Source organism: Ostrea edulis, chromosome 2, assembly GCF_947568905.1.
Source record: "Ostrea edulis chromosome 2, xbOstEdul1.1, whole genome shotgun sequence".
In the NCBI taxonomy this organism is placed as follows: domain Eukaryota; kingdom Metazoa; phylum Mollusca; class Bivalvia; order Ostreida; family Ostreidae; genus Ostrea; species Ostrea edulis.
In genome coordinates this window covers 20,265,452-20,375,010 of record NC_079165.1, presented here as the reverse complement: position 1 = coordinate 20,375,010, position 109,559 = coordinate 20,265,452, and the positions used below count along the sequence as shown (strand labels likewise).

The window sequence follows — 109,559 nt, the reverse complement described above, 5'->3', positions numbered from 1 at the left end:
CAAAGTGCGATGGTCCACACTTGCTCTAAAGTGCGATGGTCTGACACGCCAAAGTGCGATGGTGTGACACGCCGAAATCCATTGGTTTGTAAACGACAGTGTTTTGGTACAGATTGAATCAACCGTGTGTTGTTTCACTAAAATATCAGTGCAAAATCCATGCATGAAAAGCAAGAAGTTCAACTTATTTTATTACCATCTAATTGTGTTATTAAACACAAAATTTTCCAACGCGAAATCGTATAGAATGTTTTGCATTATAGCATATCCCCAAGATTTTATTACGTGTGCGTTACAAGTAATAAATGATCATGAATCAAAGAATGTTTGGGCGAAGAAGATAGTTCGACAACAAATGTACTTTGCCGTTCTCACCATCCTCAACCTTGCCGTTGACAAATAACAAATATCATATCAAAAATTATATCAATTGTAAATCCAGCAATGTAGTTTATGGAGTGTTTTGCAAAAAATGCAACAAAATTGTATATGTGGGAGAAACTGGGGTAACCCTATACCAAAGGCATGTTTTTAACTTGTCATTTATTAGACGAGAAACTGATGACCTTGTTGCTATTCATTTCTATACGGATTCTCATAGTATTGACGATTATTCTATAGGGCCGTGAGAGCGGAGCTCTCCCTATAGGTAACACGTATATACATGTTTAAAAGGAAAATATAGGAAAATAATGAAAAATTAAACCATACCTATGGAACTTGAAAAGTTTGGTACCAATGGCGTCGATTCGAATATTAGCGCGTGGACATGTATTCCTCCATTTTGAATCTCGTCTACCCTAGTTCACGTCATTCTGAGATGTTACACATAAAATCCGTAAAAGCATGTAAATCTTATTTTCTTAATCATATATAATCACTCCACGATTAACGCCATGTTTTTTGTTGTGGTTAAAACGCTTTGTTTGTAAATTTGCTAAATAACGACGCTGAATATGACGTCACAATGTACTGTTTACATCAATTGCGGTATATTTCCCGCGTTCAATATATAGGTGGATCAAATGTCCAAAAATTAGGATGCTTTGAGACAGCTCCGTCCGCGTGCTAACTTCGGGTTGTTTTTGTCATGTTTTGGATATAGATACTAATGCCAAAACTTTTTTGCTTCGCCCTCAAACACGGTCACGCCGTAAAACATATTATTTCTTGTTTGTATTCACTTAGGCCAGTAGTTGACTGCTTTGTGAACAAACATTTCTAAAATTCTGTTTCATTACTAATACCAATTATTCAATTGTACTCATAGTCATATTTTAGGATGTGTCCACGAGGTCGGGTCAAACTTCCACCAGAGTTCGTTTGCTCAAAAACCAAACTCTTCCACTTAGGCATTATGGGGTAGCGATTTCTTAGGCCGCGTATACTGTGACGTCACTGTAGAATGACGAAAAAACATAACGTCAAACATAAACAACTTTCAAAAGAAGAACGCAAACATCAAGTACATTACTTTACACAATACTTTGAACAGAGTCTCCCTAATTTTTAATGATCTTTTGATCATTTTATGTTTCAAATAAAATCCATACTTTTATATTAATGCTCTTAATATTAATATCTTCAAACTTTTAACTGCGAACTACTTCTTTAGTGTTATTTGCCTGTGTAATAATCACGGACTGATAATATACAAATCTGTATATTGTGCTGCGTCACATAGGAGAGGTCTATTCGTAGGTGACGTAATGAGGCCTCGACGGGGAGTTTGGAGGTCGGGTGAGTAACCTTTTTCAAATGTTTTTCGCGTAATATCAACTTTGACGTTTATAATACTTACTGTGACGTAATAGTACTTTCGCGTATGTAGTCGTGCGTTACGTTGCTATGAGAGATAAACACGACTGAAGAAGACCGGTAACATGGTCGAAATATTTCAACAAAGTGTTTAGAATATATATATATATATATATATATTATACTTTCAATTTCATCTCTTCTTTTTTCTTTAAAAGTTTGCGGGCATATATCACACGATATATGCCCGGAAACATTCCGGCCCGCAAACATTACGTCACAATCAATACACAAGCAAATTACTACCTACGTCGTTAATTTTCAAATTTTTCGTGTTTTTCGTATTTTACTCAGTTAAACAAATAAAGAAATTGTAAAAAATAAATTATTGTTAGGTTCTAAATGAAATTGAAAGTATATAATAAAATGTTATAGACTTTGTATGGGAAAATATGACGACCTCGTTTTTTGTCGCGGACGGACCTCGCAAGCTCGGTCAGTCTACGCGCCAAAAAACTCGGTCGTCATATTTTCCCATACAAAGTCTATAACCTATATATATATATATAGTTGAGTTGAGTTGAGTTGTCAGTTTGCCGTTAATGTCTACTTTAAATAAAATACCTAAGTATGAAACAGAAGTGGACGACGCTGTGGTGTCCTTTATTTCGAGCTCACAGGGATAAATCAAATCGACATATGAATGAAAGCTGTTATTGTTAATAGACAAAACGTCATCGATATATCTAAATGTCGAATTGAAGGCCACAGCGAGATATTTTTTCTTCTCGCGTAGAAGTTTTTGAATAAATTCTGCTTCATATGAATATAGAAACAGGTCAGCTAACAAAGGAGCACAATTCGTGCCCATGGGAATTCCAACAGACTGTTGGAAGACCTGATCACCAAAGACCACGAAGATATTGTCAATGAGGAACTGTAGCATATTTTTTATTTCACCTTCAGAGTACAGTGTACTTGTGCTTGGAATCAGAGTGGTGTTTAACAAAGTAAGTTTTTGAATGACTGATCACTAAATATGAATATTTCCGTTTTCCGGTTTTGTTGAAGAAGCAACTGTCTATGATGTCAAAAAGTATAGTCTTTAATTTATGGTGAGGAGTGGTCGTGTATTGTGTTAAAAAGTCATAGGTTTTAATGTTATTGATTTGGGGAAAATTCTGCGATTTCATGTTTACTAAAAGTTCTTTAGAATTTTTTTAGAATCCACATTTGATTAACACCACTTTTGGCATATGTAGTCGCACAGTAAGTTTGAAGATTCTCCTTCACAGCTGTTTATATTTTCGTGAGGAGCAACGATAGGGGCTTGGTAGAGCACTTACTGGATCCTGCAATATATCTTTGTCAGGGCTTTTATATAGTTTAGGAATCCAGTATAGGTACGGTAACTCATATTCATTCGACCCATTGACTGTGATATTAAATGTGTCTAAAACTGAAGCATGGTTTTGAAGAATTTCCTGTTTTGAAAGGGCAGTTGGAGTTTAAGTATGATTACCAAAAGTGGAATTAATGCCAAGTTCGTTTAAAATACAGTTGTAATAATGAGCCTTACAAACAAAGACAATGTTGTTATTAGCTTTGTCAGCTGGAACCAAAACATATTCCTCATGTAAGCTATTTAATTCTTTTATCACTTCTTGTTTACTAAACACAGAAGGATAGATGGTACGTACTTGTGTTTTCATATGTCTAATGCGGGATTTTAATATCCCTCTTATGCTTTTAACCCATTCTGACAATGTATCAAGTTCTTCTTTATATATATATATATATATATAATGCCAAAAAAGCGCTGTGAATGGAAGGTTTTAATACGGGTATAGATCCGTAGCTCTTTGGTACTCCTGTTCCTGTGCATCCAATGTTTCCCCAGACAGATGCAGTTCTGCAACAAATTATAACATTTAAATACAATTTTTGTTTCTTTTGTTTTGTTTGTTTTGGACGTAGTTAAAAAGAGTAACTCGTGATAATACATCTGCAGTAGCTGCGTTTAGCTTTAGCATGGCATCTTTTCCGCCTCCGAAGAATATACCTATCGAAGACAACAAGTGAACTTTCAAGGGCGGGTCTAGGAATTTTTGATACTCTTAAGTGGTCTTCAACTCGACATTTAGATATATCGACGAAGTTTTGTCTATTAGCAGTAATCATTTTTATTCGCATGTCAATTCGATATATTCCAGAGAAATCGAAATAAAAGACGACAGTCTTCCACATTGGCTTCAAACTTAGAATATTTTAGTAAACAAAGATGTTAACTGCAAACTATAACAACTCAATTTTATGATAAACGGTATGACTTCAGTTTCTCCATCGTCCACTTCCCATTTTTATGTAGCAATATTCCATTACCACCTGCATATGTTATTTGTTTCTCAATTGATTCGATATACAAGAGCTTGTTCTGTGTATGATCATTTTCTAAATCAAGACAGGCTACTGACAAATAAGTTGATGTTACAGGGGTTTCAAAATTTCATTTAAAATCGTCATTTTGCAAATTATATGGTCGTTAATAACGTTCTAACCCAATACAATATGTCATTGGGTAAACTGCTGTTTGACATGTTTCATATCAATTGAGGCCGTTCTTTGAACACTGCTTTTTTGCTACGGATTACTGCATTTACCCGATCGAAATATAGATGTAGGGCTCATGGCGGGTGTGATCGATCGACAGGGGATATTTAGTTCTCCTAGGCACTTAATCCGCCTTTGGCATGTCCAGGGGTCCGTATTTGCATTACTCCTACATGTCATTTATATTAAAAGTATTTGAAATTACATTTGAATAAATTATCAATAAAAACCAGGAAAATAGTGTATATGAAATACTCTGGATTCTGACTAGGGACAACAACTAGTGATAAATGGCAAGTCCATCCAGACTCCACTTTTCGTGGCAGTATCTCTGGATGACGGTGTCTGAACTGTTTACCGGAGGGTGAACCTAGAGCAGGATGAGAACCAATTTGATTCAGGACTCTAACATGAACAGGTTCTCCGCCTTTTCCATGTACACCTTGCGTAACAACGTGACGAGTCGGGACACCTTGATATGTTCTGCAAAACGACCCATTTTACAACGAAAGGTGAAGTATCATTCAGGACTTGTCGGCGTCTGCCCGGCACGAGACACCTCTAATTGTTTGTCTAATAATTTTACAATGGGGATTTAATTTTCCTTGACGTTATTCTAAGTAGTCCTCAAATTTGTGTAAGAACCCCAGGTTAGAAGGCAAACAGCGATAAAAGTAGCTGTGTACAGATTTTGTTTGCGTTTAACTGAAGAGGCAGGTAGAGAGGTCATAAAACCGTCCCTCGGTAGTGCACTTAAAACTTTAGGTAGTTGCGTCAGTTACAAATGCGATTTATTTCAAAATACACAGAGGAAGAATTAGTCAAACCAGGGAAAGAGAGAGAAATAATATTCAACTTGATAGTGATTTCCAGAGAGAGAGAGAGAGAGAGAGAGAGAGAGAGAACAGTTAACAAGAACACAAATTCTCCGTTGTAGTCCTTTCATCTTAAAACCGTCAGAATCTTATTGTATAGCGACACATAATGATAATCATTAGCCAGATCAATGAATTATTAATTAAAAAATTCACAGTTTTAAGTAATTTACCAATATACATATATACGTACACTTAGAATTTTCTATACAGGTTACCTGTAAATTTGCGGGAAGTGACTTGGTAGCAATTGGAGAAAGTAAGATCAACAAAAATTAGAAGAACATATCCAGACAACAGAATATTGATTTTCATCTTACATGTAATTGAGGAGAGCTTAAATAGTTTAATTCTCTTCGAGGGAATGTTCCCCCCAACTGAATATTGTGCAACAGTACTGCACATGGACCAGACTATAACGTCGAATTGTACGTCCTAATCATTATATGACAAACGGGATGATTTCAGTTTCAGTTTCTCCATCGCCAACTTCCCATATTTATGTAGCAATATTCCATTATCACCTGCATATGGTGTTTATATATCTCAACTGATTCGATATGCAAGAGCTTGTTCTGCGTATAGTCAGTTTCTAAATCGAGGTAAGCTACTGACAAACAAGTTGATGGTACAAGGGTTTCAACAGTCTCGATTGAAGTCAGCATTTCGCAAATTCTATGGTCGTTATAACGATCTAGTTCGTCAATACAACCTCGCATTGGGTCAAATGCTGTCTGACGTGTTTCATACCGATTGTTAAGCCGTTCTTGGCACATTGCTTGTGACTGCAGATAAATCCGTTTACCTGATCAGGATATGGGGCTCACGGCGGGTGTGACCGGTCAACAGGGGATGCTTACTCCTCCTAGGCACCTGATCCCTGTCTTCACCTTGCATATATATATATATATATATATATATATATATATATATATATATATATATATCTCCAAATTGTGTTTTTAAAAAATCACAGTGTCCGGTATAAAATATTAAAAGAAATAGAATAAACAGTACACAAAGTTAAAAATTTAACGCAAGCGCTTTCATTTTATATAAAGTTTTACATTGGTGAAACTGGCAACACTCTCCGTGCCTGTGTACGTGTACATAAGCAGCACATCAGTACACCTGAATACAGACAAATCCAGTTAAGTGCACACCTGGAAACGTGTGGTAAAAAACGATTTAACATTTTCCAATTTTATAAACTCAGATGTGCCAGTGCTATTCAGAGACGGGAAAAAGAAAAACATTTCATTGGTATTCTAAAGCCAAAACTTTTAAGCCCTACCTACTTGCAGCTGTCTCACCCTAGCCAAGATAGATGTATCAGGGCTGATACACTACTAGGTATATGATATACATCTATATAGGTAGGACTGTCTCGCCCTAAGGACCGAGATATCTCTGTCTATTAAATAAAAAAGTTTTCAAAAACAGCGCTAAATTGTAGCGAGTATCTAAGCAAAGGGGGGTAACCCAAGTAACAATTGTTTATTTAGAACAATAACACGTTTAAGTTCATTTAAAAACAATGAACGTTCTAGGCGATAGAAAACAGTAGGATAATTATGGAGTGTGATACTGAAGCATTTTCAGAAATTCCTGGTCCTAATGGAGATCAAAATGTTAATTTACGGCAATTTTGATGTGGAAAACTGCTTAAATAGCCTAAAACGATTTCTGAAATCCAAAATCCCGAGGACTTGGCAATAAAACGAGAAAAGCAGAACCAATATCTTCCGACGTATTCAACGACTTATAGATGCTAAACAGATGGGAAACAGTAAAAAAAAAACTTACTTTGAACAGTATAAAGTACATTCCCTAAGCAAAGAAATGGCAGCATCATATCTGTAAACATTCCAGTTCATACGATGACGCCACGTAAACAAAGTTTCACAACTCTTACAAATTATATGAAATAATGAAAACTGGCGAGTTTGGTAAATCCGAATAAATAAATAAAAATAATACACTTATTTCCAATCTTAGTACTAATTACCAAGCCCCTAGGAGCTATACATGTACATGAACAACACAAAGATAGATGTGACGAGTTTCTCAGCCAAGCAGTTCAGTAAATTGAAACGTTCAGATTCTAGACCAAGGGAATGCAATGTCCATAATTAATCATCTAATTATTGTGACCAGCAATGGAATAAAGCTACAAAACCCAGACTTTAGCATGTTTCACAATGCCAACAGTACCGGAAACGTAACCTTTAAAGTAAATTCACTGAAGGAATGAAATAGTCAAATATCGTTGCCATTTGTACAGTATACTATGTATTTATGTTTGGGTCAATACCCCCCCCCCCCCAACATTTGAATTTTTTTTTATCAACTTGTTGTGTTTTAGGTATATGATATAAACAATATCACACTCTAGTGTTGATCTCGGACCTGGGATTGCCCCTCGAGTGATCTCGGGGCCAATCCCAGGTCCGAGATCAACATTAGAGTGTGATATTCTATATGTATCACAGGCACTTGTTTCTGTAAATAACTTACGACCTCTGTATACTAATAATAACACAGACACTTGTCTCTGTAAATAACTTACGACCTCTGTATACTAATAATAACACAGACACTTGTCTCTGTAAATAACTTACGACATCTGTATACTAATAATAACACAGGCACTTGTTTCTGTAAATAACTTACGACCTCTGTATTCTAATGATAACACAGACACTTGTTTCTGTAAATAACCTACGACCTCTGCATACTAATAATAACACAGGCATTTGTTTCTGTAAATAAATTACGACCTCTGTATACTAATAATATTATTTAATAATGTTATTATTAGTATACAGAGGTCGTAAGTGATTATTAGTATACAGAGGTCGTAAGTTGTTATTAGTATACAGAGGTCGTAAGTTATTATTAGTATACAGAGATCGTAAGTTATTATTAGTATACAGAGGTCGTAAGTTATTATTAGTATACAGAGGTCGTAAGTTGTTATTAGTATACAGAGGTCGTAAGTTGTTATTAGTATACAGAGGTCGTAAGTAATTATTAGTATACAGAGGTCGTAAGTGATTATTAGTATACAGAGGTCGTAAGTTATTATTAGTATACAGAGGTCGTAAGTTGTTATTAGTATACAGAGGTCGTAAGTTGTTATTAGTATACAGAGGTCGTAAGTAATTATTAGTATACAGAGGTCGTAAGTGATTATTAGTATACAGAGGTCGTAAGTTATTATTAGTATACAGTGGTCGTAAGTTATTATTAGTATACAAATGTGTATATTGCCACCATTTTAAGATGCCAGATATACAAAACCAGAAATATATGTTAACATCAGAAAATCACCCATTTTCGTTATACAGAATAATTAAAAATAGAAAATTGTTGATATGACAAATTTTAAATGTCAACATTTAAGAAAACTGCTAATTCATTAATATGTATAAATTAATTGTGGATATTGGAGAAATCATGTTTAACAGACATGCAATAGAAGAAATACCAGCATAGGAGTTATTAGCCTTGACAACATTTTTAAATAATCGATTTTCTATGGAAAATATGAACTTTTTAAGTACAGTTGTATAAATAGTTTAACAAATTTTTATTTTATGCAGTGAATAAAATTCCTCTGAAAGATATATTTCTATCAATAATTTGTACAAAGTTTAGATTCATAAAGATTTTTGCAAAAACTTATGACATCACGTGAGGATCAACCAACCTTAAATCGCATTTATTACAGTCTTATTTCTCTAGGTTAATTTTGCCAGTGTCCACTTTCGAAATTTTCAAAAAGTTATCATAGCATCTTTTTGGGGTAGGAGATTGAAATAGTTCTCGAATCTTGGCTCATACTTGTACATTCTAGCTATAGCTATAGTTCGTAGTTCGTACATTCTAGCTATAGCTATAGTTCGTAGTTCGTACATTCTAGCTATACCTATAGGTCGTACATTCTAGCTATAGTTCGTAGTTTGTACATTCTAGCTATAGTTCGTAGTTTGTACATTCTAGCTGTAGTTCGTAGTTTGTACATTTTAACTATACTGCATACATTCTACCTATAGTTTGTACATTCTAGCTGTAGTTCGTAGTTTGTACATTCTAGCTATAGTTCGTAGTTTGTACATTTTAACTATACTGCATACATTCTACCTATAGTTTGTACATTCTAGCTGTAGTTCGTACTTTGTACATTCTAGCTATAGTTCGTAGTTTGTACATTCTAGCTATAGTTCGTAGTTTGTACATTCTAGCTATACTGCATACATTCTAGCTATAGTTCGTAGTTTTTTATAGCATTTTAACGTCAGAATTCCATTTTTGTTTGAATTCATCGAGTAAAGTAAGTTCTACATTTGACTTTAGTTTGAATTACATGTGTTATTTTGCCAAATGTTTAAATGTCGGTGCTCAATTGTTTGAAAGGTTGAAATCTAAAAGCTGAGGCTTTTATATTTCAAATCTAATAAAAATTAGTAATTTCAATTAGATCGGCTAAAAAAAATTAGAACTGTCCTAATGGGACTAATACCCCCCGCAGGGCATATAAGATGATGGAAAATATTTAATGCAAGCACATTTGTGTCTATTACTACAAGTACAACCAAACCAGGAAATATCTGTAACTTCCATAACTGTTAAAATATTTCAATGAAAATAGAAGATGTACAACTACATTATATATATAAGATGAGAATAAAGTTTGAATCAAATCTGTTCAACGGTATTAGAATTAAACTCTGGACAAAGTGCGCAACCCCCAAAATGAAAAGAAAATGTGCGTAACTTCTATAACTGATAAAATATTTCAATGAAAATAGGAGATGCACAACTACATAATATATAGAAGATGTGCATAAAGTTTGAATGAAATATGTCCAGCGGTATTAGAAATAAACTTCGGACAAATTACGTCTACGGACAAACGGACGGACAGACGGACAAAGTGATTCCAATATACCCCTCAAACTTCGTTTGCGGGGGGGGGGTATAATAAATAGCAATTTTGCATTGGATAAATGTTGCCTAGCTATAAATAGATAGGTTATCATTGTAAAAAAAATGCATATCCTTATTCATATATTAATATGGATATCACAGATGGATATGACAAACATCAGTCCTATTCAGAGTGGGGGGAAATTCTTCATTAATTGCCCTGAATATGAGCTAACTCTCAAATAGGGAATAGTGAAATCAGGGTCGCAGGAAAGGTCAAGGTAAAATAAAATTACCACAGTTGAATAGTCACCACTAATACATATAGTGTAAGAGTTTTCATAAAAATATTGTCAATAGATGCTTTGAAACTGAGCTAAACGCCATATAAGAAAAAGTGAGGTCAAAGTTAAAGGAAATGTCAAGGTAAAAATTAATGATAAAGTTGAATAGATATCGTCAATAGTATCAGCATGTAACACTATATGCCCCAGCCATATTCATGGTGGGGCATAACATATAAGCAAGTGATGCACATATTTATACCTCCCAGCCAGACGTATTGTATTTATCAAGATTGATATGCAAACTGCTCACAACTGCAACGCATTCAGGAGGAAACGGCTATCACTACAATTTGTAAAGATATCGAAAGAGACGAGACTGCTACGCGTAGCCATATGTCCCCCACTGCCGCAAAAATTCCACAACTCCTGTAACATTTGTAGAATCAAAATTGCGGTGGAATATGATCAACTATATAATGTGACTAACAATCCTGCAAAATTTGAACAAAATCCATACAGTGGTCTTCGAGGAGCTGCATCCACAAAGTGTTCATATAGTGTAGTGTGCATAAATTCAAGAAAGTCTCCCAACTCTTGTAAAATTTGCTGAATTAAAAGGGTCACACAATATGACCAACTACTTATGGTGACTAACAATCCTACAAATTTGAACAAAATCCGTTGAGCAGTTTCAGAGGAGTTGCATCCACAAAGAGTTCCACTATAATAGTGTAGCATGTAAAAATTCAACAAAATACCATGTATCCTGTAAAATTTGTCGAATCAAAATGGCGGCGCAATAAACTACAAATGGTGACTTACAAAATTTGAACAAAATCTGTTGAGCGGTTTCGGAGGAGTTGTGTCCATAAAGTCAAGGGGACGGACAGATGCACGGACACCAGTATTTCTATGTCGCCGTCCGCGTTGCCACGGGGAACGAAACATTGAAAATAAGGTACATATCACATGCATGACTAAATTCTCCCAAATGTATGTCCGGGGAATAAGTGGACCAATGAAGACAAAGCATGATCAAACCAGGTCATTATATAAAAAGTATCACTTCTAAAAATTTGAACAATTTATTTCATTTCCCAATATCCAGCAATAACAACATATTAATTAAGCAATTAATATCAGACATAAAAATAATAAACCTTCCCATAAAATTGTAATAATATCAATATACAATTTTAAAAACTGTATACTTATACATGGTACAAGAACACTGAATTTATTTGCTTTCGAAAGCTGAAGAACATAATAATGCAAAATCTTCAATCCAATACAGAATTATCAAATGTAAATCGTAAAGGAGTAAAAAAGGAACTGACTCTGAGTTCTAATCAGATCTGTAATGGTGGACTTCCTGAATTTTCACGTGACAAAAATTGTAGAAATAACAATACAGAATAAAAAATTGAAATAAAATGACACCATTGTGACCACACCCAAAACATAACAGGACAACAAATGGTTGAATATAAAAGTATAAATATTCATAATAGATGCCACATAGCATGGACAATTTAAAACATAACCTAAACTGAACAATACAATGTAATTTAACTAGTAAGTACATGTATTCAGTAACTTCTGTCCATGCAATATTCAAAATATTAAAACCATAACACACATATGATTACTGTATACAATATAAAATAATTGATGGTTGTTAATAAGTTAAGCACATATTATCAAAATTTTATATAAAACCTTAGCACAAAGTAATATATGCATGTAGGAAAAAATTTAGTTATCAAAAAAGATATAAAAATACATATTTCAACCTGAGTTTTACAATAATCAAAGCTATTCTCCTTTCCCCATTCTTTAAATCATGCCATCTGGTTATGCTGATAGTGCTATATAATTTACAGAATTTCAGAATCTGTAAAAGTAATTGCCTTTTAAATGCCTGTCTATGGTGCTTCAATAGGATAATTTAAATCTCTCCGAAAATTCCAGCAAAATAGAACTTTCATCGGTGGGGTACAGTGTGATGATTTACCACTAATGTCTGAATTTTGTGGAAAAAATATGTCACTCAAACTCTTCAAAAGGGCATTTGTATAAAATTACATTACATAAGGCCATTGTCAATGCAATCTAACTTATCACAAATTATATCAAACTTTATAAATTTCTTTTTATGTCCAATGAATAGGCAATACAGGAGGAGGAAATAATGCCTACAGAATTATTTGACAAGTTTATTTTTCAAGTCTAAGGGCTGTATAACCACTGAAACTGTGTCAATCTGAATAATTGGGGATGATCTGTAACTTATCAGATTAATTAATGTCTGCAAGCACAGAGATGAAAAAAATCGTAAAACAGTGAATTTTACAAAAATCCAAGGGCTGCAACTCTGCTGAAAGTTGGACTTCCTCTTGATCTGTTAGACATTAATATACAACTGCACGCTTAGTATCAGTTCAATATTGTCAGATATATCACATCCCTTAGAAACGGTAAATACTAAGGTATGGTGAACAGAAGGAGAGGACCGACTCTATATGTCCCTGCAATTTCATGGTGGGGGCATATATAAAATTTTGAATTCATGTCTATCATCTGGAAAGATGACTTTTGATGAAACACTTACTTTTAGACTCAGGTAAGCATAAAACAATTGTATAACATAAATTATACAAATACTGATGTAAACAAATCCACACCCTTAAAATCAGCATTAAATGGAAGCATGCCAATCTAATCGCCAATACGTAAAGGTACGTACATGTATGTACATTCTAAATTGTTGAATATTATGGAATAATGTTTAAACTAATAATTAAAAACCAAGTTTATTTACAGAATATAAACAAAAATTACCCCATGCTTTCATTGCCTTTATACCTCCATAAACTAGTTCTCTTTTAATTCACAGAAGATGACAACAGTTCTTTTTTAATTCACTGAATGTAACTATACGTAGTTACTGTATTTCTTTTTGTTAAATTCTTATGCAAATATGGTGAACAAAAATCAATGCCAGCCATTCAAATTTTGTTCATAATTTAACTTGGCCAGATTAAAAGAATTTATATTTGCAGACGTTAAAATATACATTTAAAAGACCTGTGTGTCAATAGTAAATCATTGTGTACTGATGATAATGATCTCTATAAGTACAAATGTACAAGCATATCCAAAGTTTACTAGAAAAGTGTACCAAACTGAGGCAAAAGAATGAAAATAATCAATAGGTTTAATATCTAAAACAGGGTCAGGGGAAAAGTATACACAATTTGTTCAAATTGCTCATTATTTGCACATTCGAATTCGTAAAAATGAAAAAAAACAAACAAACTTAAAACACTACACAATGTAAACTTCAGTGAAGCAGCTAAATATTATAGGAAGGAGTGTTGCTCGCTGATGGGTAGGGCATGTTGCCAGGGGGTAGATATGTAGGGTTTCCGGGAGCCGATGGTTGAATTCACAGGATATGGCAAAGATCCATCGGAAGGCATGTAGGACTTCTTCCCATCTGAAAATTGAAGATACTTTAATTTACATGTCAATTGATAAAGACTGTACAGCCTTAGTGATGTATTCAAATCAAGTTATTCTACTCAGCATAAATTCATAATGGAAAAGTTGTGTGTAATTGATATTCTTATATTGAACAAAATCACTTTCTAAGAAGCTTTCAGAATTAGAAATTGTTGATCAATACTATGACATTTACAACATGCACACATCAGGGGAAACAGTGACTGTCTGTATCCACACTTCAATGCTTCAGTTTAACTGGCAGAATTTGTTCTCTCGTGATAAACTGACGATATCACTTGATCTAATGGTTTGCTTTTCTCTAGCGATAAAGGTCTCTATCAATGTCATGAAATATGGATGGCATGCAATGTTAATAACGGCTGCAGAGTGGATAATCTCTACTCACCAAACAAAACATTCACAATATATCAGATTCAACTCAATTCACAATACATTTTTTTAATGTGCATAGACCCAAAAACCAATAAAGAACAGCAATATACTATTTATTGTCAATGTTTTCAAGGAATATAGCAGCAAACAACTTATTGTGCAATGTACTGTAGTTTTTGAATTTATTTTTCTTGAGTTCCAGGCTTGGATTTCTCGAAAAAAATCTCAAATTTAAGTTTGAGTTTTCTTTTATTTGAGCAGTCAAAATTTGAGTAAAATCTCAGACTTTTAAAAGTCCAAATTTCAACTTAAGTTTATTTAAATCCAGGCCAGATGTCTAAAAACTAAAAGTAGGTCAGTTGCAATGAAACTTGAGGAGTGAGGATAGGGGCATACTACTCATGACAGAGACACCGGTACAGAAAGGAATGTTAGGGATGTTATCGGAAAAAAATTAGTACGCAGACGAAAGTAATAACTCATACATGACTGTTAACACTAATGCAAGGTCACCTCATGCACACAACATAACATGGTGAGGGAAAACTCGTATCACAAGAACTCTGGGCTTTCAATTCGAACTCAAAGGCAACGATTTGTTTAATTCTCAGGAATCGCCAGTTCAAATCCAATATCAACTTCTAGGTGCTATGATCCCAGGAATCTACCTTTGGCATCTTCAGCTACCCCAAATTAGATTTTTTACCTCTTCCAGTTCGACTCATTGAAAGCCCCGAGAAGTAGTATCACCTACATGCATTGTAAATAGTACATGTTTCTACCTTGATGCTGAAATGGTGGTGGATTCACAGGATAAGACAAACCCCCTTCTACAGAATATTGATTAACAACATTAGATGGGGGTGCTGCCGGATCCTACATTGTTTATAAACATGGAATAAGGCAAACCCCCTTCTACAGAATATTGATTAACAACATTAGATGGGGTGCTACCGGATCCTACATTGTTTATAAACATGGAGTAAGGCAAAACCCCTTCTACAGAATATTGATTAACAACATTAGATGGGGTGCTGCCAGATCCTACATTGTTTATAAACATGGAATCAATACAAGTAGCAAACAATTAAAGCATCTTTTTATCATTCCAGGAAAAATCACAAAAAATTCATATAAAGTGTAATCAAAGCGCTTGTATCATTCTTTTGGTGGTGAAATGATACTGCATACTAGGTGTTTTAACGAGCCATTAAATAAGATGTTGGTGTAATGAGCCACCTTAACAAATAATGCAATTCACACAAAAAAGAACCTTTCCCTGTTCTTAAGGTCCTGGAACCAGTATCATTGAGAGGCCCATGGACCACATCACTCACCTGAGTCACCTTAGCCCATATTTAAAGACTTTCTTCATTATATTTGTATGTAAAACAGATCCCCTATTGTGGCCCCACCCTACCCCCAAGGGGGAGGTGGGGGAGTGGGGGGTACGATTTTAACAAACTTGAATCTCCACTATGTCAGAAAGCTTTCATATAATTGTAAACCTTTCTAACCCTGTAGTTCTTGAACAGAAGATTTTCAATATATATTTGTATGTAAAACTTTGATCCCCTATTCCGGCCCCACCCTACGCCCGGGGGCCACGATTTTAACAAGCTTGAATTTCTACTATGTTAGAAAGCTTTCGTGTAAATTTGAACTTTCCTGGCCTATTGGTTCTTGAGAAGATTTTTAAATGACCCCACCCTATTTTGTATTTTAGTGATTATCTCCCCTTTGAAGGGGGCATGGTACTTCATTTGAACAAACTTGAATCCCTTTTATCCAAGGATGATTTGTACTAAGTTTGGTTGAAATTGGCCCAGTGGTTCTGGAGAAGAAGATGAAAATGTGAAAAGTTTATGGAGAGATAGATGGACAGATAGACAAAAGACAGAAGGTGATCACAATAGCTGACTTGAGGTATTCGCTCAGGGGAGCTAAGCACTGGTGCAAGAGCACCTCATGTAAAATACTCTGTACAAGTATAACAGTACAATGATTGTAGAAATCTAACCCTTTAAATCTATTCTTCTAACTTACTGAATATAGAAATCTAATCCTCTAACTCAATGATTATAGAAATCTAATTCTCTAACTCAATGATTATAGAAATCTTATTCTCTAACTCAATGATTATAGAAATCTAATTCTCTAACTCAGTGATTATAGAAATCTAATTCTCTCAATCGGTGTTTATAAAATCTAATCCTCTAACATAATGATTATAGAAATCTAATTCTCTAACTCAGCGATTATAGAAATCTAGTTCTCTAACTCATCAGTGATTATAGAAATTTATTCCTTTAACTCAATGATTATAGAAATCTAATCCTCTAACTCAATGATTATAGAAATCTAATTTTCTAACTCAATGATCATAGTAATCTAATTCTTTAACTCAGTGATTATAGAAATCTAATTCTCTAACTCAGTGAAAATAGAAATCTAATTCTCTAATTCAGTGATTATAGAAATCTAATTCTCTAACTCAGGGAGTATAAAAATCAAATTCTCTAACTCAGTGATTATAGACATCTAATTTTCTAACTCAATGATTATAGAAATCTAATTCTCTATCTCAGTGATAATAGAAATCTAATTCTTTAACTCAGCGATTATAGAAATCTAATTCTCTAACTCATTAGTGTTTGTAGAAATCTATTCCTTTAACTCAATTATTATAGAAATCTAATCCTCCAACTCAATGATTATAGAAATCTAATTTTCTAACTCAATGATTATAAAAATCTTATTCTCTAACTCAATGATGATAGAAATCTAATTCTCTAACTCAATGATTATAGAAATCAAATTTTCTAACTCGGGGATTATAGAAATCTAATTCTCTAACTCAGGGATTATAGAAATCTAATTTTCTAACTTACTGAATATAGAAATCTAATTCTCAAACTCAATAATTATAGAAATCTAATCCTCTAACTCAATGATTCTAGAAATCTAATTCTCTAACTCAATGATTATAGAAATCTAATTCTCTAGCTCAATGATCATAGAAATCTAATTATCTAACTCAGCGTTTATAAAAATCTAATACTTTAACTCAATGATTATAGAATTCTAATTCTCTAACTCAGCGATTATAGAAATCTAATTCTCTAACTCAGCGATTATAGAAATGTAGTTCTCAAACTCATCAGTGATTATAGAAATCTATTCCTTTAACTCAATGATTATACAAATCTAATTCTCTAGCTCAATGATCATAGAAATCTAATTCTCTAACTCAGTGTTTATAAAAATCTAATCCTTTAACTCAATGATTATAGAATTCTAATTCTCTAACTCAGCGATTATAGAAATCTAATTCTCTAACTCAGCGATTATAGAAATGTAGTTCTCAAACTCATCAGTGATTATAGAAATCTATTCCTTTAACTCAATGATTATACAAATCTAATCCTCTAACTCAATGATTATAGAAATCTAATCCTCTAACTCAATGATTCTAGAAATCTAATCATCTAACTCAGTGATTATAGAAATCTAATTCTGTAACTCAATGATTATAGAAATCTAATTTTCTAACTCATTGATTATAAAAATCTTATTCTCTAACTCAATGATTATAGAAATCTAATTCTCTAACTCAATGATTATAGAAATCTAAGTTTCTAACTTACTGAATATAGAAATCTAATTCTCAAACTCAATGATCATAGAAATCTAATTCTCTAACTCAGTGTTTATAAAAATCTAATCCTTTAACTCAATGATTATAGAAATATAATTCTCTAGCTCAATGATCATAGAAATCTAATTCTCTAACTCAGTGTTTATAAAAATCTAATACTTTAACTCAATGATTATAGAATTCTAATTCTCTAACTCAGTGATTATAGAAATCTATTCCTTTAACTCAATGATTATACAAATCTAATCCTCTAACTCAATGATTCTAGAAATCTAATCCTCTAACTCAATGATTCTAAAAATCTAATCCTCTACCTCGATGATTATAGAAATCTAATTCTCTAACTCAATGGTTATAGAAATTTAATTCTCTAACTCAATGGTTATAGAAATCTAATCATCTAACTCAGTGATTATAGAAATCTAATTCTCTAACTCAGGGATTATAAAAATCTAATTCTCTAACTCAGCGAGTATAGAAATATAATTCTCTAACTCAGTGATTATAGAAATCTAATTCTTGAACTCAGTGATAATAGAAATCTTATTCTCTAACTCAGCAATTATGGATATCTAGTTCTCTAGCTCTTCAGTGATTATAGAAATCTATTCCTTTAACTCAAGGATGATAGAAATCTAATCCTCTAACTCAATGATGATAAAAATCTAATTCTCAAACTCGATGATTATAGAAATCTAATTCTCTAACTCAGTGATTATAGAAATCTAATCATCTAACTCAGTGATTATAGAAATCTAATTCTATAACTCAGGGATTATAGAAATCTAATTCTCTAACTCAGGAAGGATAGAAATCTAATCCTTTAACTCAATGATTATAGAAATCCAATCCTCTAACTCAGTGATTATAGAAATCTAATTCTTGAACTCAGTGATTATAGAAATCTAATTCTCTAACTCAATGATTATAGAAATCTAATTCTATAACATACTGAATATAGAAATCTAATTGTCTAACTCAATGATTATAGAAATCTAATCCTCTAACTCATTGATTATAGAAATCTAATTCTGTAACTCAATGATTATAGAAATCTAATCCTATAACTCAATGATTATAGAAATCTAATTCTCTACCTCAATGATTATAGAAATCTAACTCTCTAACTCAATGATTATAGAAATCTAAATTTTTTTACTCAATGATTATAGAAATCTAATTCTCTTAATCAGTGAGGATAGAAATTTTATTCTCTAACTGAAAGATTATAGGACTCTATTTCTCTAGTTCAATGATGATAGAAATCTAATTCTCTAACTCAGTGTTTATAAAAATCTAATCCTTTAACTCAATGATTATAGAAATCTAATTCTCTAACTCAGCAATTATAGAAATCTAGTTCTCTAACTCATCAGTGTTTGTAGAAATCTATTCCTTTAACTCAATGATTATAGAAATCTAATCCTCTAAATCAATGATTATAGAATTCTAATTCTCAAACTCAATGATTATAGAAATCTAATTCTCTAAGTCAATAATTCTAGAAATTTAATCCTCTAACTCAATGATAATAGAAATCTAATTCTCTAACTCAATGATTATAAAAATCTTATTCTCTAACTCAATGATTATAGAAGTCTAATTCTCTAACTCAATGATTATAGAAATCTAATTCTCTAACTCAGTGATTATAGAAATCTAATTCTCTAACTAAGTGATTATAGAAATCTAATTCTCTAACTCAGGGATTATAGAAATCTAATTTTCAAACTTACTGAATATAGAAATCTAATAATCTAACTCAGCGATTATAGGAATCTAATTCTCAAACTCAATGATTATAGAAATCTATTCCTTTAACTCAATGATGATAGAAATCTAATCCTCTAACTCAATGATGATAGAAATCTAATTCTCAAACTCAATGATTATAGAAATCTAATTCTCTAACTCAATGATGATAGAAATCTGATTCTCTAAATCAGTGATGATAGAAATCTAGTTCTCTAGCTCATCTAATTCTCTAACTCAATGATGATAGAAATCTAATTCTCTAACTCAATGATTATAAAAATCTAATTCTCTAACTCAGGGAGTATAGAAATATAATTCTCTAACTCAGTGATTATAAAATTCTAATCCTTTAACTCAGTGATTATAAAAATCTAATTCTCTAACTCAGGGAGTATAGAAATATAATTCTCTAACTCAGTGATTATAGAAATCTAATTCTTGAACTCAGTGATAATAGAAATCTAATTCTCTAACTCAGCGATTATGGATATCTAGTTCTCTAGCTCATCAGTGATTATAGAAATCTATTCCTTTAACTCAATGATGATAGAAATCTAATCCTCTAACTCAATGATGATAAAAATCTAATTCTCAAACTCAATGATTATAGAAATCTAATTATCTAACTCAGTGATTATAGAAATCTAATCCTCTAACTCAGTGATTATAGAAATCTAATTCTATAACTCAGGGATTATAAAAATCTAATTCTCTAACTCAGCGAGTATAGAAATATAATTCTTTAACTCAGTGATTATAGAAATCTAATTCTTGAACTCAGTGATAATAGAAATCTAATTCTCTAACTCAGCGATTATGGATATCTAGTTCTCTAGCTCTTCAGTGATTATAGAAATCTATTCCTTTAACTCAAGGATGATAGAAATCTAATCCTCTAACTCAATGATGATAAAAATCTAATTCTCAAACTCGATGATTATAGAAAGCTAATTCTCTAACTCAGTGATTATAGAAATCTAATCATCTAACTCAGTGATTATAGAAATCTAATTCTATAACTCAGGGATTATAGAAATCTAATTCTCTAACTCAGGAAGAATAGAAATCTAATCCTTTAACTCAGTGATTATAGAAATCCAATCCTCTAACTCAGTGATTATAGAAATCTAATTCTTGAACTCAGTGATTATAGAAATCTAATTCTCTAACTCAATGATTATAGAAATCTAATTCTATAACATACTGAATATAGAAATCTAATTGTCTAACTCAATGATTATAGAAATCTAATCCTCTAACTCATTGATTATAGAAATCTAATTCTGTAACTCAATGATTATAGAAATCTAATCCTATAACTCAATGATTATAGAAATCTAATTCTCTACCTCAATGATTATAGAAATCTAACTCTCTAACTCAATGATTATAGAAATCTAAATTTTTTTACTCAATGATTATAGAAATCTAAATCTCTAACTCAGTGATTATAGAAATCTAATTCTCTGACTCAATGATCATAGTAATCTAATTCTCCAACTCACTGACTATAGAAATCTAATTCTGTAACTCAATGATTATAGAAATCTAATTCTCTTAATCAGTGAGGATAGAAATTTTATTCTCTAACTGAAAGATTATAGGACTCTATTTCTCTAGCTCAATGATGATAGAAATCTAACTCTCTAACTCAGTGTTTATAAAAATCTAATCCTCTAACTCAATGATTATAGAAATCTAATTCTCTAACTCAGCAATTATAGAAATCTAGTTCTCTAACTCATCAGTGTTTGTAGAAATCTATTCCTTTAACTCAATGATTATAGAAATCTAATCCTCTAAATCAATGATTATAGAATTCTAATTCTCAAACTCAATGATTATAGAAATCTAATTCTCTAAGTCAATAATTCTAGAAATTTAATCCTCTAACTCAATGATTATAGAAATCTAATTCTCTAACTCAATGATTATAAAAATCTTATTCTCTAACTCAATGATTATAGAAGTCTAATTCTCTAACTCAATGATTATAGAAATCTAATTCTCTAACTCAGTGATTATAGAAATCTAATTCTCTAACTCAGGGATTATAGAAATCTAATTCTCTAACTCAGGGATTATAGAAATCTAATTTTCAAACTTACTGAATATAGAAATCTAATTCTCTAACTCAATGATTATAGAAATTTAATTCTCTAACTTACTGAATATTGAAATCTAATCCTTTAACTCAATGATGATAGAAATCCAATCCTCTAACTCAGTGGTTATAGAAATCTAATCCTTTATCTCAATGATTATAGAAATCTAATTCTCTAACTCAGCGATAATAGAAATCTATTTCTCTAACTCAGCGATTATAGAAATGTAGTTCTCTAACTCATCAGTGATTATAGAAATGTATTCCTTGAACACATTGATTATAGAAATCTAATCCTCTAACTCAATGATTCTAAAAATCTAATCCTCTAACTCAATGATGATAGAAATCTAATTCTCAAACTCAATGATTATAGAAATCTAATTCTGTAACTCAATGATGATAGAAATCTGATTCTCTAAATCAGTGATGATAGAAATCTAGTTCTCTAGCTCATCAGTGATTCTAGAAATCTATTCCTGTAACTCAATGATGATTGAAATCTAATCCTCTAACTCAATGATTCTAAAAATCTAATCCTCTAACTCAATGATGATAGAAATCTAATTCTCAAACTCAATGATTATAGAAATCTAATTCTGTAACTCAATGATGATAGAAATCTGATTCTCTAAATCAGTGATGATAGAAATCTAGTTCTCTAGCTCATCAGTGATTCTAGAAATCTATTCCTGTAACTCAATGATGATTGAAATCTAATCCTCTAACTCAATGATTATAGAAATCTAATTCTCTAACTCAATGATGATAGAAATATAATTCTCTAACTCAATGATGATAGAAATCTAATTTCCTAACTCAGTGATTATAGATATCTGGTTCTCTAACTCAGTGATTATAGAAATCTAATTCTCTAAATCAGTGATTATAGAAATTTAATTCTCTAGCTTACTGAATAGTGAAATCTAATCCTTTAACTCAATGATGATAGAAATCCAATCCTCTAACTCAGTGGTTATAGAAATCTAATCCTTTAACTCAGTGGTTATAGAAATTTAATCCTCTAACTCAGTGTTTATAAAAATCTAATCCTCTAACTCAATGATTATAGAAATCTAATTCTCTAACTCAGCAATTATAGAAATCTAGTTCTCTAACTCATCAGTGATTAAAGAAATCTATTCTTTAACTCAATGATTATAGAAATCTAATTCTCTAACTCAATGATGATAGAAATCTAATTCTCTAACTCAGTGATGATAGAAATCTAATTCTCTAACTCAGTGATGATAGAAATCTAATTCTCTAACTTAGTGATGATAGAAATCTAATCCTCTAACTCAATGATTATAGAAATCTAATTCTCTAACTCAATGATTATAGTAATCTAATTCTTTAACTCAATGATTATAGAAATCTAATTCTCTAACTCAGTGTTTATAAAAATATAATCCTCTAACTCAATGACTATAGAAATCTAATTATCTAACTCAATGATTATAGAAATCTAATTCTCTAACTTAATGGTTATAGAAATCTAATTCTCTAACTCAATGATGATAGAAATCTAATCCTCTAACTCAATGATGATAGAAATCTAATTCTCTAACTCAGTGATTATAGAAATTTAATTCTTTAACTCAGTGTTTATAAAAATCTAATTCTCTAACATAATGATTATAGAAATCTAATTCTCTAACTCCGTGATTATAGAAATCTAATCCTCAAACGAATACCTCAAGCTCAGTGGTTGCAGAAATCTATATATATATACTCCTTTCACCAATACCTCTAATTCATTGATTGTAGAAATTTAATCTTGATTACTAATACCCTTCAGTGAACTTCAGAATTGATCTGACTGGTATATAGCACTGAATTTGTAGAGTTCTTACCGATCTTCAAGACCAGTATCATTTTTAATTCAAATAGATGATGATATAGAGAGTGAATAAAAAATACATGTGCTAAAATCCATATGCTATGTCATATCAGCCTGGGGCCACTGAGGCTTACATGACATACGATATAGATTTTAGCAATTAATATTTCATTTATTATATACATTTCAAAATATGTATATATGTACAGTGTTTTTGAGGGGAAATATTTTGTCTGAACAAAGCTGATATTGAATCTCAGAGCCGATTTTACATAATGGTATTCTATTTGTAACATGCAGGTTCAATTTTTTTGGGGCACTTTTTAGAGGTAGATGAAGGAATATTTGTTGCATGCACATGTATTGTATTTTTTCTTTCTTTAGATTTAAACATAGTTGATTGTGGAAGTATCAAAATTTAATAAACTTGTCAACAAAGTTAAGAATACATGAAACGAGTTTTATTTCTTATGTATTCATCATAATTAACACTGAGTCTTATTTCTTATGAACTTAAAGGGATATACAACATTTTCAAATAGGGTCATCAATGTGATTCCGAGTCACTATAGATAACATGTTTTCTTTTCCTTGATTTGATATGCATTTTTGCACACCGGTCTGATATGTGATATGTGTTTTCGGACTGGTCGTTGAACACCGATCTGATGTGTGATATGAGTTTTCGGACTGGTCGTTGAACACCGGTCTGATATGTGATATGTTTTTTCGAACCGGTCGTTGCTATTGGCTGTTGTGATGTCACACGGAGAAGAATTGCTATGGTTATTACCAGGTACATCAGAATGAAATACACGTACTCGACTTCATGATGCCAGGATGAAAACAAGCAGTCTTTTTACAGTATTACTGCCCCCTACAACCCCAACAATTATTCTATACAAAGGGCTATAACTCTAATGAAAATCTATCAACAGTGTTATTTCATGTAAATACATGTACCTCAATGTCAAATGAAAATATGTTCACTGCAAAAGTGACTTGTGTTTCATATTGAAATTAACTATATTAATTGTTTTAAAAAATATGTACATCGACAATATGAGCAGCAATTTTTTCATGATCTTTGTATTAAAAAACAATGTTTGTCAATTGACAACTGCAAAATATTAAATTGACCATGTAATCACAGGGACTAAGCTTGTTTTGGGCCCGAACTCTGTGATACCATAAATATATTTATATATATTAAAATATATTTATGGTATCACAGAGTTCGAGCCCAAAACGGGCTTAGCCCCTGTGCATATAGTTATATTAAACAGTGCACTGGGAGGAAAAATAAATTTGAGAAACGCATACATTCCATACAAACACAGCTGTCAACCATATCTGTTTTTGACATTTATGCACAATTCATTTGTTGTGATGGACGGGTTCTATCTTGTTTAACGTCCAACGCGTGCATTTTTCACTCATATGGAGAAAGCACCATTACTGGTGAAGGGCTGCAAAACTTAGGCATATGCTTGTTGCTTATGGCCATTGAGCAGTGAGGGATTTTTATCGTGCCACACTGCTGTAACACAGGGCCTTGGTTTTTTGCAGTCTCATTCAAAGGACCACCCCATTTAGCCGCCTCTTACAAACAAGTATGAGGTACTGAGGACCTATTCTGAACCGGATCCTCACGGGAATTGTGATGGACTGGTACAGACTGAAAACTGAGCTGCTCATTGTTCCAATGTCTTAACGAGGAACAACACACCTATTGAAATGTGTGATATTCCTTACTTCATTTCATATACACCACATCAACATCAGCTGGACAATACATTACTGATCATTTCACATCAACACCAGCTACACAATACATTACTGATCATTTCATATCAACAGCAGCTACACAATACATTACTGATCATTTCATATCAACACCAGCTACATAATACATAGCTAACACACACACAGTGCTATTACAGGTACTCACCATTATAGATGGGTCTGAGTGGTACACTCTGACCGGGGTAATCTGAAAAAACGAGTGCACATGCATGCAGTTATTTACAATAAAACCATTCACCAACAACAAAACTGCTACTCAAAGCACAACAGTGGAAAAACAAAAGGGCAGTCCAGCATCATTAGTGATTATATATGTACAATGGTAAGTGCTTACAGGACATTATTAGCAAGTATGTTCCTAGAGCCCCCCCCCCCCCCTTTCCAACTGATTGATTGATTGAATATTGTTTAACATTCCTCTTGAGAATATTTCACTTATATGGAGATGTCATCATTGCCGGTGAAGGGCTACAAAATTTAGGCCTATGCTCGGCGCTTATGGCCTTTGAGCAGGAAGGGATCTTTATCGTACCACACCTGCTGTGACACGGGACTTCGGTTTTTGCGATCTCATCCGAAGGACCACCCCATTTAGTCGCCTTTTGCAACAAGAAAGGGGTACTGAGAACCTATTCTAACCTGGATTCCCTCGGGAGTCTTCGAACTGAAATGTATCAATGATTTTAAGGCTTGACATACAACTACTATTAAGATATGATATTACAAAAATCAAAATGGAATATTGGTACTTATAGAGTAAGATAAAGGGATCCCAAAGAGATTTAAAAGTCATTTCTCTTGTCCATCTATTCTATATATAATTATTTTATCATGATTCAGGGACTCTGGAGTAAATAACTGTGATGGTAAACAGGAAGTTTGTGTTGTATTGAGATGAAGAAATACCTTAGTTTAATAATGCATTGACATTGACAACAATGTGTAAATGCATGCCTAAACATAACCCTATTAACAGAATATCAAAAATTCGTTGCTGTTTTTATAAAACTGTTAAGAACCAGTCACTACAAATAACAGCTTGGATGGCACATGCATGTACATGTTTAAGCCTTGCCAGATAGAAATCGACCTTATGGCAAAAACATATTTTGATATTTTTATGATTTCAGATGGTACGTGAAATGCCATTAACAAAAATGAAAATGGGATCAAAACTTCTGCATTAAAAACAAAGCATTTTGAAAATGATTATTTTGAAATTTCTTATGAGACACCTGGATATCTTAAATCTTATTCGTTTCTTTCTTATCATAAAGTTGCACTCCATAAGGTCAATTTCTATCTGGCAAGGCTCTTTTAGTGAAATAAACAAGCAATGTCGAGTAGAATCACCTTCAGCCATGTTGTGGTCTTTGCGAATCACCGTTCCACGGAACTTTTTGCTTCTTTTGACACAGCAGTAACAGATTAGAAAAATAGCTCCGACTCCCAACAGGATCCCAATGACAACACCAGCTACTCTTCCTCCACTTAAAAAAAGCCCAATGAAAACATCCTCAATTAATTATTTTTACATCGTTCATCTTTTAACAAAAGTTTCCACACTGTAATTCAAAGATATGGTGAAAATAACAGGTGCATCACATGCTTTCCTAGTCAGATACATTTAGAATAAGTAACAAATGTAAATAATATGTCCATCAAAAGGTTATGTAGGTGGGTTATTTTTAAATAAAAGGTGCTTGTTTATTATGACAGTGGTTTATAGCAAACTTAGCAAAAATGCCATTAGTTGTAAGTCTATACATGTAATATTTCCTCAAAAATGCCATTAGTTGTAGGTCTATACATGTAATATTTCCTTTAAAATGCCATTAGTTGTAAGTCTATACATGTAATATTACCTCAAAAAAAGTTTAACAACCTGTAATCTTCTCAAAAATTGAAGAAAATCAAACTCCTTGCCATGTGCTCTACTTCAGTAATAAAATACAAATACTTTGCAAAATAATGAAGAGATCTAATCTAAATGCTCATTCTGGTGAAATATGAGAGACAATCGTGATCTTTCATATTTTCCTGGGTGGGTTTTTTCCGGGACAAATTCAAAAGATTCAATAACCATTTAGAAGACTGTCCCACTAACGCACAATAGGTACCTGTGTTGAATTTTATTACATTATACCACACTTTTGTGTTAATAAGAGGAAGCATTACACCAAAAGCAGAAGAGTAGGGAAGTTTGAGATAAGATATAAGATAAGATAAGCTTCTGTTTAAGTGTGCTGCGTGCATGTCAATAGTCAATACAACAAGGAAACAGGCTCCAGAGAGATTTTAGACGGACAAAACATATTTACAAAGTAACAAGTAATTAGGCTTAATTAAAGAAATATGTGTGGTTCCGGTTACCCGACCGTCCGTAGTAAGGCTAGTTTTTACCCCCGACACTAAACTTTTTTCTATTTCCAAAATCAGTTACCGTATTTTGCCGAATATAATGCACACTTTTTGCAAGATTTTCTTTTATGAGAAAGTATGCATAATATATACATGTACCACTATATACATATAGGGGCAAAAACAAACCATGTACCCTATCAAAAGGGGAAGGTGTAAACCATCTATGATTAAAACATTTCGTCATACATTGCTGAAATTTATAGGCTTATAAAAACAAGAGGTCCAGGGGCCACAACTCTCGCCAAAGCCACGATACTTATACAAAGATCTTACCGGAACACATAGTGACTCAACAATAAGACAAGTGCGAATCCTACAGCTAAGGGACACAATCTAAATAACATTCAAGTTTCATACCTCAATGCATAGATATAAATCTAGCTCAGGGTTTGACACTGAGGCACGTCCGACCGACTGAATCTACTAAATGATAGGTCCGGTCGGGTAAAATGTTGATTTACTAGTCCGACTGGTCGTGTTGAAAAAATAAACAAGAAACTTTACTTTAAACCATAAGATATTTTATTCTTAACTAAAAAAGAATAACTGTAGAGTTTGCGAGCAATTTTGAACCGCATGATGACACAATCTCTATTTTTAGTTCTAATAAATAAGTCGCGGTCGGAAGTGATGTTTTATGACATCTACTCGATGTTAATGTGTGTAAAGTTATGTTTTAGATGAATTTATTTTCATTTTTTTAAAAACCCAGTTTATTTGAATCAAATATAAGAAAGTGTTTATCAAATTAATAGTAAAAAGCTATTTTTCAGTGTTGACATATGTGCAGGAATGTCTCTATATTCAAATACGACTTCTCGTCCTCAAGGAAAGATGTCCCATTAGAGAAAAAAAGTAAAAGGTTGGGAAGAAACCAATCAAGACTTATGAAATAGAGATTTAAAAAAATGGTTGAGGCCATTTTATTTTAAATTGACTAGAGAATTTCCATTTCGGGTAGAATTTAAAGAAACAGAAAATGTGTTTGAAAATGAAAGCGTTAAATTGAATGACGAGACTAAAGCTCTATTTTGAGACAATTAAGTACTTTTAAGTTCATGCAAACTTAATGTTTGTCATTTGAATTAAGTACATTTAAATATGGAGAAACTATCAGTTTCTGGAAAGTTGGTCGGGGCAAGTGGATGTAAGGTCAGGTCTAGCAAAAATCATTAGAAGTAGCCCGACTGGTCTAGTGCTAAAAAAAGTAAATGTCAAACCCTGATCTAGCTGTAAAATACCTTAATTCAATTATATAAATCTAGCAATAAAATACCTTAATTCATGCAATTATATAAATCTAGCAATAAAATATTGGTGCTCAAAAGCTTAAATGATGTTTTTTATTTCAAAAGCTCAGTGGACCTTCACAAATGATGTCCATTTTATGATATACACGAACAACAATTTACTTCCTTTGTTGAGCGTTGCTGAAATGAATATGTTGTTGTGTAACCATTATGTATAGATGAATAAATAAGACTGATATATCATTAATCATTTTTATTAAGAATACTAAAATGTGACTTTTATCCATAGCAATCAGTTTAATCTTGCTTGTATATTTTCTGCATAGACCTCTGGGTCCATGTAATAACTCTAAATATATTTTTGAAATCAGCTTTTTTTTAAACACTTCTCAATAGACTCATATACATGTATGCTAAATATCACCCCCAATTATAGTCCTGCACAATACGCTGGGGACATGATTTATACACTGAATGAAGATGCTTGCATATTAATTATATTGATAAATTGCACTATTCTTGTTCTTGAGAAGAATATCATTTTCTCTATCATAATTCTAACTTATCATTTCTATGCTAACTCAACACAGTACTCTTTATATATATAACACCCGTTATAAATTTCAATAGTACACTTACATTGGGAGGGCCTGTGAACTAGAGTATGCATTCCGAATTTCAAAACCGACACTTACTCATCCCAGAAAGTGCAGCAGTACTGTTGTCCCTCATCCCCACAACAGTAGGTGTGGTCATCTCCCATACTCTCGTCAGTAGGACAAATAAACCGCCCCAAGTACGACACACCGCCATTTGAATTCTTATCGTATTTATCATTGTAGCACACCTCTGGCACTGGAATGAAAATGTTTGAATATGCTACTAAAAATATCTATTTTAAAAATATGTTATTGCTTCAAGAATCAAGTTAATAAATTAAAAGATCCACAGGCTCTCTCGGTCACCTGAGAATTAGTTAAAAGTATCACTAGCCCTATTAGGACTATGAAATCTAGAGAAAACATCCTTGTTCTGCATATCTAAGCTAAATTCTAATATTCAGCAACAGTGTAACTCTTTTAAATATACCCCCCAACTAATATCCATACATTAGTTTTTATTATCAGCAAACTTAAAGAAGTCTTTCAAATGATAAAGACAATAATCACTATAATAATTTTGTTCCCACTTTGGAGCCAATATCCTTACCCCCTAGGATCATGAAATGTACAATTTTGGTAAAGGACTACCTGATCCTTCTCAATATCTATTTATCTATCTCAAAAGCACTAAAGAAGATATTATTCAAATGTTTTACACATAAACACTATATACCTGCCCTGGAGTCAGAACCTCTCTTCCAGAGATCATGAAATTGACAGTTTTGGTAGAGGTCTTCCAGCTCTACAACACTATGCATTAGTTTTTCTTATAGATGTGTGGTTGAAGAGAAATGTTTTTTGAAAATTTGTCAATTTTAGAGTTTTTGTCCCATCCCTAAGGACCTGGGGGTGCAGGAGTCCTGAAATTTACAAATTTGAAAACAATAGAAAGGTAGTTTTCAAAAAGAAGTTACAAAAGTTCAATTGTTAATGCACGGTGCACAATAGACCGCATGACAGGGACAATGGACGATAAACGATGGAGGATGCTGACATTTTACAATAAGTCACCTGAGTTTCCTCTGGAGACCTAACAAGTGTATACAGCTGGTTTGTAATGGAAAACAGTTTTCTGTAAACAACAGAAATGTTCTGTGTATTTGGTAACTTAATTCATTTTTTCTTCACTTTTTGACTGTTGTGTAATGATGATAATGTCCTTTATTTATACAGGAAAACACGATTAGGTTTAGAACTAGCTTATAATGTGGTCCTCATATATTCAGAACTAGCTCATATTGTGGTCCTCAAAGCATGTATTCAGACAGCAGTATTATGCTAATACAATAGTGATAAGTCTATTTCAAATATGAAAGTTTGAGATATCAATCATTCTAGATATTTGAGTAAATCCTCGATATTACTTTCTATTAACTTACAATCCTCGATATTACTTTCTATTAACTTACAATCCTCGATATTACTTTCTATTAACTTACAATCCTCGATATTACTTCCTATTAACTTACAATTCTCTATATTACTTCCTATTAACTTACAATCCTCGATATTACTTTCTATTAACTTACAATCCCCAATATTACTTTCTATTAACTTACAATCCCCAATATTACTTCCTATTAACTTACAATCCTCGATATTACTTCCTATTAACTTACAATCCCCAATATTACTTTCTATTAACTTACAATCCTCGATATTACTTCCTATTAACTTACAATCCTCTATATTACTTCCTATTAACTTACAATCCTCGATATTACTTCCTATTAACTTACAATCCTCGATATTACTTCCTATTAACTTACAATACGCAATATTACTTCCTATTAACTTACAATTCTCTATATTACTTCCTATTAACTTACAATACTCGATATTACTTCCCATTAACTTACAATCCCCAATATTACTTTCTATTAACTTACAATCCCCAATATTACTTTCTATTAACTTACAATCCTCGATATTACTTCCTATTAACTTACAATCCCCAATATTACTTTCTATTAACTTACAATCCTCGATATTACTTTCTATTAACTTAGAATCCCCTTGTAATCTGTAACCATGCCGTATTTTCCATCTTGTAGCACCATACACTGAGCCCATCAATATAGCATCTTTCAGTTGGCTTTTTGAGGATATCCTATTACCAGAGAATTTGGATACATGTCTGGAGGCTGACCGAGAACGACCAGAAAAGCGGAACCATCTTCCTCCACCTCCGCCCCTTCTGGCATCAATCAATGCTATCACTGGGGAAAAAATCAATGACAAAAAGGTATTATTGAGATATGAGAGTTAATGGAGAAAAAAAAACAAATGAAAGGACATACAGACTGATAGTAATCAGATGTAAAGATAATTCAACGTGTAGCGGTCACCCAGCCAAGTACTGATCACGCTCGCTGTTGCTTAACTAAATGCATGATACACTAATCTTATAGGAAACTGATCAATGAAAACCAAAGATCTGAAGCATAGATGACTATATAACATTGCATATAAGTTAACTGTGGTCAGTGGCTTGAAAATGATGAGTTATTATGCATTAAAATGCATATAATTATTTTTTGATTATTATTTTATGAACGAAAAATGTATAGCTAATCAGAACAAATCTTAAAATATCATAATTTTCAAAATATTTTAGTGTCAATAGAACTATTGTCCATCAGGATATTACACTTATCCAGGTTGGGAACACTTCCCTTATAGCGAGATGTTCCCGCTAAAACGCGATTATCCCGAAAAATAAACATTACCATAAACAGGTGTTTTGGCGTCTTTATTGAATATAATGGCAAATTCAGTGCAACGCTAAATAAGTGCGACACATACTCAACATGACGCGAATTGTTTCTATGAAATTGACAACATAGTCAAGAAATTGCATATCAAAGTTGCTGTGTAAGAAGGAAGCAGTCTGAAATCCAATGCACATCGTGAGTGTTTTTGTTTTGATGAATATATTTGCAGAAGTATCAGACATTTCAGCAATTTTTCTTCTTTTCACGTGAAACACGAAAAGATGTACTCCACGGGTGTTTTTCTCGGTTGTACGGGATATATCTACTCTCGTTAGAGAGAAATAATCGCGTTTTAGCAAGAATATCTCGCTAAAAGGGAAGTATTCTCAACCTATTAACAGGTCATTACACCGACCCACATTTTTTCCACACCTACAAAGTATATTGTATAATTTACCTACCCAAAATGAAGATGTTTACACAAGTCAGAGTACGTATATTCATACTGACGAATTCGTAGAGAGGATTTCCTGTACTGCCTCCTTATCGGCTTATATTCTAGATCTATTGCGACATAATGTTACAGTATTATCATAATCATAGACCGCTGACTTCTCGCCCCAAATTATCTTCCTGTTTTCACAGCGCCCTCACCGGGAGTCATAAGTGAAACTTCCTTTTACAGAAATGGCATGTAGTGACGAAAATCTGGTTGATGTTTTCAAGGTAAAAACATAACTAAAATCATTATTATAACCTGTATATTTCAATTTCACAGAAGCAAAGGAATAATAGAAATTACAACGATCAATCATACCATGATATGTCAAGAGAAAGTATTTTGAGATGGTATCTAAGTAGGCCTGGCCTAGTTGTAGGAGGCAAAGAACTTTGTTATGGATGAAAAGCTGTTAACTAGCTTGATAAATAATATACCGTATAACATGGTTGATCTTAAAAAGTTATACATTTTCCCCAGACCACATTCCTACCAGTAAAATGTTTTGTAATGTCACGGGTTCACAACAAGAACATGACAAATTCTGAAAACAGATGCGATTATAAGTATTATTTACCGATAAGAGAGTGCGATGATATGGGAGGGCAATGGTCCTGGATTTTCCTAGTCCAGCTGGGAAAACAGATAGCAAGAGACTGAACGCAGCCATGGATTGCTGTCTTGAAATGTTGCTATGGAATTATACAGGTATAGCATTATTTTCTTATTCATATCTTGATGAACTCTGAATGTCTGAAATTTGGAATCTTGAGAGGGACGTTAAATACAATCATTCAATCAATCTAATATTTGGGGGAAATAATGCTGCCTACATGTACTTTATCAGGGAGACCCGGATTGATACTCGTACCCGGCGCCGCGTCCAACCCACAGGCATCGTTTGGGGTCGAATTTACTATTACAATATTTTGCCAAATGTTTAAATGTCGGTTCTCAATTGTTTGAAAGGTTGAAATCTAAAAGCTGAGGCTTTTATATTTCAAATCTAATAAAAATTAGTAATTTCAATTAGATAGGCTAAAAAAAATTAGAACTGTCCTAATGGGACTAATACCCCCCGCGGGGCATATAAGATTATGGGAAATAATTAATGCAAGCACATTTGTGTCTATTACTACAAGTACAACCAAAGCAGAAAATGTCTGTAACTTCGATAACTGTTAAAATATTTCAATGAAAATAGAAGATGCACAACTACATTATATATATAAGATGAGAATAAAGTTTGAATCAAATCTGTTCAACGGTATTAGAATAAAACTCTGGACAAAGTGAGCAACCCCCAAAATGAAAAGAAAATGTGCGTAACTTCTATAACTGATAAAATATTTCAATGAAAATAGGAGATGCACAACTACATAATATATAGAAGATGTGCATAAAGTTTGAATGAAATATGTCCAACGGTATTAGAAATAAACTTCGGACAAATTGCGTCTACGGACAAACGGACAGACAGACGGACGGACAGACGGACAAAGTGATTCCAGTATACCCCCCAAACTTCGTTTGCGAGGGGTATAATAAATAGCAATTTTGCATTTGATAAATGTTGCCTAGCTACAAATAGATAGATTATCATTGTAAAAAAAATGCAGATCCTTATTCATATATTAATATGGATATCACAGATGGATATGACAAACATCGGTCCTATTCAGAGTGGGGGAAAATTCTTCATTAATTGCTCTGAATATGAGCTAACTCTCAAATAGGGAATAGTGAAGTCAGGGTCGCAGGAAAGGTCAAGGTAAAATAAAATTACCACAGTTGAATAGTCACCACTAATACGTAGACTGTAAGAGTTTTCATAAAAATATTGTCAATAGATGCTTTGAAACTGAGCTAAACGCCATATCAGAAAAAGTGAGGTCAAAGTTAAAGGAAATGTCAAGGTAAAAATTAATGATAAAGTTGAATAGATATCGCCAATAGTATCAGCATGTAACACTATATGCCCCAGCCATATTCATGGTGGGTCATAACATATAAGCAAGTGATCCACATATTTATACCTCCCAGTCATTAAAACAGACGTATTGTATTTATCAAGATTGATATGCAAACTGCTCACAACTGCAACGCATTCAGGAGGAAACGACTATCATTAGAATTTATAAAGATATCGAAAGAGACAAAACTGCTACGCGTAGCCATATGTCCCCCACTGCCGCAAAAATTCCACAACTCCTGTAACATTTGTAGAATCAACATTGTGGTGGAATATGATCAACTATATATTGTGACTAACAATCCTGCAAAATTTGAACAAAATCCATACAGTGGTCTCCGAGGAGCTGCATCCACAAAGTGTTCATATAGTGTAGTGTGCATAAATTCAAGAAAGTCTCCTAACTCTTGTAAAAATTGCTGAATTAAAAGGGTCACACAATATGACCAACTACTTATGTTGACTAACAATCCTACAAATTTGAACAAAATTCGTTGAGCAGTCTCAGAGGAGTTGCATCCACAAAGAGTTCCACTATAATAGTGTAGCATGTAAAAATTCAACAGAATACCATGTATCCTGTAAAATTTGTCGAATCAAAATGGCGGCGCAATAAACTACAAATGGTGACTTACAAAATTTGAACAAAATCTGTTGAGCGGTTTCGGAGGAGTTGTGTCCATAAAGTCAAGGGGACGGACAGATGCACGGACACCAGTATTTCTATGTCGCCGTCCGCGTTGCCACGGGAACGAAACATTGAAAATAAGGTACATATCACATGCATGACTAAACTCTCCCAAATTTATGTCCGGGGAATAAGTGGACCAATGAAGACAAAACATGATCAAACCAGGTCATTATATAAAAAATATCACTTCTAAAAATTTGAACAATTTATTTCATTTCCGAATATCCAGCAATAACAACATATTAATCAAGCAATTAATATCAGACATAAAAATAATAAACCTTCCCATAAAATTGTAATAATATCAATATACAATTTCAAAAACTGTATACTTATACATGGTACAAGAACACTGAATTTATTTGCTTTAGAAAGCTGAAGAACATAATAATGCAAAATCTTCAATCCAATACAGAATTATCAAATGTAAATCGTAAAGGAGTAAAAAAGGAACTGACTCTGAGTACTACTCAGATCTGTAATGGTGGACTTCCTGAATTTTCATGTGACAAAAATTGTAGAAATAACAATAAAGAATAAAAAATTGAAATAAAATGACACCATTGTGACCACACCCAAAACATCGCAGGAAAACAAATGGTTGAATATAAAAGTATAAATATTCATAATAGAATGCCACATAGCATGGACAATTTAAAACATAACCTAAACTGAACAATACGATGTAATTTAACTAGTAAGTACATGTACATGTATTCAGTAATTTCTGTCCATGCAATATTCAAAATATTAAAACCATAACACACATATAATTACTGTATACAATATAAAATAATTGATGGTTGTTAAAAAGTTAAGCACATATTATCAAAATTTTATATAAAACCTTAGCACAGAGTAATATATGCATGTAGGAAAAAATTAACTTATCAAAAAAGATATAAAAATACATATTTCAACCTGACTTTTACAATAATCAATGCTATTCTCCTTTCCCCATTCTTTAAATCATGCCATCTGGTTATGTTGATAGTGTTATATAATTTACAGAATTTCAGAATCTGTAAAAGTAATTTCCTTTTAAATGCCTGTCTATGATGCTTCAATAGGATAATTTAAATCTCTCCGAAAATTCCAGCAAAATAGAACTTTCATCGGTGGGGTACAGTGTGATGATTTACCACTAATGTCTGAATTTTGTGGAAAAAATCTGTCACTCAAACTCTTCAAAAGGGCATATGTATAAAATTACATTACATAAGGCCATTGTCAATGCAATCTAACTTATCACAAATTATATCAAATTTTATAAATTTCTTTTTATGTCCAATGACTAGGCAATAAAGGAGGAGGAAATAATGCCTACAGAATTATTTGACAAGTTTATTTTTCAAGTCTAAGGGCTGTAAAACCACTGAAACTGTGTCAATCTGAATAATTGGGGATGATCTGTAACTTTTCAGATTGATTAATGTCTGCAAGCACAGAGATGAAAAAAATTGTAAAACAGTGAATTCTACAAAAGTCCAAGGGCTGCAACTCTGCTGAAAGTTGGACTTCCTCTTGATCTGTTACACATTAAGCTACAATTGCACGCTTATTATCAGTTCAATATTGTCAGATATATCACATTCCCTAGAAACGGTAAATACTAAGGTATGGTGAACAGAAAGAGAGAACCGACTCTATATGTCCCTGCAATTTCATGGTGGGGGCATATAAAATTTTGAATTCATGTCTATCATCTGGAAAGATGACCTTTGATGAAACACTTACTTTTAGACTCAGGTAAGCATAAAACAATTGTATAACATAAATTATACAAATACTGATGTAAACAAATCCACACCCTTAAAATCAGCATTAAATGGAAGCATGCCAATCTAATCGCCAATACGTAAAGGTACGTACATGTATGTACATTCTAAATTGTTGAATATTATGGAATAATGTTTAAACTAATAATTAAAAACCAAGTTTATTTACAGAATATAAACAAAAATTACCCCATGCTTTCATTGCCTTTATACCTGCATAAACTAGTTCTCCTTTAATTCACAGAAGATGACAACAGTTCTTTTTTAATTCACTGAATGTAACTACATGTAGTTACTGCATTTCGTTTTGTTAAATTCTTATGCAAATATGGTGAACAAAAATCAATGCCAGCCATTCAAATTTTGTTCATAATTTAACTTGGCCAGATTAAAAGAATTTATATTTGCAGACGTTAAAATATACATTTAAAAAACCTGTGTGTCAATAGTAAAACATTGTGTACTGATGATAATGATCTCCATAACTACAAATGTACAAGCATATCCAAAGTTTACTAGAAAAGTGTACCAAACTGTGGCAAAAGAATGAAAATAATCAATAGGTTTAATATCTAAAACAGGGTCAGGGGAAAAGTGTACACAATCTGTTCAAATTGCTCATTATTTGCACATTCGAATTCGTAAAAATGAAAAAAAAAAAAACTTAAAACACTACACAATGTAAACTTCAGTGAAGCAGCTAAATATCATAGGAAGGAGTGTTGCTCGCTGATGGGTAGGGCATGTTGCCAGGGAGTGGATATGGAGGGTTTCCGGGAGCCGATGGTTGAATTCACAGGATATGGCAAAGATCCATCGGAAGGCATGTAGGACTTCTCCCCATCTGAAAATTGAAGATATTTTAATTTACATGTAAATTGATAAAGACTGTACAGCCTTAGTGATGTATTCAAATCAAGTTATTCTACTCAGCATAAATTCATAATGGAAAAGTTGTGTGTAATTGATATTCTTATATAAATTGAACAAAATCACTTTCTTTGAAGCTTTCAGTACATGTATTAGAAATTGTTGATCAATACTATGACATTTACAACATGCACACATCAGGGGAAACAGTGACTGTCTGTATCCACACTTCAATGCTTCAGTTTAACTGGCAGAATTTGTTCTCTTGTGATAAACTGACGATATCACTTGATCTAATGGTTTGCTTTTCTCTAGAGATAAAGGTCTCTATCAATGTCATGAAATATGGATGGCATGCAATGTTAACAATGGCTGCAGAGTGGATAATCTCTACTCACCAAACAAAACATTCACAGTATATCAGATTCAACTTAATTCACAATACATTTTTTTAATGTGCATAGACCCAAAAACTAATAAACAATATACTATTTATTGTCAATGTTTTCAAGGACTATAGCAGCAAACAACTTATTGTGCAATGTACTGTAGTTTTTTAATTCAGCTCCAGGCTTGGATTTCTCGAAAAAAAATCTCAAATTTAAGTTTGAGTTTTCTTTTATTTGAGCAGTCAAAATTTGAGTAAAATCTCAGACTTTTAAAAGTCCAAATTTCAACTTAAGTTATTTTTATCCAGGCCAGATGTCTAAAAACTAAAAGTAGGTCAGTTGCAATGAAACTTGAGGAGTGAGGATAGGGGCATGTTATTCATAACAAATACACCGGTACAGAAAGGAATGTTAAGGATGTTATCGGAGAAAAATTAGTACGCAGACGAAAGGAATAACTCATACATGACTGTTAACACTAATGCAAGGTCACCTCATGCACACAATATAACACGGTGAGGAACAACTCGTATCACAAGAACTCTGGGCTTTCAATTCGAACTCAAAGGCAGCGATTTGTTTAATTCTCAGGAATCGCCAGTTCAAATCCAATATCAACTTCTAGGTGCTATGATCCCAGGAATCTACCTTTGGCATCTTCAGCTACCCCAAATTTGATTTTTTACCTCTTCCAGTTCGACTCTTTTGAAAGCCCCGAGAAGTAGTAACACCTAAATGCATTGTAAATAGTACATGTTTCTACCTTGATGCTGAAATGGTGGTGGATTCACAGGATAAGGCAAACCCCCTTCTACAGAATATTGATTAACAACATTAGATGGGGTGCTGCCGGATCCTACATTGTTTATAAACATGGAGTAAGGCAACCCCCTTCTACAGAATATTGATTAACAAGATTTGATGGGGTGTTGCCGGATCCTACATTATTTTTAAACATGGAGTAAGGCAAACCCCCTTCTACAGAATATTGATTAACAACATTAGATGGGGTGTTGCCAGATCCTACATTGTTTATAAACATGGAGTAAGGCAAACCCCCTTCTACAGAATATTGATTAACAACATTAGATGGGGTGCTGCCAGATTCTACATTGTTTATAAACATGGAATCAGTACAAGTAGAAGTAGCAAACAATTAAAGCATCTTTTTATCATTCCAGGAAAAATCACAAAAAATTCATATAAAGTGTAATCAAAGCTCTTGTATCATTCTTTTGGTGGTGAAATGATACTGCATACTAGGTGTTTTAACGAGCCATTAAATAAAATATTGGTGTAATGAGCCACCTTAACAAATAATGCAATTCACACAAAAAAGAACCTTTTCCCTGTTCTTAAGGTCCTGGCCCCAGTATCAATGAGAGGCCCATGGACCACATCACTCACCTGAGTCACCTTAGCCCATATCTAAAGACTTTCTTCATTATATTTGTATGTAAAACAGATCCCCTATTGTGGCCCCACCCTACCCCCAAGGGGGGGGGGGTGGGGGAGTGGGGGCATGATTTTAACAAACTTGAATCTCCACTATGTCAGAAAGCTTTCATATAATTGTAAACTTTTCTAACCCTGTAGTTCTTGAACAGAAGATTTTCCATATATATTTGTATGTAAAACTTTGATCCCCTATTCTGGCCCCACCCTACGCCCGGGGGCCACGACTTTAATAAGCTTGAATTTCTACTATGTTAGAAAGCTTTCGTGTAAATTTGAACTTTCCTGGCCTAGTGGTTCTTGAGAAGATTTTTAAATGACCCCACCCTATTTTGTATTTTAGTGATTATCTCCCCTTTGAAGGGGGCATGGTACTTCATTTGAACAAACTTGAATCCCCTTTATCCAAGGATGATTTGTACTAAGTGTGGTTGAAATTGGCCCAGTGGTTCTGGAGAAGAAGATGAAAACGTGAAAAGTTTATGGAGAGACGGACAGACAGACAAAAGACAGAAGGTGATCACAATAGCTGACTTGAGGTATTCGCTCAGGGGAGCTAACCACTGGTGCAAGAGCACCTCATGTAAAATACACTGTACAAGTAGAACAGTACAATGATTGTAGAAATCTAACCCTTCAAAGCAATACCTCTTACTCGGAGATTGTAGAAATCTAATCAAATAGCTCAGTGATTATAGAAATCTAATCCTTCAACTCAGTGATTATAAAAATCTTATTCTCTAACTCAGGGATTATAGAAATCTAATTCTCTAACTCAATGCTTATAGAAATCTAATTCTTTAACTCAGTGACTATAGAAATCTAATTCTCTAACTCAATGATTATAGTAATCTAATTTTCTAACTCAATGATTATAGTAATCTAATTCTCTAACTCAATGATTATAAAAATCTAATTCTCTAAATCAGTGTTTATAAAAATCGAATCCTCTAACTCAGGGATTATAAAAATCTAATTTTCTAACTTACTGAATATAGAAATCTAATTCTCTAACTCAATGATTATAGAAATCTAATTCTCTAACTCAGTGATTATAGAAATCTAATTCCCTAACTCAGTGATTATAGAAATCTAATTCTCTAACTCAGGGATTATAGAAATCTAATTCTCTAACTCAGGGATTATAGAAATTTAATTCTCTAACTTCCTGAATATAGAAATCTAATTCTCTAACTCAATGATTATAGAAATCTAATCCTCTAACTCAATGATTATAGAAATCTAATTCTCTAACTCAATGATTATAGAAATCTAATTCTCTAACTCAATGATTATAGAAATATAATTCTCTAACTCAATGATGATAGAAATCTAATTCTCTAACTCAATGATTATAGAAATCTAATTTCCTAACCCAGTGATTATAGAAATCTAATTCTCTAACTCAGTGATTATAGAAATCTAATTCTCTAACTCAATGATTATAGAAATCTAATTTCCTAACTCAGTGTTTATAAAAATCTAATCCTCTAACTCAGGGATTATAGAAATCTAATTCTCTAACTCAGCAATTATAGAAATCTAGTTCTCTAACTCATCAGTGATTAAAGAAATCTATTCTTTAACTCAATGATTATAGAAATCTAATTCTCTAACTCAATGATGATAGAAATCTAATTCTCTAACTCAGTGATGATAGAAATCTAATTCTCTAACTCAGTGATGATAGAAATCTAATCCTCTAACTCAATGATTATAGAAATCTAATTCTCTAACTCAATGATTATAGTAATCTAATTCTATAACTCAATGATTATAGAAATCTAATTCTCTAACTCAGTGTTTATAAAAATATAATCCTCTAACTCAATGACTATAGAAATCTAATTTTCTAACTCAATGATTATAGAAATCTAATTCTCTAACTCAATGGTTATAGAAATCTAATTCTCTAACTCAGTGATTATAGAAATCTAATTCTCTAACTCAATGATTATAGAAATCTAATTCTCTAACTCAATGATTATAGAAATCTAATTCTCTAACTCAGTGAATATAGAAATCTAATTCTCTAACTCAATGATTATAGAAATCTCATTCTCTAACTCAATGATTATAGAAATCTAATTCTTTAACTCAGTGTTTATAAAAATCTAATTCTCTAACATAATGATTGTAGAAATCTAATTCTCTAACTCAGTGATTATAGAAATCTAATCCTCAAACCAATACCTCAAGCTCAGTGGTTGCAGAAATCTATATATATATACTCCTTTCACCAATACCTCTAATTCATTGATTGTAGAAATTTAATCTTGATTACTAATACCCTTCAGTGAACTTCAGAATTGATCTGACTGGTATATAGCACTGAATTTGTAGAGTTCTTACCGAGCGTGGAGTCATATGGTGGTGGTGGTTGTCCTGCTAATGGCGTGTCATTCTGATGACCAGGGTAGGGAGGCTGTGACATCGGGTAAGACGACATAGGAATTGGTTTGGGATCTGAACGTTGAAAAACAGCATAGCATATAACATTAATTAATAGGGAACATATCATGATAACATTAATCTTAAAGGCCAGTATCATTTTTAATTCAAATAGATGATGATATAGAGAGTAAATAAAAAATGCATGTGCTAAAATCCATAGCCTATGTCATATCAGCCTGGGGCCACTGAGGCTTACATGACATACGATATAGATTTTAGCAATTAATATTTCATTTATTATATACATTTCAAAATATGTATATATATATATACAGTGTTTTTGAGGGAGATTTTTTATCTGATCAAAGCTGATATTGAATCTTAGAGCCGATTTTACATAATGGTATTCTATTTGTAACATGCAGGTTCAAATTTTTTGGGCACTTTTTAGAGGTAGATGAAGGAATATTTGTTGCATGCAGATGTATTATATTTTGTCTTTCTTTAGATTTAAACATAGTTGATTGTGGAAGTATCAAAATTTAATAAACTTGTCAACAAAGTTAAGAATACATGAAACGAGTTTTATTTCTTATGTATTCATCATAATTAACAATGAGTCTTATTTCTTATGAACTTAAAGGGATATACAACATTTTCAAATAGGGTCATCAATGTGATTCCGAGTCACTATAGATAACATGTTTTCTTTTCCTTGATTTGATATGCATTTTTGCACACCGGTCTGATATGTGATATGTGTTTTCGGACTGGTCGTTGAACACCGATCTGATGTGTGATATGAGTTTTCGGACTGGTCGTTGAACACCGGTCTGATATGTGATATGTTTTTTCGAACCGGTCGTTGCTATTGGCTGTTGTGATGTCACACGGAGAAGAATTGCTATGGTTATTACCAGGTACATCAGAATGAAATACACGTACTCGACTTCATGATGCCAGGTTGAAAACAAGCAGTCTTATTACAGTATTACTACCCCCTACAACCCCAACAATTATTCTATACAAAGGGCCATAACTCTTATGAAAATCTATCAACAGTAGTATTTGATGTAAATACATGTACCTCAATGCCAAATGAAAATATGTTCCCTGCAAAAGTGACTTGCATTTCATATTGAAATTAACTACATTAATTTTTTCAAAAATATGTACATCGACAAAATGAGCAGCAATTTTTTCATGATCTTTGTATTAAAAAACAATGTTTGTCAATTGACAACTGCAAAATATTAAACAGTGCACTGGGAGGAAAAATAAATTTGAGAAACGCATACATTTCATACAAACACACACTGGATGAAAACGCTAGTTTCCGCAAAACTGAAACCATATGGAAACCTTGCGGAAACCTGACGTTGAGGTTTCCCATATGGTTTCCGCAGTGCGTAAACGATTATATAGTTTCCGCAAGTTTCCGTCAAGTTTCAGTCTGCGGAAACCTGAAGTTGAGGTTTCCCGTATGGTTTACGCCGTGCGTAAACGATTATATAGTTTCCGTCAAGTTTCAGTCTGCGGAAACTGTAGGCTTTGATTCCTAATGGTTTCCGCAATGCTGAAACTTAACAAAAATTCGGAGGTTTTTAAAGTAATAATTAAATATGCAATAAATAATTCAAATGCGAATTTAAAAAGCACACAAAAAACTTTAAAATGTAAGTGAGAGAAGAATAGTAAGCACTTTATATACATCATATTGTTATAAGAATTTTTTTCAGTTAAACAAAACAGATATGAAATGAGATACAGAAAACAAAGTATATTCCGTGTGTTGTTACGTTTGACAAGCTAGCATGCCTGTGTACTTCAGTTAATCCCTCCGTGTATTTCTTGTTAGTTCCATGTTAATTGCAAGGATTTTCCTCCGTCATGGGAACAATAGAGATAAATACACAAGGTAATATAAACTGGAAGAATAATGTCCAGCTTTGTCACCGCATAGAAACAAAGATCGAAGTTCATTGTAATTAAAAATAAGTGCATATGTGGGGTTGGGGTTGAATTGAAGATAAACCTTCAACTGGGACATTTATATACAGCCATGTATTTACGCAGATTTTACGTTGCATGTGCATTGCTAAGAATGTAGATTTTTTTATTTTCATAATTTCAAAACTATGAATACTATAAATTAAGATTTCAAACACTAATACTATAGTCAGGTGGTAGAATTAGACACATATGTCTGCGTGTGAAATACGTTAATTCGCACATGCAAGTAAGTACATGAAATATGCCAACTGGAATTTTTTTCGAATATGCTCAATTTATTGATTTAGCAATCAATATGTAATTTGCATACATGTATAATTATGCATGCATGTCAATGGGTGTTTTGATTTTATCATATGTTATAATAGTATCAAGGATATACAATGTGATTATAGGCATATGTTCTGAAAACTTATGTTGCCCTCTCTCTACATACAGTGTACATGTAGATTATGACATGTGTACATACATTATTAGTCACACTACATTTTAGGACATTATACATGTGTAATAATATTAATATTATTTGTTTAAAAACATTTCAATTCAAAGCTTAACTGAATCTGTCAGGTTTTCTAATATATCTTTGAAAAATACAAAATAATTTAACACAATACGAATCATCGTCTCATAAAACATATGGTGTCAACGGTTTGAGTTTTATCAAGTCCATAAAAATGACCGAAGAAATCCTTCCTAGCCTTTGCGAATTTCGGACAGAAGAAAAAAAAATAATGGTATGCATCTTATACTTATAATATTCACATGAACATAACGAGGTTGCAGTAATAGATCATTGTTCATAGTACACAATTATGACAAAATCTAATACCTAGATGTACCACCATAAGTGGTAATTTAGCTTGCCGCTTTATTTATTATTATAATTTGAGATTGAATGAGCATTTCTAATACCAATAGAAAGGCAGTTGACCTGTAAGGATGTAATGCTTCCTTCATTTTATCGACATCAAATGAATATTTTACGCCTATGGAATCGACTCGTTACAATGCCGGACGACAGGCTTACGAAAAAAAAATTTCATGTGGGATATGGAATAATCACACAACATAAATTGGTCAAATACAGTCAAATTCCTTTTTGAATCTCTTGATATAACAGTAGATTTCCTAAATCGTATGGTCTGTAACGTGAACACAGTGGAAGAAAAACTTCGTCTGGATTTTATGAATGGCTGGAATGAAGAGGTCCATAACGTTCCAAAACTTAGAACCTACCGACCGTAAAAATATGAGTGATTTTCAAACAGAGAAATATGTAATCATGGATATTCCAAAAAGTCATCGTTCTATACTTGCCTAGTTCAGATGTGGTGTCTTACCTATAAGAATTGAAACAGGACGGTATAAGGGGGAGACGTTATCGGATAGACTGTGTACTTTATGTTCTTCAGATAGTGTAGAAGATGAATGTCACATTTTACTTCATTGTTTCTCTTATTCAAATCTTAGAGTAATCTTTTTTACCAGTATCGGATTTAACCCCACTGTGATCAATATGTCAGATTTAGACAAAACAAAATTTCTATTATTAAATTTCCTAAGACAAACTGCAAAATTCCTGTTCTCCGCATACACCTACAGACAGTCTACCATATACCATAATAGTATAAGTCATGTGTAATACATGTACCACTGTATTTATTATTTAATGTGTGTGTGTGTGGGGGGGGGGGGGGTCCTGTTAAAAGTGACATATAGGCCCGATGGGCCGGGTGTTTAAATTCCTAAATTCCTATTATTCTGTTTAATATATAACACATTTCACTATAATAAATAATTTACTTACTTACTTACTTGCATTCCTAGATGTATTTGTGTTCGATTACCTCGCATGCTTGTAACATTTGGGCACTAAACTGTATGCGAATATTTATCGCATATAGTACTTGTTCACAAAATTCAGGACTAGTTAATTTTGGAATCAGCATATCTTATATTTTATAATATGAATTTAATGCAGTGCAGTTTGAAACCATGCAAAGTTTCACACATTAGAAATGAATTCAGCATTCTAATACAAACATGCACTGATGAACACTTCTCAATTTAAGTTCCTGAGAGTACATATTGTAACCTGAAAGTCTATTTACTGTTATTTAGAAGTTTGAATCTAAACCTACAACATTTGCAAAATCTGCATCTACTCAACAATACAATTCGGTGTGCATTATTTCGACAATAAGTTCTATGGGGATGTATTCTACACAACTCGATCAAGAACTCGGGTATTGGTAGTAAATTAAAGCAAATTTAATTAGATAATATCTTCACCATCTCTATATTATTATAACCCTAAAAAATATATATCCATGCACTTTGGAAGTGATATCATACAAATGAACATGATATAAGCATACAATAATCGTGCAAACTTAGAAGCTCTCAAATGTGTACTGTTGATTTAAAAAAAAATTATTTACGAATTTTTCACTTCATGCATATATCACTGTTGCATGATACATATGGGAAATAGGTTACATGGATATTTTCACACATATTCATTTTGAAATACGAACTCAATAACATAAGGTATGCTGTCTACATTTCATATTCATCTTATTCTTTTGTGTAAGCATATATATGATGTAAACTTCTTTTTCAGAGAGAGAGAGAGAGCGAGAGAGAGAGAGAGAGAGAGAGAGAGAGAGAGAGAGAGAGCTACATAAGTATTATTTTCTTGGTAACATATTTTGATAACTATAATACATGTACATGTAGATCTAGATATGATTTACAATGTATCTATTGATCAAACCAAACAACACACAAAAAGAAAAGAAAGAAAAAAGAAACACAATCGTATTTGATGAAAAAGTACCTATAGACCTACATGTATATACTGATCATGCATATGAGTTTTCACATATTCTCTGCCAGTGAATTTCATAATCATCATGTCTACAGTTTCTTAGCAGCAAGTACTTCTCAACCACAATTCTGTTCGTAACTATTTTTCTAATCGCAGATATATGTACTTGCGGACTATTTTGATATTTACAAGAAAATATATATTGTTTTACTACAAGCAAATCAAAGGACTAAGACCATGTTTAGCTATATCGGCCCTGTGGTGTGTTAAAAAATAAAGCAGAATGAATTGAAATAAAATTGTTATCATTTGATAATATAATCTTTATACCATCGCGACGTGCCAAGATTTCCCCGCCAAAACGTCAGCTTGTGGAATTCTATACAAGACAAAACCGGTATCGGTCTGGTTTTCTGCAGAAATCTCCACTTTTTTCAAATTTAGTCATATAATTCATATAAAACACGACCTTCGATCCAGAAACTGACTGTAGTCTATCAAAATCTATCAATACAAATAAATTTTGCACGAACGATTTTTTGGATCGAAAGGTGTGCTGTTGATGAATATCAACTTTGAATTAAATCGAGAGCAATCCGGAATTATTTATTTTTGTGAGAGTTGTGGGTATTTTATTAATTATGTTGCTTTGAAAAATTAAAACAATATACTTATGTGGAGTCTACATCATTTCCATGCAGAATACACCCCTATGTGGTGTTTTTATCATAAGTTTGTGCAGGAATTCTAAAAGCTATAGAATTTTGATGCATAAACAAACGAATCTGCTGTCCGACAAATCGGACCTTCAATGCTATAGAAAGTTTTTATTTAGACGACACCAACAGAATTACTAAGATCAAAATGAAAAGAATTTATAGAACATGCATTGATATAACTAAAACTATTGCCGATATATCGAAAGTATAACGTTAACTAGGGCAAGTAAACGTATCAAGGATTTTAAGCGTGTGACGTCATAGATGTCGTGGCTTAGTGGTAGAGAGCCCGTCCTTCGATCGGGAGATCCGGGTTCAATTCCTACCCGTGTCAATATTTTTTTTTTTAAATCATACTGTTAACTTCATTTTTCTTGGCGTTATTGAAAAATTAATTTCTTTCAAGACACTGAAGATGAAATTATACCTGAATACAAATAAAAATAACAATCACAGAACACCAACAAAATATGCAAGGATTACAGATTACATTTTTTAAAATTCATTGAAAAAACCCAAACCAAAATACTTTATTTTCGGACTTGATTTTATTTCAAAGAATGAACCAGCAAAAGATAATGAAAAGGAAAGTTTTTCCAATGCATCTAATGTACAGAAGAAAAGTCAGAAAAAATGTGAATCCATTAGCTATTCGTCATTTCCTGCAGAGTAAGAACTTTCTTGTTGAAACCACCACATGCTATATTGTGTAGCAAGTGTAGACATGTGTGTCAGTAAATTCACATCCAACAAAATTGTCACCACCAATCTCGGCCACTTCCTGAGACAAAGTCTCTACAGAGAATTTCAATACCTCTCAACAGAACCAGGCCTGGGGTAATGGTAATTAAATGACAACCAGTTTCAATGTAATGGGGGTGTAATGAACCATTTTTGCATTACAAGTAATGGTAATGTATTGCATACTGTACTGCACATTTTTCATTACATTTACACTACTTCAAATATTTGATGATATTTCGAAGATTTAGAATAATTCATTTTATTAGTGATTGACTGAAGCATTTGAAACATTGATGACAATCAAATGCAATGAATAACTTAATAGATATGTTTCCTAACATTGCTGAATATTTTGTGTACTTATGTTAATGTATAATTAAAAATCATAATACAGAAATAATTTTTATGCCATTTCTTTAATATCTGACAGTATGTTATGTAAATGTGTAATGTAAATTCACTCTCAAGTAATGTAATACATTATATTTCAAAATAGGAGTAATGGTAATGTGAAATTTTCTAGGTAATGTAAGGCGTTACATTGCTATGTAATTGACCTCTAGCCTGGATAGAACACCTTCTCATGCATATATGCAAGTGCCTTGGACCCCAACTTGTCATTTCCTCTTTTGCAAGATTTTCAGCATTTCTTCATAGAGATCATAATTCCAAATGCAAGGTGTCCAAGATGATGAATTCAGACCTGACCAGTGTTTTTGACAATTTGATAACTTTTGACTCTACACTTTTCATCATTCAAAAAGTACATTATGACATTCATAATTCAACATGCAGATTTTCATTTGAATCATCAAATATGAATTCTTCCAAATAATACCCCCCCCAAAAAAAAAACACTTTAAAAACCTCCACAGGTATATTTCAAATGACATAGAAGTGCCATGGGTTAATAAGGGTTAAACTTCAGAGTCGACATGTTTCTTCCAAGCAATATAGTCTTGTTTGGATCCAGTTTTTCCAGTTCTGATATAACTGCCTGATACTGTACAATGTAGGTGTCAATCTGGTCCCCCTATTGTGGGAATCTGTTTCCACATAACTGATGTATAATCTGGTACCTTGCTATTGGCAGGCACAACAAGGAAGCTATTCCTTCAGTGATGTCCAACACTTATCCGCATGTGTCACTGATGCCACTATCATTGATGAATCTGATGGCAGTGATGATAGCATTATTGAGGAGTAGGAATATGGATTCTTGTCAATCTGATTCATGTCACCCTTGCCATTAATTTTTGCTGTACATATTATATCATCCTGAAATTCAAATTACTCCAGTATTATATCATTATCAAAACTATATCATAAATGAAAGGTGAAGATAACAAACAGTGATCAATCTCATAACTCCTACAAGCAATACAAAATAGATAGTTGGGCAAACACGAACCCCTGTATTATAATATTCACATAAAAGTTGTACTTTCATGCCCTCATGTATTTTCATTGATACAGAATTCAGAAAAATTACATTTATGTATTCGGTGGGAGATTAACATGTCTCCAACTAAACAATAGAGGACAGTTTAGCTACATGTACATTTCTGCATAAATAATTATATACACAAACATTTCATTTGAATTTGATTCCCCATCTAATAATTTTTGTTGTAGCTAATGTTGATATATTACATGTATCTTACTTCACAATTATCAGCAAATTCACAAAATATTTTTATCTTTCATGCTCTTCCTTGTGGTAGATGTATGGAAAAATTTAATATTCAATAATATAAAGGAGATAAGCTAACAAAAAAATATATGCTTAAATCATGGTAGTACCCATGAAATTCAACATTCTCTGAGTGATTCTATATCTAATCCCAATGCAGGCATGTAAGTTGTAAGTGTAATTGTTGAAATTAAGTTTGACATGTTTACAATTTATCTTGAAATAAGGCATATTTAAATTATAAAACCAAACTGTTCTTATGATTTTCCTGGCTTAATGGTGCTTTTAAGTATTTAAAAATTATTGAATGTAAAAATCATTCCGACTTTTCTAATCCATGTTTCCGCATAAGGCCAAAAAAAATATATATATGTTAATTGGTTTCCACTTTCCCGACCTACCCTAATTAAAAATTTCTGTTGACCCTAACACATTTTTTTCTATTCTCACAGATTTTGTAAATGTCATCACTACAACAAGAATATATGTAACAGAGACAATTTTATGCCTCTGATGGGATTTGAACCCGGGTCTCTGACACTAAAGTCCAGCACTCTACCAATCGAGCTAAAGGGTTAACCCACTAGCCAGAGCTAGTAGGAATGCCATATCACTCACACTACCACATTGTCCCCCTCCTTTTTTAAGAGTCGTCCCTGACTCTTCCGGAGTGCCAACACCTGTGGGGCGAAGTACTGAAGACAATATCTCTCACCCGCCAGAGATAACCCAGGTCCCAACGTGGGCGCCATTTTGTAACAGGGTTTCTGTCGAATTAAACAACAAAGTCCTGTATGGGTTCTTAGATGTCGATCACCTCCATTTTATTGCCAGAATCTAAGCTTTAGATATACATGTATATGTATGTGTATGACACTCTGAAACATATCAAACAAATAATTATATTTACAATCATATACATCAAAGTATTACTTATTTACACAAATTACTTCTTTGAAATATATGTTACCATATGATATTATAAAAGCTTAAAAACACTGATACTATATATTTATGATTTTCTATAATGACTATACAGACATTATTCATTATAATCATAGAATATATCATGAACACCATCATACCATTCTATGGGAATAAGTGATGTGGCAATAATCCCTCATTTAACAAAAATGTCCATGGAAATTGACTGTAAATTATGAAGTTTACATAAATAAACTTGCATCATAAAAATATCAAGCATGTATTTAAAAATACAGTATACCAAATCTGTGAAACACATAAATTTAACTTATTTCAAGCTAACTGATTTATGCCTCACAAAATATCTTTCTCACTGTGCAAGTGCTATGGAATTAAATCTACCAAATTATTACGTTTACTGCAAATTAGAAATAATATTAAAGTTAGAAAATAAGCTTACCTTGTTAAAGAAATGATCAGTCAACAGTCAAATATCTGTCATATATTTTCACCAACTTCTCTATAAACCAACTAGACAAAGAATGACTGAACACCACCAAGAACTTTTGGAGGGAAAAAGAACTGACCAATAAAACACCAGCTAACAACACTAAAACCAATAGGAACTTCGAACACTTTCAAACCTATTTACAAAAGTTTAATTATAATGACCTAAGGCAAAATTCAATAAATCAGAACAGGTACTGCCTGTTCTACTTGGATGAGCATAAAACACATCTCAATGTAGTGGTTATTCAGATAATGTTTAATTTGAAATCTATATACAAATTTGTGTAGATTTATTAATTTAAATCAATTAATAAACACTATTACACACTTCCCCTCCTTTTAAAATGACTTCCACGTCATTTAAAGGAAGACTTACCCTCTGTCATGTAGTGTTGAAATACTGAAAAAAATGCATGATAATTTATTAAAAATAAAAACTCAGAATTTTTCAGTAAACATTTTTAAAAGAGCTTTTGACATTTCTTTGTCCATCATTCTCAACTGAGAAGCCATTTCTTTAAAACACATTGCCTTATCCTTCCATTCGGGTTGCTGAGACATTTGTAGACTACAGGCATAATGTTCCATCCATTGTGGCTTCTTTCTGATTCTTGTCGACCTTCTATGCAAATCGGTCTCATTATCATCATCTTGGTTATCATCATCATCATCATCATGTTCATCAGGAACCTCAGCTACAGGTTCATGTAAATCATCCATATGAGAACTGCTGGAATCAAGATCATCAGGTAGTTCCTGAGTACTCTGATTGGGAGCGTCCTCCCCTGATCCGTCCTCCAGGTACTCAACACCACTCCGATCGTCACCAGTAATAGTGTGAGTACTATCTTCAACATCCTCAGACTGTGCATCACTAAATGGTACAGGGCATTCCACTGTAACATACATGCTGTCTGCATCATCATCAGATCCTTCCAACTGATCCTGGATGGCAGATCTCTTTTCTCTATCTTGAGACTTTTCACTTCTCTTGGTTCTAAATCTAGGTGCTGGAACAGGTGAAGATAACTTGGAACCAATGGGCAATAATAAATTCCTATGTAGAATTCTGATTCTGCCTTGGCCATCTTCTCGTCTCACCTTATAAACCGGAATCGAAACATTTGGCTGACTAATGATGATGTAGGGATTTTCCTCCCATTTATCCTGAATTTTGTGTTTCCCATCAAAACTGACAACCTTAACTAAAACTCGATCTCCTTCATTTAAGATTACTCCTCTTATCTTGGTGTCATAATGCAACTTCTGTTTCGTTTGAGAATTCTTAATTGCTGTTTCAGCTTGATGATATGCATTTCTGAGATTTTCCTGTAGGGTTTCAATGTATGAAGAAGTCAATTTAAATTGGCAATTTCGCTCGATTCCAAAAATGAGATCTACAGGAAGATTTGGTTCTCGCCCAAACATCAAATAATATGGAGAGAATCCTGTCGAATCATGTATAGTACAGTTGTACGCATGTACTAATGGAGAGACATGTTTTTTCCAATTATGTTTCTGTTCTGGATCCAAAGTGCCTAACATAGAAAGAATGGTTCTGTTAAAGCGTTCTGTTATTCCGTTGCCCATGGGATGATATGGTGTAGTTCTGGATTTGGATATCCCAGTAATTTGGCATAATTCTTTAATCAAATTACTACAGAAGTTCGCTCCTTGATCTGAATGAAGTTTCTGCGGCAGACCATAATGGACGATGAAGTTGTTAAAAATTGCCTCAGCTGTAGTCCTTGCTGTTTGATTCTTCGTTGGTACTGCTACTGCATATTTGGTAAAATGGTCTGTCAGGACTAATATGTTCTGTATGTTTCCTTTGGATGGTTCTAACGTCATGTAGTCCATGCAAACTAACTCTAAAGGTTGAGTAGTTGTGATGTTTACTAATGATGCTTTCTGGTTGTTAGGTGTCTTGAACTTGATGCATCTCTCACACTCGTCAACCCACTTCAATACATCTGTGTGCATCCTTGGCCAGTAAAATCTACTTCGGACTAAAGCTATAGTTTTGTCTCTGCCTGGATGACCCATATCGTTGTGCAAATAGTGTAGGATCACAGGACTAAATGTATGTGGCACAACATATTGTTGATGACAGGTACCATCTGCATTCTGTGTCTCTCTAATAAGTATGTCATCTTTCATCTTCAGCTTCTTAAAGTTTTGATGAAGAACTGCCTCAACCTCGCAACTTGCAGAGTTCCTTGGAGGTTTCTTTCCAGCTTTGACATAACCTATTATAGCCGAAATGGTAGCATCCTCAGCCTGAATTTGCTGAATGTCAATGTGCCGAATGTCCTCAATATTTGAAGGTAGATGTAACTGCTGACACACAGCAGGCAAAACTGGTAGTGTCTTGATATATGGTGGCTTATCATCAGCATTGACTATCGCTCTGACAGCTTCAGTATCCATGGTCTCGGTCTTCGCTGGTAATCTAGACAATATATCTGCATCGGTGTTCAATTTACCTGGCTTATATGTAATACTGAAGTTGTATGAAGACAGAGCGGCAATCCATCTGTGGCCAGTTGCATCTAATTTTGCTGTAGTTAAAACATATGTGAGGGGGTTGTTGTCTGTAAACACTGAAAATGTCTGTCCTGTAAGGTAATCTGAAAACTTTTCCGTAATTGCCCATTTTAAAGCTAAAAATTCCAGTTTATGAGTAGGATAATTTCTTTCAGATTTACTAAGTCCCCTGCTGGCATATGCAATAACGCGTTTAATCCCATCCTGTTCTTGGTACAATATCGCTCCGAGTCCACTTTGACATGCATCAGTGTGTAACTCAAATGGACTGCTGAAATCAGGATAGGCAAGCACTGGCGATGAGGTTAATTTATCTTTCAATATAGTGAATGCTTTGTCTTGAGATGGTCCCCAATGCCATGTCAATGGAGGCAGTTTCTTTTTTCCTCTGGGTTTCTTTCCAGTTGCCATGATATCTATCAATGGTCGTGCAATCTTTGAAAAATCCTGGATAAATTTCCTGTAGTATCCTGCGAAGCCTAAAAACTGTCGTACATCTTCAGGAGTTTTAGGAGTAGGCCAGTTTAAGACTTTGTCTACCTTGTCTGGGTCCGCCTGTACCCCATCTTCAGAAACAATGTGACCTATATACTTTACCTTTTTCATGAAGAAAGAACACTTCTTAGGGGAGAGCTTCAGACTAAATGTCCTAAACCTATCAAAAACTTGCTTAAGGCGGTCGAGATGTTCGTCAAATGTCCTAGAGAAAACAATTACATCATCTAAATAAATAAAACACACTTTTAAATGAAGATCTCCTAAACATTGTTCTTGTAGTCTTTGATACGTAGCCGGGGCATTTGCAAGTCCAAATGGCATTTTATTGAATTCAAAGAATCCTAATGGCCCAACTGTAAAAGCTGTTCGCTGCTTATGCTGTTCTAAAATTTCGATTTGATGGTACCCAGATTTCATATCTAATACAGAAAAGTAACAATTCCCAGCAAGTGAATCTAATATTTCATCTATTCTTGGCAGTGCGTAGTTATCCCTCACAGTCCGTAAATTCAGCTGTCTATAATCCACACACATGCGTAAGGACCCATCATGTTTCCTGACTAATACCACATTAGAGCAAAATGGTGAATGAGATGGTCTGATGATTCCACTGGCTAGTAACTCTTGTATGTGGTTTCTTACTTCTTCTACCATCGCTGGTGGTATGCGTCTGTATTTCTGCTTAAAAGGTGTTGTATCTGACAGTTCTATATGATGGTACACCTTGTCAGTAGTTCCAATATCTGTAGAATTTGTGGAAAATATATCCTGGTATTCAAATACAAGTCCTCTACATCGCTCTTTCTCCGTCTCTGCTAATGTGTCAGATATATGAACTTTCTCTAAAATTTGTTCAAATTCTGAAGTTGACAAAGGAATAGATGTATCTGCAATTGTAACAGGCTGCATCTCGCATATAACTGCTCTTGGTGAAACTGATACTGTTCGCGTCGTGACATTGCTTATTTCCACTGGTATTATGTTAGAATCCTCAAAGTCATAATAATGTAAACTTGGGGTGATATCTAAGTCAAGTGGAATGCTAGACTTTGGAGTTGAATGCAGCATAGCTAAAACTTTCTGATAAGGAATCTTCCTGTCTGAGCAAGCTTTAATAACAACTTTCCCATTGGGTGGAATTAAAATCCTGCAAGACTCAGCGGACTTCAATATAGCAAGTCGATTCCCATTTCTTTCCAGCTGCCTTTCACGTAATGTCAGACATCTAAATGCCAAGTGCCATGAAGCGTGTAAATCTGCATCCTGCAAAAACCTTGACCCATACTCTGATCTTGTAATGTCAATCAGTCTGTGTAAAATATTTGTTCCAATCAAAACAGGAACTTTTGAGTTGTAATTACTGTTTGGAACAACTAAAAAGATGCAATCTTGTAGAATTTCTACTGATGACAGTCCATATGTGGCTAAATTCACCATGACATATCCTAAATATGGCATCAATTGACCATCAGCACATTCAATGTCAATTTGTTCATCTATTGAATTAAGCGCCGTTTTATCCTTTAAATATGTTATATAAAAGGATTCTGATATTGTAGAGACTGTGGCTCCTGTATCGAGTAATGATAGGCACGGAACACCATTAATAGCCACTTGAACCTCATTTGATGTTCCAACTAATTCCTCTGATAAGTTGGTGGGACTGTTCTTCCTTCTGCCAGACCCTTGTCCCCAGGATTTGGCAATCTGAAGTTTAAATCCTTTTTGTGGTCAACTCTGACTCTGCAACCAATAGCTATGTGGCCTTCTTGACCGCATCTATAACATATGATTTGGTCAGATCTATGACTCGATTGCTGGTCATCAGGACATGCTGCAGTAGATCTAGCTTCAGGCATTGGGTAAGAATATCCTTTGTTTGAATGCTTTCCTTTCTTTCCCTTTTGAAAAGATTGTTTACCCTTATTACCATATGGTTTATGTGCAGGAGGCATGTAATATGGCTGCTGCATTGCCTTTAGTTGATTAATCTGAGCCTGCAAATCCTTTAACTTGTCATCATCAGATGAGTCTGTCTTTGAAGAGGTTGCTGCCTTTACTGTGCCTTGTTTGCCCTTTGATGACTTGATCTGCACTGTGCGTTCAGACTCTATTTTCCTGATTTCTACTCTTAGTCTATCGAAATCACTAATTGTGTGATACAGATGTCCGCAAACGTCTTTCAATTCTTGTCGCAAACCTTTGTAAAACATTGTGCGCAACATCTCGTTCACAGAATAATTCTGAACCTTGCCTAACCTCAAAGCAGTACAAAGAATTTCTTCTAAACGACAGCTCCAAGCTGAACAAGTTTCATCCTCTCTTTGCTTAGCACAATAAAATTCAGCTAATATATCCTCCTTTTCCAAAACATTCCCATATATGCTGTCTAATTTGAATAAAATTTCTTCAACAGAAGCACCAACACCTAGTCGCATAATAACTTTGGCTGCTTCCCCCTTCACAGACCTTCTAATTGCCTGAAGTAGAGCTTCTTCTGACTGAGACTCCTTCATTAGACAAGTCACCTCATACTTCCACAAGTCATATGAAGAGTCTGATTTCCCATCACCTGAGAAAGTGGAAATCCGTAAAGGAGCTTTATAATAGCCAGATGCTAGCGGCGATGCTGCTGCCATTGGTTCTTTAAACGTCGTCATAGATTCTTTCACAGAATGCTTTTGCTCATCATGATTAACTGCCCAATGCATGAATTTCTGTGGATTGATTTTCATTTTCTCCAATGTTTTCCAAAATTGATTCATATCCTCCGTTGACATTTCACTGTCAGTGACTGGCAGTTTGACATCTGGTTTAGTTTCTGTTGTAGTATTAGTTGTATCCTCCGTGTCTATACTTGGATTTGACATTGTAATGCAGTGCAATTGAAATAAGAAACAAATATGTACAAAAAATAATGGAAATTGCATGTATAGGAGGGTAGTTCACTTTGAACTATTGAAAACAGACTTGTAACAGCAATAATATCAAATACGTATAAGTTATCTACAGTGGGGCGTTCATAGTTGAACGACGAATACGGGTTTTGAAACGCAGATACAAATACTTATAATAATTTAATGCATACTGCTGAAATGGAAATGGTTGATCAGAAAAATAACACATCAGCTGACACACAGTTCGAAGTGTAAATAACTGATATTGTACCGAGTTTCTCCTACAAAGGAACTACAAGTGTGTTGAACTATAGACCTTTTACCTGAGGCTTAACTTTTATGTAAAATAAACAACAAACACTAGAGTTATTAAGCAATATTTAGCTCAAATTTGATTTCTCGTATACAAACTTACGTTTTCCGGTGTAACTATTAAAGCGAATATCGAGCTCGACTGGAATTGCGCAGTATAAAATAAACCGATCTCGATGGAATTATGAATCCGAAACGCGAAGCGCGAAATTCTTAAATAATAGCTGTTGAGAAAAATAATATAAATATACTAACTGACAATTACTATATGAACAATTTGTCACTCAGATCAACTCCCAATAAATCTAACTTGTTATATAGATAACTGAACAACTGCTACTGCATTCCAACCCAGACAAATAAAGTACTGTGAATCAAACGAAACTACGGCTCTGAACAACTTCAACCAAATCAATATAATCTGTCAAATTGTCAAGGTGTCTTGGTCAAAAGATATAGATATTACACTATGATATTACGGTTTAGTAACTGATAAGGATATATAGGTAATAATTAGTGTGCAAATACGTGCCATGATGATACCTCACTTACCCATCTTTCTCTCGATTGTGGCACTCGGAATTCAGAAGAAAAAATTATATACTTATTTCTTTTTAAACTAAAAAAAAATGTACCTGTAGTTGCTTAAATTTTCTACGATATTACCTTAAAAAAACCCACAAAGATATATTCTTGTCAAACTTGACCCTGACAATCTTATATAAGTTTGCTTATTTGATCGATCAATTAAATGGTTCTATACTGCAGTAAAAATACGAAGTCTATATAAGAGCTAAACTAGCTTGCACACACTTTGTAATAATAAACTAGTATAAACAGAAGATACAATGAAAAATGTAACAATTGAAACACTCACCGATCAGCTGATTCAGATGTCACGTGACGTAAACCAAAATTGCACAAACACAAAGAATGAAAACACACATCACACAGCACATATAACACACAATGCTTACAACATGCGTCACAAATATAATATCCAAAATGAATATTGACGAAGTAAGTCTAGGACGATGTTCCAAAACAATGTACAGTTGTGTCCATTCACGCGTGACAGTTATGTAGGTCGTCTCCTGAACGTAGCACACTGCACCAAAGCCAAGGACCGGTCTTACTATTCGAACACTCGTCACCTCCGCAGACTGTTGTTTTTCCAGAAAAGTCCTCTAGGGATTTTACAGGTGGAGGAGTCCCAACGTGGGCGCCATTTTGTAACAGAGACAATTTTATGCCTCTGATGGGATTTGAACCCGGGTCTCTGACACTAAAGTCCAGCACTCTACCAATCGAGCTAAAGGGTTAACCCACTAGCCAGAGCTAGTAGGAATGCCATATCACTCACACTACCACATATATTTATTGACTTATGAAGTTATTTATTATGCACTAATACCAGACAGATTCCAAACCACAGAAACAGTTTTTGTTTACAGTAAATTGAAGAAATGTATCGATTCATCATATAACTTTTATTTGATTACTAAATAATCACTAAGTTAAGTTTAAACATAGTAGAATACTAGAATACCAAATCATTCGAAAATTATTCAACCTATAACCCCCCACAGGCCTACATGTTACCCCAGAGACATATACCATTATGGAAATATACATCTATATACAATTATATGTCTCTTTAACCTATACAAATACTTTTTAGACCATACAATGATACATGGAAAGTTCAAAGTGTGAAGTGAGTCAAACATCATGTAAGAAAATTCAAATAGACCCGAGAAGGTCATGCACTTGGAATTGAAAATGGCATGATCGTAAAACAGCTGATTTTTCTGATCAGCTGATATACATACAATTTTAAATCTTAACAATATATAATTATAATAGATAAACAATAAATATATGTTGACAACAGTTAACAGATTTGTTGTGGGATTTCCAACAGCCCAATGCGTGAATATTACGTGTTTGTCAACACACCACAGGCGCACCATACTATTCGTTCCATGCGACTTGTTTATTATTTTTAAGAGCAATTGGTACACCTATATGGTTATACAGTTTAACGAGTAGAGGTGAAGTATATTCATATTTCTAAAACTTACGTTGAAATGCGATGAGTACATCCTCTGCAACTTCCACGAACAGCGCAAACAGGCTAACGGCGCGGCGTGTGAAAATGGCCGAATGAAGGATTGAAAAATATGGTGTGCCATTCGGGCTATAAGTAAAATAACCTTATTGCGTATTTTGAAAGAAAATTTCTTTTTCAAGATCTTATTATATATTAAACCGCTCATTGCATAATTATGTTTTACAATACGCTACCACTTCTAATAATATATATAGCGACGTTGTATGACGCAATCTTAAAAAGTAGAGCAAATTATAGGATTTATACTAGTAATGTAAACCTAAAAATAGTGTTCTTTCACGAACTCTACATATAAAAACCAGTACATTATAGGAAAAGAACATGTTATAGCATATTTCTAACAAAAAATTATTCACTTTGGACGTTAGGCCGAATTTTGATAAACATGGTCTTAGTCCTTTTGAATGTCTAACTGTTGATTTTTATTATACATTTGTAGAATCAATATTTTATTTTTACTGACATGCATCCCGACTGAGATACTAATTATAGAAAAAGAAACTTAAGCAATTACTTGAATTTAGTATGTAGTTCCTGTGTTTCATCTATCATCTAAGGATTTCAACGGTTTAGTTCAGTAAAAATTGAGACTCCAGTAGTTAAGAAACCACTTTAAATGAAAGTAGATGGCTGAGGGGCACACGTACATGTACATGTGTTTACAAATATCCTTGACAATTGCGAGGCGAAATTAATGTGTTGCTAAGAAAAAAGCAGTTCATTCTTCAAAACATTTCCATGTATTTGGTTATCTCACATGCAGAATGTCCAGTCTTGTATATACCATTGCTTTATAGCTCATATTGTGAGAACAGAGAAAAGTCGGGCAGAAGAGGGGCACCTTATAATACCCCATAAAGATGCAGAAGAAAGTTTGTGTGACTGTATGCTACACCGGTATTGAGTTTATTTCATGATTTTTAGACCTCTAATAAACGTAAACTTTTCATTATAATACAACATAAAGCACACTACAGATTATTTACATTTAAAATTGTAAACAAAGGGCGGCCATTTTGAACTTAGAGTCGCAGGGACGCTATTTAAAAAAAATCCTATGATATAGAAAAACGATGCAGAAATTTAACACATGCATGATTTTTTAAATTCAGACGTTTGTGAAACAATTTACACACAAAATAAATTATATATCTATAAAAGTATGTTTTCCCATAAATCCTCTCCTGATCGCTGATTGGTTGTAATTTTCGGCGGGCAAAATTGATTGTTGTTTGTGAGAGAAAACCTAGCGTGACTCAAATGGAACCATGTCATGTTTTGATTGAATGGAAGATCCAAAGATTTTTCTGAGAATTGGAGACGTCTACTGTTGTTGGGCATCATTCAGGTATGTCTTTTAGAGGGTATTGAGTAAAAATTTCTGGAACTTTTTAAAACAATCTTCCATTATGCATCCTCACTGAATATTTTAGTATGAGTCTGTCCATAGCCAATACTGGCAATTGCCGTCTCATTTAAACGATTTTTGACGGGATATCATGTTATCTCTGACTATACAAATTTCATTTTCTCATAAAAGAGCAATGATATTTAATATTCATTTCATAATCACAACAGACCACATCAAAACATGCTTGATATTCACCTTTTAGAATTTTGAATACAAAAAAAAAATATTAAAAAATATCCTGTCCCGATTCGGAAACAGGACGTTATCTAACCTATTCTTTCTCTCTATATATCATTGTAGGTATTTCCGGTGTTGACTTGAAACGTTTTTATTCACGATGTTGCGGATTCATCATTGCATTTGCATGGGGTAGTGCATATGTTGTGTGTGGCCTTCTAAACGATAAATCTATGGATTAAAGGATGAACAGGTCGATGCAGGAATATTCATTCTAATGATAAGGAAATACGAAATGCAAGGACAACCTCCAAGCATGCAGTATGCCTTAGATCTATACAATGGTGGAATGTTCCAGTAAGTGGTGAAAGGTTTTACATATAACGTTTGATTTTGTGTTGTGATTACAAGGTCCTTATATAGATCTAGTTTATGTGAAATTTGAAATGGTTTTGCATTGTAGTCTTTGAGAAATTTAGTGGGGGGGGGGGGGGGGGGTTATTACGTATAATACTGTTTACAGTGATGTATGTAGGGACCAAATGATATTACGACTATTGCATATTAGCCATACAAATATCTACAAACTATTTCCAGTTAACCATCCGAATTTTTTAGTCCTAGAAATAGTTTCTATTCTCAATTATGGTGCAGCATCAAATTAAAGATAAGAAGTAAATCCTGTGCCAATCCCTCAGCATTAGAAGTGAAAGGCACAGGTGTTTTAGGCATGATGTTAAAACCAAAGGCCCCATATCACGGTAGGTATTGGCACGATAAAGAACCCTCACTGCTACACAACTAAGTTAAGGCTAATCCCTCCAAAAGTCTCAGTGCTGTACATAAATCTACCTTCAAGTTGAGCAATGCACTTCACACCATACAATGTCACAATGAAAAAGTAAGGCACAACGCACAGGGCTATATATTCATATCATTGGGAAAATGTTGCAATATTTTAGCTGTATTGACCAAGGCTATCAAGTTCTAAGCTGTATACAAATTTGTTTAAAATTTTCTGTCATATATTTTTCTCTTTGGTATTGTAGCAATTTCAAATTTTCAGTATAGAACATGTGCAAAGATATTATTCATATGATTGATTGATTGATTGATGTTTTCCGCCACACTCAACAATTTTTCAGTTATATGGTGGCACCCAGTTTTTATTGGTGGAAGAGAGAACCCAGATACAATGTACCTGGGAAGAGACCATCAACCTTCCGAAAGTAAACTGGGAAACTTTCTCACTTAACGGCATGAGTGGGATTGGAACCCTCGCCAACAGAGGTGAGAGGTCGCGTGATTTTGAGCTCGATGCTCTAACCACTCGGCCACGGAGGCCCCTTATTATTCATATGATATTATGACGTTGAAATCACCCGTAATTTATACATATAGTTTGTATTAATCCGAAATATTTGACGTTTTCCTGGCTTTTGATATTTACTGTGCCAGGAAAATGTCAGAACCGGCACCATTACGTAAACTGGAATCGTTTTATTGATTAATTATGAGTTTAACATTGAATTCGACTCCAAAGTATTTAAAATCGGCCCGAGAATGCCGCCTCCAAAAGGAGGCGGTGAATTTCCAGTTTACGTAATGGAGCCGGTTCTGACGTTTTCCTGGCACGGTAAATATCAGGGGTTTTAATTTTTTTTTCCTCGATTACTTTTTACTAAAACAACATTTTTTGACTAAAGAAAGTAAATTTAAAAGTTTTCAATTTCAAAATGTACATATCCTCCATTTTCATCCTCATCAAATTTTTCTGGTGTAGCATTCCTTCTTAATTGACACCCATCTGTTGACAAAAATAACTTTTGTCATCAATGTCTTTTCTCATAAAAATACAATCCACCACCCAACCTACATTTTTTGGTGACCCTGGATATTAATTAATCTACTCACTTGCTATTGTCTAACTATACTGATGAATTTAGGTACTCGAATGCATTGAGTTAGACCACTAGAAAGGTAGTAGTTCTGAAATCTAACACATAAACTGGTGTATATAGTCATAATGATCTTGGTGGCCTCTAGTCAAATAATGTGTCCTGTATTATATAATTTTCTTTGAAATTGTCAGATGTCTGCTAGTTTTTTATGTAATCATGTGCATATAGATAAACACATATATGCATTTATAAACAATGTCACATGTACACAAAATAAATCTAATTAAAATTACTGTACCAAAAACACTACCAGCAATAAAATTTGCTATTTTAGAATCCTGAAGTGATCTTGTACATGTAAATGCATGCAGTGGTGGATTCAGGATTTGTTAAAGGGGGGATAGGGCTCCAGGGTTTTGAGGCATTTTAGGTAACTTGTAAGGTTTATTCTAGTTATAAATACATCTACAACATAATATAATTATTATATGATAATAAGTAATGGATTTGCTTATCTTCATGTGCTTGTATATATATATATATATTATGTCAAATCCTATACCACTATTTCTTTTATTAGCTCACCTGAACTGAAAGCTCAAGTGAGCTTTTCTGATCGACTGTTGTCCTTCATCTGTCCATCTGTAAACTCTTTACATTTTTACATCCTTGGGTGAAGGGCTTTCAAGTTTGTTCAAATGAAGGGTCATGTCCCCTTCAAAGGGGAAATAATCACAAAAATGCAAAAAATAGGGTGGGGTCATTTAAAAATCTTCTCAAGAACCACTGGGCCAGAAGAGCTGAAATTTACATGAAAGCTTCCTGACTTAGTGCAGATTTAAATTTGTTAAAATCATGGCCCCGTGGGGCGGGGGGGGGGGGGTAAGATGAGGCGACATTAGGGGATTGAAATTTTACATACAAATATATAGGGAAAATCTTCTTAATAATTACTGGGCCAGGAAAGTGGGAATTTACATCAAGGCTGTCTGGCACAGATTCAAGTTTGTAAATATCATTGTCCCCGGGGGTATGATGGAGCCACAGTAGGGGATCAAAATCTTGTATACAAATATATAGGGAAAATCATTAAAAATCACTTGCCAGGGAAGTTTACATTTACACGAAAGCTTCATGACATAGTGCAGATTCAATTTTGTAAAAATCAGGGCCCCTGGGAGTAGGTTGGGGCCACAATAGCGATCAAAGTTTTACATGCGAATAGGAAAAATCTTAAAATATGAGCCAAGGTGACTTAGGTGAGCTATGTGGCCCAATGGCCTCTTATTTATTTTTGGTCTCAATGTGTGTGCGTTTTTATATCAGCCACTGGCAAAATGAAGACAGAATTGAGCAAAGTAACGATGTGTCTACTCAGTCTTGATATACCATATGTTACATAGGATTAATTTTTGTTTACTGTTTTTTTTAGAACTAGATGAGCAGAAGATGCATTCCATGACTGACTCCCCATATGATATGAAAGAGAGCCCATGAGAATGGAACCAACTTTCAGTGTTACAATGGATGAACACTCCTCCTGTCACAAGTCCATCTTGATTCAGTAAAGTGGTAGTCTATTTATCTAGGAAGCAACCAGACGGATCTGGACAAGGACCATATTGACTCAAGTTTTGGTGTCAGAAGACCATTTTGATTAAACATGTTAAAAGCACCACAGAAGTAAGAAGCTAGGATACCAGTTTTATGTGAGCATACCATTTAAGGATTCGTTACTGAACAGTTGAAGGATAGTCACTATGACAAGAAAATGGAACAATTGTAATGAGCATTGGGGTCCATGTATTTAGAGCTTTCCATTTTTCTGTTGAAAGTAATATTGATATTGTTCTGTTTATTATTTTTTCTTACCATCAAAATGCTATCACTCTTTAAGACATATTGAAACACTTTATAGCTCACCTGAACCGAAGGTTCAAGTGAGCTTTTCTGATCACATTTTGTCCGTCGTCCATCTGTAAACTTTTCACATTTTCGACTTCTTCTCCAGAAGCACTGGGCCAATTTCAACCAAACTTGGCCAAAAGCATCCTTGGGTGAAGGGCTTTCCAATTTGTTCAAATGAAGGGTCATGTCCCTTTCAAACGGGAGATAATACAAAAAATGCAAAAATAGGGTGGGGTCATTTAAAAATCTTCTTCTCATGAACCACTGGGCCAGAAGAGCTGAAATTTACCTGAAAGCTTCCTGACATATCGCAGATTCACGTTTGTTCAAATCATGGCCCCCGGGGATAGGATGGGGCCACAAGGGGGGATCAAAGTTTTACATACAAATATATAGGGAAAAACTTTAAAAATCTTCTTCTCAAGAACCACTAAGCCAGAAAAGCTGAGATTTACATGAAAGCTTCCTGACATAATGCAGATTCAAGTTTGTTCAAATCATGGGCCCCGGGGGTTGAATGGGGCCACAATAGGGGATCAAAGTTTTACATACAAATATATAGGAAAAATCTTCTTCTCAAGAACCACTGAGCCAGAAAAGCTGATTTTTACATGAAAACTTTCTGACATAGTGCAGATTCAACTTTGTTCAAATCATGGGCCCCAGGGGTTGGATGGGGCCACAATTGGGAATCAAAGTTTTACATACAAATATATAGTTAAAATCTTCTTCTCAAGAACCACTGAGTCAGAAAAGCTGATATTTACAAGAAAACTTTCTGACATGGTGCAGATTCAAGTTTGTTCAAATCATGGCCCCCGGGGGTAAGATGGGGCCACAAATCGGGGAGGGTCAAAGTTTTACATACAAATATAGGAAACATCTTTAAAAATCTTCTTCTCAAGAACCATTGGGCCAAAGAAGTTGACATTTACATGAAGGCTTTCCTGACGTAGTGTAGATTCAAGTTTGCAAAAATCGTAGCCTCCAGGGGTAGTTGGGGCCATAATTGGAACTAAGGTTTTACATGCAAATATATATGGAAAGTCTTCAAATATGGGCCAAGGTGACTCAGGTGAGCGATGTGGCCCATGGGCCTCTTGTTAGTTCATAATACAATGCTTTTTGAGAAATAATCAGATATCAACCTACATACTTGAATTTTGAATCTGATCCTTGTTTTTATTACTTTTCTCTAACTTTAAATTCTATGAACATCAAACATTTGCTAAACACTGACTTGCTTTAAAAAAAACTGTTATTGCTATTCTTAGTTACTAAATCGAAAGATACAGAGACACAAAACATTTACTCATGAATTCACTTTAAAAAAAATCCAGTGAGAGATCAATCAAAGGGATCTGAAGACCCTTAAACCTGGTTATTGTCCTTGAATGTCTGCAGTTTTTTTGTTTGAGCGCTAGCTTTTCTCAAATACAGTAGATGTTTTGTGACCTTGAATTCTTGTCAACTCCAGTTACCATCCCATTAATTTTATGTTTTGACTTGAATATCTTTGATACTATTACATGTACTCAGTTTAGGTTTTCTTAATTCTGGTTCTTACTCTTTTGACCTTGAATTTAGGGTCAAAGGTCAAGGCCATACATATATTTTCTAATGTTTGCATTTTTCAAACAAACTGAGCATTTTAAATCAAAGTCACCTCTCTTTTACAAAGCACTATGATACGATCTCTTAGAGGTTGTGTTTAGTCCCCTATCGACAAAATGGAAAGGGACTTTAGGTTTGCACTCCGTCCGTCTGTCTGTCAGATCAGTTTTAAGCACTTTTTGCTCTGTTTCTTACAGATATACATTTGATATTTAGTACATTGCTTTGCCATAACAAGTTACAAATCTAGTTTGAATTTTATCTCAGTCCGTTGTACATCAAACTTGGTGCTCAAGTACATTGTAAGGAGTAAGTGACCTCCATTGATTTTGATGTAGCATGGTCAAAGATCAAGTGTCAAACTGGACACAGGAATACACCTTCTACTCAATATCTTGAAAATCGTTTGTTTGACAGACATCAAACTTAGTACACCGGTACATCCTAAAATGAAGATGACCCTTAGTGATTTTGAGGTGACATGTTCAAAGGTCAAACTGGACATAGGAAGATACTGACCACTCAATATCTTGAGAACTCTTTGCTTGACAGACATCAAACTTGGTACATTGGTACATCTTAAGAAGTAGATGACCCTTAGTGATCTTGAGGTCACATGATCAAAGGTCAAACTGAACATAAGAAGATACTGACCACTCAATATCTTGAGAACTTTTTGCTTGACAGACATCAAACTTGGTACACTGGTACATCTTAAGAAGTAGATGACCTGTAGTGATTTCGAAATCACATGGTCAAAGGTCAAACTGGAAATAGGAAGATACTGACCACTCAATATCTTGAGAACCCTTTGCTTGACAGACATCAAACTTGCTACACTGGTACATCTTAAGATAAATGACCCTTAGTGATTTTGAGGTCACATGGTCAAAGGTCAAACTGGACATAGGGAGGTACTGTCCACTCAATATCTCGAGAACCCTTTGCTTGACAGACATCAAACTTGATACACTGGTACATCTTAAGAAGCAGATGACTCCAAAGGATTTTGAGGTCACATGGTCAAAGGTCAAACTGGGCATAGACAATACTGACCACTCAATATCTTGAGAATCCTTTGCTTGACATAATCAAACTTGGCACACTGGTACAGCATAAGGAGAAGATGACCCCTAATGATTTTAAGGTCAAAGGTCAAGGGTTAAACTGTACATAGTAATATATTGTCTCCTATACTTTAAGAATTATTTGATTGATTGACACTAAACTTGGTACACTGGCAAAGCATAATGAGTAGATGACCCATATTGATTTTTAGGTCACATGGTCAATCCACTCCTGACATAGGAAGATATTGTCTTCTCAATATTTTTAATTGGTGATACTACTATAAAATTAGATGATGCATGTGTATAACCCTTTTCAATTTTGCACCATGGGGGCATATATGTTTTACAAACATCTCTTGTTTGGATTTGAATTAATAGTTTTGAAATTTTTGGATTCTGTACTCATTGATGTTTGGGGAACATCTTTAAAGATCCCAATTGAGAATTATATAACAATTTATTTTCATAGAAATTAGGTTTGTGTAAAGGACAGTCAGATATAATATGAAATTTACTGTATAAAAAGAAGTGTTAGTACACATGATGTGTTAAACAAGATACTGAGTGCTAGAATGACATTTCTTTGGATTCTATGTAGAAGTATCCTATATACGAATATTGCTAGTATAAGTTCACCATAAGTATTGTTATAATTCATTGCACATCTTTTTACAGAAACTAAAGAGTCGAAAGGCCCAGCTGGAGTTTACTCAGGAGACCTAACAAGTGTATACAGCTGGTTTGTAATGGGAAACAGTTTTTTGTAAACAACAGAAATGTTCTGTGTATTTGGTGACGGAATTCATTTTTTCTTCACTTTTTGACTGTTGTGTAATAATAATAATGTCCTTTATTTATACAGGAGAACACAATTAGGTTTAGAACTAGCTTATATTGTGGTCCTCAAAGCATATATTCAGACAGCAGTATTATGCTAATACAATATAAATTAGACAGTGATAAGTCTATTTCAAATATAAAAGTTTGAGATATTAATCTTCAGTTAGTAAGAATGTTGGACACACAATATCTAGTTATGGGTGTATGCATGGGAATTTCTGACAGTTCGTATTCCATCTCTGACAGTGTGTATTGACACACAACCCTGGTTAACTTCCTGAATAATTGAGTTCTAATTAGACATAGATTTACTAATAATAACAGTGTATACCTCCTTTTCCCGCCTATGCCGAAAATGTTGAAATCTTATCAGATTTGGAAAATCTTATATATTCTTGTATCCTGCTACCTATCTAGTGAATATTGAAATAATCCCCCATCCCCTTTAATGGCATTTTATGTTGGCAGAAAACAAAACATTTAAATAAGTTAACATTAATAACAATGAAACAAATATCTATATAAAGTTAAAAATAATTGAAAAAATGACAACACAATTATTCTAGATATTTGAGTAAATCCTCGATATTACTTTCTATTAACTTACAATCCCCAATATTACTTTCTATTAACTTACAATCCTCGATATTACTTCCCATTAACTTACAATCCCCAATATTACTTTCTATTAACTTACAATCCCCGATATTACTTTCTATTAACTTACAATCCTCGATATTACTTCCTATTAACTTACAAATCCTCGATATTACTTTCTATTAACTTACAATCCTCGATATTACTTCCTATTAACTTACAATCCCCTTGGGATCTGTAACCATGCCGTCTTTTCCATCGTGTAGCACCATACACTGAGCCCAGCAATATAGCAGTTCTCAGTTGGCTTTTTGAGGATATCCTACTACCAGAGAATTTGGAGGATGACCGAGAACGACCAGAAAAGCGGAACCATCTTCCTCCACCTCTGCCCCTTCTGGCATCAATCAATGCTATCACTGGTGAAAAAAAATCAATGACAAAAAGGTATTATTGAGATGTGAAAGTTAATGGAGAGAGAAAAAAAAACAAATAAAAGGACATACAGACTGATAGTAATCAGATGTAAAGCTAATGCAACGTGTAGCGGTCACCCTGCCAAGTACTGATCACGCTCGCTGTTGCTTAACTAAATGCATGATCAAGAGAGAGACTCTACCACATCACTAGAAAAGTTAGCTCTCTAGCGAGGCAGTATAAGTTCCCTCTTATACTGTCCGCTACACTAATCTTATAGGAAACTGATCAATGAAAACCAAATATCTGAAGCATAGATGACTATATAATATTGCATATAAGGTAACTGTAGTCAGTGGTTTGAAAATGATGAGTTATTATGCATTAAAATGCATATAATCATTTTTGATTATTATTTTATGAACGAAAAATGTATAGTTAATCAGAACAAATCTTAAAATATCATAATTTTCAAAATATATTTTAGTGTCGATAGAACTATTGCCCATCAGGATATTACACTTATCCAGGTTGGGAACACTTCCCCTATAGCGAGATGTTCCCGCTAAAACGCGATTATCCCGAGAAATAAACATTACCATAAACAGGTGTTTTGGCGTCTTTATTGAATATAATGGCAAATTCAGTGCAACGCTAAATAAGTTCGACACATACTCAACATGACACGAATTGTTTCTATGAAATTGACAACATAGTCAAGAAATTGCATATCAAAGTTGCTGTGTAAGAAGGAAGCAGTCTGAAATCCAACTGAAAACTAGCTTGATAAATAATATACCGTATAACATGGTTGATCTTAAAATGTTATACATTTTCCCCAGACCACATTCCTACCAGTAAAATGTTTTGTAATGTCACGGGTTCACAACAAGAACATGAGAAATTCTGAAAATAGATGCGATTATAAGTATTATTTACCGAGAAGAGAGTGCGATGATATGGGAGGGCAATGGTCCTGGATCTACGTAGTCCAGCTGGGAAAACAGATAGCAAGAGACTGAACGCAACCATGGATTGGTGTCTTGAAATGTTGTTATGGAATTATACAGGTATAGCATTTTTTCTTATTCATATCTTGATGAACTCTGAATGTCTGATATTTGGAATCTTGAGAGGGACGTTAAATACAATCATTCAATCAATCTAATATTTGGGAAAATAAAGAGGGGAAAAATAATGCTGCCTACATGTACTTTATCAGGGAGACCCGGGTTTGATACTCGTACCCGGCGCCGCGTCCAACCCACAGGCATCGCTTGGGGTCGAATTTACTATTAAAGAGTAATAGTAAAATTCGACCCCAAGCGACGCAATTGCCAGTGGTCCAACCTAAACTATTCTTTACCCTGAGAAAAATTTGTTTTTTGAGTAGTTAGCCATCCGGGCCTCTGTATCTGGACTAGTTACTAAACCAAAGAGAAATTCACTGACCTAAATCATACACAAATAATTACTTTCTTCAGTTTTGAGAAGAACTTTGAAGAAAGAGAGAGAGAGAGATAGTTAGTTCAAAAGTACATTAAACCAGTTACATGAATACTGTAGATTTAATCTGTAATAGAACCAGTGCCTTCATTGAATCTGATGACAATCATATAAAACTGTGGAATGCCCTTCCAGAACATGTAAGGGACTGTAGAACACTGTGTGCATTCAAGAAGTCACTGAAAACACATTTTTTCCATCAAGTTTTCCAGGACACGTTTCTAACATTTCAGTCATTCGTGTAGGTTAGATTCTGTGAAAAACTGTGAAAACTAAAGACTGTGTGTCTTAGCTTTCGAGTACCATTTTGTGATGTTTTATAAAAAAAGAAAAAGAAAAGGGAATTGTATGTTTTAATGTATTATACCTGAGACATTATATGCTGTGCGTGCGTGTGTGTATTTCATTATTATTATTATTTTAATACGCCCTGAAACTGATGTTTATTCATATCTAGCATATTTATGGTATCTTGTGTTTTCATGTTTTTATGTAAAATGAGGATAGGTACAGCTTTTAATGTTTTATTTATTTTCTATGTATTATGTGTATAACATTCTCTTGTAAGGTATATATGCATTGTAAAGCACCTTTGAGCGTACATAGTGTATGAAAAGGGTGCTATATAAATATGGTATTATTATTATTATTATATACTCCATTTTAGTAGATGGTAATGTAAAACTTATTTGGTACCAATTTTGATGCACCAGATGCGCATTTCGACAAATAATGTCTCTTCAGTGATGCTCAACTGAAATCTTTGAAATCCGAAATAACTATGAAGTTTTAAAGCTAAATATAGCCAAAAACAGCGTGCCAAAAAAGTGGAGCCAAATTCGTCCAAGGATAAGAGCTATGCATGAGGGAGATAATCCTTAATTTTGAAATGAATTTCTAAATTTTGTAACAGCAATTAAATATACATCCGTATTTTCAAGCTAGTAACGAAGTACTTAGCTACTGGGCTGTAGAGACCCTCGGGGACTAACAGTCCACCAGCAGAGGCCTCGACCCAGGGGTCATAATGTAAATCTTATACGGTACCAATTTTGATGCACCAGATGCGCATTTCGACAAACAATGTCTCTTCAGTGATGCTCAACCGAAATGTTTGAAATCCGAAATAACTATGAAGTTTTAGAGCTAAATATAGCCAAAAACAGCGTGCCAAAAAAGTGGAGCCAAATTCGTCCAAGGATAAGAGCTATGCATGAGGGAGATAATCCTTAATTTTGAAATGAATTTCTAAATTTTGTAACAGCAATTAAAAATACATCCCTATAATTATATAATTAATATTCTATACTAATATAACTGATAGGCAGTAATATTGACAGAAAGCACGGATCTGACGGTCTTGTATAGGTAATATTTTTACAAGTCGAACCCCAATTTCACTGGACTTGATCTTCGGGCCAGGACATATTCAAGGATGCAAGGTGAAGATAACGAACAGTGATCAATCTCATAACTCCTACAAGCAATGCAAAATAGATAGTTGGGCAAACACGGACCCCTGGACACACCAGAGTTGGGATCAGGTGCCTAGGAGGAGTAAGCATCCCCTGTTGACCGGTCACACCCGCCGTGAGCCCCATATCCTGATCAGGTAAACGGAGTTATCCGCAGTCAAAATCAGTGTGCCAAGAACGGCTTAACAATCGGTATGAAACACGTCAGACAGCATTTGACCCAATGCGAGATTGTATTGACGAACTAGATCGTTATAACGACCATAGAATTTGCGAAATGCTGACTTCAATCGAGACTGTTGAAAACCCTGTACCATCAACTTGTTTGTCAGTAGCTTACCTCGATTTAAAAACTGACTATACCCTGAACAAGCTCTTGCATATCGAATCAGTTGAGATATATAAACACCATATGCAGGTGATAATGGAATATTGCTACATAAATGTGGGAAGTTGACGATGGAGAAGCTGAAATCATCCCGTTTGTCATACAGTTGAGTTGTTAGTTTGCCGTTAATGTCTACTTTCAATAAAATATCTAAGTATGAAGCAGAAGTGGACGACTCTGTGGTGTCCTTTATTTCGAGCTCACAGGGATATATCAAATCGACATATGAATGAAAGCTATCATTGTTAATAGACAAAACGTCATCGATATATCTAAAAGTCGAATTGAAGGTCACAGCGAGAGATTTTTTCTTCTCACGTAGAAGTTTTTGAATAAATTCTGCTTCATATGAATATAAAAACAGGCCAGCTAACAAAGCTGCACAATTCGTGCCCATGGGAATTCCAACAGACTGTTGGAAGACCTGATCACCAAAGACCACGAAGATATTGTCAATGAGGAACTGTAGCATATTTTTTATTTCAACTTCAGAGTACTTGTGCGTGGAATCAGAGTGGTGTTTAACAAAGTAAGTTTTTGAATGACTGATCAAGATACGAATATTTCCGTTTTTGTTGAAGAAGCAACTGTCTATGATGTCAAAAAGTCTAGTCTTTGATTTATCGTGAGGAATGGTCGTGTATAGTGTTGAAAAGTCATAGGTTTTTATGCTATTGATTTGGGAAAAATTCTGTGATTTCAAGTTTACTAAAAGTTCTTTAGAATTTTTTAGAATCCACATTTGATTAACACCACTTCTGGCATATGTAGTCGCACAGTAAGTTTGAAGTTTCTCCTTCACAGCTGTTAACATTTTCGTGAGGAGCAAAGATATGATAGGGCAATGTATTTAAATATGCATAATATGTTTTTTTTAATTTTAATTTTTTTTATTTATTTATTTATTTTTACAAATGTAGATTGAAGGGGATTGGGGTACATTGGGGGGATTCAATGGGGTGAGAAAACTGAATAGTATTTAGGGACCGATATCTATTTTTCTTGTTCACAAGATTTAACATTTTACCCGTTAATGAAGGTGACCTTTCACATGTACATATTTTAATTTGACAATGGATTGGATACACCATTTTTGTAAGTTTGAAACTTGTAAACAATCAAGGTCGACCAACCAACAAACAAACGCACAAGGTACAAGTACTATAAGTCCCCGCAACTCTATAACAAGGAGATCATACTGGTATATACATATACTAGTAATGACAATAAGTAATTAATAATCGTTAAAGAATTGCCAACGATAGTATTGTTTCACCGCCTACCTTCCGGTCAATTTTCAAAAGTTATCATTTTTAAATGATTTTTTTTATGTCAATATGTAGATAATTATATGAATTTTCATAAAAGTTGATTTATTTGACAAAACAAAGAGAGATAACTCTCTAATTTGGGTTAAATAAGGTATTTCACTATATTGGAATCAATGGATTTAAGGATGTACATGTATGCATCTTCGCTAGCCAAGGGTGACGATCCACGGTGTTTCTCTATTCTATAGAGAAACACCGTGGATCGTCATCCTTGCTAGCGAAGATGGGAAGTATGCTACACCTGAGACATTTGATATGGATGAAAAGAGGAAGATATGTACAATAATAATTTGAAATTGAAAACTTTCAAATTTACTTTGTTTAGGCAAAAAATGCAGTTTTAGTTGAAAGCAATCTGAGAAAAACACGCGATATACATTACATCATCTCGACGTGCTAACCTACTGAGGTACTCAGCTAGGCAAGAATTCTATAAATGAATAGACAAATATTGCTGATATTCATATTTTCATCCATGTTTTAAAAGAAGTCAGCCATTATGACAATGTAGAGTACCTCCTTAAAACGGAAAATATTTTCAAAATTCATCCCCCCACGTGAAACACAAATTCTTTTTTGCAGGTATTATAAATTGTCATTTAGCAAATTAATACCAATTTTTAATTATTGTTACACGGGGGAGGAGGGGGGGGGGTATGTTTACAGACCAAAACAAAGCGAAATTGTTCACTCTGTGATCAATTGCAAATGAGATTAAAGTGTGAGGGATGAAGATAAACTTTTTTTTTACTCAATAATGTGAAGTAATTTGACAAATGGTTATTTATTGATATCAATAAGTATTTTGAAATATATAACGTTTTAAAGCCCGGTTTTAAGGAACATATTTTTCTCCCCCATAATCAAAAGGTGTTGAAATTAAGAGCAATCATTCAGTTAATATTAAAGTTAATAATCAATTGCTAATGGATTCTACTTTGCATTAAACATGTAATTAGCAAAATTGCAAAGCTTTTTAAAATATACGAGTTAGGTGGGAATCCAATTTAGCGCGCGTGGTTCTTTTCAACTTCGTAAGTTACCACGATTGTACATTCATATCTTCCAGAGATACGGTAATGGTAAGGTAAAAAAAAAATCTTTTTCATGAAGTTTGTTTTTGAAATAAACACACTCACACATTGCATTACATCTGACTTCAAATAACAAGAATTTTTGATAGGTTCGGGCACTGTTGGGAACCCAGAATCCTATCTAAGTACATATTGGACAAATACTTACTGGCAACAGAGTGCACGTGTAACGGATTGTCCGTGCTTTGAGAACACGACATACTGGGAGGATGACTGCGAGAGTTATTGCATTTCTCAGTTCGACGAACAGAGCTCAATCAAAGAGGGGGACTTAGCGTTTTCGTCTTTTGATGACCTTTTGAACGTGGGAAAAAAAGGTAGGGTTTTCTCTCTCTCCTATATTTTTTTTTTTATAAATGAATATTAATTTAGTTAAATATTTGGTCAAATTATTTGGATTTCATGTAACTGGAAACTACTCTATTTACTTGCATGTAATTGAAACATCTCTAGCAAAAAAGGGTTAAGTTCCAAAGTATCTTTTGTTTTTAGAAAGTAGGCTTGGAGTCGATTTGGATATATATAATAATAATAATAATAAGGCCTTTATTTATCCAGGATTACATATTTAGCGATAACGCTAGTTTTCAATATGGTCCTGCATATAACATACATACAGACAGATATTAGTAAAATAAACACAGATTAAAAGAAGTAGAATACATATAAACTTAAGAAATAATTATGAATGTAAGATAAATAGAATACAAAATGAAGCTTAAAAAGTATGGTGATAATCTCTAAGATAATTTCTCTTAAAACACGCAACACTCGTTGAGTTTCTTATATTTTGACTCAAGGCATTCCACACTGTGCTCCCTGAAATGCTGAAAGATCTTCTATAATATTCTGTTTTTGCCCTGGGTATATACAATATATTTGAATAAGAATTTCTAGTTTGCCTCTGACTGACTTCTGATACATATTTAAAAACATTTAAATAATCTGGCATTAAACCATGTAAAACTTTATACACTAAAATGACTTTTCTATAGACAAAGTAATCTGATAGAGGCAACCAGTTAAGTTCTGTAAACATGACATTAGATGGTGTTTCAAAATTTCTGATGTTAAGAATTACCCTTGCAGCTCGTTTTTGCAATATAAAAAGCTTATTCACATTTTCAGCATTTCTTGGATTGCTCCATATAGTACAACAATATGTAAAATGTGGAAAAATCATAGTATTAAAAATCTTCAGGAGCGCATCGTTTGACATAAAATATCTTATTCTTCTTAAAATGCCAATTCTCTTGGAAATCTTGTTCATAAGTGATTCTATATGACTTTTCCAGGACAAAGTTTCATCAATAATAATACCAAGTAATTTTGACTCCTGAACACATTCTATGACATGGTTATTTATCACTAAATTTGATTTTCGATACTTTGATAATTTTTGTGCCGATCCAATAAGCATACATTGAGTTTTAGACAGGTTTAAGCTTAATTTATTTTCCTTAATCCACATTATACTGCGCTGAAGATCTTCACACATCTTTGACTCAATATTTTCCACTGACTTATCTGTTACATCTTGTGAAGTATCATCTGCATACATATTTACATGAGAATGTTTCAGTGCTTGTGGATAGTCATTAATATACAGGATAAAAAACAATGGGCCTAAAATAGAGCCTTGCGGAACTCCAATGGTTACATTTCTTTCATCCGATAAATTGCCTTTCCAAATAACTCTCTGTGTACGATTTGTTAGATATGATTTAAACCATTCAAAAGTATCATTGCATATGCCAAATGACTTGAGTTTGTGTAATAAAATCTTGTGATTTATAGTGTCAAATGCTTTCCGTAAGTCTATAAAAAATTACACCAGTAAGTTTACCTTCATCAATATTTTTAAGCCATCTATCTACTAGAGAAATAAGAGTACTTTCACATGAGTGTTTTGGCCTAAAACCAGACTGACAATCTGTAATTAGAGAATTTACTGACAAATACTCATAAAATGAATTAAAAACATCCAGTCACACAAGATAAAACCGTGAGTTTATATATGTACATGGTGAGACAGAAAATATGCAAGCATTCTTCTGCATGTAAAAATATTTTCAGAGCCTAAATGGGAAAGGTTGTATCATTTAAAACAAAATCACTGCAATTTTCCTTTGATGTATAATATTAATGAATGAAATGCCTATGTTTTTCTGAAACACACTGTGCATATACATAGTGTAGTAGTTCTGGATAATATAAACAAAAAGTGACCTACATGTATGCTATTTCGTTGTTTTTTTTTTTTTTTTATTGTTTTTTTGTTTGTTTGGGTTTTTTTTTGGCCTCATTTCAGATATGTTCATTCATGTAAAGACGTCACTAGTTTAAGTGTCACACACTTTGATCTATGCTTACGGTCGTAGAACTGGGAGTTCTTTGTTTTAGCAACGGTTACCGTGACAGGGGAGCTCAGTTTTCAAGGTCATACCCGAAAGACCCGTGACTGTCACCTCTACTGCAGGAATGCCAGACACTTGGCGAAGAAACAATCTTAGGTTTGACGCGAGCATCTTAACCACTAGGGGCGACTTCGGTATCTGTATCTGTATCAAACTCAAAAAGAACTCACTGAGTGAGTATATATCATTGAGGAACTTGGTGTGTGCGCGTGGAGGTATTAATCGCACTGGTAACTTTCCTGCAGTGCTGACTTGAGGTAGCAGGGGACAGTTTCGCACTATAGGCCCGGCCAACTTTTTCAAAAAATGGAAATACCCCATATTTGAAGTGATATTACATGTGTAAAAATGTATACATGTAAAAATGGAAAATGTAAAATGCTGGTGGACTGTTAGTCCCCGAGGGTCTCTACAGCCCAGTAGATAAGTACTTCGTTACTAGCTTGAAAATACGGATGTATATTCAATTGCTGTTATAAAATTTAGAAATTCATTTCAAAATCAAGGATTATCTCCCTCACGCATAGCTCTTATCCTTAGACGAATTTGATTCCACTTTTTTTTTGGCACGCTGTTTTTGGCTATAATAGCTCTAAAACTTCATAGTTATTTCGGATTTCAAACATTTCGGTTGAGCATCACTGAAGAGACATTATTTGTTGAAATGCGCATCTGGTGCATCAAAATTGGTACCGTATAAGTTTTACATACAATAGTTTTAGGATGCATGTCAAATGTAGCTGAGTGCTTAATAAAAATGTTGATATACAACATGTAGGTGTCACCATGATTCCTAGCATATAGATGGGTGCAAATACGAAACTAAGACACGTGGTCAGTTGCTGAAGAAATTCCGGTGAAAACATGCAGGGTCCAACAAAAGGTCTGTAGCTGTGAGGGAAGGTGGATGGGCCCATATGAGAGGTAGATTTTTTAGAAGGGCAGATATGGTTCTTGATTGTGCACAATGTCTAAATCCCCATGTTTGGTACTGTGATGGTGTGTGTGTGTGTGGGGGGGTGCGGATTAGCCCAAATGAGGGAAAATCAAAGTAAAAAAGGGGAACCTGCTCAGAGCATGTTTTGTGCACCAGCACCAGTATTTATTGATTACATGTAATTTAGGTTCATAATGGTTTGTGTGAGCGTCGAGGTATTAGTCGCGCTGGTAACTTCCCTGCAGTGCTGACTTGAACTCCTCTGGTTTGTGTGAGGGTCTAGGTATTAGTCGCGCTGGTAACTTTTCTGCAGTGCTGACTTGAACTCCTCTAGTTTGTGTGAGAGTGGAGGTATTAGTCGCACTAGTAACTTTCCTGCAGTGCTGACTTGAACAACTCTGGTTTTGTGGTGTTTATAAGTGCCTCCGGAAGTGAATTCCAATCTAAAATTGTTCTTGGTGTAAACGAATTATACATACCCGAGTTGCAACCGAACGGAGTGTCAACTCTTATATGACGTATTGTGACATTTGAACTATACCCAAGTTACCCTGTCTTTCACGGAGGTTAGCGTGGTAGCAACATGTCGGTCTTGCAAGGATACTGCGCATGTGTCAGTTTGTAAACGATGGATGTGATTGGTTAGAGTATTATACATGGGAGTAAGAAAGAATATAGAAAAAGTTAACCTTCTAACTTGGGAATAACATGAAATCACCCCCATATTATCGTGTACGGTAAGTGGATTCATACATTTGAATTTCGATTGAAGAATCCGGGTTAGAATAGGTCCTCAGTACCCCTTGCCTGTCGTAAGAGGCGACTAAATGGAGTGGTCCTTCGGATGAGACTGCAAAGACCGAGGTCCCGTGTCACAGCAGGCATGGCACGATAAAGAGCCCTCCCTGCTCAAAGGCTGTAAGCGCCAACTCGAGCATAGACCTAAATTTTGCAGCCCTTCACCGGCAATGATGACGTCTCCATATGAGTGAAAGTTTCTCGAGAGGGACGTTATACAATATTCAATCAGTTAGTCAACTTTATTTTATACTGTTGTTGAATATTTTGATTTAGCTTAGATATGCAGAACAGGATTTTTTTTCTAGATCTCATAATGCCCTTGGCTTCTTTAACATGCTAACGCTTGTGGCGACATACGACCTCCATTTTAAAGTTAATTATTACGCAAATAAGAAAACAACACTGATAGTCTAGCAACATTATTGGACCACAACAGAATACTAATATATACTGCAGACTGAAGGTGACCCTGCCATGTCTATAGGCCTAAAATATAACTACAGCACGCAGAGCCTCGATGTGACCATCATGGAGTGTCGTGACCTTCCAGTAGTGGATGGAAAGAAACAACACTCAAACCCGTAAGACAATATCATGAATATACCACCAAAAAATAACTATGTCAAACTTTTCTTCTCGGTAATCAGGTCCTTAATTTCGACTATCAAAAAATAAGGTTAGCATTTGGAGAAGAAAAAGTTCGAAAATTAAATCATGGCTTGCAAAATCTCTGAGATCTGAGGAATATCTCTTTTGCAAAGGAGCATCCAAACTTCCATGGATATAATTAATTTCTGTTTGTATCTCTGACGAATTTTGGTGATTTTCTCAATATCATAACAATCAACTTGGGTAGAGTAATTCAATGTATTTTGTGATTTTGATGGTTGAAATAAGTACTTTTATCAACCTGTATGACAAGTAGAATTTATGTCCGAATCCTTGAGCGCGTTATGCATCACCAAAAATCAGAGCAATAATGGTATTTCACTTTATTTCTAGGTATGTGAAATCCTACGTTGTCGTTGCTGAAATCAAATATGGCAAAAGGAAAACGAGAGTCCTGCCTGCCACAACTAACCCGAGATTCTATGAGTTGTTTCGGGTAAGATGAAGCCATCCTTTACTGACGCTATTAACAGCGTATTAAAGTTTTAAATTCCAATATCTTTATTTGGAATTCACGGGAGTATTCGATGTATATATTATTTCATAAATTCAAATAGAATCCACCAATCAAACCTGTTGGAATTTATGATATAATATACATTATTACACATAAATGCACTAAATTAATTGTTTTCTCAATTTTTTTTAGTATTATATATCAAAAGCAGACATGGGCGGTTCGGCGTTGTTGGTGACTGTATGGCACTACAATAAATACGGAAGGAACTTCAGTATCGGCGAAGTCACAATCCCATTGGCTGATTCCCGCTGCGGCGAATTGTGTTCGAAATGGTATAAGATTGAACAAAAAGATACGCACCATACTTGTTTCATGATATGACTGATGCATGAACCAATTGTTTTGAATTTGTACATTTATAAGATTTTCTTTCATTGTTACAATTTTCAGTCATAGCATATATAATTTAAATGTAAATAATTATGCTCTAATTTTTATATTCATTTGGATAAAGATATAGATAATACGATATAAAATAAAATGAAACAAAAAAGTATATAAAATACGCATACAAAACCCTACGGTTGTAGATATATATATATCGCCATTGAATGATTAGGACGTACATTTCGACGTTATAGAGTCTGGTCCAGGTACAGTACTGTTGTACAATATTCAGTTGGGGGGAACATTCCCTCAAAGAGAATTAAATCATTTAAACTCTCCTCAATTAAGATGAAAATCAATATTCTGTTGTCTGGATATTTCTTTTTCTTCTAATTTTTGTTGATGTTACTTTTTCCAATTGCTGCAAAGTCATTTCCCACAAATTTACATGTAACCTGTATAGAAAATTCTAGATGCAAGGTGAAGATAACGAACAGTGATCAATCTCATAACTCCTACAAGCAATACAAAATAGATAGTTGGGCAAACACGGACCCCTGGACACACCAGAGGTGGGATCAGGTGCCTAGGAGGAGTAAGCATCCCCTGTTGACCGGTCACACCCGCCGTGAGCCCCATATCCTGATCAGGTAAACGGAGCCATCCGCAGTCAAAATCAGTGTGCCAAGAACGGCTCAACAATCGGTATAAAACACGTCACACAGCATTTGACCCAATGCGAGGTTGTATTGACGAACTAGATCGTTATAACGACCATAGAATTTGCGAAATGCTGACTTCAATCGAGACTGTTGAAATCCCTGTACCATCAACTTGTTTGTCAGTAGCTTACCTCGATTTAAAAACTGACTATACCCAGAACAAGCTCTTGCATATCGAATCAGTTGAGATATATAAACACCATATGCAGGTGATAATGGAATATTGCTACATAAATGTGGGAAGTTGACGATGGAGAAGCTGAAATCATCCCGTTTGTCATACAGTTGAGTTGTCAGTTTGCCGTTAATGTCTACTTTCAATAAAATATCTAAGTATGAAGCAGAAGTGAACGACTCTGTGGTGTCCTTTATTTCGAGCTCACAGGGATATATCAAATCGACATATGAATGAAAGATATCATTGTTAATAGACAAAACATCATCGATATATCTAAAAGTCGAATTGAAGGTCACAGCAAGAGATTTTTTCTTCTCACGTAGAAGTTTTTGAATAAATTCTGCTTCATATGAATATAAAAACAGGTCGGCTAACAAAGGAGCACAATTCGTGCCCATGGGAATTCCAACAGACTGTTGGAAGACCTGATCACCAAAGACCACGAAGATATTGCCAATGAGGAACTCTAGCATATTTTTCATTTCAACTTCAGAGTACTTGTGCGTGGAATCAGAGTGGTGTTTAACAAAGTAAGTTTTTGAATGACTGATCACTACATATGAATATTTCCGTTTTCCGTTTTTGTTGAAGAAGCAACTGTCTATGATGTCAAAAAGTCTAGTCTTTAATTTATCGTGAGGAATGGTCGTGTATAGTGTTGAAAAGTTATAGGTTTTAATGCTATTGATTTGGGAAAAATTCTGTGATTTCAAGTTTACTAAAAGTTCTTTAGAATTTTTAGAATCCACATTTGATTAACACCACTTTTGGCATATGTAGTCGCACAGTAAGTTTGAAGTTTCTCCTTCACGGCTGTTAACATTTTCGTGAGGAGCAAAGATAGGGGCTTGGTAGAGCACTTACTGGATCCAGCAATGTATCTTTGTTTGTAAGGGTTTTTATGTAGTTTAGGAATCCAGTATAGGTACGGTAACTCATATTCATTCGACCGATTGACTGGAATATTAAATGTGTCTAAAACTGAATCATGGTTTTGAAGAATTTCGTCTTTTGAAAGGGCAGTTGGAGTATAAGTATGATTACCAAAAGTAGAATTAATGCCAAGTTCGTTTAAAATACAGTTGTAATAATGAGCCTTACAAACAAAAACAATGTTGTTACTAGCTTTGTCAGCTGGAACCAAAGCATATTCCTCATGTAACCTATCTAATTCTTTTATCACTTCTGGTTTACTAAACACAGAAGGATAGATGGTACATACTTTTGTTTTCATGTGTCTAATGCGGGATTTTAATATCCCTCTTATGCTTTTAACCCATTCTGACAATGTATCAAGTTCTTCTTTTTCATATTTAGCCCATCGTCTGGCATAATCTTCGACAGAACTCATAATAGAGATGAAGTTCTGTCGCCAATTAAAAGACCGAGGTTCTCTGTATTTAGGACCTTTAAGAATAAGTGATTTGAGGTCCTCATTTTCAACTAGATCAACATCACCAGTAATGACATGTCCAGCTGGACTGTAGTTGAAAGAAGATGAAGAACAAGAACATGTTGGTGGATTACGTATAAGATGGTCTATATCTAAGCACTGCAAAGTTTGTTTATAATTAAAAAGTTTGGATGCAATAGTAGAAGTATAACTGTAGGAAATACAGGGTGTAGACTTGAACGTGAAATAAGTTGGAATACACGACTGAACCCTTTTATGACGAAGAATGTTGCTTATGTTGACGGCATCTATTCCTTTGTTTGTAAATTTGAGCTTAAGGAACTGACGGCATGATTTGGAAGGAATATCATCCATGGTCCGTGCTGGTTTATAGAGCCTGTGGTAGGCAACATCCATAATCATAGAGTTCAGTCTATATTCAGGTGTTGAAAAATCCAAGTATAGACTAGCCATAGCTTCTTCAAATAACGTGTGTAAAACCCTCAATGGAATAGAGTAAAGGTTTATACGAATATGATGTGGACCTAATTATCTGTTAACGTAAGGTAAAAGTGAATCAAACGTGACATCATTTATACTTGGTCTTTTATATGAACGATGTCCGTGACTGCGTTTTCGTCTTTGGGTATTGGGAAAGAGTCCCATCACATTAACGTTATTTCCTTGTGGACTAGTCAAATTTCCCATATCATATACATTATCATTGCATCCATATGGAAATGCAGTGCCTAGGGTCCTGATCCAGTGATCTTCTCGTTGTCTACGAAAAGGGGTGCTTAATGTAGGATTATTTGTGTGATGGTAATTTTTTTCTAAAATCCTTACCCTCATGGACAAGATGGAGTGGTCCGGTGCATTAAAATGCTTGTAAAGAAGTTGGTTACCACCATTATTAATTTGAAATCTGTGCCCCGATATTCTTTTATTAAGTGAACCCTTGGTTTCTCCCACATAAATTTAGCCTCACAGGTTACACTCAATGGCGTAGACAACGTTAGAAGATTACAAGTCAGATTATCAAACGTTTTGGTACAGAAACTACGTCCAATTAGATTACTACTAAATGAATTTTTAGTGATCAGTATATCACAAGTTTTGCAATTTTTTGCAGAACATTTTGAGGTTGAACACATGGGGCCTGAAAAGGAATTATTAAATATATCTCTTAAAGGAACATAACAGTCTTTAATTTGGGTATAAGAATTTTGGTTTTTGTACCAAAGCTGACAATCTGACGATTGTACATACGACAAATCTTTGATATCTCGAAGGATAATCCGAGGGATACCAACCGATCTGTAGGAGCCTGTGTCCCTTATAGACTCCACAGAGTGACACCTTTTTATACTGGGCGACGTGTCAGCCAGTATTGTTTCGTTATTGTGTATATTCATGAAGGAACATATATCGAGCGACAAGTATCCTCGGGGACAGACTGTCCACCAGCAGAGATACAAACTCGATGGTTAAATGCAAGGTGAAGATAACGAACAGTGATCAATCTCATAACTCCTACAAGCAATACAAAATAGATAGTTGGGCAATCACGGACCCCTGGACACACCAGAGGTGGGATCAGGTGCCTAGGAGGAGTAAGCATCCCCTGTTGACCGGTCACACCCGCCGTGAGCCCCATATCCTGATCAGGTAAACGGAGCCATCCGCAGTCATATATATATATATATATATATGTATATATATATATATATATATATATATATATATATATATATATATATATAGAGGTAAATTACTTAAAACTGTGTGAAATTTTAAATTAATAATTCCTTGATTATCATTATGTGTCGCTATAGAATAAGATTCTGACGGTTTTTAAATGATAGGACTGTATAGCGGAGAATTCGTGTTCTTGTTAACTGTTCTCTCTCTCTTTCTTTCTTTCTCTCTCTCTCTCTCTCTCTCTCTCTCTCTCTCTCTCTCTCTCTCTCTCTGGAAATCACTATCACTATCAAGTTGAACATTATTTCTCTCTCTTTCCCTGTTTTTACTAATTCTTTCTGTGTGCATTTTGAAATAAATCGCATTTGTAACTGACGCAACTACCTGAAGTTTTATGTGTATTACCGAGGGACGGTTTTATGACCTCTCTACCTGCCTCTTCAGTTAAACGTAAACAAAATCTGTACACAGCTAATTTTATCGCTGTTTGCCTTCTAACCTGAGGTTCGTACACAAATTTGAGAACTACTTTGAATAACATCAAGGAAAATTAAATCCCCATTGTAAAATTATTAGACAAATAATTAGAGGTGTCTCGTGCCAAGCAGATGCCGACAAGTCCTGAATAATACTTCATCTTTCGTTGTAAAATCGGTCGTTTTGCAGAACCTATCAAGGTGTCCCGACTCGTCACGTTGTTACGCAAGGTGTACACGGAAAAGTTGGAGAACCTGTTCATGTTAGAGTCCTGAATCAAATTGGTTCTCATCCTGGTTTAGGTTCACCCTCCGGTAAACAGTTCATACACCGTCATCCAGAGATGCTGCCACGAAAAGTGGACTTGCCATTGATCACTAGTTGTCCCTAGTCAGTATAAAACAGGAACCTATATACACGCCGCCCAATTTCTTTGTTCTAGTGAAGTGTTATTTTGTTTTTAATTTGGTGATTCGATGATCTATCCATTGCAAATTGGAAAACGGATAGGTATATGATTTTTATGTTTATAAATTAGAAGGAAATCTACTTGCATCTTTACAAACATTCTCCTGTTTATAGTGTTCCCATGACAACTATCAAACAAAGTATCGAATAGTTTTAGTACAACAATCCAATATTCACAAGAAATATCAGATTTAAACATACATAGTTAGCTATACTTGTGATATCAAGTTTTATATGGTTGTATTTATCACGAATGGAACGGTCTGTCCTTTGAATAGTATCATGTGAATTTATTTGACTAGTCAGACTCATAACCAGTATATTTCAGATGGGTGTCATCAGCAAGTACGATTGGTGGTCCAGAATCTCTGCTTTTATTCGAACAAAATCCTGCATTCTGGCAAATCCAGAGTATTTCATATACACTATTTTCATGGTTTTTATTGATAAATTATTCAAATGTCATTTCAAATACTTTTAATACAAATGACATGTAAGAGTAGGACAAACACGGACCCCTGGACATGCCAAAGGTGGATTAGGTGCCTAGGAGAAGTGAATATCCCCTGTCGACCGATCACACCCGCCATGAGCCCTATATTTCGATCAGGTAAACGCAGTAATCCGTAGTCAAAAAGCAGTGTGCAAAGAACGGCCTCAATTGATATGAAACATGTCAAACAGCATTTTACCCAACGACAGATTGTATTGGCTTAGAACGTTATTAACGACCATAGAAATTGCAAAATGGCGATTTTAAATGAAACTTTGAAACCCCTGTAACATCAACTTATTTGTCAGTAGCCTGTCTTGATTTAGAAAATGATCATACGCAGAACAAGCTCTTGCCTATCGAATTAATTGAGAAACAAATACCATATGCAGGTGATAATGGAATATCGCTACATAAAAATGGGAAGTGGACGATGGAGAAGCTGAAGTCGGTATGACTTTGGTAATAACAAAGTTGAGTTGTTATAGTTTGCGGTTAACATCGTTGTTTACTAAAATATTCTAAGTATGAAGCCGATGTGGATGACTGGTGTCTTTTATTTCGATTTCACTGCGATATATCGAATTGACATGTAAATGAAAATGATTATTGCTAATAGACAAAACGTTGTCGATATATTTAAAGGTATAATTGAAGGCCACAGCAAGAGAAATTTTCATGTAGATGCTTTTGAATAAACTCTGCCTCGTAGACATGTAAGTTTATACTAACAGGTCAGCTAATAAAGGATAGCAATTTGTGTCCATGGGAATTTCAACGAACTGTTGGAAGACCTTATCACCAAAGACTACGAAGATTTCATCAATGAGGAACTCTAGCATATTTTTAGTATCAACTGTGGAGTACGTTTGCGCAGAATCAAAGTGGTGTTCAAAAAAGTAATTTTGGAATAACAGATTACAAGATATGATTAACTTTTCCCAATTTTTATTGAAGAAGCCATTTTCTATTATGTCATCAAGTCTAGTCTAAAATTTATCGTGAGGGATGGTCGTATTAAGTGTTGAAAAGCCAGACGTTTTGATATTTGAGAAAAAAAATTGTGATTTCAAATATGCTAAAACTTCTTTAGAATTATTTTTAGAATCCACATTTGATTTACACCATTTCTGGCATATGTCACAATGCGTTTGATATTTCTCCTTCACAGCAATTGATATTTTCGTAAGAAGCAAGTTTACAATTGAAAATGATATGTAATTTTTATTTTCATTGGACTTCAGTGTATGTCTTCTGTTAAACAACTCATCGAAATACAGCTAGTACATGTACATGTATCTACACAATATATCTAAATGTATAAGATAAACAACAGGTGAGTGGACAGGAGAAGATAGGAGGAGAAGAAATTACAAATATAAAATAATATACATGTAATCACATTATGAGCTGCATATGTTATTAGAAAAATACTATAATTACATCATTGACTTACAACGCTGACTTTCGTATTTTCACAGCTTGTACTAAGAATTTTCCCAAATTATTGAGTTCTTTAGAATTGTCTACACTAAGGAGCTTAACTAATTTAAAGACACTTAGTTTTGTGTAATAAAAATCCTTAATATATATCTTTCTCAAATCGTTGTGAAATGTACATTTAAGGATAAAATGAAACTCATCTTCGATATCATTATAATCACGTAAATCACAAAGCCTCGCAGTCCTTAAAACATTGTTATGCCTGCCTTTTTCAATATTCAAAGAATGTGACGACGTTCTGAATTTAATGATAATTTTTTTCCTTTTTAAGTTGATTTGTCTTTTGAGATATGATTGTAAACAAAAGTTATCCATTAAATGCTGATAAAGAACACTTTTTGGTGAACTTGAAAGAGACGACATTATACAATTATTGCTGTTTTTGAGGTCAATACGATGATTTAGACACCTGAGGAGTACAATATTCACCGAGCCCAAAGGGTGAGGTGACTATTGTACTTCGAAGGTGGCTAAATCATCGTATTGACCTCAAAAACAGCAATAATTGTTTTATTATATGATTAAATGATTTTAAAAAAACCTTCAAGATTGTTAATGTGACGACCGGAAAACAAACCTGCTGAAATCTTAGCCGAACCCAGTGAGAAACGCGGAATTTCATTGGACGGCAAAATAAGTATAATCGATCGCGTCAAATTGGAAGTTCCAGACCTATTTTTGGTCCTATGTGGAAAAAATAATTCCTTATGTTCACCTGGAAGGTCACGTGTAGGTAAACATAACGTAGTATGATTTCTACATTGTTGGATATCAGCCAATTAGAGACCTAGGAATTATTCAATCATATAATAATAGATTTTGTTTGCAAATATCCAATATTCTGAATTCTATTATTTTTGAGAAATCATTAAAGTATTAGATATTGCAAAAAATGCCTTTACGTCCTTGTCGTCTTCGATAGGTATATTCTTCGGAGGCGGAAAAGATGTCATGCTAAAGCCAAACGCAGCTACTGCAGGTGTATTATCACGAGTTACTATTTTTTAACTACGTCCAAAACAAACAAAACAAAAGAAACCAAAAATTGAATTTAAATGTTATAATTTGTTGCAGAACTGCATCTGTTTGGGGAAACATTGGACGCACAGGAACAGGGGTACCAAAGAGCTACGGATCTATACCCGTATAAAAACCTTCCATTTACAGCGCTTTTTATCTGTCGACATTTAATATCGCGGAACAGTTAGATTTACCCTTAATTGTAAAACTCGGACATTGAAGAGGGTGATACGGGAAATGCACCCCTTTTATTTTGGAGGAAAAAAACCGCCAGTTGCTACTGGCTTCCGTAGTTTCGTCACTAGTGCATATATATATATATATATATATATTGACGATCAGATATATATATCACTAAATAATCACAGCTAGGTACTGAAAATTTTCGCCCCAGTCCGGTGTCGGCGTTGTGGCCGAGTGGACTTACGCACTGGTTTGACAATCTTGCTAGGCGGTGGGTGCCGTACGTCGCTGGTTCGACCCCGGGCTGGGGCGAAAATTTTCAGTACCTAGCTGTGATTATTTAGTGCTATATATATATATATATCGTTTAGATCCTAGGGGGTAAACGTAAGGTTGGGTGTTGTAATTGTTTGTTTGTGCTTTATATATATATATATATTTTTTTCTCCCGACGAATGAGGGGAAACCATCCCCTTACGAAACAGCCTGTAGAGAAATAAATGTTATGTGATTGAACTCCATCTGATCGTCAATATATATATATATATATATATATATATATATATATATGCACTAGTGACGAAACTACGGAAGCCAGTAGCAACTGGCGGTTTTTTTCCTCCAAAATAAAAGGGGTGCATTTCCCGTATCACCCTCTTCAATGTCCGAGTTTTACAATTAAGGGTAAATCTAACTGTTCCGCGATATTAAATGTCGACAGATAAATGTGCATACAAAAAATGTACCTACGTATTAATCTAAACTCTTATAAAAAATTATACCTTGGCTTGAGCTGCAATACTTAGTGAATTATTTTACAAGTAAATTGGGTGCGCCAGATCTATGGAGCGCCAAATTAACATAAACTCAAATAATTGAAGATATCTTCAATTATTTGAAGATATCATCAATTCAATTATTGCTCTCTTTAATTGAATTAATGCGTGCATTAAATCAATTATTGCTCTCATCAAATGAATTAATGCGCGCTTCAATTCAATTATTGCTCTCATCAATTGAGTTAATGCGCGCATCAATTGAATTAATGAGAGCAATAATTGATTTAATGCGCGCATTAATTCAATTAATGAGAGCAATAATAGATTTGATGTGCGCATTAATTCAATTATTGCTCTCTTCAATTCATTTGATGAGACCATCAATTTAGTAGAAATATTGCTTGAAATAATTAATTTAGAGCTCGGTATAAATAATTTGATGATCTCTTTAATTCAATTGAAGATATCTTTAAATCATTTACAATGCTTTTGTATAAGAAATTAATACGCGCATCAATTCTTTTAAAGAGAGCAACAATTCAATTAAAGATATCATTAATTCAATTGTGGATATGTTGAATTGAAGATATCTTTAATTATATAGTTGCTCTCTCTAAAAGAATTATTGCTCTCTTCAAATGAATTAAAGATATCATTAATTCAATTGAAGAGAGCAATAATTGAATTAATGCGCACATTAAATCAATTATTGCTCTCATCAAATGAATTAATGCGCGCATCAATTCAATTATTGCTCTCATAAATTGATTTAATGCGCGCATTATATCAATTATTGCTCTCTTCAATTGAATTGTAGCGCGCATCAATTCAATTGTTGATATCATTAATTCATTTGAAGAGATCATTAATTCAATTAAAGCGCGCATAAAAGCAGCTGAAAAATTAATGCTCTCATCAATTCAATTAATGCGCGCAATTATTCAGAGTTGAAGATATCATTGATTATTTGAAGAGATATTTAATTCAATTGTTGCGCGCATCAAATGAATTGATGATATTTTCAAATAATTGAAGATATCTTCAATTATTTGAGTTTATGTTAATTTGGCGCTCCATACAGATCAATTAGAGGCGGTCAACAGATGCTATAAATGGCGGTCATCAGACACAATAAATGGCGGTCATCAGACACAATAAATGGCGGTCATCAGACACAATATATGGCGGTGATCAGACACTATAAATGGCGGTCATCAGACATTGTAAGTGGCGGTCATCAGACACTATAAATGGCGGTGATCAGACACTATAAGTGGTGGTCATCAGACACAATAAATGGCGGTCATCAGACACTATAAGTAGCGGTCATCAGACACAATAAATGGCGGTCATCAGACACTATAAGTGGTGGTCATCAGACACAATAAATGGCGGTCATCAGACACTATAAGTAGCGGTCATCAGACACAATAAGTGGTGGTCATCAGACACTGTAAGTGGCGGTCATCAGACACAATAAATGGCGGTGATCAGACACTATAAGCGGTGGTCATCAGACACAATAAATGGCGGTGATCAGACACTATAAGTGGTGGTCATCAGACACTGTAAGTGGCGGTCATCAGCCACAATAAATGGCGGTGATCAGACACTATAAGTGGTGGTCATCAGACACTGTAAGTGGCGGTGATCAGACACAATAAATGGCGGTGATCAGACACTATAAGTAGCGGTCATCAGACACAATAAATGGCGGTCATCAGACACAATAAATGGCGGTCATCAGACACAATATATGGCGGTGATCAGACACTATAAATGGCGGTCATCAGACATTGTAAGTGGCGGTCATCAGACACTATAAATGGCGGTGATCAGACACTATAAGTGGTGGTCATCAGACATAATAGATGGCGGTCTTCAGACACTATAAATGGCGGTCATCGGACACTATAAGTGGCGGTGGCCTATAAGTAATAGGAGACCGCCAGAACTGAACTGAATTTATTTATCTCAGCTGACAATTACACACCTTTATCACAGGCACTTGTTTCTGTGAATAACTTGCGATCTCTGTATACTAATAATATTATTTAATAATGTTGTTATTAGTATTCAGAGGTCGTACGTTATTATTAGTATACAGAGGTCGTAAGTTATTATTAGTATACAGAGGTCATAAGTTATTATTAGTATACAGAGGTCGTAAGTTATTATTAGTATACAGAGGTCGTAAGTTATTCACAGGAACAATTGCCTGTGATCTGTGTATACGGATTTAGTATTTTACATAAAAGTGATGGCAACAATTGCAAATGGTTGAATGTTTTAAAGTATGAAGATTGAAAACACATTGCAATTTAAGATTCGAGAAGTCGTTATGTCGGTGAGCACGTTTTATCAATATTTCCTATAAAGGAACATAATTTTCTTTTAGAAGATTGCTTGTTTGAAATCATTATATCCTTAAATGAACATTGTTTTCTTACATCAATCAAAGGTGTCGTGAAATTCATCAACAATTTCACTTAAGGTGGATCGATCCCCATGTGACTTATTAATATTAAGGTTGAAAGTGGAAAAACTGTATTAATTTCCACTCAGTATTGTTAAATTTAATTGATAACCAAAGAAAATGTGTCTGTTGCCATCATTTTGAAGATGTCAGACATACAAAACCAGAAGTATTATGTTAACATCAGAAAATCACCCATTTTCGTTATTCAGAATAATTAGAATAGATAGAAAATTGTTGATATGACAAATATTAAATGTCAACAGGTTACGAAAACTGCTAATTCATTAATATGTATAAATTAATCGTGGATATTGGAGAAATCATGTATAATAGACATGCAATAGAAGAAATACCAGCATAGGAGTTATTACCCTTGACAACATTATAAATAATTGATTTTCTATGGAATATATAAATCTTTTAAGTACAGTTGTATAAATAGTTTACCAAATTTTTATTTTATGCAGGGAATAAAATTCCTCTGAAAGATATATTTCTATCATTGCACAAAGTTTAGATTCATATAGATTTTTGTAAAAACCTATGACATCACGTAAGGATCGACCAACCTTAAATCGCATTTATTACAGTCTTATTTCTCTAGGTTCATTTCGCCAACGTCTACTTTTGAAATTTTCAAAAAGTTATTATAGCATCTTTTTTGGGTAGGAGATTGAAATAGTTCTCGAATCTTGGCTCATACTTGTACATTCTAGCTATAGCTATAGTTCGTAGTTCGTACATTCTAGCTATAGCTATAGTTCGTAGTTCGTACATTCTAGCTATAGTTATAGTTTGTACATTCTAGCTATAGTTCGTAGTTAGTACATTCTAGCTATAGTTCGTAGTTTGTACATTCTAGCTATAGTTATAGTTCGTACATTCTAGCTATAGTTCGTAGTTTGTACATTCTAGCTATAGTTCGTAGTTAGTACATTCTAGCTATAGTTCTTAGTTTGTACATTCTAGCTATAGTTCGTAGTTTGTACATTCTAGCTATAGTTCGTAGTTTGTACATTCTAGCTATAGTTCTTAGTTTGTACATTCTAGCTATAGTTCGTAGTTTGTACATTCTAGCTATAGTTCGTAGTTTGTACATTCTAGCTATAGTTCGTAGTTAGTACATTCTAGCTATAGTTTGTACATTCTAGCTATAGTTCGTAGTTTGTACATTCTAGCTATAGTTATAGTTTGTACATTCTAGCTATAGTTATAGTTCGTACATTCTAGCTATAGTTCGTAGTTTGTACATTCTAGCTATAGTTCTTAGTTTGTACATTCTAGCTATAGTTCGTAGTTTGTACATTCTAGCTATAGTTCGTAGTTTGTACATTCTAGCTATACTCCATACATTCTAGCTATAGCTATAGTTTGTACATTCTAGCTATAGTTATAGTTTGTACATTCTAGCTATAGTTATAGTTTGTACATTCTAGCTATAGTTCGTAGTTTGTACATTCTAGCTATAGTTCGTAGTTAGTACATTCTAGCTATAGTTCGTAGTTTGTACATTCTAGCTATAGTTCGTAGTTTGTACATTCTAGCTATAGTTATAGTTTGTACATTCTAGCTATAGTTATAGTTTGTACATTCTAGCTATAGTTCGTAGTTAGTATATTCTAGCTATAGTTCGTAGTTTGTACATTCTAGCTATAGTTCGTAGTTAGTACATTCTAGCTATAGTTCGTAGTTAGTACATTCTAGCTATAGTTCGTAGTTTGTACATTCTAGCTATAGTTCGTAGTTAATATATTCTAGCTATAGCTATAGTTCGTAGTTTGTACATTCTAGCTATAGCTATAGTTCGTAGTTTTTTATAGCGTTTTAAGTCAGAATTCCATTTTTGTTTGAATTGATCGAGTAAAGTAAGTTCTACATTTGACTTTAGTTTGGATTACATGTGTTATTTTGCCAAATGTTTAAATGTCAGTGCTCAATTGTTTGAAAGGTTGAAATCTAAAAGCCGAGGCTTTTATATTTCAAATTTAATCAAAATTAGTAATTTTAATTAGATTGACTAAAAAAAATAAATAGCAATTTTGCGTTGGATAAAATGTTGCCTTGCTATAAATAGATAGGTTATCATTGTAAAAAATGCAGATCATTATTCATATATATGGATATCACAGATGGATATGACAAACACCGGTTATATTCAGAGTGAGGGGAAATTTTTCATTAATTGCTCTGAAACTGAGCTAACTCTCAAATAGGGAATAGTGAAGTCAAGGTCGTAGGAAAGGTCAAGGTAAAAAAATAATAATACCACAGTTGAATAGCCACCACTAATATGTATAGTGTAAGGGTTTTTATAAAAATATTGTCAATAGATGCTTTGAAACTGAGCTAAACACCAAATAGGAAAAAGTGAGGTCAAAGTTAAAGGAAATGTCAAGGTAAAAAATAATGATAAAGTTGAATAGATGTCACTAATAGTATTAGTATATAACACTATATGCCCCAGCCATATTCATAACACAGTGATGCACATATTTATACCCCCCCCAGCCATTAAAACAGACGTACTGTATTTATCAAGATTGATACACAAACTGTTCACAACTGCAACACATTCAGGAGGAAATGGCTATCATTACAATTTGTAAAGATATCAAAAGTGACAAGATTGCTACGTGTGGCCATATGTCCCCCACCCCCACAAAAAAGTTGAAGCACAAAATTCCACAACTCCTGTAACATTTGTAGAATCAAAATTGCGGTGGAATATGATCAACTATATATTGTGACTAACAATCCTGCAAACTTTTAACAAAATGCAAGGTGAAGATAACGAACAGTGATCAATCTCATAACTCCTACAAGCAATACAAAATAGATAGTTGGGCAAACACGGACCCCTGGACACACCAGAGGTGGGATCAGGTGCCTAGGAGGAGTAAGCATCCCCTGTTGACCGGTCACACCCGCCGTGAGCCCCATATCCTGATCAGGTAAACGCAGTCAAAATCAGTGTACCAAGTACGGCTTAACAATCGGTATGAAACACGTCAGACAGCATTTGACCCAATGCGAGGTTGTATTGACGAACTAGATCGTTATAACGACCATAGAATTTGCGAAATGCTGACTTCAATTGAGACTGTTGAAATCCCTGTACCATCAACTTATTTGTCAGTAGCTTACCTCGATTTAAAAACTGACTATACCCAGAACAAGCTCTTGCATATCGAATCAGTTGAGATATATAAGCACCATATGCAGGTGATAATGGAATATTGCTACATAAATATGGGAAGTTGACGATGGAGAAGCTGAAATCATCCCGTTTGTCATACAGTTGAGTTGTCAGTTTGTCGTTAATGTCTACTTTCAATAAAATATCTAAGTATGAAGCGGAAGTGGACGACTCTGTGGTGTCCTTTATTTCGAGCTCACAGGGATATATCAAATCGACATATGAATGAAAGCTATCACTGTTAATAGACAAAACGTCATCGATATATCTAAAAGTCGAATTGAAGGCCACAGCGAGAGAATATTTCTTCTCACGTAGAAGTTTTTGAATAAATTCTGCTTCATATGAATATAAAAACAGGTCAGCTAACAAAGGAGCACAATTCGTGCCCATGGGAATTCCAACAGACTGTTGGAAGACCTGATCACCAAAGACCACGAAGATATTGTCAATGAGGAACTCTAGCATATTTTTTATTTCAACTTCAGAGTACTTGTGCGTGGAATCAGAGTGGTGTTTAACAAAGCAAGTTTTTGAATGACTGATCAAGATATGAATATTTCCGTTTTTGTTGAAGAAGCAACTGTCTACTATGTCCAAAAGTCTAGTCTTTGATTTATCTTGAGGAATGGTCGTGTATAGTGTTGAAAAGTGATAGGTTTTAATGCTATTGATTTGGGAAAAATTCTGTGATTTCAAGTTTACTAAAAGTTCTTTAGAATTTTTTAGAATCCACATTTGATTAACACCACTTCTGGCATATGTAGTCGCACAGTAAGTATGACGTTTCTCCTTCACAGCTGTTAACATTTTCGTGAGCGAGGAGCAAAGATAGAGGCTTGGTAGAGCACTTACTGGATCCAGCAATGTATCTTTGTTTGTAAGGGTTTTTATGTAGTTTAGGAATCCAGTATAGGTACGGTAACTCATATTCATTCGACTCATTGACTGGAATATTAAACGTGTCTAAAACTGAAGCATGGTTTTGAATCCATACAGTGGTCTCCGAGGAGCTGCATCCACAAAGTGTTCATATAGTGTAGTGTGCATAAATTCAAGAAAGTCTCCTAACTCCTGTAAAATTTGTTGAATTAAAATGGTCACGCAATATGATCAACTACTTATGGTGACTAACAATCCTACAAATTTGAACATAATCCATTGAGCAGTCTCAGAAGAGTTACGTCCACAAAGAGTTCCTATATAATAGTGTAGCATGTAAAAATTCAACAGAGTACCAGTCTCCTGTAAAATTTGTCGAATCAAAATGGTGGCGCAATATGATCAACTACAAATGGTGACTTACAAAATTTGAAAAAAATCTGTTGAGCGGTTTCGGAGGAGTTTTGTCCACAAAGTCAAGGGGGACAGGCAGATGCATGGACATATCACATGCATGACTAAACTCTCCCACATTTATGTCCGGGGAATAAGTGGACCAATGAAGACAAAGCATGATCAAACCAGGTCATTATATAAAAAATATCATTTCTAAAAAGTTGAACATTTTATTTCATTTCCCAATATCCAGCAATAACAACATATGAATCAAGCAATTAATATCAGACATAAAAATAATAAACCTTCCCATAAAATTGTAATAATATCAATATACGATTTTAAAAACTGTATACTTATACATGGTACAAGAACACTGAATTTATTTGCTTTCGAAATACATTTATCAAAAGCTGAAGAACATATTAATGCAGAATCTTCAATCCAATACAGAATTATCAAATGTAAATCGTAAAGGAGGAAAAAAGGGAACTGACTCTGAGTACTACTCAGATCTGTAATGGTGGACTTCCTGAATTTTCACATGACAAAAATTGTAGAAATAACAAGAATATACAGAATAAAAAACTGGAATAAAATTACACCATTGTGACCACACCCAAAACATCACAGGACAACAAATGGCTGAACATAAAAGTATAAATATTCATAATAGATGCCACATAGCATGGACAATTTAAACATAACCTAAACTGAACAATACGATGTAATTTAACTAGTAAGTACATGTACATGTATTCAGTAACTTCTGTCCATGCAATATTCAAAATATTAAAACCATAACACACATATAATTACTGTATACAATATAAAATAATTCATGGCTGTTAAAAAGTTAAGCACATACTATCAAAATTTCATATAAAACCTTAGCACAGAGTAATTTATGCATGTAGGAAAAAAATTAAGTTATCAAAAAAGATATAAAAATACATATTTCAACCTGACTTTTACAATAATCAAAGCTATTCTCCTTTCCGCATTCTTTAAATCATGCCATCTGGTTATGCTGATAGTGCTATATAATTTACAGAATTTCAGAATCTGTAAAAGTAATTGCCTTTTAAATGCCTGTCTATGCTTCAATAGGATAATTTAATTCTCTCCAAAACTTCCAGCAAAATAGAACTTTCATTGGTGGGGACCAGTGTGATGATTTACCACTAATGTCTGAATTTTGTGGAAAAAATCTGTCACTCAAACTCTTCAAAAGGGCAAATGTATAAAATTACATTGCATAAGGCCATTGTCAATGCAATCTAACTTATCACAAATTATATCAAACTTTATAAATTTCTTTTTATGTCCAATGAATAGGCAACAGAGGAGTAAATACTGCCTACATAATTATTTGACAAGTTTTTTTTTTCAAGTCTAAGGGCTGTAAAAACCACTGAAACTGTGTCAATCTGAATAATTGAGGGTGATCTGTAACTTATCAGATTAATTAATGTCTACAAGCACAAAGATGAAAAAAATCGTAAAACAGTGAATTCTACAAAATTTACTATGTCCAAGGGCTGCAACTCTGCTGAAAGTTGGACTTCCTCTTGATCTGTTACACATTAGTATCAGTTGAATGTTGTCAGACATATCACATCCCTTAGAAACGGTAAGTACTAAGGTTTGAGGAACAGAAGGAGAGGACCGATTCTATATGTCCCTGCAATTTCATGGCGGGGGCATATAAAATTTTGAATACATGTCTATCCTCTAGAAAGATGACCTTTGATCAAACGCTTACTTTTAGACTCAGGTAAGCATAAAACAATTGTATAACATAAATTATACAAATACTGATGTAAAACAAATCCACACCCTTCAAGTCAGCATTAAATGGAAGCATGCCAACCTAATCGCCAATACGTAAAGGTACATACATGTATGTACATTCTAAATTGTTGAATATTATGGAATATTGTTTAAACTAATAATCACTGTAATATTTACATCTGTCAATGTTTTGTTGACAATAAATCAATTACTGCACATGTTTCACTGTTTGTAATTCTGCATATAAACACTATGATATTCAAGTGACCTCTCAACTTGACATAACAACAGATACTTATCCCCCCCCCCAGAACAAAAACAAAACCAAGTTTATTTACAGAATATAAACAAAAATTACCCCATGCTTTCATTGCCTTTATACCTCCATAAACTAAGTTCTCTTTTAATTCACAGAAGATGATGACAGTAGTTTTCTTTTAATTCACAGAAGATGATGACAGTAGTTTTCTTTTAATTCACTGAATATAACTACAAGTAGTTCTTGAAATTTTTTTGGTTAAATTCTTATGCAAATATGGTGAACAAAAACCAATGCCAGCCATTCGAATTTTGTTCACAATTTCACTTGGCCAGATTAAAAGAATTTATATTTGCAGACGTTAAAATATACATTTAAAAAACCTGTGTGTCTATAGTAGAACATTGTGTACTGACAGGGACCTATATACATGTACTAACGTTAGTATATAGGTCCCTGGTACTGATGAATTGATGATAATGATCTCCATAAGTACAAATGTACAAGCATATCCAAAGTTTACTAGAAAAGTGTACCAAACTGAGGCAAAAGAATGAAAATAATCAATAGGTTTAATATCTAAAACAGGGTCAGGGGAAAAGTATACACAATTTGTTCAAATTGCTCATTATCTGCACATTCGAATTCGTAAAAAAGAAAAAAAAACTTAAAACACTACACAATGTAAACTTCAGTGAAGCAGCTAAATATTATAGGAAGGAGTGTTGCCCGCTGATGGGTAGGGCATGTTGGCAGGGGGTGGATATGGAGGGTTTCCTGTGGGGTAGGGTGCTACCCCATATGGTGGAGCAGTGGGAGCCGATGGTTGACTGGGGTAAGTGGGATTCACAGGATATGGCAAAGATCCATCGGAAGGCATGTAGGACTTCTCCCCATCTGAAAATTGAAGATACTTTAATTTACATGTAAATTGATGAAGACTGTACAGCCTTAGTGATGTATTCAAATCAAGTTATTCTACTCAGCATAAATTCATAATGGAAAAGATGTGTGTAATTGATATTCTTATATTGAACAAAATCATTTTCTATGAAGCTTTCAGAATTAGAAATTGTTGATCAATACTATGACATTTACAACATGCACACATCAGGGGAAACAGTGACTGTCTGTATCCACACTTCAATGCTTCAGTTTAACTGGCAGAATTTGTTCTCTCGTGATAAACTGACGATATCACTTGATCTAATGGTTTGCTTTTCTCTAGCGATAAAGGTCTCCATCAATGTCATGAAATATGGATGGCATACAATGTTAACAATGGCTGCAGAGTGGATAATCTCTACTCACCAAACAAAACATTCACAGTATATCAGATTCAACTCAATTCACAATGCATTTTTTTAATGTGCATAGACCCAAAAACCAACAAACAACAGCAATATACTATTTATTGTCAATGTTTTCAAGGACTATAGCAGCAAACAACTCATTGTGCAATGTACTGTAGTTTTTGAATTCATTTTTCCTGAGTTCCAGGCTTGGATTTCTCAAAAAAAATCTCAAATTTAAGTTTGAGTTGTTTTTTTATTTGAGCAGTCAAAATTTGAGTAAAATCTCAGACTTTTAAAACTCCAAATTTCAACTTAAGTTTATTTCGAGAAATCCAGGCCAGGGGCTAGAAACTAAAAGTAGGTCAGTTGCAATGAAATTTGAGGAGTGAGGATAGGGGCATACTACTCATGACAGAGACACCGGTACAGAAAGGAATGTTAGGGATGTTATCGGAAAAAAATTAGTACGCAGACGAAAGTAATAACTCATACATGACTGTTAACACTAATGCAAGGTCACCTCATGCACACAACATAACATGGTGAGGAAAACTCGTATCACAAGAACTCTGGGCTTTCAATTCGAACTCAAAGGTAGAGATTTGTTTAATTCTAAGGAATCGCCAATTCAAATCCAATATCAAGTTCTAGGTGCTTTGATCCCAGGAATCTACCTTTGGCATCTTCAGCTACCCCAAATTTGATTTTTACCTCTTCCAGTTCGACTCATTGAAAGCCCCGAGAAGTAGTAACACCTACATGCATTGTAAATAGTACATGTATCTACCTTGATGCTGAAATGGTGGTGGATTCACGGGATAAGGCAAACCCCCTTCTACAGAATATTGATTAACAACATTAGATGAGGTGCTGCCGGATCCTACATTGTTTATACACATGGAGTAAGGCAACCCCCTTCTACAGAATATTGATTAACAACATTAGATGGGGTGCTGCCAGATCCTACATTGTTTATAAACATGGAATCAGTACAAGTAGAAGTAGCAAACAAAGCACAAAAAATTCATATAATAAAAGCGCTTGTATCACTCTTTTGATGGTGAAATGACACGGCATACTAGGTGTTTTAACGAGCCATTAAATAAAATTTTGGTGTAATGAGCCACCTCAACAAATAATGAAATTCACACATACGAGAACTTTTCCCTATTCTTAGGTCTTGGTCCCAGTATCAACGAGAGGTCCATGGACTACATCACTCACCTGAGTCACCTTAGCCCATATTTAAAGACTTTCCCCTATATATTCGCATGTAAAACTTTGATCCCCTTTTGTGGCCACACCCTTCCCCCGGGGGTCATGATTTTAACAAAACTGAACCTGCACCATATCAGCAAACTGGTATGCACATTTTATATTTCTTAGCCCAGTGGCTCTTGAGAAGAAGATTTATAAAGATTTTCCCTATACATTTGTAAAAGTTATATCCTATATTGTGGCCCCACCCTACCCCCGGGGGGACATAATTTTAACAAACTTGAATCTGCACTATAGAAAGTTTTTATATAATTGTAAACTTTTCTAGCCCAGTGGTTCTTGAACAAAAGATTTTCAAAAAAATTCCCTATATATTTGTATGTAAAACTTTGATCCCCTATTGTGGCCCACCCTACCCCCCTGGGGCCAAGACTTTAACAAGCTTGAATTTCTACTATGTCAGAGTAAATTTATACTTTCCTGGCCCAGTGGTTCTTGAGAATAATTTTAAATGACCCCAACCTATTTTTGGATTTTAGTAATTATCTCCCCTTTGAAGGGGGCATGGACCTTCATTTGAACAAACTTGCATCCCCTTTACCCAAGGATGATTTGTACTAAGTTTGGTTGAAATTGGCCAAGTGGTTCTGGAGAAGAAGATGAAAATGTGAAAAATTTATGGAGAGACAGACGGACAGACACACAAAAGACAGATGGTGATCACAATAGCTCACTTGAGGTATTAGCTCAGGTGAGCTAAGCACTGGTGCAAGAGCACCTCATGTAAAATACACTGTACAAGTATAACAGTTCCATGATTGTAGAAATCTAACCCTTCAAAGGAATACCTCTTACTCGGAGATTGTAGAAATCTAATCAAATAGCTCAGTGATTATAGAAATCTAATCAAATAGCTCAGTGATTATAGAAATCTAATTCTCTAACTCAGTGATTATAGAAATCTAATTCTCTAACTCAATGATTATAGAAATCTAATTCTCTAACTCAGTGATTATAGAAATCTAATTCTCTAACTCAGTGATTATAGAAATCTAATCAAATAACTCAGTGATTATAGAAATCTAATTCTCTAACTCAATGATTATAGAAATCTAATCCTCTAACTCAGTGATTATAGAAATCTAATTCTCTAACTCAATGATTATAGAAATCTAATTGTCTAACTCAGTGATTATAGAAATCTAATCAAATAACTCAGTGATTATAGAAATCTAATTCTCTAACTCAGTGATTATAGAAATCTAATTCTCTAACTCAATGATTATAGAAATCTAATTCTCTAACTCAGTGATTATAAAAATCTAATTCTCTAACTCAGTGATTATAGAAATCTAATCAAATAACTCAGTGATTATAGAAATCTAATTCTCTAACTCAATGATTATAGAAATCTAATTCTCTGACTCTGATCATAGTAATCTAATTCTCTAACTCAATGATTATAGAAATCTAATTCTCTAACTCAGTGATTATAGAAATCTAATCAAATAACTCAGTGATTATAGAAATCTAATTCTCTAACTCAGTGATTATAGAAATCTAATCAAATAACTCAGTGATTATAGAAATCTAATTCTCTAACTCAATGATTATAGAAATCTAATCAAATAACTCAGTGATTATAGAAATCTAATTCTCTAACTCAATGATTATAGAAATCTAATTCTCTAACTCAGTGATTATAGAAATCTAATCAAATAACTCAGTGATTATAGAAATCTAATTCTCTAACTCAGTGATTATAGAAATCTAATTCTCTAACTCATAGATTATAAAAATCTAATTCTCTAACTCAGTGATTATAGAAATCTAATCAAATAACTCAGTGATTATAGAAATCTAATTCTCTAACTCAATGATTATAGAAATCTAATTCTCTGACTCTGATCATAGTAATCTAATTCTCTAACTCAATGATTATAGAAATCTAATTCTCTAACTCAGTGATTATAGAAATCTAATTCTCTAACTCAATGATTATAGAAATCTCATTCTCTAACTCAGGGATTATAGAAATCTAATCCTATAACTCAGTGATTATAGAAATCTAATTCTCTAACTCAGTGATTATAGAAATCTAATTCTGTAACTCATCAGTGGTTATAGAAATCTAATTCTCTAACTCATCAGTGATTATAGAAATTTAATCCTCTAACTCAGTGATTATAGAAATCTAATTCTCTAACTCAGTGATTATAGAAATCTAATTCTCTAACTCAATGATTATAGAAATCTAATTCTCTAACTCAGTGATTATAGAAATCTAATTCTCTAACTCAATGATTATAGAAATCTAATTCTCTAACTCAGTGATTATAGAAATCTAATTCTCTGACTCTGATCATAGTAATCTAATTCTCTAACTCAATGATTATAGAAATTTAATCCTCTAACTCAATGGTTATAGAAATCTAATTCTCTAACTCAGTGATTATAGAAATCTAATTCTCTAACTCAGTGATTATATAAATCTAATTCTCTGACTCAATGATTATAGAAATCTAATTCTCTAACTCAATGATTATAGAAATCTAATTCTCTGACTCTGATCATAGTAATCTCATTCTCTAACTCAATGATTATAGAAATCTAATTCTCTAACTCAGTGATTATAGAAATCTCATTCTCTAACTCAATGATTATAGAAATCTAATTCTCTAACTCAGTGATTATAGAAATCTCATTCTCTAACTCAGTGATTATAGAAATCTAATTCTCTAACTCAATGATTATAGAAATCTAATTCTCTAACTCAGTGATTATAGAAATCTAATTCTCTAACTCAGTGATTATAGAAATCTAATTCTCTAACTCAATGATTATAGAAATCTAATTCTCTAACTCAGTGATTATAGAAATCTAATTCTCTAACTCAGTGATTATAGAAATCTAATTCTCTAACTCAATGATTATAGAAATCTAATTCTCTAACTCATTGATTATAGAAATCTAATTCTCTGACTCTGATCATAGTAATCTAATTCTCTAACTCAATGATTATAGAAATCTAATTCTCTAACTCAGTGATTATAGAAATCTAATTCTCTAACTCAGTGATTATAGAAATCTAATCCTCAAACCAATACCTCAAGCTCAGTGGTTGCAGAAATCTATATATATACTCCTTTCACCAATACCTCTAATTCATTGATTGTAGAAATTTAATCTTGATTACTAATACCCTTCAGTGAACTTCAGAATTGATCTGACTGGTATATAGCACTGAATTGAAGAGTTCTTACCGAGCGTGGAGTCATATGGTGGTGGTGGTAGTCCTGCTAATGGTGTGTCATTCTGTTGACCAGAGTAGGGAGGCTGTGACATCAGGTAAGGTGACATAGGAATTGGTTTGGGATCTGAACGTTGAAAAACAACATAGCATAAATAGCATATAACATTGATTAATAGGGAACATAACACGATAACATTAATCTTAAAGGCCAGTATCATTTTTAATTTAAGTAGATAATATAGAGAGTAAATAAAAAATACATGTGCTAAAATCCATATCCTATGTCATATCAGCTTGGGGCCACTGAGGCTTACATGACATACAATATAGATTTTAGCAATTAATATTTCATTTATTATATACATTACAAAATATGTATATATACAGTGTTTTTGAGGGGAAATTTTTCATCTGATCAAAGCTGATATTGAGTCTCAGAGCCGATTTTACATAATGGTATTATATTTGTCACATGCAGGTTCAATTTTTTTTGTTGCATTTTTTAGAGGTAGATGAAGGAATATTTGTTGCATGCAACATGCATTATATTTCTTCTTTCTTTAAATTTAAACATAGTTGATTGTGGAAGTAACAAAATTTAATAAACTTGTCAACAAAGTTAAGAATACATGAAAAGTATTCATCATAATTAACAATGAGTCTTATTTCTTATGAACTTAAAGGGATATACAACATTTTCAAATAGGGTCATCAATGTGATTCTGAGTCACTGTAGATAACATGTTTTCTTTTCCTTGATTTGATATGCATTTTTACACACCTGTCTGATATGTGGTATGTGTTTTCGGACTGGTATTTGATATTTGCAATTGTGATGTCACACGGAGAAGAATTGCTATGGTTATTACCAGGTACATAAGAATGAAATACACATACTCGACTTCATGATGCCATGATGAAAACAAGCAGTCTTATTACAGCATTACTGCCCTCTACAACCCCAACAATTATTCTATACAAAGGGCCATAACTCTTATGAAGATATTTTATGTAAATACCTCAATGCCAAATGAAAATATGTTCATTGCAAAAGTGACTTGCATTTCATAATGAGATTAACTACATTAATTTTTTTTTAAAATATGTACATCGACAATATGAGCAGCAATTTTTTCATGATCTTTGTATTAAAAAAAAATGTTTGTCAATTGACAACTGCAAAATATTAAATTGACTACATGTAGTCACAGGGACTAAGCCTGTTTAGGGCCCGAACTCATATATTTATATATATTAAAATATATATCTATGGCATCACAGAGTTTGGGCCCAAAACAGGTTTAGCCCCTGTGCATGTAGTTATATTAAACAGTGCACTGGGAGTAAAAATAAATTTGAGAAACGCATACATTCCATACAACCACAGCTGTCAACCATATCTGTTTTTGACATTTATGCACAATTTATTTGTTGTGATGGACGGGTTCTATCTTGTTTAACATCCCGTGCGTGAATTTTTCACTCATATGGAGAAATCACCATTACCGGTGAAGGGCCGCAAAACTTAGGCCTATGCTTGGTGCTTACGGCCATTGAGCATGGAGGGATCTTTATTGTGCCACACTGCTGTGACACAGGGCCTTAGTTTTTGCGATCTCATTCAAAGGACCACCCCATTTAGTCACCTCTTACAACAAGCATGAGGTACTGAGGACCTATTCTAACCAGGATCCTCACGGGAATTGTGATGGACTGGTACAGACTGAAAACTGCTGCTCATTGTTCCGATGTCTTAACGAGGAACAACACACCTATTGAAATGTGTGATACTCCTTACTTCATTTCATATACACCACATCAACACCAGCTGGACAATACATTACTGATCATTTCATATCAACACCAGCTACACAATACATTGCTAACACACACACAGTGCTGTTACAGGTACTCACCACTATAGGTGGGTCTGAGTGGTGCACTCTGACCGGGGTAATCTGAAAAAAAAAAAACGAGTGCACATGCATGCAGTCATTTACAATAAAACCATTCCCCAACAACAAAACTGCTACTCAAAGCACAAGAGTGGAAAAACAAAAGGGCAGTCCAGCATCATTAGTGATTATATATATACAGTGGTAAGTGCTCACAGGACAGTATTAGCAACTATGTTCCTAGAGCCCCCCCCCCCCCCCCCCCTCTTCCAAACTGAAATTCATCATTGATTTTAAGAACTTAAGGCTTGACATACAACTACCATTAAGATATGATATTACCAAAATTAAAATGGAATATTGGTACTTATAGAGACGTAAGATAAAAGGATTCCAATGGGATTTAAAAGTCATTTCTCTTGTCAATCTATTCTATGTATAATTATTTTATCATGATTCAGGGACTCTGGAGTAAATAACTGTGATGGCAAACAGGAAGTTTGCACTGAAATTCACGGAGATGAAGAAAAATCTTAGTTTAATACTGCATTGACATTGACAACAATGTGTAAATGCATGCATAAACATAACCCTATTAACAGAATATCAAAAATTCCATTGCTGTTTTTATAAACTGTTAAGAACCAGTCACTATAAATAACAGCTTGGATGGCACATGCATACATGTTTAAGCCTTGCCAGATAGAAATCGACCTTATGGCAAAAACATATTTTGAGATTTTTATGATTTCAGATGGTACTTGAAATGCCATTTACAAAAATGAAAATGGGATCAAAACCTCTGCATTAAAAACAAAGCATTTTGAAAATGATTATTTTAAATTTTCTTATGAGACACCTGGATCTCTTAAATCTTATTCGTTTCTTTCTTATCATAAAGTTGCACTCCATAAGGTCAATTTCTATCTGGCAAGGCTCTTTTAGTGAAATAAACATGCAATGTCGAGTAGAATCACCTTCAGCCATGTTGTGGTCTTTGCGAATCACCGTTCCACTGGACTTTTTGCTTCTTTTGACACAGCAGTAACAGATTAGAAAAATAGCTCCGACTCCCAACAGGATCCCAATGACAACACCAGCTACTCTCCCTCCACTTAAAAAAAAACCCCAATGAAAACATTCTCAATCAATTATTTTTACATCGTTCATCTTTTAACGAAAGTTTCCACACTGTAATTCAAAGATATGGTGAAAATGACAGGTGCATCACAAGCTTTCCTAGTCAGATACATTTAGAAGAATAAGTAACAAATGAGAATAATATGTCCATCATAAGGTTATGTAGGTGGGGTTTTTAAAAAAAAATAAAAGGTGCTTGTTTATTATGACAGTGGTTTATAGCAAACTTAGCACAAATGCCATTAGTTGTAGGTCTATACATGTAATATTTCCTTTAAAATGCCATTAGTTGTAGGTCTATACATGTAATATTTCCTTTAAAATGCCATTAGTTGTAGGTCTATACATGTAATATTTCCTTTAAAATGCCATTAGTTGTAGGTCTATACATGTAATATTTCCTTTAAAATGCCATTAGTTGTAGGTCTATACATGTAATATTTCCTTTAAAATGCCATTAGTTGTAGGTCTATACATGTAATATTTCCTTTAAAATGCCATTAGTTGTAGGTCTATACATGTAATATTTCCTTAAAAAAAGTTTAACAACCTGTAATCTTCTCAAAAATTGAAGAAAATCAAACTCCTTGCCATGTGCTCTACTTCAGTAATAAAATATAAATACTCTGCAAAATAATGAACAGATCTAATCTAAATGCTCATTCTGGTGAAATATCAGAGACAATCGTGATCTTTCATATTTTCCTGGGTGGTTTTTTTTTCCGGGACAAATTCAAAAGATTCAATAACCATTTAGAAGACTGTCCCACTGACGCACAGTAGGTACCTGTGTTGAATTTTATTACATTATACCACACTTTTGTATTGATAAGAGGAAGCATTCCACCAAAAGCAGAAGGGTAGGCAGCTCTGAGATATAAGATAAGTTTTATTCTAAGTCAGCATGTCAATACAATAAGGAAACAGGCTTCAGAGAGCTTTTAGATCGACATATAACACACTTACAAGTAACAAGTAATTAATG

At 33.9% G+C, this 109,559-nt stretch overlaps 3 protein-coding genes and 3 long non-coding RNA genes across 15 annotated transcripts in view; 1 reads left to right on the top strand and 5 right to left on the bottom strand.

Moving 5' to 3' along the window:
• Positions 1 to 11,528: 11,528 nt before the first annotated feature.
• On the bottom strand, positions 11,529 to 33,193 carry LOC125681836 (cysteine and tyrosine-rich protein 1-like). Of its 4 annotated transcripts, none has more exons than XM_056156382.1 (7): positions 33,040 to 33,193; positions 31,844 to 32,083; positions 29,898 to 30,057; positions 26,882 to 27,018; positions 25,674 to 25,715; positions 15,145 to 15,192; positions 11,529 to 13,961 (listed from the first exon to the last, which is right to left on the bottom strand). In XM_056156382.1, the coding sequence occupies exons 1-7, from the start codon at positions 33,080 to 33,082 to the stop codon at positions 13,825 to 13,827; spliced, it is 807 nt and encodes a 268-aa protein (XP_056012357.1). In that variant the 5' UTR covers positions 33,083 to 33,193; the 3' UTR covers positions 11,529 to 13,824. The 4 variants fall into 4 exon arrangements, with proteins under 4 accessions (XP_056012357.1, XP_056012358.1, XP_056012359.1 ...); XM_056156383.1 differs by having other exon boundaries at positions 31,859 to 32,083; XM_056156384.1 differs by lacking the exon at positions 15,145 to 15,192.
• A 2,744-nt stretch (positions 33,194 to 35,937) lies between these two features.
• On the bottom strand, positions 35,938 to 48,191 carry LOC125681843 (uncharacterized). The gene is made up of 3 exons (XR_007372330.2): positions 42,585 to 48,191; positions 39,541 to 39,588; positions 35,938 to 38,362 (listed from the first exon to the last, which is right to left on the bottom strand). It is a non-coding gene; the product is annotated as an uncharacterized LOC125681843 (long non-coding RNA).
• Positions 48,192 to 48,720: 529 nt separating this feature from the next.
• On the bottom strand, positions 48,721 to 60,554 carry LOC130052154 (uncharacterized). The gene is made up of 2 exons (XR_008800534.1): positions 60,401 to 60,554; positions 48,721 to 50,213 (listed from the first exon to the last, which is right to left on the bottom strand). It is a non-coding gene; the product is annotated as an uncharacterized LOC130052154 (long non-coding RNA).
• On the bottom strand, positions 51,424 to 59,528 carry LOC130052155 (uncharacterized). Its single transcript, XR_008800535.1, has 2 exons — positions 59,194 to 59,528; positions 51,424 to 51,778 (listed from the first exon to the last, which is right to left on the bottom strand). It is a non-coding gene; the product is annotated as an uncharacterized LOC130052155 (long non-coding RNA).
• Positions 60,555 to 60,844: 290 nt separating the features above from the next.
• On the top strand, positions 60,845 to 82,032 carry LOC125681840 (synaptotagmin-like protein 5). Of its 4 annotated transcripts, XR_008800530.1 has the most exons (8): positions 60,845 to 62,395; positions 65,372 to 65,648; positions 69,207 to 74,283; positions 76,269 to 76,496; positions 79,375 to 79,520; positions 80,791 to 80,915; positions 81,337 to 81,439; positions 81,653 to 82,032. XR_008800530.1 is itself a non-coding variant. In XM_056156386.1 (3 exons), exons 1-3 carry the CDS (start codon positions 80,809 to 80,811, stop codon positions 81,842 to 81,844), a joined length of 402 nt encoding a protein of 133 aa, XP_056012361.1. In that variant the 5' UTR covers positions 79,602 to 80,808; the 3' UTR covers positions 81,845 to 82,032. The 4 variants fall into 4 exon arrangements, 1 of the variants encoding a protein (XP_056012361.1); XR_008800531.1 differs by lacking the exon at positions 79,375 to 79,520; XR_008800532.1 differs by lacking the exons at positions 76,269 to 76,496; positions 79,375 to 79,520 and having other exon boundaries at positions 60,857 to 62,395; positions 69,207 to 70,415.
• Positions 82,033 to 97,930: 15,898 nt separating this feature from the next.
• The window catches only part of LOC125667576 (uncharacterized), a 20,989-nt gene continuing 9,360 nt past the window's right edge, over positions 97,931 to 109,559 (bottom strand). The window contains exons 4-8 of one of the 4 annotated variants that reach the window (XM_048901130.2): positions 108,412 to 108,548; positions 107,456 to 107,497; positions 105,550 to 105,663; positions 101,856 to 101,903; positions 97,931 to 100,670 (exon numbers count right to left, since the gene is read on the bottom strand). In XM_048901130.2, the coding sequence (XP_048757087.2) occupies positions 100,477 to 100,670; positions 101,856 to 101,903; positions 105,550 to 105,663; positions 107,456 to 107,497; positions 108,412 to 108,548 (535 nt within the window). In that variant the 3' untranslated portion in view covers positions 97,931 to 100,476. The remainder of the gene's footprint in view (positions 100,671 to 101,855; positions 101,904 to 105,549; positions 105,664 to 107,455; positions 107,498 to 108,411; positions 108,549 to 109,559) is intronic. The other 3 variants (XM_048901132.2, XM_048901131.2, XM_048901133.2) reach the window with 3 other exon arrangements.

Bases quoted from the DNA above. Each gene is read 5' to 3' on its own strand.
- LOC125681836 (XM_056156382.1), bottom strand. From the start codon at position 33,082: ATGAATATACGTACTCTGACTTGTGTAAACATCTTCATTTTGG. The intron at 32,084-33,039 runs GTAGGTAAATTA...TTTTTTCCCCAG, and splicing joins TGTAAACATCTTCATTTTGG to TGATAGCATTGATTGATGCC. The intron at 27,019-29,897 runs GTAAGTGTCGGT...GCTTTTTTTAAG, and splicing joins TGCTGCACTTTCTGGGATGA to TGGAGGAAGAGTAGCTGGTG.
- LOC125681840 (XM_056156386.1), top strand. From the start codon at position 80,809: ATGTCTATAGGCCTAAAATATAACTACAGCACGCAGAGCCTCGATGTG. The intron at 80,916-81,336 runs GTAAGACAATAT...CTTTATTTCTAG, and splicing joins AAGAAACAACACTCAAACCC to GTATGTGAAATCCTACGTTG. The intron at 81,440-81,652 runs GTAAGATGAAGC...AATTTTTTTTAG, and splicing joins GATTCTATGAGTTGTTTCGG to TATTATATATCAAAAGCAGA.